The sequence below is a fragment of the Sphaeramia orbicularis genome, chromosome 8, assembly GCF_902148855.1.
Source record: "Sphaeramia orbicularis chromosome 8, fSphaOr1.1, whole genome shotgun sequence".
NCBI classification, from domain to species: Eukaryota; Metazoa; Chordata; class Actinopteri; order Kurtiformes; family Apogonidae; genus Sphaeramia; species Sphaeramia orbicularis.
The window spans coordinates 8501855-8622224 of record NC_043964.1 but is presented as its reverse complement, the minus strand read 5'-3'; the positions used below and the strand labels follow the sequence as shown (position 1 = coordinate 8622224).

The 120370-nt window shown below is 36.2% G+C and overlaps 6 protein-coding genes and 2 long non-coding RNA genes across 10 annotated transcripts; 3 read left to right on the top strand and 5 right to left on the bottom strand.

Annotated features, from left to right (window-relative positions):
* Positions 1-26571: 26571 nt before the first annotated feature.
* Positions 26572-57975, top strand: LOC115424507 (growth arrest-specific protein 7). Its single transcript, XM_030141819.1, has 10 exons — positions 26572-26849; positions 40206-40295; positions 41401-41516; positions 44354-44428; positions 45038-45116; positions 48305-48436; positions 50096-50219; positions 54020-54099; positions 54192-54290; positions 56256-57975. Exons 1-10 carry the CDS (start codon positions 26721-26723, stop codon positions 56367-56369), a joined length of 1038 nt encoding a protein of 345 aa, XP_029997679.1. The 5' UTR covers positions 26572-26720; the 3' UTR covers positions 56370-57975.
* A 4182-nt stretch (positions 57976-62157) lies between these two features.
* On the bottom strand, positions 62158-79316 carry LOC115424512 (uncharacterized). 2 transcript variants are annotated; one of them, XR_003936089.1, is made up of 2 exons: positions 79306-79316; positions 62158-63283 (listed from the first exon to the last, which is right to left on the bottom strand). It is a non-coding gene; the product is annotated as an uncharacterized LOC115424512 (long non-coding RNA). The 2 variants fall into 2 exon arrangements; XR_003936090.1 differs by lacking the exon at positions 79306-79316 and adding an exon at positions 77927-77936.
* Positions 63342-65941, bottom strand: rcvrna (recoverin a). Its single transcript, XM_030141824.1, has 3 exons — positions 65466-65941; positions 64344-64482; positions 63342-64250 (listed from the first exon to the last, which is right to left on the bottom strand). Exons 1-3 carry the CDS (start codon positions 65838-65840, stop codon positions 64132-64134), a joined length of 633 nt encoding a protein of 210 aa, XP_029997684.1. The 5' UTR covers positions 65841-65941; the 3' UTR covers positions 63342-64131.
* LOC115424509 (germ cell-specific gene 1-like protein) lies at positions 70505-85300 on the top strand. Its single transcript, XM_030141822.1, has 5 exons — positions 70505-72566; positions 74080-74127; positions 76737-76889; positions 82246-82357; positions 84034-85300. The coding sequence occupies exons 1-5, from the start codon at positions 72263-72265 to the stop codon at positions 84329-84331; spliced, it is 915 nt and encodes a 304-aa protein (XP_029997682.1). The 5' UTR covers positions 70505-72262; the 3' UTR covers positions 84332-85300.
* Positions 85301-85729: 429 nt separating this feature from the next.
* On the bottom strand, positions 85730-104584 carry LOC115424513 (uncharacterized). The gene is made up of 2 exons (XR_003936091.1): positions 104547-104584; positions 85730-86749 (listed from the first exon to the last, which is right to left on the bottom strand). It is a non-coding gene; the product is annotated as an uncharacterized LOC115424513 (long non-coding RNA).
* LOC115424510 (protein NATD1-like) lies at positions 87180-89415 on the bottom strand. The gene is made up of 3 exons (XM_030141823.1): positions 89216-89415; positions 87790-87908; positions 87180-87685 (listed from the first exon to the last, which is right to left on the bottom strand). The coding sequence occupies exons 1-3, from the start codon at positions 89361-89363 to the stop codon at positions 87569-87571; spliced, it is 384 nt and encodes a 127-aa protein (XP_029997683.1). The 5' UTR covers positions 89364-89415; the 3' UTR covers positions 87180-87568.
* Positions 90248-96654, bottom strand: LOC115424508 (dehydrogenase/reductase SDR family member 7C-B-like). 2 transcript variants are annotated; one of them, XM_030141820.1, is made up of 8 exons: positions 96552-96633; positions 94830-94911; positions 94421-94598; positions 93641-93753; positions 93350-93560; positions 92266-92358; positions 90928-91074; positions 90248-90768 (listed from the first exon to the last, which is right to left on the bottom strand). In XM_030141820.1, the coding sequence occupies exons 2-8, from the start codon at positions 94881-94883 to the stop codon at positions 90560-90562; spliced, it is 1005 nt and encodes a 334-aa protein (XP_029997680.1). In that variant the 5' UTR covers positions 94884-94911; positions 96552-96633; the 3' UTR covers positions 90248-90559. The 2 variants fall into 2 exon arrangements, with proteins under 2 accessions (XP_029997680.1, XP_029997681.1); XM_030141821.1 differs by lacking the exon at positions 94830-94911 and having other exon boundaries at positions 96552-96654.
* On the top strand, positions 100138-116436 carry LOC115424506 (splicing factor U2AF 65 kDa subunit-like). The gene is made up of 11 exons (XM_030141817.1): positions 100138-100354; positions 103851-104022; positions 105371-105474; positions 108272-108423; positions 108504-108620; positions 109719-109857; positions 109935-110014; positions 112263-112385; positions 113245-113331; positions 113839-114081; positions 115855-116436. The coding sequence occupies exons 1-11, from the start codon at positions 100306-100308 to the stop codon at positions 115984-115986; spliced, it is 1398 nt and encodes a 465-aa protein (XP_029997677.1). The 5' UTR covers positions 100138-100305; the 3' UTR covers positions 115987-116436.
* Positions 116437-120370: the final 3934 nt, after the last annotated feature.

Sequence of the window (120370 nt, the reverse complement as noted above, 5' to 3'; positions counted from 1 at the left end):
TTATCAGTAATGAGTAAGCAATAAGTAATGATAATAGTAATAATAATGTGTAATAAGTATGTAATAGGCTATAAGTTATACGTTTTTCACACAGACACTAATCTGATGTCATTCACGACGCATCCCTGCAGACTCAGTTCATCCTCTGCAGGAACAGAAGCCGACCTGCCAGCTTAGCCATACATCACTATATGCTCATTGAGCCTGTGAGAGAATAAAAGCCTTATTGCTTTTTCCATGCCCTCTGGAGGACTGTACATTCTTCTCAGAGGCTTCCTCTTGTTTTGTTATAATTGCTGCTGTTTGAAACTCTCAGCACAGTCAGCAGCTGCCTCAGGGCGCTGGAGCAAACCATGTGAAAACTGTTTTTAGCCTTCATCTGAGCTATCTAAAATTAAAAGCTGAATGTTCCTCCTTGCTTATACAGAGCAGTTAGATTAACCCTCAAACAGCCACTAGCAACCAGAAGCATCTAATGATCTAAAGCAGGGGTGTCAAACTCATTTCAGTTCAGGGGCCACATTCCGCCTAATATGATATAAAATGGGTGGGACCAGTAAAATAATATAAATAATAAGATAAGAACTTATAAATAATGTGAACTCCAAAGTTTTCTCTATGTTTTTGAGTGAAAAAAGTAAAATTCCATTATGAAAATGTTTACATCTATGAACCGTACTTTAACATAACATGAACAAATATGAACAACCTGAAAATTCTTAAGAAAAAAACTGAAATTTTAACAATATTACGCCTCAGTTTGTCATTTATACATGTGCATCACAACTTACAGATTTAGTAACAGGCAGAATATTGTACAAAATTCTACATACTTCTCTTAAGACATTTCAGATTGTTCATATTTGTTCAGGCTATTCATATTTTTTGTAAAAGGATAGTCTGTAAATGTAACTCTTTTTTTCTAATTTTACTTTTTTTACACTAAAACAAAGAGGAAAATTTGCAGTTTTCATTGTTTATAGGTTATTATGATAGTATTTTACTAGTCTGATCCACTATAGATTGAATTGACCTAAAATGATTTCAGCATCCTTGGTTGTTAATATCTTCAGTGTAATTTTTGCATTTCACAAATTCAGCCCAGGGGCCGGATTGGACCCTTTGGCGGGCCGCATGTTTGACACCTGTGATCTAAAGTGTTAAATAACTAATTGATCCACTAATCCTATTAATACATGTAAATAGTTGAGGTAAAATGCAGTTTCTCAGTTTTTCATGGTCATCAGATATGACCCATTTGGACGTTCAGAGGCTCCATAGTGAACCTGGAAACACTGTCATCTTCTACAACATTGATTCACCAGTAAAACCCATATAGTTTGATCAATGACAGTAGTTGGAGTGCTTGTTTTTACTCTCAAATATTTATATCTTTGCTGAAAAAGTCACTTTTTCCTCAGTGTTCTCTGTTTTGATATAACTTTTGAATTTCGAGTTTTCATGAACATCTACATGATTTGGGAGTTAAATATAGGAAAATGCATGATTTACACTGAAAAATGCAAAATACAGAGGGTAATATTATAATAAATGGTGATAAATGACTTAAGAAATGTTAAATAGAAAGAAAAATTTTTCCGGGAGCTGCAACAAAAGTAGCATTGGGTCGTTATGGGTTGAAAGACCAAAATAGATTTTCTGTTACAGTAACGTAGAACTGAAATTTTTAGATTGATGTCCTACTTTTAACTTTTCAGCTGCCGATTGTTAACATTTATTAATGTAAAAGTGAATAAGGTGCAGGAATTGCAGATGAAAGCTCAGAGATGTAAACATAAGCTCCTTTCGGCTGCTGCTGTAAGACGGATGAGGTTCATTAATCTCATTTCCAGAGTGAAAGTGAGCTTAATGCTTTCTTTCTGCGGCTGTCAGTCCTCATGAGCCAACAGGAGCCGGGGAGGCAGGAGGAGAAGCATCCTTCCTCCTGCAGGAGTCGGACGAAGCCTGTCTCGTTAGTTTCCTCCCATTCAGACAAACTGAGCTAACACAAGTGGAGTGGAGAGATCCGGGATTCCCACACAGAACCCCAGAAGACTGTGGGATTTGGCAGGGCTCACTTGAAAATCTGTACTTTTTAAGAGTTTCCAGTATATCTGTTTTGCACTTCTTCTTGCAAACTAGAAGACGTGTGAAATCAGCAGTGGGGCAAAAAAAAAAAAAACAATCTCATGATGAGGTAGATGAGTTAGTTTCATTTGGATGACTATGGAAAAACATTACATGGATCCTTTTTAATGAATTATTTTTTATTTTTATTTTTTCAAGGCAAGTTATTATGATTCCAGCAACTTACTTGTTCATGTAGTTAGGTTGAATTAGATTAGATTAGATTAGATTAGATTAGATAGAACCTTATTGATCCCTTCGGAAGAGCCCTCAGGAATTTGAGGTTCCAGTAATACAGCACGAATGAACACATATAAGAAATATTACAGGAAAATAGTAATAACAATAACTAAAAACAGTAGAGGAAAAAAACAGGCAATTGCTTACCAAAAAGTACTAGTAGAAACAACAAATAAGAAAGTAGCAATAATAATAATAATAATACATTAAAATAAACTAATTATGTCCCAGTATTATAATATGCACAATATGTATATACACTAATGTGTCCCAGTAGGGATCGGGGCACTAGGGGCAGTGACCCCCAAGCTGAGAGGATGGCTCCAGCAGATACCAGGAACAACATCAGAGATCTTTGTCCAAAAGAGCGCAGTCCTATACTACTAGGAACAGCTAAGATCCTGCACAGAACCCTCAGGCTCCCAGGCCTCTGGTAGAGGACCCGAGTCTGAAGGAGACACCACTCAGGTGGGCGAGAAGAAGAAAAAAAAAAAAAAAATATATATATATATATATATATAAATATAAATATAAATATAAATATATATATATATATATATACTACACACACACACACACACAAATAGTTTAATAATCACAGGATTAAAGTTAGAATACAGTGATAACAGTAGTTATTACAACAATATATAAGTAAAATGTAATAAACTGACAGTGACAATAAACAACATTGCACAACTTAAAAACAGAAAAAAAGTCACAGAATGTACAACTATTTCATTGTGGCTCTTTACAACACTATGTTGAAATGGAGTAGGAGGAAGCTTATATTGTTTTACCTCAATTAAATTATGACATCTTTTGCGTTTCAATGATAAGTCGGATGAAATGCGACATGACTGTTCAGACTGAAATCACATTATAAAACATCACATATGTGTCTGATTTAGGATCACATATGAAAGTGGTCTGGGTCTTATTTTTTTAATTGGATTTGTGCTGTTCTGACTCTTAAAAAATATGATATGGGTCATATATGGGCAAAAAGTCAGATTTGGGCCATTTTTACCATCAGTGTGAATGTACAGTAGGTTTAGATATAGTACAGATGCAGAGGCTAAACCTACAAGGATATTACACAGACTGTCAAGTTCACCATAAAACATCTTGCTCCTGCTGTAGATGGAGGTCATTCTCACAGTATATGTCTCATCTAAGAGACTGGTGACTTGTCAGTTGTGGACATTGCTTATCTATTCTGCACAGTAAACATCCCATTTGTGAGCCCTGAACAACGAAAATACTGCAGCAAAGCGTTCAGCTGCTATCTGCTGCTCTTATATCAGCAGCAGCGACAGAAAGATCCAATCAGGCCCTTTAATGTCACACATCAATCCGCTCACTTCCACCCACTCTGCCCCGTTGCCCGCTCGACCGAAGGAACACGATACGACCGCTTTATCATGCTGTTAATGATCTCCCCATTTATATATCTGTCCATCCACCCACCTCCCCTCTGATGTCTCGTTGGAGGTTCGGCAGGCCCTCTGTCACATTCACATTCAGCACAACGAGTCATGCACTGCTGCGTCTGAAAATGAACAGCCAGCCACCGATCCCCGCCGATTAAAAGGGACTTTTCCCTTGTAAAGCACACTGCAGTCATTTCAGTCCCAGTGTGCGGAGAGATCCTATAGAACAGAGATGTCAAACTCATGCTCTTCCAGGTTTCACTTTCAGCCCAATTTGATTTCAAGTGGGCCAGATCAGTAAAATAATAGTATAATAACCTATAAATAATGTCAACTCCAAATTGTTCTCTTTATTTTAGTGCAAAAAGTAACATTGAATTATGAAAATGAAACTTGACAAACATCTCAAGTGTAGTTGTGGTTAACAAGAAGCGCTAACAAGATATGAAATGACTTTTTTGTTCAAATTCTTGATGATCCAAAAAGCTCACCTTTGTGTACTTGTGTAATTTGATCTCAACTCGACTAGTAAAATAATAGACAAAATAGCCTATAAATAATGACAACTCCAAATTTTTCTCTTTGTTTTATTGCAAATAAAATAACATTTAATTATGAAAATATTTCACATTTACAAACTTGACAGACATTTATCAATTTAAATAATGACAACTTCAAATTTTTCTCAGGAATGAACAAAAAAACATTATAGGAGCAAAAATATAACATTAAATTATGAAAATATTTACATTTACAAAACCATCCAAACAAAAAAGATGTGAATAATCTGAAAAAACTGACATTTCTTAAGAAAAATAAGTGCAATTTTAAGAATATTCTGCCATGTGCATTATGGATCAGATATACAAGGGCAACATTTAGTAACAGACAGAATATTGTTAAAATTGCATTTCATTTTCTTTAGACATTTCAAGTTCATATTTGTTCAGGTTATTCACATTTTATTGTTAAAGGATATTTTTGTTAATGTAAATATTTTCATAATTTAATATTTTTTGCACTAAAACAAAGAGAAAATTTTGGAATTGTCATTATTTATAGGCATAATGTAAATTTTTTTCACATTAAACCAAAAAGAAAATTTGGAGTCATTATTTATTAGTAATTATTACTGTTATTTTACTTGAGATCATAATTGGTCTGTATGTGGAACCTGAACTAAAAGCACTTCCACACCGTTGATCTTCAGTGTAATTCTTGCAAATTCACCCCACATGTTTGACACCCCTGCTGTAGAAAATGCTGCGTTGCGGTGGTGTCGGAGGCTCCTGGAGACCGCTGATAAGGTGGAGCGAGCATTTATTATTAGTTATCCATTCAGCGGATCATATTTCACCGTACGAATAACGCTATTATTTAGAGAGTGGCAAATGCTAAAAAGCAAAATGGAAAAACGATGATAACAATACTTATTCCAGAAGCAGTCATGATGCAGACATTTACATTTACTGCCTATGCAAGCTGGTGGAAATGTTATACTACACAACAGAAGAACTTTAATGAAGCAGAAGCAGCAGCAGTGTAATATTATAGGTTTCTTTCTCAGTGTTCACTTGCTGAGAATGAATTAAACTCGGCTATTTCACTCAGAGCAAACATCTATTTTCACAGCCCTCAGGATCCTTGGCAGTTAACGGCCACATTTTGTCCCAAATAAGAACTTATTCTTCATTTAGGGGTACAGCGGCTTATGTCCTGAATTAATCAACTTAATGAAGTTTATACTAATTAAAATAGATTATCCTCATATAACACGTCACCCCGCGGCACCCAGAAGCTCTGTACCACTTTGTAACTCCAGAGGAAATTAGGAGACAAACCTGTTAATTACAAACCCTGTGTAATTTAGCAGCTGGAGTCGTTGAAAGTGGATTTCCTCTTTGAACAGCAGTAAAATAAAATGCAATCTAAGCAAAGGGGCTGCTGTGTCAGACTTTGCAGAGTTATAGTTTGGAAATTTTCATTATTTTTTATTAGAGCAGGGCGGTACAGCCAAAAAAATTTTTATCTAATTTATTTCAGCGTCATGGACGATTGACAATTTTAATTAATATTGTTCTGTTGCATGAAAAGTATTCGAAAAAAGATGTGCAATATCAACAGAAACACTGACAAAGAGCAGCACTCGTGAGGGTGTCGAGGTGTGGTATTGCTTAAAACAGAACATTAATGATTTTTGGAGAAACATACCCAAAATTAATATGTAACAACAAGCAAAAAAATTGCACATTTTAATTTTGTTGAGCTAGAAACGTTCTCAAAGGAAGCACAAATTTCAAATGTATGATTTTTTTTTCACATTTTTCAGAGCAGTTCTATTTTTTATCTTTATTTAATTCAATTTTGGTTTTGTGTTCTGTTAATTTGAGTTAGTTTTCCAACTATTTTAAGAAATGACTGGTTTTATTTTGATTTTTGTGTAGTTTTAGAGTTAGTTTGAGTGTTTTAGGTATCAAAATCATCACATTTTATTGCACTACCGCTGTAACTGTAAATATATTGACTTGTACACTTTAGATTCTATTATAGTTTATTCTTCATACTACTTATTTATTCTATTTTTACATCTTTTTGTTTAATGTATGGTATTTAACAAGGTGAGAGAGAAACAGTATCTCAATCCTCTGTACGTCCCATGCATCTAGTGAATTGACAATAAAAAAGTCTTTGAATCTTTGAATCAGAAAAAAGCCTTGAGTTACAGAAATAACAAATAAGGACTTACAAAGGTGTTACAAAAGCAAAAAAAAAAGCAGTTTAACAACAAACAAAAGCTGAGTTTTTCACTTTAGCTCATTGCTTTTTAGAGAAGTTATTTTCTCACTGTTTGGTTTCATTTTAGTCTTTTATTTTGTTTGCTATAATAAACAGTAGGAAACATGTTTAGTTCTAGTAGAGCTGCACTATTAATCAAATCATCATCATCATCATTATCAATAATCATCATCAGTCTGTACAATTTTATAATTGCAAAAATGCTGCAAGTTGAAAGTGTTTTTGTCAAGTTTTGGATTCTGAAAAGAAAAAGGTTTTGTGTAGGGGAGAAAAAACATGTCAAAATGATGAAGAGTCTGTGCATTTTTCTTCATAATCGAGGCTGAATGTGTTTGTGAAATGATTGTTTGCGACAGGAGCTGACGGCTGCACTCAGGGAGGAGACTGATGGTCGGCCATTACCCCCAGGATGGAGGAGCTACACGTCACCTGAGGGACTGAGGTACTACGTCAACAGCTCCAGTAAAGGTAGGAGACACACCTGCAAACACACCAAAGACTGAGTAATGTTCAACAAATGTTGGTCTGTGTGGAGCAGGTTGGTTGTAATGAACGAATGCTGAGGGTTTTACTTTATGCAGACATACCAATTCACTCACATAATCTGAGTTTTGGGATTTTCCACTGTTGGCTTGTGGGAAATGTTACAGAAAGAACCGTAAACAAGTCATATCCAAGAGATTGCACTGGGTGAACATAACACATACAGGGGTTGGACAAAATAATGGAAACACCTTAAAACATCAACAAAATATAATTTAATATGGTGTAGGTCTGCCTTTTGCGGCAATTACAGCCTCAATTCTCCGAGGTATTGATTCATACAACTTGTGAATTGTTTCCAAAGGAATTTTAAGCCATTCTTCAGTTAGAATACCCTCCAACTCTTTTAGAGACGATGGCGGTGGAAATCGACGTCTTACTTGAATCTCTAAAACTGACCATAAATGCTCAATAATGTTGAGGTCTGGGGACTGTGCCGGCCATACGAGATGCTCAACTTCATTAGAATGTTCCTCATGCCATTCTTTAACAATTCTAGCTGTATGGATTGGGGCATTATCATCTTGAGGTGAAGGTGTTTCCATTATTTTGTCCAACCCCTGTATATAGTGCTGTGCAAAAGTTTTAGACTACCTTTAGCAATGTTTTTGCAGGGTTGAATTAAGCATACATACATATTTACTTCTCATACTCTCTTCAGATACAGCAGGAAATACAGATGAACAGTATAAAAATGCACAAAAACAGAACTAAATGGCTTCTAGAAGTTAAAAATTACTGTAATTTCCAGTCTATAAGCCGCTACTTTTTTCCACACACTGTGAACCCGCAGCTCTAAAATGATGCAGGTAACTTATGTATTCTCGGCTAACGATCGATCCAGCTGACAAAGAAGGAAATAGAGCTGCTGCATGTAAGCTTGGCATCAATGAAGCGACGGTGAGACGTTGGAGACGGGGTGAGTACGGCTTATAGTCAGGTGCGGCTTATAGTCCGGAAAGTACAGTAGTATTATTGTGTCCTGGCTTATAACATTGAAATGGTTTGAGATATTAATATAGTTACGACTGATCACTGATAGGAAGTCATACATGGACTTTTGTTTAATTAGTTGAGTTCTCCTCCAGTGAAAGTACCACCCACTTCTATTGGGGGGTGGATCTCCTGCATCCAGACCACAGGACTCTAACATAGAGACAGAACCTGACAACCTCACAAATTCAACTTGTGACTGATTCTTTGTAGAACATGCCGGTGAGATACAGGGCCATTGGTCCTTTTTTTCTGTTTTATATCAGGTGTCATTCAGTGTTAAAGTTCTCTGTACTTTTTCTGACGGAGGACCAGAGTTAATCTCTACTTAACTAAATTGCCCTTAACAAACTAAACAACCACCTGGATCAACAGCTGAAGAGATAGAGGAGGTTTCAGGTGGTTAATAAGAATGAAAATATGACACAATGAAGCTTGGCCTTATATAGAATGTTAGAGAGCCACAAAATGATGACATCGTTTAGACTCAAACATCCACCATCGACCACAACCATCTACTGATCAAAATTTTTTAATACCTGTTGATCCACTAATCCTATCAATACATGGAAATAATTGATGTAAAATGCAGTTTGTCATCTTTTCATGGTCATCAGATATGACCCATTTGGATGTTCAGAGGCTTCATAGTGAATGTGGAAACACTGTCATCTTCTACAAAATTGATTCACCAGTAAAACCCATAGAGTTTGATAAATGACAGTGGATGGAGTCACTTTTTCTTCAGTTTTGTCTGTTTCTGATATAATAACCCTCACCTTTAATCTGAGTTTTTATGAACGCTTGCATGATCAGTGAATTAAATATAGGGAAACACCAGATTTTCACTGAAAAAGTGCCAAATACAGAGGATAATATTATAATAAATGGTGATAAATTGCTAAAAGAAGGTTAAATACAGAGATTCGGGAACAGCCACAAAAGTTGCACTGGGTCTTTATGGGTTAAATTATTATACACATGGCATTCTATATATTTCTATTATCGTATCTATATGCTTACTGATGAAGTAAACGCCATCCCAGTTACACCAGGCTCACTGCAGTGTGAGATGGATGCATTTGACTCCTCTCAGACTCAATTCCTCTGACATTTTCCTCTTCCACTTTTCACTCTGTCTTTCCGAGCTCATCATCTGTGACAGCTGTCATTTTTGGCAGCTGTCACAGCAACTGTCTGTGTTCATTCCTCCAGTGAACATGTCACTGTGTCTGTGGACAACGGACTTGTTTTCAGTCCTCACAATTTAATGTTTGCTCAGCGGCTGCAAAACAAGTCACGAACTCCAGCAGGTTTAAGACAAGCAACACTTACAGACCATGTCTAAATAACCACACTAATCCAAATCTACCTCCAAACCAGCATTAATCTGAGTCTGAATCAGTTATTAGACAAGTTTTGTGCACACAGACAAGGAATTGAACACTGGCTTAACCGTAGCTCTCACATATTGTAGAGTAAATATACAGTATGTATAAAAAAATGTAGAATAAGAAATAAGGCACACAACCTAACGCTCTTTGTGAAATGCCATAATTCCTCAGGTGCTGGTAAGAAAAAGAGGGAAAACCCAGAATGTGCAAATAATCAGTTCCATGAAGTCATGTGTAGCAACTAATAATAATATGTAGTCATAGCTAATAGTGTAATAATTTTGACCGTTTTAAAAGTAATAAAGACAATAATGTAATAATTTGCAAATAATGGAATAAAATATTTGAGCTAATGCTGTAATAATGTTTTACCAATAATGTATTATGTTTTCTTGATTCTCAAGGTATATTTTTAATGCTAGGCCAATATGGTAATAACCAGTCAATAATGTAAAAGCTAATTATATAATTGGTCAAACATGTTATACCTGTTACACATTATTTCTAATTTGTAACATTTTTGGCTTTACAACATTTACAGTGGCTAAAATTATTACATCATTGTTTTCTGCATCATGTTAAAATGTAGTTTAACTGCACAATCAAACCATGATGACCTTAACCCATAAAGACCCAAACATTCACCGTCGACCAAAAGCGTCTACTGATGTAAAACGTTTAATACTTGTTGATCCACTAATCCTATCAACACATGTAAATAATTCAGGTAAAATGTAGTTTGTCATCTTTTCATGGTCATCAGATATGACCCATTTGGATGTTCAGAGGCTCCGTAGTGAATGTAGAAACACTGTCAACTGCAGCAACATTGATTCACCAGTGAAACCCATGACCCATGATAAATGATAGTGGATGGAAATACCTGTTTCTATGCTGAGTTAATGATACATTTTACTGAAAAAGTCACTTTTTTCAGTTTTATCTATTTTGACGTAATCTTGGAATTTACTCTGAGCTTTAATGAACTTCTACATGATCAGTGAATTAAATACAGGGAAATACCTGATTTTCACTGAAAAATGATAAATTCAGATGATAATGTTATAATAAATCGTGATAAATCACTTGGGAAAGACAAATCATTTGGAAGTCGTGACAAAAATAGTTGTGGGTCTTTAAGAGTTTAATCTTTTTTGTTTTTTCATTCACCATAATTTTCCACGCTGACCTGAACTGAGAACCACCTCCTCTTGTGTTTCTTTAGATTTTCAGTGCTTTAACTCTCTGAACTATGAGAGCTCATTACCATTCCTCCCCATCGTCATCATCGCGTCTCAGTGGTCCATTCATGTGGAGACTGATTCGATCCACTTTAATCTGATTATCTTTAACCGAGTTGCACTTCAGACCTCGCAGCCTCACCACTATCTCAGCATTAGGATCTGTTGATTCCGAGGCGCAGAGAAATGTCTACTGTTTGTCTTCAGCTTTAATATACTGCTAACTAAGAGACGAGTAGGGGTTTGTTAATGCCGAGCCTTGAAGGCAGGTGACCTTTCACAAACATGTGCTTTGGTGTGTGTGCTTTACGCCTCATTTGGGCTGAAATCCAGAGGGATGGGATGGACTCCCACGGGACGGACCGAGGCTGCATCAACAACAACTCTGGCACTGATTTCACTTTGGCTCGCAGCACACACACACTCACTCACACACACACAAACACACACACACATACACACACACACACACTGGAGTACAAAAAAACCACCTGAAAGCCATTTTTACATTCAGCAGCCATATGCCGCAGCTGTCGCTTGTTATTTTGTTAGTTTGCTTTTGTTTAACGCCTGAATACGGCACTTCAAAAAGCTGCTACTAAGAGCAAGAGTCAGAGTAATGCTGTTGTTTTTAGCGTCCATCCTTTAATACAGGCTACACAAATGAGGATCAGTTCCTATTGTAATACTTGATCCCTCTGGAATTGGTAAAAAAAACAAAGGGATCTTGAATGATGAGGAAGAATTACAAAGAGTCTTAAACTGTGGCTGTGAGTTTGGCAACAGCTGTTATCATCACTACAGAAGCAGTAAGTGGCAGCTGATGTGGTACTAACAGGAAGATATTAGAATAGTTTTATAATTAAACTTAATGACACTTACATACTTTACTACAACAGATGTTCTTAAATCTGCAGAGCTCCAATGTCTTCTCCAAATACTCTTCATATTTATTCTTTGTGATATAAACCCTCATTATCGCTACTGTTGCTGAGTATTTTTTACGTTTGTAAATGTTTCCGAATCACCCTGTTCAAACTCGATACTTGATATGTTCTGCAAATAAATGTAAATATAATAATAAACCGGACTGATTTTATCATTAGACTTCACCTGTGTTAAATCCACTGAATGAAACTAGATGAAAATGTAACATCTCCATCCCTATTTCCAGTGTTTGAGTTCATCTGCTGAGGTTTAACTTTTTTACATTCATCAGGTCACTAGTGATTTGTTTGAGCACTGATAAGATAATAATAAAAAACTTTATTGCAGACACAAGTCCATATAACACAAGCCTACAACATACACACAACATACAGGATAAACAGAATAAAAAGGAGATACAGAATTTGCGCACATTATAAGATATACAGACTATTGCACCAATGCCATCAGTTTAGAAGTGAAACGATAGCAGCTTTTCAGGCAGCTTCTGTTATGTGGTTCTCTGATTTATCCAGGCGACACATAAAACTAAACATCAACTGTCTTAATAGTGCCTCACTAGTTGGCACCCCTGTGGTCACAAACAGTTGACTGGCACTATGCCATCTAGGGACATGAAGCAGCAACCTTATTGCATCATTATAAGCTACCTTGAGCCTCTGCATACTCATTACCTCTGCCAAGGAGGTTATGTTTTTGCCGGCGTTGGTTTGTCTGTCTGTCTGTCTGTCTGTCTGTCTGTCCGTGTGTAAGATAACTCAAAAAGTTATGGATGGATTTGGATGAAAATTTCAGGAAATGTTGATACTGGCACAAGGTACAAATGATTAAATGTTGGTGGTGATCGGGGGTGGGGGGGCACTGATCTGCCTTGCCGGAGGTCTGCGCTCTCCGAGTGCTTCTAGTTTTCTTATAGTTTGACCACAATTGAGCAGTATATAATGATGTGATGTAGGTTCTGAACACAGAACACTTCACTGAATCAGAGCACATAGAAAACTTCCTTATCAGCATGTTAGCTTGAGGATAAGATAAGATAAGAAAAGGTAAGATAAGATAAGAAAAGATAGAACTTTATTGTCCGCAAAAACAGAAAATTAGTTCATATATCTGCAACATAAGCCCAAGATATAAAGAAAAACATAACAAAGACAACCAACATTTGACATTCACATGAAAACCTAGCTGGTGGTGCAGTGTTCATGTGATCTTCCTCTGGTTCAGGAGTGGGATGGAGTATGGCACAAAAGAGTTTTTATATTTGTTCCTCCTGCAGCAGGGCACTCTGAAGCATCTCCCAGAAGGCAAGAGTTTATATGTGAGGAGTCTGGAGATTTTATGGGCCAGCCTCTGGGTTTGTTTCTGAGCCATCTCTGTGAACGTGGTCCCAACAGATTGACCCATTATTTTGGAGCAGGTGTTGAGGAGCCTCTGTATCCCATTTTTGAGTTGGATGGAGAGGCCACAGAACCAGACAGGGCTGCCATACAGTAACACCCTTTGTATGGTGGCTGTGTACAACTAGTTCAGGATGGTCCCGCTGGCTCCAAAAGAGCGAAGACAAGCAATAATGGTTGACATAACAATAGTAGATTTATTTATAACGAAATTTCCATCAAAATGCTGTAATAAAACAAATATAATATAAGAGTAAAAGCACAATAAAATAAAAACAGCTAATGAAGTTAAAGAGCAGTTCAGCAAAAACAGTTAAGAGGAAGTTATGATCACAATAAAATTATAATAAAAACTCTAATAAAACTCAACAATACAAATCTGGATTCATGTGAAACAGTGAACAAATGGGTCTTTAGCTTTAAAGACATCAGTAGAACATGCCTGAAGAGAGGAGTCATATGTTGAACTAGAAGCACTCGGAGAGCGCAGACCTCCGCCAAGGCTGATCAGTGGCCCCCCCGTGGGCCCCCCCACGCCAAGGAGGTTATGTTTTTGCCAGGGTTTGTTTGTTTGTCTGTCTGTCTGTCTGTCTGTTTGTCTGTCCGTTAGTGTGCAACATAACTCAAAAAGTTATGGACAGATTTTGATGAAATTTTCAGGATTTGTTGGAAATGGGCCCCCCCGTGGGCCCCCCCACCCCCGATCACCACCAAAATGTAATCATTTCTTCCTTATCCCATTTCCAACAAACCCTGAAAATTTCATCAAAATCTGTCCATAACTTTTTGAGTTATGTTGCACACTAACGGACAGACAAACAGACAGACAGACAGACAGACAGACAGACAAACAAACAAACCCTGGCAAAAACATAACCTCCTTGGCGGAGGTAACTAATGTGGTTGAGGTTGTGTTATGGCTACATTAGCACAGAAACTAGTTCCAAGTGCATTTTATGAGCCAACCATAAACAAAAACTAAATGTTAAAAAATGAATGGTACATTAATATAAAATGAAATGAAGTGCAATTATTTTTTTAATATTTCTGTTATCTGTAAAATTGTGTTTTGACATTATCAGAGCAGATGTGTTTTGTGTTCCTCTGAGCTATTTTGTAAAGAACATAGTGACCGTCCTCCACAAACTTAGGGAAGATACCTACTTAATATTTTATTAGGCTCATAACACTGGTCTGTAAGTAAAATACCTCCAGAATAAAAGTAGTGACACTTTACCAAATTTGAGTCACTAATAAAGAAAAATAAAGTCTAAGTGCTGGTTGGTTGTGGTTTCCAAGATACAATCTAGGGTCAAAATGTGAAATTGTGAGAATTAATGAGAGAATGGGTTTTACTCAAAAGGAACATTTGTCTCAGAGCAAAACACTGTCTGTACATTACAATACATTCACTTTACAGGTTCTTTATACTGGAATATTTATAGATATATTGTATAAATGTACATAAACTAGTATATCTAATAACATTTTATTATTTACTTTGAAAACACTTGGTTTTCAAATTCACCTCATTAAAGTTTGTAGGAGTTAACACTAAATAATTTCTAAATAACTGTAGGCTAGTGTAATATAACAATGTCAGAAAAGAAAAAGACAAATTGATAATTGCAGTTAAAATTTCATTTCAGTTGACGCCTCCATAACGGTCACACAAGCTTGTTTGACTTTGAATCCTTTCAGCAGTATTCACCACTTTGTTCAATGTGAAATCAGAAAAGCACAAAAGTACAAATACTGGATTATGAAACTGTGACTTTATTTCTGTCCTTTGTTTGGTTCCAGAAACAACATGGCGGCATCCCATGTCGTCTGCTGAGGCCCCACAGAGACCGCTGGCATCAAACAACTCCTCACCATATGGTAAAACCGAGCCTCATCTTCTGAATCATCACATTTTTGACATCATTTCTAACAAATAACAGCAGATAGAATAGAAGCACAGACGCTGGTAGACTGAAGAAAAGGAGATTTGTATTAAGAAATAAGCAGTGTGTGTCTAGACAGTAATATATTCATTTTCAGTCGCTCTTTTGATGGTGATTGTTTCCTTTTGGGGATATTATTATATTTTCCCCTCTTTTTGGGATCATTAGTTAGTTGTAATCTGTTCTTTATACCAAACCAGATTTACAGTAATTCCCCTGTATTTCCTATTGAAGCTGTTTTTTTTAAGCTTTTTGTTCCTAGCAAATCGCTCTAATATGTCTCTGCTGTGTCCCATATTACCACGAACCTCTAGTTAACTATGCAATCTTACATTTCCTTAATGAGTGGCTTATTACGTTGCATTGCTGCCAGCGTCTTCACTAACGACATCTCAGCAGATAGCAGATGGTTTTCTTCTTTCTGCTGGCATGTGGCCTAAACACACTTAGAGGAAGAACGAGTGGGGAGGCACTCAGTTGCGGAGAGTTTGTCAGCATTCAACCAGACAAGTGTGATCCTCCTCAGAAACATAGGTTTAATGAAGGCCAGCTTTAGGTCTGACCCGACTCCTCAGCTCCTCCAATCGTCGGACAGGAAGCAACCAAGCGTTTCATCATTAATCTTAAGACATATCATCCAAATCTGGGTTTTTCCAGCCTTGGAATGAAGCACAAGTACAGTAACTTCAACTGGCTCAAGCTTTTTACAAACCTCTCATCCGCTGTTTAATTTTCAGCAGTTATCATATGACATTTTTAGGGGATGGACCTAAATGACTTGTGTTCCACCGGTAATTAGTTAATTAAGCAAACACAGGAGGTCCTAAGCGCTAAAGGGAATGCTAAAGAACAAAGGAATTTCAGAAAAGCCATTTAAAGTGATTTAAAGTTCACAAGTAATATGAAAGATACAGAAGATAGAGAAAAGAAGAAGATTAGTCCCTCATGAGAGCACGACAAAGGAAGTTATATTTACTGGATTAAAGTGAAATAATTGCCAAAGCTTAGTATTAATGTTCCTTTGTTTTATTTTTTTAAATTTTTTTTTCTTTACAACCCAGTTCTCACAGGTTGGTGTTGGTTGAAGTAAACCCTGTTTTTGGCCACAATCTCGCACCTCAGGCCTTTTCTCACAGGGCATTACACAGAATTTTAGGAGTTAGTTCAAGAAAATTAGTCTAAAAAGTATAGTAAACACTTCTTCAAACACAGCGTTGGAAAAAAGTTGTTGTTCACCGCATCTATTTGTGATATATTACATTAAGAATCACTCTTAAGTCACTGAACTGTGCCAAATATTGTTCCATTCTCCACATGCTCCCTCTGCACATGCTCAGTTCAAAGCAGATAATGAAACACATCCAGGACACGACATGTTGTAACTGTCAAGAATTTCATTTTATTATTTTTTCTTGTCAACAACAGAAAAAAATAATTTGCATTTGTTTGTATGAGTGTGATGCAGCCACACCTTTTAAAACACTAAAAAGATTTTTCTCCAAATACTTCACAATAATATTTGAGATTGTGTAAAAATTGAAGGGTGTCTGACAATTTTTTTCCACTATTGTATGCATATTTTATCATATTAAATTGACTGTTCACTATTTTGAAGATTGATAATCAGTTTGTGCCATTTTTTAGGGGAAAAAAAGTTAGAGTTCTCTGATTTGATCTTATCAAATGTGAATATTTTGAGGTTTCTTTCCATATCTTTGAGTTGTGAAACTCAATTGTGAGACTACTGAGGATGCTGTTCACTTTTTTTTTTTTATTTTCTAGACCAAACAATTTATTGATTAATTGAGAATATAATTAACATTGGAGATAATCACTAATCACAGTCCTGCATATACACTACCAGTCAAAAGTTTGGACACAACTGTTTTTTTTTATTTTATTTTCATGACTATTTACATTGTAGATTCTCACTGAAGGCATCAAAACTATGAATGAACACATATGGAATTATGTACTTAAAAATAAGTGTGACCTAGCTCAAAACATGTTTTATATTTTAGATTCTTCAAAATAGCCACCCTTTGCTTTTATTACTGCTTTGCACATTCTTGGCATTCTCTCGATGAGCTTCATGAGGTAGTCGCCTGAAATGTTTTCCAACAGTCTTGAAGGAGTTCCCAGTGATGCTGAGCACTTGTTGGCCATCTGCGGTCCATCTCATGTCATTTAAATGAGAAGGCATGTCCAAACTTTTGACTGGTAGTGCATGTCAGATTTACTGTTAATGTTATCGCTATTATTTAAACATGTTAAAAGTCTGGAAGACAAAAGGAATCAAAGTGGCAAACCATTCTTCTTTTCTCTGTATTTGGTGAAAAATTACAGCTCCATCATATCCTCATAATGCTGCAGATACGGTTAAATTCAAAGAGTGCAGTTTTCATCAGAAAATAGCATTTTCCATTAAGACTTTAATTTTTTCTAGCAGTTTTGTCGAAAGCAATTCTATTTGCAGAAAAATCCCTACAAATTAGGTTTCAGCAGAGGCAAAACAAGCTCAATTTTCCACATCAGAAGTCAAATTACAGTTGCTTTGGTTCTGCTGCTGTTTTATCGGGGTTTCTCTCCTGTTGTAAGAATTTCAAGAAACAGGAAAAGTCTATTGAGATTTGTCTTCAAAGCTGAAGAAAAAAGATACTGTATTAGCGCAAATACAGTGTTTTCAGTTCATCAGAAAAAAGCCATTATATCATCTCAGCTCTCAACAAACCTGTATCTGAACATTAGAATAGAATAGAATAGAATAGAATAGAATAGAATAGAATAGAATAGAATAGAATAGAATATTGTCACTGTTTCAGGAACAATAAAAATCCATTTAGCAGCTGTTTCTGTTTTGCAGCAAACGCTTAAAGTGTAAAAAGGCTGTATAAAAATAGCATACAAAACACTGAAAAATACTGGCATTATACAAACACTACAAAGATAAAATATTAAATATACAAATACAACTAAAATACTAATAAATACTAATAAAATATACAAAAAGCTAATTCTATACTACTGATAAAATAAATATATACAACATATAAGGATATATACAGGTATACAGGTAGTGTGTGTGTGTGTGTGTGTGTGTGTGTGTGTGTGTGTGTGGTGTGTGTGTGTGTGTGTGTGTGTGTGTGTGTATATAAGTGTTGGGAAATATCCTAATAAATTTAACAAGTTACAGAGTTAATCTGTCAAAATAATAAATAAGTAAAACTACTATTTTACTTCCTTAAACATAATGTAACTTATTTCACTTGATTAATTTTTTATTAATCCTAAAAAAAATGATATGTGAGGCCTCTGATTTCATAAAGAAAATAGTAATTTTGTTTGTTTAGTTGATTTATTCCTTTTGTTCATTTTTGTTTAATGCTATGAAAGTCAATGCTAAGTGCAGCCTGGATTCTTGTTAAATTATTAAAAGAGAAACAGCAGCAGAAGCAAAAAATGCCAAGTAGTGTGAAATAGATCTAATGGAATTTTTTTGAGTCTGGGGCAACATCATTCATCATCATTCAGCCTCGGCACAATGCAGTTTGATAAACACAAAACCATTCAGCTACAGTTCAGTATGATGTAAAACAACACAATGCTGCACAGTTCAGTGTTGTATAGATGGTTTGTTTGGATTTCTGTGGTTTGTTGAAATTAACTAAAAACTGGCCATGTTTGCTTCACATATTTATACAACTCAGCATCTCTTTTAACTTTTTGACTTCTGAAGGATAGTTAACAAATCTGCCTTTTCACAAGTCAGCAAAACACACAAAATAAAATGAAACCAGACCTAAACCAGTCCTTCTTCCTCATTCTCAGGCTCAGTTTCAGCTGCAAGATCTGTTTATACTCGCGCAAAGACTTGGCTGAGAGATGTGACGAGAACTGGTCAGTGACAGAGATAACAGTTTAGAGAAGAGGAGTGAATGCACTGGTAAATATGACAGTACGGGTCTCAGATTATTGGTTACATTCCTGAATAATAATCATATATAAATGAACCAGATTTTCCTGATTAATAGATGTTCATTTCATACTGATTTCACTGCACTTACATGTTGAACTTTTATGCTGATGCACTGATCCACCCTCGCAAATTTGATTTAAAGGATCAAATGGTGTGTTGAAACATTTTCTACACATGAAAAGTTGATTTTTATGCTTTTGGTAAAAATGTCATCATTAATGTGTTTCTTGACAGTATATTCGTAGAACTGACTGTGCTGAAACCCAGGTCCAAATGGGTCACAGAGCTGGTTTTAATGGGTCAGCACTGTCAGAGAGATAGGATGTGGATTCATTTTCCAAATTAAGACAGAGGAGACTGTCCCCTGGATGTATGTGTTTGTAATATTGGATACTGAAGAAACATATGAATGAATGAATAAATTAACTTTTATTATTGTGTCCTGCATAAGAATATGCCCAGCTCTTATATGGACTTATAAGACACCAAAAATATAAACCAAAGACCAAATACCAGACAATAGACACAATAATACATAATACACATATAATACACACTCATAATACACTTTTGCCCATAAAACTGGAAAGCTGGAATAAAAAATGATTGTGACAATGTGATTTATTCTTGACAGATAAAGTGTAAGTGGGACTCAGTGTGTGATCCATGCACCCGGTCAAAGGTGGTTATATAGGAATAAAAAGAGGAATGTATCTGAAAACAAAATTATTCCAACTTTATGGGTAACAGTGTTTTTATCTGAAAATGTTTGGGGACTACTGGTCTATACTGAGTGTAAATGAATTGTGTTTTTGTTCATTTAAATGTGACTTGTTATTCTCCGTGTGCATCCTGTGTTACATTTATTTCCCTGGTCACTAGCAGAGGTCGAGCTAATTGACCCTCATTTCTATTTTTGTGTTCTTCTGGTGCTGTGAATGTCTGGCCTGGGGGATCACGCTCTGCCAGCCTCACGTGTTTACCTTCAGCCAGAGACGGGCTACTTTGATATGCAACGAGCAGACAGCTCATGAATCACAAGCCATGAGGAACCACTGGGCTCGGAGCGTGAAACCGGGAACATTAGTACAGAGCTGTGAACCCCCCCAGGCCTCATAGTATACATTAATGACGTTCCTTCAATATGTATTTGAATGTGGGTTTGGAGGAGGAACAAGAAGAACCATCAAATGAGCTGCTTTTTGTCTTATGAATGCCATTACAAATATTGTTTGTTCTCTTTTCTGCTTTTGAGACAGGTTCCACTTGTCACTTTTTGCCAATAATATGTTGTTTTTTCTATTTGCCTTTAGCCAATGGAAGTCCCACCATTACGAAGACCAGCCAACACTCAGATACCACTGTCGCTCTGAGGAAAACCACCAGCAACAAACAGGTATGTCCCAAAACCCAGAGATGATATTCAGCAGGAGTCAGTGGGAAATCCAGCTCAAACTAGCTTCAAACCTGGTCATTAGATGGTCTTAGTTTATTTCCTAGGTTTAACCCAATGAAAAACCTGGTAGAACTGCTTTGTGGAGGTGTTTGGTTGGTTTTTAGGTCACCTGTTTTTTTGCATGTGTACCAATGAAGGTCATAAGATAAGATAAAATAATATAAGATAAGATAAGATTAAAAAAAAAAAAAGTTAAGATAAAATAAGATAAAATAAAGAAAGAAAAGTATATAAAAATGATAAGATAAATAAAGAAAAGTAAAGATAAGGTAAAAAGGAAAAGATAAGATAAAAAAGAAATGTAAAGAAATGAAAAGATAAGATAAAAAAGATAAGATTAAAAAAAAGTAAAGATAAGATTTAAAAAAAAGAAAAAATAAGATAGGATGAATCTTTATTGATCCCACAATATGGAAATACACAGGTTAAGACAGTAACAGAATAAACTGAATGAAAATGTGCATGAATAAGGAAGTGCAAAAAAACAAACAATACAAAACATAATAAGAATAATAAACCTCTATAGGTTATATACATATTTACGTAAGTAGAATTGCAGAATTAGAATTAAGCAGAATGGCAGTATGCAAGTCAATGACCGAATCGAGTTTTCTAGTCTTTTGGTGATTCAGAAAATCCAGTTTGGATGTAGATCAAATCAGAATGTAGGACATTGACTAAATAAAATATGTGGGACAAAGCCCCACAATGCTTCTTTGTCCCTGTAAAATTGTAGTGCTGGTGCAACTGGCCAGAAGACATAAATCATAATCCACTGTGTTTATCCTACATCTGGGGTAATCAACTTTTTTGTCCCAGAGCCAGGCGTTTTCTATGTTAACACCCAAACAAAAAAAGCCCTAATTATTCTATTGTCAAACATGTTCATTGGCAATCATGTTGTGTAGGTACATTAAATGTGTGGTTTTAGTATTTGAGTGTTACAAAGAGCTGTAGTACTACAGTGAAAAGGGAATGAACAGAGTTTAATCTAAACACCTTTTTTATGTAGAAAGGGCTTTCCAAAATCTGGCTATATTTTTGAGTTGCCTCTTTTCAGCCCCACTATCTATGTGACCCACAAAACAAAACATAAATCCTTCTAAACACAGTGCAAGTAGAACAACGGTCCCCAGACTTTGTCGGCTCATGACCCAAAAGAGATATTTGGTGTCTCCAAGGACCCAGGATGTAAAATGATACAAAACTCCCATGTGAATTTCAACAACATCTGCATTTGTAAATTTCCTTATGGGATGAATAAAGTGTCTATCTATCTATCTATCTATCTATCTATCTATCTATCTATCTATCTATCTATCTATCTATCTATCTATCTATTTATCTGTCTATCTATCTTACTGGCGGTTCTTCCATCGTCCAAACAGAGGGCCTCATGGAGAGCATTTTCTTATTTGTATCTGAACTTTTTCTAACTTTCTTACTTATGATCAGAAAACAGTGAAGGTAAGACAACATTCATCATCATCTCTTCATTATATGACCTTTATTTTTGCTCATCTTTGTCTCGTTCAGTGAGTTTTATTGGTAGAAATAATACTTGTACTGTTGGATCTGCTTAGTGTTAGCTTAGCACAGCGGAGTTTGTCTCATTGGTCTGTTGTTTTATTAAGTTATTCATGGCATACGCTGGTCTCAGACTGTTAGTTTGGTTTATATATTTGTAAATTTAAGTGCTGTTTGTTCAAGTTGTGTGCTGCTTTCCAGAAACTGGCTTAGTTGAGCTTTTAGCTGACATTCCTCTGGTTACATGGACATACAGCATGTGTACGTTGCTACAGGAGTCACGTAGTATTACCATGGCAACACAGTTGGAACCACGGGGGCAGCTGGGTATAAGAAGCTATGTGTAATGGACTTACATCACACCACATCAGATTCAGCAAATGCTCGAAACCTCAGAAATGAACCATGTAAACCTGAAGCTGTGCCACCGGCTGTGTCAGCCACAGTTTAGACTGAGGTAAAGCAGTGAATGAATCACTCATGTGGCAAGAACAAATTTAACTGTAGTAGTAGTAATGCATGATGTAGAATAAACAGATGTTACAGCCGGGATGTCAAACTCATTTTCTTTCAGGGGCCATATTCAGCCTAATTTGACCTCAAATGGACCTGGACCAGTAAAATAATAACATAATAGCCTGTAAATAATGACAACTCCAAATTTTTTCTTTTTTTTAGTGCAAACAACATTAAATTATGAAAGTATTTATATTTACAAACTATCCAAACAAAAAAGATGTAAATAACCTGAACAAACTTATATTTCTTTAGAAAATAAAGTGCAATTTTAACCCTTTCATGGATAGTGGTCACTCCAGTGGACAGTTATTCTCCAGCTGTTCTCTTGTATATTCATGGATTTTGTTGTTTTAGTTCCATATCAGCCAACACAGTGGACACTTATGCATCATCCCATACAGTGACATTCATTCCATTAATGTAACTTTGCTGTTCTTGATAAACCTGATCTGCACAACATGTTTGACTGCAAATCAATTGTTATTTGTTAGACAAAAAGGTTTTTTTTTTGTATATTATCTCCATGAAGTGAGTAATTACTAGCATTAGAATATGTTAAAATGTGAGAAGACATCAGATTAGTAGCATTAAAAATGTTTTTATTTCATTATTTTCATATCACTTTCTGATATTGGGTTTTAAACCATTTTCTTTACTTCAAAAATTAAATGCCTGGATATTTTTGTAACTCCATAGGAAAAAAAAACAAACCTCAATCACATTGTATTTTTCATGGCTAAGGAGGAATAAAAACAGTCAAAAAATAAATCTTGACTAAGGTTCTCACAATTCATGTATTAAAGGGTTAACAATATTTTGCCTCAACTTATCATTCATATATGTGTATTACAGATTGGATCTACAAAGACATGTTAAAATTGCACTTAATTTTCTTTAGACATTTCAGGTCATTCCTATTTGTTCCGGTTAGTCACATTTTGCTTTCAAAGGTTAATTTGTTAATGTAAATATTTTCATAGTTTAATAGGTTTTTTTCACTAAAACAAAGAGAAAAATTTGAAGTTGTCATGATTTATAGGCATAATGTGTGACTATTTTTTTCAAATTAAACCAAGAAGAAAATTTGGAGTCATTACTTATAGATTATTCTGATTTTACTTGAGATCACAACTGGTCTGAATGTGACCTCTGAACTAAAATGAATTTGACATCCTTGACAATTAATATTTTCAGTGTAATTTTTGCACTTTGTAAATTCATCTTGCCAAAACCAGCCTGCCATTCCAACCTTTGGCGAGCCGGTTTTGGCCCACGGGCCTCATGTTTTACATCCCTGCCTACAGCCTCCCAGAACCCAAATAATGTCTGCAAACAGGACTAAAACTGACAAATACTATTTCTAGTTATCAAGACACTAGTCACCAACTCAAAAACACATGAAAAGTAAAAATTCAGTTGTTATAAATTCAAGAATACACAACTTTCTCTTCTCAAAATACTCTCTTGAAAGTGTCTTCTTGTGATTTTCTCCCACACTGAGACTGTTTCATCAGGCGACGTTCCAATTTGTTCATTCTTAGGGTTTTATTACTGAACACCTCCCCACATAAAACACATGGACGTTTCTCCTCTGCATCTCAAATGGTTGTTTGTCTGTATATGTCAGGTCTGTGTTGAACTGGCATCACGTCCACGCTGTACAGTACCCCGCCTTTGCCTGTTGAAGGCTGGGATAGACTCCAGCACCCCCGCGACTCCTCACAGGATTAAGCAATTTGGAAAATGAATGGATATCTGAATGAATGAACTGACATATCACTGTATTGTTATTTGTTTTACTCTCCAAATTGAAGACCCATTAAAAACAGGTCTTCAGTTTCAGGACAGGTAGAAGTACAGGTCTAGATATTTTGATTTGTCAACACGTCTACTGTGTTTGCAGCCCTCATTATATTGGTCTTATTTTTTTTTTTAGCTTATCATTAACCCATAAAAACCTATAAAAACAGCCACCACCAACCAAAACCATCCACTGGTCTAAAATGTTTACTACCTGTAGATCCACTAATCCTATTAATACATGTAAATAATTGATGTAAAATGCAGTTTACCAATTAAATACAAAGATTTCCAAAACAAAGTTAGTAACAGAATTTATTGTATTAAGCCCTTTGAGGGTCAGATTTAAGGATTAGTTATCGGTTTTAAGGATAATTCAGGCTTAGATGTCCAAAAGGATCTACTGATCTAAAATATTTAATAACTGTTGATCCACTAATCCTATCAATACATGTAAATAACTAAGGTAAAATGCAGTTTATCATCTCACCATTAGATATGAACCATTTGGACATTCAGAGGCTCCGTCGTGAACACGGAAACACCGTCATCTTCTACAACATTGATTCACCAGTAGAACCAATGGAGTTGGATCAATAACAGTGGATGGACACACTTGGTTTATGTTCAGTTATTGATATATTTGCTGAAAAAGTCACTTTTTCTTTAGTTTTCTCTTGTTTTTGATGTAATAACCCTCAATTTTAATCTGGGGTTTTATGAACATCTACATAATCAGTGAATTAAATATAGGAAAATAGCTGATTTTCACTTAAAAAATGCAAAATACAGATGATCATATTAGAATAAATGGTGATAAATGACATTCAATCTGGAGAAAAAATTATTTGGGACCTGAAACAAAAGTAGCACTGGGTCTTTATGGGTTAAGATACCAACACTTAACACTTTGCCCTGTATAAGCTTTATATGGTTTCAGTGTTTGTAAAAGTGTACTGCAGCATCCAAACTCTGTCGACTAAAACCAGGTCCGCTCGTGTAGCCCTTGTAAACCAGGGCCAGCATCGATTACATGCCAACCCACGTGACTAATTACGAGTCAGATGAGGGCATACAGTGTCACGATCACACAGGAGAGGAGATGGAGAGACAGTTGGGCCATATGGGTGGCTGAGATTTGGACTACCCATGTCAGAATTTTGCCGGCTTCGAAAAGGAGGCCAGCCAAGACAAGTCAAACCTCAAGCTGGGAGTACCGGGGGCTGCATCGCAAAAACCTGCCGGGTCTCAGGCAGCCGTGACTGGGATCGGGCTGGTCGGAGCGCCCGGCGCCATGTTTTGTTCAGCAAAGGTGAGAACACGAGTTGTTAATGTTGGTTGATGTGTGTGTTAAGTGGGTTTGCTGAGGCTGCGATGGTGTTGTCGGACCAGTGCAGGTGGGTGTTGTGGAAGGTGTGAGGGCTGCTGCCCCTGCAGGGATCACGTGTGTTGTGTTTGCTGCTGCGCTGCGCAGGGCTCGTGTTTTTGACGCCTCTCGTGAAGCATGGCCATATGGGAAAAATATCTGCATGAGCATACCTAATGTAAACACAGAGAGACACTTCAGGAACACAAAGAAAAAAAGCAAAGATTTCAATGTTTCCCTGAACTTGCCTCGTCAGCACACCTTTTTAACCCTTTAAACACACAATTCCCCAAACATCACATAAACACACAATATGAGAGGCAGCATCTGATTGGCTGCCAGCTTTCCCTCCTGCTCTCTTTCTCCTCCTCCTCCTCCTCCCTGTAGTAATTAGTCTTTTAAAGATCATCATTGAACCATTTCCATCAAACCAGCCCCCACTGCCTCCACTGCCCCCTCCTCCCTCACTATCTGACTCTCTGGGGAGTGACAGCGTAGGTGTGGCGTGTAAATAAACACCCTCCTCCTCCACCTCCTCCTTTCCTTCTTACTCTTTTTTTTTCTTCCCTCTTGCATGCTCTGTCTCACATCCTCCCCTCTCTGCTTCTCCATCCATGAACTGGCTCGGTGGTCTCTGTTCTCCCTCTCTCTGCGTGGACATCTCTGGGTTGGTGGGGGGAGGTGGGGGGTGCAGAGCCTCTCGCAGGCTGCATCCATCTCTTTGCAACCTTCAACCTTAAAACTCGTGTGACAGCAGCTTAACCGGAGGCTAGACTTCGTCACGCTCCCACAGCCGCCACCGATTCCCCCTACAACCCCTCCTCCTCACCCTAACACTACCTTCTCAGCGCCCCCTACCCCCACCCCCACTGCCACCCTCCTCCCCCTCCCCCTGCAACGCGACTCCACTCTCCACTCCACTCTGTTTGCTTGAGACTGAACTGAAGGCAGCTTCGGTGTGTGGAGGGAGAGAGAGCGAGGCTTTCCCAGAATAGAGAAGCAGCAGGAGGAGGTGAGAGGGATGATGATGGAAGCCAGCTTTGACACTGAGGAGAGTTTTGACGATCCCTCCTGTCTTGCCCCGCAGCCCCCCGGCTCTGTTTCGCCGGCCAAGAGGCAGATCAAGGAGGTCAAGGAGACCAAGACAACTGTGAGTACAAGGAGTGCCAACTTAATCCTTCTCTCGTCTTCTTCTTCTGATGCTTCCATCTGCTTCTGTTTGCCATCTCCATCCTTTGTGTGTGTAGATCTTTGTCTCTTTCTTCTGTCATCTGTTGACATTATTTTTCAGCTCTGAGCGCTCCAAAAATGCATTATGGGTTCTCTTGGAGCAACATAGGGTTCTCTGCATTGACATCAAATCAGAAACTACATTAGCCTCAATGAAGATGCTGCTCAGGAGTCCTACACTCAATTTCTCTCCCTCTGACTGACTCGCTTTGATCTATATTATTGATTCAACACCTGTCAAAGATAAATTTATGCACTTGACAAAGAAATCTGCTGGTGCTTCTCATTTAAATGTTTTTGAAGTGCGAGAAGCTGTTCTAATAGCCTGCAGACCGCTGTCGCTATTTATTTTTAGAGCTGTGCAGTCTTTTGTCTGTCAGATACAGAAGTGATGTGAGTGTTTCTGTCACCGAGTTTTTGCTCTCTATGATACTGTGTGGCCCTCTGACTAATCCACAGGGCAGTGCAGGTCACGCAGCAGTATTGGCGTTTATCATCCAGCAGCATTTAGAAACTACGGAGAAACTCCCTCTGTGCCTGTAGTAGAATTTGGACTATAAATCTGCGAGCAGGCTCCTCACAGAAGCTGCTAGAGTCATAAATAAAACACGAGAGATAATATTATGATTTCATTAAAGTGTAAAGTAGCTTTGTCTTGAGGTGCCCAGACGTAGCTTTAGTTATGTAATCTCTCAGTCTGTAATGATGACTGTGGAAGGGGGCGAGGCGAGCATGTTGTGGTGATGGTGATGATGTGCAGGACTGAGGGAGGACAGACAGACAGACAGAGGTGGTTTTGTGTCTTGCAGTGGGCTGGTTTTGTGCTCGGTGGGCTCGCTGACCTGCTGCAGCCACGGGAGCCGTCAGTCTGGCTATTGTGAAAACCCACAGACCTGCGAGAGATGCAGCAAGTCCAGTTTCCATGGTGACAAAAGCAATAGCACTGATTAATGGCTGTTGAAATGGAAAACACTGCTATAGGAAGCGGGGAAGCCATTCACATATTCACTGACTGCATACTGTTTGGGGGAAAGAAAAAAAAAAGACATGATCTTCTTCTTGCCCCTTTGCGAGGCCTGTTCAGAGGAGCATAGTTCTTTGTTGACACAGTGCTGTCGCTTCACTAGTATCCACCGGATTCTCATGTGGCGCAGACGAGGACTGAACAGGTAACTGAAATATTCTCCAAAGCCAAGAGCTGCAATTTTTTGATCATAGTAAAATGAGAGCTGCATTGTAGTGATACAAAAAAAATGACCTTTTATATATTTTCAGTGAAAATTAAATGCAAAAAATAATGTTCCCATGAAAATTATGTCTGTGAAATCTTTTAAAGTGGCAGCAGATTAAATCATGCGGGGGAAAAAAATGTAGAATTTGATTAAAAAAAAAAAAAAAAGACTGATCAACGTGATAGTGTTTCACGCTGCGAAATTGAAGGTGGTGTTGTGTCACAGAGTAGAGCAGTAGGGTCACGTCTGACTGAATCTGATCAGCGATTGGTAATTACAGCTGTCAATCACATATTTAAGCTCTCCCACCTGTCTGAAAACACCTGTGTGTGTCACAGATACACATGTTCTACAGCCTGAATATAGAGATGATAACTTAGGGAGTTTTTGCCCAGTGACAACAAAAACTATCAAGCCCTGCAGCTTTAATTTTTTGCTGTTGTGTGTAACAAACAAGCCCTTACACCTGGAGAATATATTTTTAGTTCAAGGCATCTCACATGTGGAACATTGAGACACATGCAGCTGGGAGAAACAGACACAAAACACACTTAAACGCACTAAAATAAACCTGTATCTGAATTTGTCAATGTTTTTTTGGTTAATTTATTTACTTAATGGAAAAATAAAATGATTGTAGTTTGAAGATGAAATTGGCAAGTATTTGTGGTTCTTCAAGATTAGAACATGACAAACTAGAGGTTGAACATTCAAAATAACAGAATATGCAGCAGAAAAAAAATATAAGTTAAACAACAAAACAATCAAACATTCAGTGTTTTATTGGATAATTGGAACAGAATAAAAACAAAAAGCCTCATGAAGACATTATAAAACACAATTATATCATGATAAACACTTTTTACCTTCTGCAAATTGCAATAATGTTTAAATTAAATGTTCTGTTGTGTGCTCGTTTTGCATCAGTTGAATGGTAATGCACAGCAGTGTCATTACAGATAGATAGATTCAGGAATTGGTGAATTTCCAGCTGTGTGGTGATAGTGGCCCATGGTTAACATCAGGCCTCTCAACTGGAAATGTTGACTTAATTAAATTGTGATAATGGGGCCATTGTTTCCCAATCGAATACAGATACCACACATTGAATGTCAGACTGACATGAGATGGACACAGTTGAGATGGTGCTGATTGAATCTGTATCTGTGGCTGCATGACGTCAACCCACAAAGGTGTCTTTTTGTTCACACTGGTGCACCTCACATCACACAGCCCTCTACAGCCGTGCAGTTGTCATGGAGACGCACACATCCATGACTGTTGGCAAAATGGACCCTCGCAGGACGCCGAGGCAAGCTTTCACATCAGATATGTGAAGGAGCCACAACCTTGTTTTCACCTTCACAGAGTGCAGCCAAAACGGAGCTGTCAGACCAAAAGTGTGTGTTTTTTCTGCTTATTAAACATTGGTTCACGTGCTGTTTGACTTGTTGCTATGCTGTGCTCGACGGAGGCGCTCAGGGAACAGCCGCTCGTTAAGAGTGTCATCTGGCTCCGCTGGCGGCGTTTTGATTGGTCGTTTCACAGCAGCAAGTCAGGAAAGGATTGAAGGACGCAATGAAGGAATGAAGAATAAAGACATTGTTTTTATAATGGAAAGGTGTGTGTTTAGCGACGTCCTATACAGCTAAAGTAATTTGTCGCTTAGCAACAGTGGCAGCGCTTCATACAGTCTCATTCGCTGTAGCTGAAATATTCTGCTCGGAAATGGATATGAGACATGAAAGAGTGTGTCTCATTTGTTTGTTTCGCTGCCAAAACATCATTTTTTATGTGTCTCACGGGACATTAGTTCTTTGCCTGCATCATGAGTTTTTCTTAATCCTATTCAGCAAAAGCAAAATGAGCAAAGATAAATAAATAAAAATTTAGAGACACGAAAAGCCTGGATGCAAACACCCCATAGGAGTAGGTGTTTATGAACATTGACTGAGGACAAAATGTCCCAGTTCACGCAACAAACAGGCTCTTAAACGCCTCTAAACACCGACGTTCAGTATGAAAACACCCATACGCTGGAGAATTGATATATTATGTTTTACACGAAACATAAATGAGGCAGTTCTTGATTTTGATTCAGTGAGCTGTGTTGAAAGAAAAAGACTATAGTAACTAAAACACTATAAGCACAAATCTGTGACCTGAGCTGCAACAATGTTGAAATGTAATGTCACAGAAATATATTACCTTTATGCCACCAATATGTAAATCTATTTGATTTGATTTGATTTTAGTGATTTATTAGAACATGCAATGAAATTTAACATACATGTGAACAAGTAAAACGAAAATAATAATACAAAACCAACAATCAAGACAATCTTAGACAGAAGAACAGCACAATAGTTTTATTTACGTGCCTGAATACAGTAATAGCTAATTTCTGCACATACACCTTTGAAGAGGGTTCATTTATTGGGATATTTTGAAAGAAAAACACAGCAATACCTGATTTTGTGACTTAGTTGTAATTTTGTTAAATTTCTTTATTTAATGAAAAATAGAATGAAATGAATTATAATTTCCTTTTATTTATAAAAGTTGAACATGGAAGATATGATGTTAAATAAATGTACAAAACCTTGACTGAAATATTGGGATAAAGTAAAAATAAACCTTAGTGGTTTTTCGGTGAAATATATCATTAATTGAACATAAAACAAGTGTCTTAAAAACTTCTAGTTTCAGATTCATCACACATTCAGATACACACTGTTTGCGTATTTAGTGTATTTGCGGTGTACTTTAATGTATTTTTGTGTCTTTTTTGGTGTATTTGAGTATCTTTTATATGTATTTTAGAATGTCTTTTTGTATATTTTAGTGTATTTTTTGTGCATGTTGGTGTATAATGACTCCAACAGTCATTCATGGGTGGAGAAATTCAGGTATGAGCTTTAACAGCTTGAACGTCAGTAGCAGAAACATTAGTCATGGATAAATGGAAATGCAACATTAGCTGGATTGAAACATGGTTCAGACTAGTTCAAGACAATAACTATAAGGTCTGTTATTTATGTGAATGGAAAGTCTGAAATTTGGCCACATATGGCTTAAAAATGTCTTAAATATCTTCTTCAAAATCGCAGGTAGCCTGCAACAGTTTGGAGTCTTCACTTTTATTTCCATGGATGTTTTCGATTCAAAAAACATCAACAGCTGTAAAATAAGCTCACTTACTCCTACCTGAAGGTGTCTGTTAAAATACTACCGTGAATAAAATGTCTGGAAGTTGACGCCAAAGAGATGTACTCTTTAACCCATAAAGACCCAAGCATCCACTGGCGACCAAAACCATCTACTGATGTAAATGTTTAATAACTGTTGATCCACTAATCCTATCAATACATGTAAATAATTGGTGTAAAATACAGTTTGTCATCTTTTCATGGTCATCAGATATGACCCATTTGGATGTTCAGAGGCTCTGAAGTTACTGTGGAAACACCGCCAACTTCTACAACATTGATTCACCGGTAAAACCCATGGAGTTGGATCAATGACAGTGGAAGGACACACTTGTTTTTATGTTCAGTTAGCAATATCTTTGCTGAAAAAGTTGCTTTTTCTTCAGTTTTCTCTTTTTCTGATATAATAACCTTCAATTTTAATCTGAGCTTTTTCTGAAAATCTACATGATCAGTGAATTAAATATAGGAAAACACATGATTTTCACAGAAAAAAATGCAAAATACAGAGAATAATATTATAATAAATTATGAAAAATCACTAAAGAAAAATTAAATATAGAGAATAATTAATTTGGGAACTACCACAAAAATAGCACTGGGTCTTTATGGGTTAAATATTGAAATTCCACAGCTCTTTTCAACTCGATAGCATCTAAACTAATTCATTCTATGTCATATCATGAGATGTATCGCATCAGTGGGTTCTTGTCAAAACACAACCCCTGTATTCATCGATGTGTCCAGACTAAATCCAACGGCCAGACTTCAAACATCCACCAAACGGCTTCAGATCCTTCAGAAGGATTTATTACACACTGAGCTCCCCTGTGTCATAAAGGTAATCTGTATTAATATTTTATTCCTAACCCTGGACTACCTCACTAAACAGCCATAAAGGAGAAGTGCGTTAGCCGGACAGCTTCCCTTTAGATGAATGGTCTCATTTTCTGCTGGGTGTGAGAGGCAGATAAACAACAGTCATGATAGATGTGGAGTCAGTGTAATGGAAAATCTGGTGCCCATGACAATCAGTATGATCTGTGAGGCAGAAAATGAACAAAGTGACTGGTTGGCATAGACTAAATCACCGAGCTACTCCTTTAGATTATAGCGTTAATGCGTTTCTGCTGCCTATTTGTGTTGTTTCCCTACTTGTGTTCAATTAGTTTCCTGGATATCAGTGTTTGGACGCGCACATGGCAAGTAGCCATATTAGTATTTCCTCTGAATTGTGTAGGTTACGTAACAGGCAGGAGTATTACTCATCAGGTTGTTTATTGGGAGCTCTTCAGATCAAGTGGTGCGATGGCAGAGCTCAGAATGAGGAGGTCAGCTTGGAGTGTTCGTTACAGATTCAGCTTTTTAATGCACTGTCTTTTTTTATCATCCAAGTCGCACTGCATCACAGAGGAGCCCTGAGTATGTTACATGGGATGGCATGTTCCATTAATTTAGTTTTAGTTGCACAGATGCAGTCCGTGTTATGTTTTGTATTTTATTTATACATGTGTTGGTGCTGCTTAAAGGTACAATATGTAACGTGTGGATTAACCCATAAAGACCCAAACATCCACTGACGACCAAAATCATTCACTGATGTAAATGTTAAATAACTGTTGAACTACTAAATCCTATCAGTGCATGTAAATAATTGGTGTAAAATACAGTTTGTTATCTTTTCATGGTCATCAGATATGACCCGTTTGGACATCCAGAGGCTCCGTAGTTACCGTGGAAACACCATCATCTTCTACAACATTGATTCACCAGTAAAACCCTTGGAGTTGGATCAATGACAGTGGATGGAGACAGTTGTTTTATGTTCAGTTAATGATGTATTTTAGCAGAAAAAAGTCATTTTTTCTTAAGTTTTCTGTTTTGATATAATAACCTTCAACTTTACTCTGAGCTTTTATGAACATCTATATGATCAGTAAATTAAATATAGGAAAATACCTCAATTTCACTTGCAAATGTGAAATACAGGGGATAATATTAGAATAAATGGTGATAAATCACATACAAAAGGTTAAGTATAGAGAAAAAATTTTCTGGGAACCACCACAAATGTACTTTATGAATGAAAGGAACTTAAAAAAGCAAAACATAACACAAACTCAGCTTTTACAGTCTGTCAGTGATGTTCCAGATTTACTGATTAAATGCTCTGATGTTCTGTTATCCACATTTATATATCCATGAATTGATGATTTACAGTCCATTAAATCCTAAAAGACAAGTTTTAAAAATCTTACTCTCTCAAAGATAGTAACTACTTCCCAATAACTGATTCAGTAACTTATTTATTGATTCTATGCTTGTGTTGTATGTTTTTGCCTGTTTTTTAAGATTGCACTGATCAGATTTTTTTGTCCATAATTATTATAGTTAATCAGCAATTAATTATAATAATGATCAGATTTATAATTAACTTTTTTTTACCCAAAGGTTCTTAATACAAGGGGCAAACTAATCACGTATGAGTAGTTTTTTTCAAGTGTATAATTCATGATGTAATGTGAAACAGGCCTTTTTACTATAGTCTCTATTTTTTCTCACATTTACAGAAAATATGCCATGTGATCTGGATATGAAATGTCCGGTATGAGACAAACCGATTCCCTGCCCAGTACCAGTACATTGTTGAAAACTATGAAAGGAAACTAAATATTGGCTATTGGATTAGATGTACAGGTGCCAGATGGATAGAAACACAACCCCAGTGGAAGGATAATGTGGCTGTGTTTATCAGCTGATGCTAAAGTGTGTAATAATAGGTTTGGTTGTAATGATGAAACTACAGTGGGGTTTGACTTCCAGCTCTGTCATGCTCAGACAGAAAGCGGGTTTTCATCCAATTGGATCGAATATAAATAGAATTTTCAGAGAGGTGCTTTGTTTCCATCCACTGCTGTTGTGAGATTCATCATCCGAATCATCATTATGATTTCACACGTTTCCACTTGGATGTTTTTCACACATTGTACCTGATCTGATAGAGGTGCTGAAGCTGTTTTAGCTTTTTACCCAAATTTAACCTCTAGTTTAACCCTCCAGAGTAGAGAGCTGCTCTAAAAATAAATATTGTTGAAATGGCAATTAATTGTGGCTTTTTTGATTTTATTGATTCAATGACAATGCAACTTTATTATACACTGTTTCCCATTTACACTTTATCTATCAAGAGTAAATCACATTGTCGCAATCATTTCAGGAAAAGAAGTACAAATATTTTATTAGAACTTTATGGACAACAGTCTGTATAAATGAATTAACCCTTTCATGCATACTGGTCACTACAGTGGACAGCTATTCTAGAGCTGTTCTCTTGTATATTCATGGGTTTTGTTGTTCTTTTTGTTTTTTATTTTTATTTTATTTTTTTGTTATTTTTTTACACATATCTTTATTAAAGTTTTAAGACACTACATATCTTTTCTGACATGAATTGGTAACATTATGTAGATCTCTCCTGAGCATAAACCCCCAGAATCACAAGCCCTCCCCATAGTTTTCTCACAGTTTATCAGTAAATTCATGTTTCTGTGCATCAAAAATTAAACGTGTGGTGTCCAGCCGAGTGGACATTTTTGCAGCTTCATGAAAAATAGGTTCATAGGAATTTTTTTTTTTTTCGTTATTATTTTTTTTTAATGTATTTTTAAAATTTTAAAATTATTTTAATTTTATTTATTTATTTATTTTTTATTTTTCAGACGAAAATTTTCAATCGCATTGTTTTTTTCATGCCTAAAGAGGACTAAAAACACTCAGGAAAAAATTTTGATTAAGGTTCTCATAATTTGTGCATGAAAGGGTTAATGTGTAACTAAATAATAATGCAAATTAAACATGATACTATGGACCTGTGCACGAGGAAATGTTCTCAGGACCTCCTGGACTAAAGGAACATAAATAATCCTCCACACGTCTTGACTTTATGATGAATTGGTCTTGAGTCTTCATGAATTCCATAGATTGTCATTAGTTGTTTGTCCATTGGACATCTGCGCAAAACTTTACTGATACTTACTGAATGTCAAAAAAACAGAAGCGCATAAGATCAGTTTTCCATTAAACCACAAACGCTAGTATTTGTTGATTTAGTATCGCGAGATGACATGAGAAGTCATTCCATAAACATGGTGATGAATGTAAACATTGTGTTGATTTACAGATATATTCATTATTATTATATATTACCCCTCTATCCCATAATAAATTAAAAAATGATTTGTTTTCCTGGTGTGTCCAAACATGCCACGCCATGTTTGTTTTAAACTCTTCTTCTTCGCTTGTTGTAACGTCGGTCAACATCTGTTTTGGTTTTTTTGGGGTTTTTTTTGTTTTTTTATTCATGTGACTAGTTGTGGGTCATTCCATTGCAATTTTGTGTGATATACCAAACCACCTCTTGCCAATGCAAAAACTTTAAATCAAAAACAAGAGTTTTGGCAAAATTGTCATTTTTCCAATAGGTACATTTTCATGCGCAAGTCATATTTGCGCAGTTTGAGGGTCAATGGAAAAGCGTCTACTGTTGTCTTCGTCTTTGTCATTTTCATCATCATCTTCATCGTCATCTTTGTTAGCAATTTTTTCCAACAGCTTCTTTTTACTCCTTACATTTTTCAAATAAAAATGTTCTGCAGCAAAAAACTACTCGTCAGATTCATTTCAAATTTTATGTGTAGCCTCCTTGGGACGATGTCTACAAAGTTTATGCATAGTTTTTAGAAATTTAGATTTTTTTATTTTTTATGAATTCTTCAAATATTACACATTTGCCTTTACTTATAATGGCCCATATTTTGATGGCTTATAACATGGAAATGGTTAGAGAGTACAAACCTCAAAGTCATATATGGACTTTCATTTCGGTGCATGACTAGATTTCAACAACCTCCTCTGAAACTACTGGTCAGATTAACTGGTCAGATTAGCTGCATCTTCACTTGTTTTGTTTTTAATGGTTGAGTTGAAAATGCAAAAATAAAAAAAAATAAAAAACAGGAGCTTGATGGATACAGTGATATCATTCAGTATGTGCCTGTTTTCAGCCCAATCAGTAGATGTAGAGCATTAGGTCAGGAATGAAAATAGGCGTCAGATTCAGTAAGTGATTATTTTGTCATATGATGAAGTGGACAACAACCAACGCTGTATCTAAAATGCCTTAATCTGTATATTCAAGAATTCATGTGATCAACAGCAGCAGCCTGTAAACTCCAAGGAGGTAAAAGTCTACACATAGTTTCCTCCAGTAGAAAAACATACTGCATTAAACGTAGAAGTGATTCTTAGTGAAGTAAAACTGTCCAGACGCTTAAATATCATTAAAGTATTAAAGTCTAAAGTCAGAACTGAACCTCATGTCATATTAATCTAGTGTTCAGACTGTTAAACCATTCACTTAACAGACTTTAACTTCTCCACTGCATCTCTGTTTTGCTGAATAAAACCTATTTCTTTTGTTTTTGTCTTTTTTACATTGTCTTTCATTTTATTTCTTCTTTAGCATAAATTCATATTTTCATGTTTCTACAGCTGCATCATCTTCACTTTGTGGCATCTAGTAACAATGTTTTCATCATGTTACATATCCTACATCATCTTTTTGTTGTTAGTTGAGCATGAAACAACACATAAAAATGAAAACCGCACAATTCTATTAATCACTTATAACTTAATACATTTTTCTTGCTTCATACAATCATTATTATATTCAGCTTTAAAAAGACTCAGATGAGCTCAGTAACAAAAAGACTTATAAAAATGTACGTGTATTAACCACTTTTTTAAACCAGTGTGTGAATGAATTAGACTTGTTGCATCTTGTTACTTCTTTGACATAGTTGCATGTTGTTTCCATCTGGCTACAGTGCTGTTTTCATCGTGTTGCATCTTTTACATCATCTTATTGTTAGATCATTTATGTCAAACTTAAGTAACAAGCCTGCTTTGAATATGGAAGGAGATATTTGTTTTAAAATGCCAGGACCAAATACTGAAGTAAAATACAGACACTGGAAAACTCTACATAAGCACAGTAATAAAGTATTTGTACTTATTTACTTCCCAACTCTGCATAAAAATCAATATCAGTGGCAAAAAAAGTAGACAGAACACATGCAAAAAAACTGACAACACAATGAAATAATTCCATGAAGAGGATAAAGAATGATATGAATATAATTAACCCTTTATAGGACAGTCATAGAAATACTCTGAAACTCAACATTTCAACCTTAGTGTGTTATTGGAGGACATAACAAGACTTTATTACTTTTGAGAAATTTTTTCCATTTTTTTTTTCATTGTCAAGTAGAAAAGCAAGGTCAATGAAGTTACCATATTTGGTTCCTTGTCTGGAAGTGGCAACAAAAAACAAACAAACAATCACACCTGTCAACATCCACATTATCCCTTTGAAAATCATTCCTTACATTAGTACCATTACTTCATGGTACTTAAAGCAGGTACACTCACTGTTCATGCAGAGGTGGACCTTACAGACCCTGGAGACCACATTGGACCTGAGATTGTTGCTTCACCGTCCTCACTGTAACTGTTGCTGTCACTGTCTTATAATGTATGCGGAAATGACCAAAAATAGTCACTTGCCTAATAAAGGGTTAATCAGAGCTTTCAGAGAAGAAAAAGTCCACAAATTGTTACCACTGTGGAATAATCTGGAGCAAAACTTAAAAATGTCTTCTTCAATCTGTGCATTTAAAAGGATGTATAAATCCACTATAATAACAAAATATAGAACATTAGAAGTACGCATAAAATAAGATATTATAGTTAGTTGGTTATCATGATAGGAAGATACTATCATATTTATTGATCATTGTATTTGGAGTAAATATTTGGGATGGATATGTATATTATAGTTTATATTGAAAACGGTTGATTATTGCAAATCTGATTATGTATGAGGTGACTAAAAAAAGTGTATATGAATGGTTTTTATGGATGTTTTGTGTTATTATAAAAATATACAGAGGAAAATGTGTGTTAACAAAGCAAAGGAGGCAGATCTAGTTTGATTATTAGTTTGTAAAAAGGGGGTGGGAGTCAATAAGTTATACTTCTTCCCACTCCTTTTCGAGTGCAAAAAAATTGTATTATTTGTTTTGACCATGTTGTATGATTCTTTGTTATCTGATGATTCTATGTGCTCGAAATAAACTACTACTACTACTACTACTGCTTTACAACTGAAGTGAAGAAGTGATTCTAGGTGGTGAAAACATTTAGAAAATGTATTCATGAGTACAATTTATAACTCATATTCATCAAAACCAATGCAGTGAGCATTGTAAACACCACAACTGTCTTGTATTCTGAACCTGAGATCAACTATCAGTTTTGGTTTGTGCAGTTTAATCGCTTCTAAATGAATCCTACTCATAAAAGTGAAGCGCTTCATTTGCCCCAGCTGGTAAATGTCGGTCATTCTTGTGCAGCCTGTGTGACAGCGGTACAGTGGTGAAGTCATGCTGTAAACACGGTGACTCAGTGTGTGTTTTTGTGTTTGGGGCCGGAGTGGGCCACTCCGATGCCCAGTCTGCAGCAGCAGTTGACATGGCACAGAGGGGATCTGGCAGAGCCGGGAGGGAGGGCTCGCAGATGGTGAACATTACATAATTGCAGCCCCAAGAGTAATTGAAGACGCTGCGGACCATGGAGTCTGTATTCAAGCTGAGTGCTGGGTGTGTTTAGCTGTAAAACCACATATTCTCCTGTAGATAAAGTTCATTTGTTCAGTACGATGGATCGAGTTGAAATGTTTTTCTTTAATAATTGATGCGGTCTTTATTTCTCGCTCTTTCCCTCCTCCTCCCTGAGGGCCCACGGGTCACCTTCTGGACAACCAAACAGCCAAATGTTTATTCATGTCTGACCTTTTTCCTCTCATCTGCATCGTCCAAATGAGGCCCACCTTGTTTTCTCTCTGACACCATTTCACATTTCTTAAATCTCCTCTTGTGTCTATAGACTTTCACTTGTGAATGTCTTATAACCTCATCCTGCAGCTCATTCACATCCAGCTGTTTTTATCGTAAAAGCATAACAAAAAGGTTTTTAGACTTCAAAGACATGGAAAAGTTGATGTATTGATAAAACATTCTCACATAAACAGATTTATTGCATAGAGTGTCATGATTTTGTGAAAAGTTCAGGTTGTGATGATGATGATGTGCAAAAGGTTTCCCAGTTCAGTCATACAAACTTAACCCATAAAGACCCAGTGCTACTTTTGCAGCAGTTTCCAAATAATTTTTTCTCTCTGTTTAACCTTTCTTATATGATTTATCACCATTTATTCTAATATCATCTTCTGCATTTTGTGTTTTTTCATTGAAAATTGGGTATTTCCCTATATTTCATTTACTGATCATGTAGCCGTTCATATAAGCTCAGATTAAAGTTGAGGGTTATTATGTCAGAAATGGAGAAAACTAAAGAAAAAGTGACTTTACATACATCATTAACTGAACATAAAACAAGTGTCTCTATTCACTGTCATTTGTAAAACTCCATGGGTTTTACTGGTGAATCATTGGTCAGATGACAGTGTTTCCATGTTCACTACGGAGCCTCCGAACGTCCAAATGGGTCATATCTGATGACCATGAAAAGATGACAAACTGCATTTTATACCAATTATTTACATGTATCGATAGGATTAGTGGGTCAACAAATATTAAACATTTTATATCATGAGATGGTTTTGGTCCCCAGTGCCTGTTTGGGTCTTTGAGGGTTAAATTAGCATCAAAATCCAAAGTGTCCTCATTTTAGTCTCTTCTCTTTTTGCTTCAGATCAATTGTGTGACTTTTCCTCTGCCTGGTGAAGGACCGGAGCAGCAGCTCCTCAAACCCAATGAATGGAGCTACTGCGACTATTTTTGGGTGAGTTCTGGTCAACATGTGCCCTTATACGTTAGAAGGATGTTTGTGTATGTTGCTACTTGTCGAAAATCAGGAATCAGAATTAGCCAATCAGTGCACCTATATCATTAAAGTAGCTATTCATTTTAATGTTGTCAAGTTACAGAAAGGAGAAGAAGTGTTTTTCTCCCATGATTAAAACATGAATAGATAACACAATTGTGCTCAAAAATGTTTGTTTTAACTAAACTGTAAATCAAATTCAGACTAAAGCCATTATTTTAAATGGAAATTGAATTCAGTTAGTGAAGCTGTCAAACAGAATGCATGGTTTTGGTTCATTGATTCCTCCATAAAAAAGCTGTAAACACATTTTGTTGACATTGGAAAACATTTTACTGGCAAACATGTGCTAGTATTACATGTTAAGTGCTTACATTGAATTATTGGTCTAAAAGTAGCTCAGAAAGTGACAGAAAGCACTCACTGTCCTTTTTGCCAGATGAGAATGTATCCAGCTCTGTCTTTCTCATTGGACTAAAGATGCAGTTGGCTTTCATGTTGAAGGAGGCGGATTGCAGGTGGAGAGCTGATCGACCGCCTTTTTCTGCAAACACAGTGATCATTCTGGCTTCAAACGTCTCCCCAGCGTCTCCTGCAATTTCCTGCTCTCCTGCCTAAATTACATTTGTATTGGAAACCCTTAACTCTCCATAATTGACTGAAATCGGATCTGTTTTCTCCTCTTTTATTGTTGTTTGGCTGTTTGTTTGCAGCCTGTCTTGTCATATCCTGTGTGATTTTTACATCCACTGACCTGCTGTGTGAAATAAATTTGGCATCTCTGTTCCACGTGGCAACACTCATCCAAAAACAGAGCGCTGCATGTCGACAAAAGCCTTCGAAAACACTCAAAATTCACATGTCCTGCCCAAAAGTGATTGACGTACACACACCAACGCACACCCTGGTTGACATGTACAAATGAGTCAGTGAGCATCTGACTCATTCCCTCAACCCAATAACGTAAACAACAATGTGGCTTCACTGCACGTTCTCTCTCTGAATATCTGTAACTGATTATCGGTCCTTCATTGCGTATGAATGGTGGTCTTCTCTCACTCAGACCGACAAGAAGGACCCCCAGGGGACCACCTCCCTCCCGGGCTTCGAGGTTCTTCTGCAGAAGCAGCTGAAGGGCAAACAGATGCAGAAAGAGATGGCAGAGTTCATCCATGAGAGGTAACAGCGTCGTGTTAGATGCACTGTCAGGCTATATTCTGCTTTTACTGCAGCAGCAGAGTGTGAAGCTTGTTGACAGCTGTTTTAATGAACAGAGAGTGAAGCATGAGGCGTCTCTGGTGCTTCCATCAGTGCAGATCACACATGACAAAAAGATGACAACAAGAGAGCAAGATGCAACACAATGAAAATGACGTGTAATAAGATAAAAATGACAAAAAATACATGGCAAGATGTAAATCAAAATGTCTTGGAAAGCCCTAGTTTTTACTTATGAACAAAGACTACATTCCACAATGTGTATTCTTTCAGTGTTACTGCAAATATTGTATATACTTCATGTAATATTCTTCAATAGAGTTTTGTACTCTTTCTGTTTCTGATTACTTTTTCATTTTATTCTGTGGTGGACAGAGGACCCTTAGGAGACAAATGGATTATATTAATATAAGTATTTATTCACTTAAAGTAATCATACATACATGAATTGAGTGATACATCCATTTAACAAGGGGTCATGACCACAGAGAAACACAGCAGAGACAGTGAGAAAAGCAGAGAGTGTTCAAATGATGCCACTATAATTCCCTTCATTGTAATACAGTATCTGTGCTTTCTGCACCTTATATTTTGGGTATTTACTTTGTTTTTAAAGCATCTGAGGAGGATTAAATCAGCTATATGTAGTATTTCATTCATTCATTCATTCATTCATTATCTGAACCCGCTTTATCCTCACTAGGGTCGTGGGGGTCACTGGAGCCTATCCCAGCTACTTATGGTCAAAGGCGGGGTACACCCGGACATGTCGTCCAGTTCATCACAGGGCTGACATATAGAGACAAACAACCAATCACTCTCACATTCACACCTATAGGCAATTTAGATGAACGGATTAACCTATCAGTGCATGTCTTTGGATGGTAGGAGGAAGCCAGAGTACCCGGAGAGAACCATGTAGTATTTCTACTTTCAAATGTTTCAAAACTAAATTCAAGTCTAGTCAGAATAAAGAATATTGATCATATGTCAAATACATAAATGTATTGTTTCGAGGGGAGGTATTTGCTGGATTTATCCATTGTGTCACTGTGAATGTTTGTGGCCTCTAGAGGGAGTAGTGAGCCACTCGGCCGGTCTGAGTTAAGGATGAGAACCATAAGAATCAAGTTCTAGCTAGAGGTACTGTTGTTGTCACCACTAAACACAGCTGTAAATGAAAAGAATGGAGTTTGATACAGAAATATCAGCATTTCTTCTTCATGGGTGAGTTTGATTATGAAGGTAATCAAGGTATGAAGTTATTATGGGATGTTATTATCTTTGCTAAGTTGCCGTTTGTTGATCCACGGTTCAGACTAAACTGTGAAAGTTCTGACCTTGTTTAGACGATTCCAAACAGATCTATAGTTCAGCTACTGACAACACAAACCGTACAGAAAATGGAGGTGATTTGTGGTTTTACTGTGGTTGTTTTCTGTCTAAAAATAGAGCTAAATTAACAGAGCTATAATGTAAACTATCAGCTGATGCAGCACAAGAAGATTATGAGACACAAATGCTTATTTTGACAAGACGAAAACTTAATGATACCATAATACAGATGTGTGTAAAGCTTTATACTTTATTAAGTCACTGATACAGTCTGTGGATACTTAGCATTGATTCGTTGGTGATTTTGGTTTTAAATGTGTTCTGGTACCAGACTGACCCCTGCTGGTCAGAGTTTGAAATGTCAGCACCACAGAGAACCACTGTACATATATTTGTTTTCTTTTAATTTTACATCATAGTTTGTCTTTCCAACATCAGGAACTAATATTTCTAAACTAGACTAATATTTATGGGCGGGGGCAGAACCAATGTGGAACAGTCCGTGCTGGCCGGAAGTGACGTACCATCGCTGATTCCAGGCGACTGAGTGTGAGTAAACATCAGCAGTCAGTGAGTAAGATTGAGTGGAAAGCACATGTTCAAGAAGCAAACTATGGCGAGTAATTTTTAGGAATTGGGTGTAAATGGTTACCTATTTGATCCAATAATGTCTCATCTTAGACTGGTGTCTGGTGCACAGGATCAGTGTTTAGTCCATCGCAGACCAGGTAATTGGACAACACAACGACTCTGCTTCACTATTGGTGCTGGAACAGCCCATAAAGGAGACAACATGTCACCGACCATGCCTGAGCAGTGACTTAGTACTTGCATGTACTTGACAATGGGCTATGATGAAAGTTACCTGACACAACTGTTAGTGTTATACGTGATCTTTTGAAATAGCTAGCAATGAACATTCACTACAGGTACCCTTTAATGAACATGTGCATCACAGTTTTGACTCAAGAGTCCGCTGTCTCCCAAATCTTTGGAGCAGATTTCTATTCAGAGCTGACCTTTCTGTGTTGTTTCACTGGGATGCTTAGCGCCAGGAGTATCAGCACATTCAGTATGAGAATGAGCCTTGTGACCTTCTTTAGGTGACAGATTTACTCAGGTGTGGATGGTAAATGTGAGCACAGTGGAGGAGCCGAATGTCACAAAGGGCACAAACATGGCTGCCTTGGTTGAGTGGCCTTTAGGGGAAAATATGAGCACATCCCATTTTCATCTTTCAAATGGAGATGGAAATCAGAGCAGCAACGAGCTGAAATTGAGCTGTTATGGAGACTTTTCCACAAGCACAGTGGGATTATTTATGTACAGCGGTCAGAGCCGCATGAGCTGTTTGGACTCCACTCATTCTGCTGCAGTGTACTCCTGTCGTTACCTGTTTTTAAGCAGTTTCCTACTTCACTAAAGCAGTTTGCACTCACTGTTTCACATCTTTGTGCTTTCAGGATAAAGATTGAGGAGGAATATGCCAAGAACCTCTCCAAGCTGTCTCTGAGCCCTCTGGCAGCGCAGGAGGAAGGGTGAGTGCAGAAAACAAGAGCTGCAAGACAACACAGTGTGAGCTGCTCTGAACATCTCTCTGCTCAGCACTGATCTTCACAAGTGTGGCTAAAGATAGGACACTTTAAATAAACTTTTCCCACTCCGCCTTTCCTGTTTGATGCACCTTTCATAGACTATGTTTGCAGAAACCTTTGAAATAAGTAGACAAGTCTTCACAAGATTTGGCGTCATGAACAACAACAGCGTTCCTCATCTGTTTACTTCACCTGCAGAGTACTGAGGAATAAAAACAGACTCAGATCCAATTATTGGGTATGGGTTAGCAGGATCAAGAATGAAACCTACCTCTCTAATAAGCGCTGTCTTCCTTTTTCCCAGCATTAGTTGACATTCACCTTCTGTGAATCATGGCTTTGCTCAGAAAACCTGAAAAACTGAATTAAACTAGTGAGTTCATTAGTAAAACTAGCTAAACCTAATGTGAAAACAAACAAAACTAGACAAAAGCAAAAACTACAACTGTCTAAGTGGCATATATGAATGCAAATACATCTACTTTTACGAAGAGATAAAGGGTTTTCTTCAAAGGTCAAGGTTTAAGGTTAATTTATTGACTTTTTCCTAAGGACTCTTGGAGAAGCCTGGACTCAGCTGAAGAAAAGTCTGCATGACGAGGCCGAGGTTCACCTTAAGTTCTCCAATAAGGTAACAGAAAGGCTTATAAATTTTTACTAGACCTCTTAAAAGATCTCGTAATTAAGTGATCCGGATTTGAAATTACGAGAAAAGATGTCAAAGGTACGAGCGGAATAATCAATCATTGTAACATACCATGGAAACTATAGGAAAGAAGCTGATATACTGAAAACAATCAGAAGAAGAAGTGGTAAAATCCAATAAAATGAACAAACACTGAACGAAGAAAACATGCCTTTGTTTATAGTATTTTAATTCTTCATAATCACAAGATTGGAGCCTTGTCTGAATGAGATATCATCTAATTTACTGAATGTAATGTGTTTATTTGCATACGGCACCATTTGTTCTCTTCACTCAGATTTTACAGTGTCCTTGTTTCTCAGCATGGAAGCGTTTTGGTCAGCGTTTTGTCAGATTCAGCTCCAGCCTCAGTTGTAGCTGCAGCTGAAGCGACCTGAGGTGACCGGTCTCATTTACCTCAACCTTGTCACTGTTGACTGAAGAAAACGACCCGTCTGCGATCCGATAGCCAGTGATGCAGAAACTGAACTCAGGCCTGAAACAATGCACAGGCAGCCTGGGAGCTTTTCATAGCCCTCTGTTGTCTCATTAATTAGTTACATGTTCTGATGAGGCTCCCCCCCGCCACCACCGCCACCGAAGGCCATGCTGGCTCTTTCAGGCTCCACTAGGTCTGTGACAGTCGTGCCTCACTGTGAGTGGGCAAAGGGAAGGTGAAACGCATTCAAGTGTTATTCTTAGAGTTAAATTAGCTTTATGTGTGGAAAGCTGCTGACAAGCACTTTGGCTTTATTGAAGAAGCATAAAACCATTTTTTAATTACCGGACAAGCTGAGTTTAATCAAATCTGTACATGTGAAGATTGATCTCACTTTGTACAAAAAGAAAAAGGTTCTCATAAGCAGTAAGCTCTTTTATAAAGATTTTACATCAACAGAGTTATTTAATTAGATCATCTTTTGTTACTAATACACCACTGCAAATGATGATGAGCTCAGAGGCCGATGCCCCATCCAGATCCAAAACACATATTTACTTCCTCCATTTTTAACCCATAAATACCCAAAAAGCCACCAAACTCATCTACTGATGTAAAATGTTTAATAATTTATGATCCTCTAAACCTATTCATCCATGTAAATAATTAGTGTGAAACACAGTTTGTCATCTTTTCATGGTCATCAGATATGACCCATGTGGACGTTCAGAAGCTCAGTAGTGAACATGGAAACACCATCATCTTCTACAACATTGATTCACCAGTAAAACCCATGGAGTTGGCTCAAAGACAGTGGATGGGGATACTTGTTGTATGTTCAGTTATTGAAATATTTTGCTGATAAAGTCACTTTTTCGTTAGTTTTCTCTGTTTTAATAACCCTCAACTTTAATCTGAGCTTTTATGAACCTCTACATGATCAGTTAATTAAATATAGAAAAATACCTGATTTTCACTTTTTAAGAAAAAGCAAAATGCAGAGGATAATGTTACATTATATTAAATGGTGATAAAACACTTAAAAAAAAATGTTTGTTAATGCCACAAAATTAGCACTGGGTCTTTATGGGTTAAATGTTTCTTTAAATTCAGTCCACAAGAACAAGTTTTATTAAATATCTCTAACATCTATCTATCTATAATGCAACGATGCACAACCAACTCCAAATGTGTCCAAACTCTCAGACTGACCATTTATGTTTTTGTCCAACCCGTAGACACCGTGGGTAATACTGGACATATCAGACATAGAGGCTTTAATTTGTCGTGACAGTGAAGCAGCAACAACAACATATAGAAAACACAATAATAGATGTTAAAGTGTAGGAGGAGAGTGAGCTGTGAGGCAGACATCAGACTTAACATTTATTTTCTAGTGATAATAGTTGTTCAGGCAGTCGGAGATGAGCAGTAATTAAGATGCTGGAAGTGAAATGCATTGTTCAAACAGCAAATATAGTTAGATGTATGTTGTGATATGAACCGTATGAAAACAGAACATCATTTCTGAGCCAAAGCTTTTTCTTTTTGACATTTTATGAGCCTTGTTGCTGCTCGGGTTTCATCTATACAGGCCTGTTTTCTCCTCACATATTGTTTATTTCTAATTTTGTAATTTATTTAACCTTTCTTTAACGAGTTGAGAACTGATTCTCATTTTCAATAATGACCTGGACATATAGAGATGAACAACCAATCACTCTCACATTCACACCTATGAACCGATTAGCCTGTCAGTGCATGTATTTGGATGGTGGGAGGGAGCCGGAGTACCCAGATAGAACCCACACAGAAAGGTCCCTGGTGTTGGAATCGAACTCAGGACCTTCTTGCTGTGAGGCGACAGTGCTAACCACTGAATCAACTTGTGTAATAACACAGTAATAACTGTCTGTGTTTTTGAAATTCTAGATGTACACATTCAAGGCTGTATTTCAAAGACCGCCTGCAGGGTTTTATTCGCTCAAGACTTTTCATTTTTTGTGTTTTTGGGATGTTGTTCATTTATTTTTTTCTAGCATTAGGTAATACATGATATGTTATAATAATGGTCCAAAGCTATGGGATATTATATTGTACTTTCATTCAATTAGTTGATTTATCCTCCAGTGAAAGTACCACCCACTTCTATTGGGATATTGATCTCCTGCATCAAAACCGCAGGACTTATGGAGACAGAACCTGACAACCTCGCAAATTCAACTTGGTTTTGATTCTTGATAGAACATGAGATATAGGACCATTGGCTCTATTTTTTTTCTAAACCCTTTATAGCTCATTTATTGAAATACTCTGAAAATCAAAATTCCAACCTTAGTGTTATTGGACATCGTCCTCTACCTCCTCGTCGGTTGACGTGACAGCAGTCTCCCTCTTCTTGCCATAAAACATCTGAGCAGCACCTGCTAAAAAGTAAATACATGCAATAAAAAAAATGCTATAAGGTAATAAACTGACAAAAAATACTCATATTCACTATTTACAGCTTCACAATTTCTATAAAATCTCTCTGAATCACTGTATAGTTTTATAAAAACCAACATTCTTCCTGACCTCACTGAGGCACAGGATTGGCCCCATATTTTATGTTTGTGGAAATTACCAAAACTAGTCACTTTCCCAATAAAGGGTTAAAGTGCTCACTTGTACCATCCTGTGACTTCTGTTCTCTCAGCTCCATAGTGAAGTAGAGAAACCACTACTGACATTCAGAGGCGACAACTTCAAGAAGGACCTGAAGAAGTACGACCATCACATCGCAGACCTCAGGAAGCAGCTGGCCAGCCGCTACGCTAGTGTGGAGAAGGTACTGACTCTGATACGGCGCCATCTTTAACATTAGCCCAGGTCTGTTCTGTTTTCTCCTACCGAACCAGGTTTCCATTCAAGCGGAACAAAGTTTTTCACAAATGAATCTCCGGAGCAAAACATGCACCTCTGTGTTTGTTTGTATCAGTGATGTTACATAATGTAACTCCTGCAGCGCATACATCACAGAGCTGAAGTTCTGCTTCCCACACACTACCTCAGTTCATGAATGACTTTGTTTCCCACAGAAGTAGAGAATAATGAGAAATACTTTGTGATGTTGAGGTAACAAACCTCCTTTTCTCATGACGATGGGTTCATTGGTCTAATTATCTCAAGGAAACAAAAGGTCGATTTCTTAAAAATAAGTCACAATTTATCACAAAAAATTTAATTTGTTTTCTTGAGATCATGAGACAATTATGGAATACAAGATTAGCTTTTCAGTGTTTTATAGTATCAGTAACTGAAAGCACGTTGCAGTTTATGAGTACAATTTGACACAGTGATCAGTAATTGGGCAAAATGTTGACAATGATTTCAGTTTAAATCAGTGGCTCCAGTTGTCATGATGCCACATAAACATCCTGATACATCTGATAAACATAAGTAATAAAACAAAACAGCTTTGTTTGTTTTCTTGAGATAATGAAGGAATAATAAATTGATCTGTTACTATGACAAAATAACTTTTGTTACTGAGATAAAGAAGTAATTCCCTGCTCTCAAGGTAAAGCTTAACAAATGCAAGTACATACGGTATTTTGATCTTTATTTTTGTTGCATTTGTTGACAGCAGCATGGTAGAATTATTTGCATATTATTCACTTTAATTGACACTAAATGCATGATTTGAAAACTGAAAATAATGTGTTTAAATGTATAAATTTATATGCATATGTTAGTAAATACATCATAAATCATCACCCATAACAGATCTCAACTCAGATGATATTAGACTTCTAAAATGGAATTACTGACTTTGATACAAAATGATAAAAATCACACCTCGAATCACTTATTTACTTGAATGATTTATTACTTTGACTTTTATGTCAGGTCATCAGTTTGCTACTTTCTTATAAATAGTGTTCAATTTTTCTCATGAGGTGGCGTTATCAGCTGATTAATCATCTGTCAGCTTTTTCCCAGTAGCATCTGTTGTGATTATATCATCCTTTAAAAATCCACTATCAGTTTACCTCTGATACTGCAATCAGTTTTTATCTAGTTTATTATTTACAGCATCTGCAGCCTGCATGTAGACTTTGCAGTGGAAATCTGTTGTTTGTCTTGTTTTCATTCAGTATTTAACATCAAGCATTAAAGTCAAGCATATCCTCTTCACTACAGTATGTGATTAGAGTTTTCTTTTTGCCTGTTTGCTGAAAATTAGATTTTCTTGGTTTTTACTTTGTTTACCTTCCTTCGGTGTTAGACCGTGACCTTGAAAAGGTGCCTCTGTAGAAAAGACAAGAAAAGACTCAATGATATGGATTAAAAGCAGCTTAAAGGATGAGACCGGGATGAGAGGACGGATGTCAGTAGTCGACATGAAAAGGCTGTAATGACTGTTGTAATAGATGTAGGTACAGTAAATCTGAGGATTACCCTCAATGACTCATTGTTTCTGCGTTGTGTTTTGTGTGCAACGCAGGCCCGTAAAGCCCTGGCGGACCGACAGAAGGATCTGGAGGTGAAGACCCAGCAGCTGGAGATCAAACTCAGCAACAAAACAGAGGAGGACATCAAGAAGGCCCGGCGGAAATCCACACAAGCAGGTCAGAGGTCACAGAGCTGTAGCTTAAAGAAGAATCGCTCACAGGAGGCACGTTTGTCAGATTTACTTTAGATAGACGGACAGACAGACAGACAGACTATTATTAATTGGTGTTTGCCAGCCGTTCTACAGCAGTGACTGATGAGCAGGGCTCTATACCTGGACTCATGAAAATGCTCAAAATGTTAAACACACCTTTTTCAGGGATTGGAGTCAAACATCTATGAGACACAACTTGACTAAACAAATGGGCAAAAAAAAAGGGCACTAATATTAAAACTACACATTTATGTCTCTAATTTCCTTCCCCTGTGCTGATGCTGGGTAAAGTTGATATTTCCGATACCAGCATGTTCTTTTTTTTCTTTTTCTGACATTTTCTTGCATTTAATACAAGATATAAGGCACATAACAGATTCATTTTCAACTTTATTGTCGTTACACATGTACGAGTACAAGGTAGGGAAATGCAGTTTGACATCTAAGCAGAAGTGCAATCAGCAGGAAGTTCAAGATATACAGTATGTACATAAATACACAGGATAAGATTATTGGGTTCCTATAAATACAGATTATAATACACATATCAATATAGGGATTAAGATATAATGAATGTGTTATACTAATAGACATAATATATGGATATATATGAATGAATATACAGATTAAGTACATACTATACTGGTGGATAATGGACATAATATACAGATTGAGGTGATATTAACATACTATACAATTTAAATACTATGAACGTATTATACAGTTGGGTGTCTAGTTGAAAGAATGAATGAACGAAACTTCAACTGGTGACACTCAATTTAAAAACGATGACACAATGTAACAATAGGCAATTAAACAGACACAAAAAATACTAAAAATACCTAAATTATCCAAACAAAATAACTGGAAATCCTAATAAATATATGCAGTTTGGAAAATAATAATGTTTCAAACAACATGCTGATCATAATTCTACAAATATGAAAAATTTTCTGTCATTTGAGCGTAAATTTAAGAAACTGTAGGGGAAACCCCAGTGAACTGAATCCTACATGTATTTGACATTTGAGTAATAAATACCACGAGCTGCTGTTGTAATTGTTCTGTCACGTTTCAGTTTCAGTCCAGGAGTCGATGTCGTCCTTGCTCGGTTACTCTCAGTAGATTAGTCACAGTCCGCAGCACTAATCAATAGCGCTCATAAAGTACAGTTAAATGATGTCGGCCTTGTGTCGGTGATCACCGCCGTTACCTCAAGGTTGGTCTAAATGTCGTCACGGCTCGGTGATCTCACTGCCTGACACCGGTGTGTTTCCACCTACGCTGGATGAATCTGAATGAGCTGCTGTGACACTTCTCAGATTCACTCTCTGATGCTAACAGAAGTCTCACACCCAAAACAGAAATATAATCATTCAGCATGTTTTGTAGACATTTACAGGGAGATTAATAAGCTCCGTAGCACAGCATCAGGAGGTGCAGGTTAGATATATATATATGGGTTTTTTTTTTATTTATGAAGCTGAAACTTTCTTTACTGTCTTTTGACTTCAGGTATAAATATTTCATTAAAGTATCTGTACTTGATTGGAGTATTTATTTTCTGACTATTCTCCTTTTACTCCTTACATTTTCCAAACAGTTATAGTTATTGATTGTCATTTTGAAGTGAATAACCCCAACTTTTTATATTTTGTGTCATTGTTCAACTTCACAACATCTGGGCTGATTTTAAGCTAAATGGAAGAAACAGTAACACAGAAATAATATCTTTTTTTTTTTTAACCCATAAGGACCCAGTGTTATTTTTGTGACAGTTCCCAAGTGATTTTTTCTCTATATTTAACCTTCCTTAAGTGATTTATCACCATTTATTATAATATTATCTTCTGTATTTGGTGTTTTTTCAGTGAAAGTCTGGTATTTTACATTTAACTTACTGATCATGTAAATGTTCATAAAAGCTCAGATTACAGTTGCAGGTAAATTTAAATTATATCAAAAACAGAGAAAACTGAAGAAAAAGTGACTTTTTCAGTAAAGATATCCATAACATAAAACAAGTGTCTCCCTTCACTGTGATTGATCAAACTCCATGGGTTTTACTGGTGAATCAATATTGTAGAAGATGACGGTGTTTCCGTATTCACTATGGAGCCTCTGAACGTCCAAATGAGTCATATCTGATGACCATGAAAAGATGACAAACTGCATTTTACACCAATTATTCACATGTATTGATAGGATTAGTGGATCAGATGATATTAAACATTTTATATCAGTAGATGATTTTGGTTGACGGAGGCTGTTTTGCTCTTTATGGGTTAAACATTAATAAATTACCTGATCATAAAAAATGTTTCAGGGTCCAGTTTGACCCCACAACAACAGGAAAATTCAGCTTTAGAAGGAGCAGAAGCTGAAACTGAATCAGTAAACAAAACACTTCACCCATCAGTTCATCACGAACATTCAACAACAACACATTTGGAAATTAGTGTTTTTTTCACTGGACAGGAAGGAGAAGAGAAACTGTTAAATAAGTTAAAGCTGACAGACAAACACAGTAGAATAAAGTGATAACATTCACGCAGAGATGAAGTGGAGCACAAGGATAAAAAGGCAGAATAATGAAAAACTCAAGTACAAGTACCTCACATTAAACTAAGGTCAGCATGTGAGGAAAAGCATTAAAAGTTAAATACCACCACGGCAAATTTGTATCTAAACATAACTCAAATACTGACCTAGAGATTTAACCGTCACATGAAAATAATAGTAACAAGCTGATGTCAGATGTTTCTTCGTCTTGTTTAAATCTAAAATAATCAATAAGAGGCTCAATGTCCCAATGAAACAACACCGATCTACAAGTAAAACACCTCCAGAATAAAAGTAGTGAAACTTTACCAAGTCTGAAGCACTAATAAATACAAATTCAGTCCAAATGCTGGTTGTTTGTAGTTTCACAGATACTGTCTTGGGTCAAAATGTGAAATAGTCATAATAATTAATGATAGAATGGGTTTTGCTCCAAAGGAATGTTTGCCTCAGAGCAAAACACTGTCTGTACATTATAATACATTCACTTCACAGGTTTTTTTCTATACTTTTCACAACACATGCACCTTGTTTTTCCTAATCTTACCTTGTACTTATACTATACTGCCTGTATATTTCCCTATTTGTTGTACAAATTTATTATCTGTAGTATAGAGTTAGCTTTTGTATATTTCAGTAGTTTTAGTAGTACTTTAGTAGCATATGTTTATTAAATATTCTTTTCTAGAGCAGAACAGAGCTGCTAAATTAATTTTCATTGTTCCTGTGACAGTGACAATAAAGATCTAAACTATTATTTATTAATCTATTATATTAATTGACATAAACCAGTATATATGGTGAATAACTTTATCATATAAATTGAAAACATCGGATAACCAGCACTTTTGTCTTTTGTTTTCCAAATCACTTTATTAAAGTATGTACGATTTAGCACATTTAATCTCTGAGGCAGATTGTTAAAAAAAAAAAAAAATTATAGACCAGTGTTTTTCTCGGAGGGGTGGTTTGTGATCGCCCTCTGCTGGTGGCTTAGGGTCCTGCTCTATATTCACAATATTAAACACTAAGTTTCACAGGATATCCTCATCATCACTCATCACTGCTGTAGCGGTTTTTATTTTCCTTGTACAGATCTGTTACTCAGTCGTCTGCTCTCCTTAATGAACCATCGTAGACGCAGTAGAAAAGTTCATAAACTAAAATAACCTTCAGCTGCTCTTGGTCTTTATTCCCCAGGAGACGACCTGATGCGCTGCGTTGATCTCTACAACCAAACCCAGTCCAAGTGGTTTGAAGAAATGGTCACCACCAGCATGGTAATGACCACTATGTTGTGTATTGGACTCGTGTCTTTCTGGACGTGACTGATCTGTTTGACCTTTGACCTCTGTCTTATCTGAACCTTCAGGAGCTGGAGAAACTGGAGGTGGAACGGATTGAGTGGATTCAGCAGCATCTACGTCAATACACGACTCTACGTCACGAAACGGACATGTTCAACCAGAGTGTGAGTCTGTCTGTCTATCTATCTATCTATCTATCTATCTATCTATCTATCTATCTATCTATCTATCTATCTATCTATCTATCTATCTATCTATCTATCTATCTATTGTTTATCTTATCTATCTATCTATCTATCTATCTATCTATCTATCTATCTATCTATCTATCTATCTATCTATCTATCTATCTATCTATCTATCTATCTATCTATCTATCTATCTATTTTATCAATTCTATCTGTTTTATCTCTATCTTATCTATCTATTTGATCTTTTTTTTTCTATTATATCTAATTTATCTATCTATTTTGTATATTTTATCTATTTTACCCATATAAAAACAAAACCTATCTGCAAATTTTTAGATTTTGAGTTTTCACATTAAATGGTGAGAACAAGGATGACTCCACATTTTCAGTCTATCTGCAAGATAATCCCGCCCTTTCTTATGACATGAAGGTCACCTGACAACAGTAACAAAGACCATACTATAATAAAACTAAACCATCAATCAATCAATCAATCAATCAAATTTTATTTATATAGCGCCAAATCATAACAAAAGTTATCTCATGACACTTTACATATAGAGTTGGTCAAAACCAGATTCTAAGCCAGTTTACAGAAATCCAACAGAATCCTCCAGGATCCATGTTTTTTTTTTGTTTCCTGAAAAAAGTGATTTTTTCAGATAGGAGGTTTTGTATTTTGGCCATCGCTATGTGGTATCACACATGAAATAAAAGACAAAACAGGTCAATTTAATGACACTTTGACACCAGGAGAATTTAAACCAAGTTCTGAACAGATACAGCTACTAGACACTTAAAAACTTTTTTTGTATTAGAGCTTGTACTTTTGCACAAGTAATCAAGTTGAATCGGTACCTCTGTTTGTACCAAAATATGTTTTACACTGTATTTCTACTGGAGTAAAGAAAGTGTGGACTTCTGCAACCTTTTTTATCTTTTATCTTAACCCTTTCATGCACAAATTATGAGAACCTTAATCAAGATTTTTTTTCCTGAGTGTTTTTATTCCTCTTTAGGCATGAAAAAAACAATGTGATTGAAAATTTTCTAATGAAAAAAGGATTAATTAAATAAATAAATAAATAAATAAATAAATAAATAATGTTAAAAAAATTCAAAAATAAAGTTTAAAAATAAAAATAAAAAAACATACTACTACTACTACTACTAATAATAATAATAATAAATAAAATGTTCTTATGAACCTTTTTTTCATGAAGTTGCAAAAATGTCCACTTGGACACCATCCTTTTAATTTTTGAAACAAAGAAACATGTATTTACTGATAAATTTTGTCAAAACTATGTGTGTGTGTGTGTGTGTGTGTGTGTGGGGGGGGGGGGGGGGGGGGGGGGGGGGGGGGGGGGGGCTTGTGATTCTGGGAGTTTATACTCAGGGGAGATCTATACAATGTTACCAATTCATGTCAAAAAAGATATGGAATGTGTTAAAACTTTAATAAAGATATGTATTTTTTTTTTTAAATCCATGAATATATAAGAAAAAGGCTGTAGAATAGCTGTCCACTGTAGTGACCAGTATACATGAAAGGGTTAAATTGATTTTTTTTTTTTAGGATAAGGCTGATGATCCAAAGCAAAAGTAAGAAAATGCTGTTGAATCTTTAAAACAATGTGAGCTGAAATTCAAATTTGAGAAGAAAGCTTCTCGTGTAGAAGTTTCTGCATTGTCTACTTTATGGGAAACTATTCTCATCAACAACAACACACAATGCATATCACGCTGAAAATGTCATTAATGTGCACTCTGAGTCAGGTAATGCGCTGAGTCTGTATCTGATTCAGTTAAGAGGCTTTTCTTCCTTTTGGATCAGGTTTCCTAAACGTAGATGATGTGAGGAAGCCATGTTTATCTGATCATCTAAGTTATGAGTCAGTGTTGAGTTGGATTGCAGTAACGCTGGCATTTTTCCAGACGGTGGAGCCAGTCGATCAGCTGCTGCAGAACGTCGATCCAGCCAAAGACAGAGAGCTGTGGGTGAAGGAGAATAAGACCGGAGAGGTGCGACCCGTGGACATGGACATATAGAGCATCCAGACCTGACCCGGGATCAGCCGCTTCAGTCCCTCTTCAGTATTACAACCCGAAACATTTCTTCTAACACTGATCCAGAGATGCGCATGTTCAGACTCCCAAACATCTGCTCATCCTCTCTGACCGGAACAACAGGAGGAACGGTCCACGCAGGAAACAGATCGACCAGCATGCTCCCTCGAAATTTAACCCCGTCATAACCAACATTAGCTTAATGGATGCCATTTAACATACTCTGCTGTTTACCTGTTGTAAAGTCGGAAAATTCTATGTATTTTGAATCATTTAGTTCAGCTTCAATCAACACTTTTCCAGTTTGAGAAAAAAAAGTCTGAATATTGATATTACCTTTATTTTAGATACTGATATTGAAGCATATCGAGATCTTAGAATGAATATGATCTATTTTCATATTTTGCTGGTTCATTTTGGTGGAAATGCATGTTTTGAATATTTTGCTTTCACTGTATATGGAGAAACTGCACAATTTGTGGAAAACTGATGGTCGTTTTGGTATAGTGCAAGAGTTTAATCCGTCGAATTTACACAAGGTAAAGAATAGGAAAAAAAAAAGAATTTACATGTACAGCGTTGATATCCAGTAACCTCAAGAAAAACACACACAAAGCAGTGTTTAGGAATGTGACATTGTTTCCGATCACCACTCACCCCATCATGTGGTGGGTTGGATTTTTAGGCCAGGGTCTGTTTTGGATCAGTCCAGAAGAAAAAGGTGGTCCAAGTTACACTGAAACACCTTTTAGTGCCTAACGGTTATATACCTGGAATGTTCTTGATATAAACTATTCTGCATCCATGTACATTTGTACATACAGGCTAGATGTATTTTGCTGTCAAATGTTTAACAGGCGCCAGATATTTGGGGCCCATGAAGTGTTTGTACTGTACAACGTTGTTTGTTTTATTTTTGGTAAATGTACAGAGATTATCTTTACGATGGTAAAGGGATGACATGCAGCCAAAATAATCAAAAAAAAAAAGATAAGATTTGTGCTCCGATTTAAAAGCAGAGAAAACATTTTATCCGACTGCATGTATGGTGTCCGTGTTTACATGTGTGTCTTTGTCTTTACATTTTGTTGTGGTCTTTCTATTGATTTTTTTTCCCAAAAGGATGAAGCCAATTGAAGACTCAAATCCTAATCCAGCTGCGAGGCACAAGAAAAGAACTGCTATTAAACAAAAGCTCATCTGCCTTATATTAAAACCCTAAAATGCATAACATGGATTTGCTTTGTTTGACATTAATCATGTGTTAAATGAATGATCGTCATGTTTATTTGGGTCCAGGATTTTTCTTTAAACTGGGGTTAAATAGCCTATCTGTTGTAGAGGTTTGTGTCAATGTTGTGCACTAAATGTGACGAGTTATTATGTTCCAACTAAATGTGATGGAAATCAGCAGTTTCATGATGATGTAACCGTTGAGTTAACTGCCCATCTGTGACGAGCATCTTCATAATGTGCATTCAGATCCGCTGTTCTCATGTTTAAGGATGTTTTTTCATGGGTGACCTCTGTCCAGACAGTGTACTGTGGAATGCAGTGTCCAAAATAAATCCCTTGTTTGAAAATTAAACTGTACAGCGTGTCATTATGTAACTGTCCAGGAAGTTTTAGATGGCATTTTGTGATTTGGAAAGTACAAACATACACATACAGTCTGACCAGCTGAAAGTCTTAACCTTTTGTTCAGTGTCCATGTCACTCAAATGCTGCTGGATTCAGTCCAGTGTAGATTGGACAGTGAAATAAGGCAGGTGGATGGACACTGATACTGTTCATATTAAACTGAACAAAAGCGGCTTTATATCTGTGCTGTAATCTGCAACTATACAGCGCTATCTAATTTAACAACAAATGTACAAACTCCAATTTACTTATGTACATTGAGCAGAAGCAGTCTGACATAAATCTTCATCCTCTATGCCCTTGAAATGTCCACATTTCCTTTCTTTTTTTGTTTATTTTATGGCCCACCACCATCCCCCCTCATTGAAGGACAACTTCATTTTAAATTTCAATTATTTAGAAACAGTGATTACTCTGGACTTGACCCCCATCTACCCCATCCCTTATACTGATAGCCCGAATATTGTGAAGTAAGCAGTGAACAGATAATATTGTGAACAAAAATTGATTGGACAAATTGGACTGAAGTGGACCGATTGTACAGACAAACATGGACGAATGGGCAGGTGGACAGACAGACAAGAATATATGTATGTTAAGCAGAAGCAGTCTGACATATATCTTAATCCTCTATGTCAGGGGTGTCAAACTCATTTTAGTTCAGGGGCCACATTCACCCCAATATGATCTCAAGTGGGCCAGACCAGTAAAATAATACCAGTGAAATAAGTAAAATTACATTACATGTTTATATCTACAACATTTAGTTAAAAATCTGAAAAATGTGAACAACTTGAAATGTCTTAAGAAAAACATGTGCGATTTTAATAATATTCTGCCTCAGTTAATCCGTTTATCATTTACACATGTGCGTTACAATTTATATTACAATTACAAATACACAAAACATTTAGTAACAGGCAGAATATTGACAAAATGGCATTTACTTTTCTCAATACATTTCACGTTGTTTATTTGCTCAGGTTATTCACATTTTTTTGTAGAAGGATAGTTTGTTAATATAAACATTTGCATGTAATTTCACTTTTTTACTCAAAAAAAAAAAAAAAAAAGATAAAATCTGCTGTTGTCATAATTTACAGGTTATTATGAAAGTGTTTTTCTGGTCTGACCCAATTGAGATCTAACTGGTTTATATGTGTCTGTATAGAACCTGAAATAAAATGATTTTTACACCACTGATTGTTTATATCTTCAGTGTAATTTTTGCATTTCACAAATTCATCCTGCGGGCCAGATTGGACCCTTTGGCTGGCCAGATTTGGCCCCCGGGCCGCATGTTTGACACCTGTACTCTATGTCCTTGAAATGTCCACATTTCTGATGCAATACCAGTTGTTGCAAATATTAATTTAATACATTAATTTCAAAGAGCACAAAGATCAATTATTCAGTTTTTAGCAGATAATGTACAGAATTATTATTATTAAATTATTACATTATCTACTGGTGGGATTGAGAGGACAATTCCTACACTGTGAATGCTTTTAAACGCATCATAACTCAAATTTATGCCAATCACTGAGCTGCAAATGCCTGTCAGTGACAAGACTATCAGCCAATCAGATGTTGATGTGAAGTGACAGCCCGCCCCTTAGAGCATGAACCTTTGGCGGTTTTTAACTGATGGAAAACATAAAGGTAACTGGGTTTACGTGACCTGTAGAGATTCTGTATCTTCTTCAAATGCTCTTTTTTTCTGGGGTCGACAGAGTACATAATTTCTCTTTAAGTAACATACTTACGAAGATACTCTGTCTCCGAGCGCTGTCACTGGCAGCTCACTCTGCCTAATGTGCTAAGTGCTAATGCTAACTGCTAATGTGAATGCTAGGTGCTGTGTGTATTGGGATGTGTAGCTAAAATGTAGAGACCGAATTTCCCTTTGGAGATAGTAAAGTGAGTTAAGTTTAGTCTTATAATGATAACAAAAGGAAGACTTACAGCTTAGATGGTCTAAAGTAAAGCAAAGTGTTGATGCAGCGCGTCCATATAGTTATAAGAGGCTAACGGCCAGCAGAGAGTGGAGCTAAGTTCGTAATATTTGTATTTTGTAGCTCTAATGAAAGTCATAAAATGGATCTGGTTTTGACTTAAGCAACTTCTGCAACGCAAACATCAAACGGGATTTACTGAGTTGTCTGAGGAGGATTTCATCAGAAAACAAAGACATGGATTTCATTCATAAATAACAGGTGAGTGACACTTTATACTGTGTTTGTGTTTATTGACAGATTGCATGTGATTATTGATACTATTTGCTGGAGAGGTTTGCAGGAGATTTTTGCAAATAGATGTAATTAACTTGTTCCATGTTTCTAACTGACCTTAGTGTACAGATGAAATGGACTCTATGCACAGCCCCACTACTTCCTGAATTTCAGGTGGGTCCTTTATTTCCTGTCTTTCATTATTGGACACACTGATTAATCCAGGTGTGCCTAATTAATCAGTAGTCACAATAAGAAGTAGCAGACACAACACCTGGATTAACCAGTGTGTCCAATAATGAAAGACAGGAAATAGGGCTGCACGATTTTGGCAAAAAAAAAATCCCGATTTTTTTCCTCTAAAAACTCGATTTTCGATTTCTATTTCGATTTTTGGGTATAACTAGAAAAGACAACAGAAGTCAGCATGTCGTTTTCGTGAGCAGTCCACAATGCAAGCCACTGCTCCGACCTCAAAGCTGTGATGGGATCACGTGATGAACCCACAGTTTTGTTTTGTTTTTTCTCTTCATTAAATCTTTAAAATGAAGTAGAGCACACAAACAATGTATACAACAAGAAAATAACATAAGTTTGTCAGGGGGAATACACTATAATAAAATGTCCAAATCAGAACAAATACTTATGTTTTTTATAGCCTTTTTGTTTCCACATTTATCCAACAGCTTTAAATAAAGTTCAACATCTTACAAAATATAAATATTTGGTTTTGTGTTAAAGAACTTACATTTGTGAATGAAAAATTAGGCAAGTAAGAGGAAGTAAGAGGACTAAATTAATTATTAAAAAAAAAAAGAGGTTTTTTTTTTTTTCCCCCTTTTTGGGGTACCTGGGCCCACAGCAGTGATTCCAGTGTCAGTCAGTGACAGGCATCAGTCGTGCGTGCGTGGACCACGTAATATGAGTGATCCACATGTGGTTCTATTTAAACTGAGGGATCTGTGCGTGGAATAGACCGACCCAGGACACACTGGAGGGATTCTATCTGTGGAGCTGGGGGATGTGTGTGGGCACAGGGCTGTGTGGGCTCCTCTGCTGAGGCTGATGACCCCGAGACCCAGACCCGGTTCGGAAGAAGACAGTACGGTACGGATCCGGGACAACGGAAGATGAGTGATCCCCATCTCGCTATATTTCAATTGCGGGATCCCTGCGTGAAGCCACGGCTTATATTGCTATAAGTACTGCGGGTTCATTAACAGATTTAACGTCCGTGGTCATTACACGGACTTCTGTGACAGACCGCTGTCACAGGAAGAGGGAGGCAGAAGAAAGATGAAATCGATTTTACGATTTCCCTTTTTTAAAAATCGTCCTAATTAAAAAATCCGATTTCGATTTAAAATCGATTAATCGTGCAGCCCTAACAGGAAATAAAGGACCCACCTGAAATTCAGGAAGTCGTGGGGCTGTGCATAGAGTCCATTGTGACAGTACTTGCTCTGGTCTGGTTCAGTGATATAAAGTAAGTCCTGATGTGATGCTGCAGTAACTTCTGTATGTCACAGGGGTCTGTGTTTGCTTTGTGGTTGTTGAAGATCAGCCGATCTTGATCATGTTGATGCAGACATGCTTAAGGTTTGTGATGCTTTATATTGCATGAGATTGTAATGGTAGAAATGTGTGTGTGGGTTGTTGACATTCATCTGTGAAGGCTCTGACTGAAACACCAAGAACCATATATATTCTAAACGTCAGCTTTTCAGGACTTCATGAAATGTTTGCATTCAAACAACATGAAGCTACACAAACCATAAAACATGCTATAGCTCACATACAGAATTGGAATTACCATATTATGTCCCAGATGGTTTTGTTGACATCCTCGCCTTGTATGATGAGATTACAGTGAACAACAGGCAGGAGATGAACAGTCCTGTTTCTTTTCTGGTTTATTTAAGTGGACATAAAATGAGTTGAGGCTGAGATAAACAGTACCAAATGGACATATACACTGAGTCAAAGTTAGAGAGTGTGTTTTTACAAAAAGAGTAACATAAGCATAATTAACACTAAGCATTAATCATAACATTATACAGTAATATTGCTGATAATAATAATGTTTATAAACTTATTTCACATTTCACCTGCTCTGGCTAATAAATACAGTAGAGAACACTACAACTTATACAAGTGATAGTAATTTAGCATAGTTAAAGGTACTTGAAGGAGCTTGTGACCAGTATTTCTAGGACTGTCTGCAAAGGACAACCGTAAGATGGTAAAATGCAAACCCTGCATGTAAAAACTATTTATTCATCAAACATGTATTACCATTTGAAACCACACACTGAATATAAAGACTGGCAGCGTTGTAGCCCTCTAAATGTGAATACATGACATGTTGAGCTCCCCCTGGTGGCTGGCTGTGGTAAAGGTTTAAATCCTGCCTCCATGTTATTCGTGGGACCAAACTAAAAACTCATAAAACACATCCAGTGCATTTTCCCCAAAGATAATTACAGTTTTTACAGGTAGATTTGTTCTGAAAACATAATTTTTCTGATCTAATAATTGATGTTCAGTTTTACCCAAAGGAAAGAAACAGCATCACCGTGTCCATCTTTACATACAGACTATTTTCTGAAATGTGAACCTAGACTGTTTACCCACTTAACATGGCAACTTACTCAGCATTAGATAGCCCAGATAAATATGTACTGTTAGGCTGTTAGGTGTTCATATGGACTGGGGGAGCTACAGTATCTGAATTTTTAACTAAATGTGCTTTTCTTACTTTATGTTCATCCAGTGTTCTTTGTTTGATGAATACATTAGAATTTTACACACTTTAACACTTTTGGTAGACTTGCTAATGCATGCACAGGTAAAATAAATTCATATTTCAAAGCTTTATTTTGATGGTTCTTACATCTTAGTAAAGTGTGACGTAATGTAATGTGTTAACCAGTCAAGGTGTCTGTCAGGAAAAAAATAACATTTAATACATTGAATAGAACCTGCAAGATGTCAAAGACAACTATCAATCACAGCCTGATTTGCCTTAAAAATTATCAGTGGAATAATTTACAGATCCAGAATGTCTCCAGAGACTTAAAAAAAATTATGACTTAGTATTTTAGAGAGAAATTCCGTGTCGGTCTATGGGAGCCAGGGCTTTTTGGAGCATTGTCTAGGCTTGTTGCAGTCAGTGGTATTAGACACTAACATACTAAAACATATGAAAAAACTCCATGTGGTACCTTTAAAAATGCATAAAAACAACACAACATAAGCAGAGGTGTTATTTTGCCACTTTTTACTCTTCCATCTGTGCTAGAAAAGGCAAATGCTTGTGTATTGACCTAGTCTTTTGCAGTGATCCAACCCTTGATAATGAATTTGCCTTAAAATACTTAAAACAGAGATGAAGAGGAGTATCAGAGCAGGTCCAGGCAGCATTTTCCTCTCTGTGCCGCATACATTACACTGACTAGTCAATGAGTGGAGCTTGTTTGTTTCTACTTGACCTTCAGCCCATAATAGGATCCAGGTGGATTGTTAACCCGAGCCTAATTCCTTTCATAAGGAGCTCTTGTCTCGACTTTCTATCAACCTAATGAATGGACCCGAGTGTTAAAAACATGCTGGTATGCTGCCAGTCATGACAGGGTGAAGTGGCTGTCAGGAGAAGCTGGCATGGGAGGGGTCATGACTCAAGCACTGTCAAATCAGAGACGTAGAATGAGTGTTTTCACCATTTCATATACAACATCGACAGACTACTCTTGGTGTAAAGACAACAATCTGTACTGCGACCAAATGAAAAACAAACGAGGGTCAAGCAGACAAGCAGTCGGACGATAGTAAAATGTAAACATGAAAATAAACAGTCTTAATATGACGCAATACTACTGCTTCTTCTCTTTCAGCTTGTCTTTGATTTTCTGAGGTTCGTCGTATTGTATCAAGCGCAGGATGTCCTTGTTTTCCATCACACCCTTAATGAACTCGCCCTCAGAGATTTTATCTGCAAATGGAAGACAGAAAAAATACAGTGTGCTGTTTACAATATCAAGTTTTTTCTTTTTCTTCTTTTTTTTGTGACTGAATTCTAAATTACCGTTCTCCTGTTTCCCGAAGAAAGTCCAGATCTTTTCAGCCCTCTTCTCAGGTGTGTTTTCATCCTGAGGGAGGTTTTTCTGGTCATCAACAGGAATCATGTTGAAATTGACTGCAAAAGAGAAACGAGTGAGCTTGATCTTAATTCTGCACCATCATGATCTTGGTTAAAATGTGTATAAAAACAAAATAATGATAATTTATGTTATAATGGCTGTTTATAAGGATATATTGTTTTTTTATGGGAGAGGATGGCCATCTGCAATTCTGTAACTAGTTCTGATATTATAAAGAAAAGAGCAGGCACATATTTAGTTTGTCCTGCTCCCTTTTCAGTCATGGAACATTTTTAAACAGTGTGGTTTACAGTATAGTGTTTGTTTTGTACTAAAATGAAGGAAAATGACTGAATACAAATTCTAGTACAGTTATATATTTAGTTTTAAGTAGCTCTCATAGGTGGAGAAACAAAGACATTTCTGATGAAAAGATTTTTTTTATATCATTCCCTGGTTTCAGTTTCTTAGAGCTGAATCTTCAAATCAATTTTCTCGATATTTTTCTGAAATGATTCAACTAAATGGGAAAATGGAAATAAAAAAGTTAAACTGTTAAAATTTGCCACATTAGCTACTGAGAGTATTTTATTATTCAGTAAAAAAAATAATTTTACAACCCTTAATTCTGAATTCATTATTAATACAATTTTAAAAGTGAGAAATATCATAGGTGTTTAAATGATGTTTTTAGTTTGTGTTTTTTTTTTTTTTTTTATTTTATTTTCCAATATGGATTTTCTCATAAGTTTAAAACATACATTTGTTATATAGTTTATAGCACTTTTAGTCTTTTATCATTATGTGATCATTTAATGCAGTTTGTGCATGCTGTGGTTTTGGTAAGTGTGATTAAAAATAAAGTGTAATACAAATAAATTTGCTTAAATAGTGAAGCATGTAGTGATAAATTATCCAAGTGGATTTACAAAATGCGGAGAAAGCAAACTTTGGAGTACTTTACCATCGTGTTCCCAGTGTTAATGTGTTAAAAAACTTGAAAAAAAGTTACAGTAGATATATTTAGCTGTTATTGTAATGACAGTTGAAGGTATAAGTACCCTGACAATCTCTAGGATTTCATTCTTGCTGATGGTTCCATTCCCATCCACATCGTACAGTGCGAAGGCCCACTCGAGCTTCTGCAGAGTCTTTCCCCCCGATGTGAGGTGAAGAGCCACGATGTATTCCTTAAAGTCCAAAGTGCCATCTGCATTGGTGTCGAAACTCCTGAAAACGTGCCGTGCGTACTCCGTGGGGTCAGCGTCTGGGAAAAAGCTGGCGTAGATTCCCTCAAACTGCTCCTTGCTGATCTTTCCACCAGGACACTCCTTCAGGAAGGACTGGTACCAGGTACAGAGCTCGGCTTCACTGTATTTGGTGTTGGATTTCAAGTCCTCCAGGAGCTCCTTGGACAGTGCACTGCTCTTGGTATTCCCCATCCTGTAAAGTGACTCTGACTGTGGGAAAAGGAGTTTGTGTCCCGGTGCTGTCCTGTGTTTGGGTGTAAAACCTCAAGGCAGGCACTCAGGTTCCTCACGGTCCCTCAATAATGAGATTATGGTCATCGCTGGGTAAATCCAGACAGCTGTCTTGAAGATTAAGAGGATAAACACGTCACTGTGCACTATGACACCTTTTTGAAGACAGGGATAGGTTTAAGGAGAGGATTAAACACAACAACACACAGGTGGCTAATCCTGTAAAGTTCAACATCTGGGAGACCTGATCATCACCGTCTTGTATGGAAGGATCTTAAATGGCTGAAGTACTTCATTCGCAGATGACACCTCATTCTTTTATGTGGAATTTATGAAATCATAAAGTGATGATTTTTCCCTTTCTTTATTATTTGTAAATGAACAGCTTTAAACTTGAGGTTATGAAGTTAAGGTGGACCAATGTTTCTGATTCAGACTGTAGCCCTTAAGGCAGGTGGAGGAGGGTCTTGAACCACCTGTGGATAAACAGGGTGGAGAGTTATCCATGGAAGTAGGACCATGCACAAACCCACGGCTCAGCTGGATCTGAGCACTGGGAAGGCCAAGGGTTAGAACATCTACAGGTGCATCTCCAAAAGATTGACTATGGTAAAAAGATTAAATATTTTTTGTTATTTCAGAAAGGGAAACATTTCAGCATTTTTTCATTTTAATTTTGATCATTTTAGTCTACAGTTAAATAGAAAAACTGTATCTCAGAATATTTTGAGGAACTCACTCTACAGTCGTCTAGAAGACACTAGATGTATTTCACAGGGATACACTGTAAGCTGTAATCATTGAAATTAAATATTTATTTTACTATATCAGTTTATCCATTTTCTGAACCACTTTGTTGTCCTGAGGGTCACAGGGATACCGGAGCCTATCCTAGCTACCAACAGGTGAAGATGGGGTTCACCCTGGATGTGTCACCAATTCATCACAGCGCTGATATACACAGTCAAACAACCATTCATTCAAACATTTACACATACGGATGATTTAGACTGAGCAATTCACCTTTTCGTACATGTTTTTGGACAGAGTGACATCACACAGACACGGGGAGAACATGCAAACTCTACTCAGAAAGGCCTTATTTCACTATATGAGCAGTGAATCTAAAACAGGGGTGTCAGACATATGGCTCATGGGCCAATACCGGCCCACTAAAGGTCCCCATCTAGCCAGTGGGATGAATGTGTGAAGTTCAAAAATTACTCTAAAGATATTAACAGTCAAGGGTGTCGAACTCATTTTAATTCAGGGGCCACATACAGACCAATTACATCTCTAGTAGAATAACAGCTTCTCGTTTTAACATAAAAAGTAAAATGACATTTTGAAAATGTTTACATTTGCAAACTATTCTTTCACAATAAAATGTGAATAACCTGTACAAAGATTAAAAACCTGAAATGTTTTAGGAAAAATAAGTGGAATTTTAATAATATAATACAAGCTACTAAATGTTTTGTGCATTTATAGATCTACTGTGATCTGTAAATTTTGTAATAAGCTGAGACATAATCCAGTCAAAATCCTACTTATTTTTTTCTGGTAAATATCTTTATCGATTGTTTCGTTTAACACAAAAAAGAAAAAGAATAAATACAAATATAAAGGAAGAGGCTGGAGAGACATGAATGGATGGTTATGCCATGTGGAACAAATATAAAATACAGTTTCTGTTCCTTCACATATACAACATGTCATTATGAACAGCTAAGTATACATAGACACAAACCAGCACAGACAAGTACATAAACAAACAGTGTTGTCTTAGACAAAAACAACCATAACAAAAAAAAAAAAAAAAAACAACAGCGGGGGGCCATATCATACATAAACAAAATAATCATATGATACATAGAAATAAGAGTTGGGGGAATCCCCCCCTCAAAACAGCATCTAATTTTTACATTCCACCACAGCAGCATCATTAGCATCAAGTGCATAGTAACTCAGGTAATTCACTATGTGTTCATCTGTACTGTATTTTCTCACTTATGGTGGAAATCACATTTATTTTTACTGAAACAAAGAGACAAATTGGCATTTGCAGTGTATTATATCTATTATTTTACTGGTCCAACCCACTTGGGATCAAATTGGGTTTTACGAGGCCCCTGAACTAAAATGAATTTGACACCCCTGGTCTAAACTATATACAATTATAATGTTTTCATGATATTTTAATTTATTGAGATGCATCTGTGTTTGTCCTAGACTGGTGCCTTATTCTGGGTTCTGCAGCAGTAGGTGGATGTGTCAGGTGGAGTTCTCTGCCCACGTTTTTGGCCGAGGTATACTGAGATACTCCAGTCTTAGTTAACTTCCTGCTTGGAATGTGGCTTGGAAGACCCAGAACACCCAGCAATTAGGGTGGGACCAATGTAATGCTGCACCTTATGGGTTGAAATACTCATTCTTTCTCTTAAGGATCTGAGGAACCCCAGTCATTAGTCAGCACATTTACTAATCACATTTACACATTTACAGATCATTAATTGCCTTCACTCGCTTTGGTTATGCCACCACTGCAGCAGATGGTCTTCTAATCTGGTTTGAGACTATTACAGATAATCTCATCCCATTGCAGAGGAGCAGACCACAGCACACAGGGGTTCATGATGACCCCCAGTGTCAGCACACTCTGCATGCCCTTCGCTTTTATCAACATACCTGTAAATCTATAGTCTGACTGAAGACATCAGCCATAGCAACTAAGAGTGTGTCATGATTCACTACAAGCATGCTTTCAGAAATCTCTTTTTTTTACTTAAATCGTGGAAAGGGAAATTATTAAATAGATATAAAGTTGTAAAATGCGCATTAAACATTTGATTGAGATAATTAAACGTGCCAAACATAACCTTAATATTTAATATAATGTTTAACATTAACAAGTCAATTTCACTATAAAAGTAGATTCAGTCTTGGTAAATATGTAGTTACATTGCTAAGTGTTATGCAGATACATTGACATTTTCTGTTTATTTTGTTATATATATTTTCAATTTGATCATTTCATTAATTTAGTTATCATTGTGTTCATTTTTAAGTTGATATAGACAGTTACATAGAGTAATCTGAATTATTAAAACCACAATACTTGTAATAATTACCCCACAATAGCACTTATTGGTCTTTATATGAATATAAGACACCAATATTAATGTTGTTTCAATAAATATGCACATATGGGTCCTGATGAATAATGGAATATAACCACCAATGGATGACAGTTTATGTTTCAAACTGAAATGGTGAATTTTTTGTAATTAATGATTAATTCTGTTCATGGAAGGAGCTTTGGAGACATGATGTGCATTGATGTGCCATTGTGTATTACACTCAAAGTAGAAGTCAATTAGTTTCACCATTAATTCTGTAACTGTCTGAACTTAGAACCAGCAAATGACAGCATCACATCATTTGTTGGGTTTTATACTTGGTTATATAAGTGCCTGGAATTTTCACAAAATGTTCTCATAACTTTAGTCTTTTAACTTGTAACTTGTTTTATTCTAATACATGTAATCCAATGGTCATCCAGTCAAACAAACTAAAATATCCTGCTTAAGCACAAAAAGAGCTCCAGGATTATTCAGATTAAGACCCTTTGTTCATTTCACTGACAATGTTAAACAGTAGAACCAGAGGACAGGAATCTGATGTGGTAGATAGTATTATTTAGTAAATTAATTGAATATTTAGGTAATTTAGTTGAAAAATTTGGATTTAGTGGACCCATCTCCACTGACACAACATACAAAAGTAAAAATAGTTTGAAGACAGTCCATGTGACAGAGTTGTAAGCCTCCTGTACAGTTGTTTTTGTTTTTGTTATATAATAAATACCTGGACAGGAGGAAGTAAAAGCCAGTAATACCAGAGTCAACAGACACCAGATGTGAGTTTTGAGCATCAGCGTTCTGTGCATTGACATGTGACAAAACATTCTCTACTCTGTTCTAAGAATTTGTTTCCATTCCCACACCTTAACCCTTTATCGGGCAAGTGACTACTTTTGGTGAGTTCTGCAAGCATTTAGTATTGGGCCAATCCCATGCCTCAGTGAGGACAAAAAGCATGTAGGTTTTTATAATATCCTCCACTGATTCAGAGAGATTTTATGAAATTTTGAAGTTGTAAATACTGAATATGACTGATTTTTGTCAGTTTATGACCTAACAGTTGTGTTATTGCATGTGCTTACTTTTTAGCAGGTGCTGCTCAGATGTTTTATGGCAAGAGGAGGGAGACTGTTGTCATGCCAACTGACAAGAAGGTAGATGACGATGTCTAATAGAACATTGAGGTTGAAATTTTGATTTTCAGAGTATTTCAATAATTGCTTTTCCATTGGACATCTGTGCAAAACTTTACCGATATTTACTAAATGTCAAAAAAACAGCAGTGTGTAATGTCGGTTTTTCCATTAAGCCAGAAATGCAATGATTTGTTCATTTATTATCGCGAGATGACACAAGAAGTCATTCCATAAACATGGCAACAAACGTAAATATCGTGTTGATTTACAGATCTATTCATTATTATTATCTATTACCCCTCTATCCCATACTAAATTTAAAAAATTATTCAGTTTCCTGGTGTGTCCACACATACTACGCCATGTTTCTTTTAAAACCTTTCATCTTCGCTTGTTACATCCATCAACATCAGTTTGGTTTTTTTGTTTTTCACGTGACTCTAGTTGCGGAAAAAGGTCTTTTCATTGCAGTTTTGCATGGTATACTATTTGTGCTATGCCCGAAAAACCACCTCTTGCCAGCGCAAAAACTTTTCATTGAAAAACGAGTTTTGGCAAAATTGTCATTTGTCCATTAGGTAAACTTTTATGTGCAAATTATTTTTGCGCAATTTGAGGGTCAGTGGAAAAGCGACTAATGAGTGCCATATAAAGGGTTAACTCCTTATTGAACAATAAAAAACAGCTCATGCAAGCAGAACAACATTTCTGCAAAATTGTGATTTTTTCTAAACTTTTTGTACTTCATAAACTTTCAATGTGAAATTCCAGAACATGACTAAAATACAATTATGTAGATGCACTTATAGAGCCTAAGGCATTTTAACAACACAGAGGAGGGAAATGTAATCACCCACTTCAACCAAAATGGATGCGATGATGTATAGAAAAGATAACCCTTAGTGTATAGTGCAGTGCATATTACTCCTGACAGGAAAAAACAACAGTGGTTATAAAAGACATAACCAGATGGAACAGGCAGTAAATGGAGAGGGGACTGCAGAGAAAAGGCAGCATAATGTTTGGAGTTCTGCTGCTGACAATGAAAACTGATTTGTACATTAGAGTGAAATTAATGTTCATTATTCTCAGTCTGTTTTTTTTTTTTTTTTTCATTTGATTTGTAGTTGAAATGGTTTAATACTCTGTACATTATAACAATATTATGCGAGTTTCAGTTTGATGTAAATGTCTTGTAAAGGCCAACTTTAGACGTTCATACTCTGAGGACATTTCAGAGATAATAAAGAAGCACTTCTATAGTCATCAGCACTTTACTTTCACCACGGGGTGTTTTCACACAATTATCTGAACTTCTGCCGGAGTTAAAAAGAAGGACGTTTTCTAGCTCTGCTCAAACCAAAGATGACATGTTTTATGATGAATTTAATGACTGCAGTTCATTTCTGTACATCTTTCCACACGTTTGCATACTGTTAGTTTGTGTTGTAATGTGCAGTGTATCCACATCAGAAGGCTGTAAGACATGAAGAGATTTGCTGTGGCTGTACACACACTATGGATGGATTTTCCAGTGGGACTGTACACATTATGTCAGGGGTCAGTGACTGTAAAACAGGCATTTGATCTTGTGTCAGTGGCTGCAATTACTTCCAAATGCTTTGACATGAAATGCAGAAAAATCTGGTAAATGTAAACATGAAGAATGCTGTGCTAGATTATGATCTAAGACCACAGTAATCACAGTAATCTCTTTTTATTAATATACTCAAAGGAAGTCTGGAATATAATTTGCCATTTGTAATGGATAATATAGCAGGCGAAGATTTAAAGAAGGGGAGGAGCGATGGGGTTTGGACGAACGGTGGAGAAGAGTTCATGTGAAACAGACAAACACTGATCTGCAATGGGATCCTATTGTTTCTGTGAGAATCCAGAGAAGGAATCCTTGAATGGAAGTGGAACCACATCATTAGTGCCGGCAGGAAAATGTACAGATTTTTCTTTCTCGCCCAGGGAGCCCCAAATGCAACAAGATTATGAAGATTTGATATATCGGCTGGGAGGCGAAACCCAGTGGCTACATATCAAAAGCCAGGATTAGTTGCCTTTTCATTTCATCTCGTCTGGTCTGGCCTCGACCATGAGGCTAGAGCGTGGACGGCGGGCTTCTCTGGCACTTACCCTCAATTTTGTGGCGTTTGCCTTTGCCTTATCAGCAGTGACCACCAGCTACTGGTGCGAAGGTACCAGGAAGGTGGCCAAACCCTTCTGCACAGGACCGCCCGTCAAGGTGAAACAGTGGTTCTGCATCCGCTTCAACAGCTCCAACATTAATGACAGCCGGCTGGTCCAGTACATCTTTGAGACCGGGGAGGAGAAGTTTCTGCTGAGGAAGTTTCATACGGGGATATTCTTCTCCTGTGAGCAGGCAGCGGACATGAACGGTAAGAGAATATTTAGACTATTTTCACCATGTTTACCATTATTCCTGTGTGAAATAGCTTCTTTATGTTTACAGTTATTCCTTTTCTAAATGCATAGCTGCATATTGTATTTTTTACTGTTAATGTATGTTTTCTATGGTTAATGTTGCTGTCGTTCTTTGCTGCGTTAACACAAAATTTCCCTGGTGAAGAATCAACAGATTTAATGTTAAAATGAGGAGACTTTCAGTTTCATTTGACTGGAGTTGATGGTGATGAATGATTCACATATCAGCTTATATATTTTATTTGCACATATAAAAGCAATAGCAAAAAGAAAGAAGCAGGAATGTGAGGTGAGATTATTGAAACCCCTTCAGGCCTTTAGAGGTAATCTATAGTAATAATAAAAATACAAAAGTCACATAATAACATAACATAAAAGCAAACATGAAGTCATGTCCACCTCACTACAGGACAACTGTGCTTCTGCAATGCAATTTTAACCTTTATCATCTTAGTAAATACTGAAGTCACACTCAGCCAAGGGCACTGGCAACTTGGTTATATATTTGGTTATTGGAAAAAATAATGTTGCAGAACTCTTAAATTGTGACACCTCCATTCAGTATCCACATGATGTTTTGACATTTTGAGGTTTTCTGATAAACATGTTGCATTAGACCTCAAAACAAGTAATTTTGAAGTCCGTATAAGTGTGAAAGAAACAAAAGGCAGTATGGAAAAATGCAATTTGAGACTATTGCCTCTGTTCTTTCTTTAAAGATTTAGAATTCAGAATAAGATTCAACTGATGTTTTGAACAGAGTATTTTTCATAGCATTTGGAGATGCTGATGCAGCCAAGTTAAAATCTTGTAATGATTTTGTCACATAATGCAGGGTCTTGAATTTACAAATCTGCATTTAATACTTTAAAAAAGTCTTTAAAAGGTATTAAATTTGATATGGTAAGTCTCAAGTTATGTTGCCATAAACTAGTTAGCTGTACTGTGTTTAAAAGAAAGTAACGTTCCAGCCGTTCCAACCCGACAATTTATATTGAAGGTAGGAACCAATTATTGCTAACGTTGCAGCCCCAGGTGAGAAATGACTCGGAACAATGGGAATCAAGGTGTTGGAGTAAATAAATATATGGACTTTCATTTAATTAATGAGTTCTCCTCCAGTGAAAGTACCCCCCACTTCTAGTAGTAAATTGATCTCCTGCATCAAACCACAGGACTCTAGCATAGAACAGAACCTGACAACCTCACAAATTCAACTTGGTATTGATGCTTGATAAAACATGCCGGTGAGATACAGGGATATTAGTCCTATTTTTACATTATCCAAAAACCGTAAACTTGTGGTCAAAGAAGTGTTTTGTGAATTTGGTTTTGTTTCAATAAACGGAACAACATGCTCTGTTTTTCAATATTTACTTCAGTTCTTACGTTCATATTGTTGTGCTCTATATTTTATTGTTACTTTCTACATTATGTGAAACATGCTTTTTTTTTTTCCGACCACAGGGTTTGACTGTCGAGACTTCTCAGAGATCGCTCCTGAGCATGAAAGAGGTCAGTGAAAAATGCATTTTATAATTAAAACTGAATTTAGATAATTAAAACAGGCTTATTACTGTTTTTAAGGCATTCAGTGAAGAGTGTTTTTTATTTCCGTCAGTGTGCTACAATATAAAGATTGGTTTCAACCTACATGGATGCGAGAATAACATAGAAAAGACAGAACAGTGAATGTAATGCATGACAGACATAGCAATAAAAAAATAAAACAAAACAGATTAAATATAGAGACTATTTAATACGACTTAATATTATTATATTTCTCTTGGAAAATACTGAGTCACTGATGTTTTTTCTAGGACTCATTTTGGTCTCATTTATTTGATTTGTAGCCTTTAATAAGTGTCCTGATTCATCTAAATGATTGCTCCATTAATTAGATTTTATAGTGAGTAGCTTTAATGTCTTCTGTATTGGGATTTGATTGACAGGTGTGTATGTGCTCACTACCTGCGCATTGAGTTGTGTTTTTTCCCTGAATGCATTTGTGGTCACTAATCAGAAGACTTTGTTATACAGATATATGCTTGGTTTGGGAATAGACAAATCTGTGGAAATTATTACAAAATGAGAAGTAGATATTGGTGTTTTTTTTGCCTCATTTAATACACTTCTACAGGGTGTTCCAAAAAAAGTATACACTCAGAAAAATGCCTAAAAAATGAAAGTTCCATAAGTTTCAGAAAATATCTATACGGTTATTGATAGGCCAAGGTCTCATGCTTTCATTACCACAATGGCAGGTATCAGCCATACCACTTGAGTGAGCATGGTCCTTGTACTTAATTGGGATAGAAAATGGCTTGCACACAGATATGAGAGGGTTAAAACAAGATCAGACACCACAATTGGAAAGCTTAGGCAGGTGCTTTAATGCTGTGTAATTGTGATCTTTAGCTTCAGGTCGGCGATGTCCAGTATCTTTGTACGATACACAATATCTTTAACATAACCCCATAGAAAGAAATCTAGGGGAGTGATACCTGAGTGATTGGTCGTCCACTCCTCCCTTCACCCAAGATTGTCCCTGTCTCCATAAATTTCTTGTGCCATTCACAAATTGACAGATGTGACGGTGGATGTCTTCCATACCTAACCCTGTAGGTCCGCTAAGTCTGTGCATCCGATTTTGTTTCAATAATCCACGATAGGGGCTTTTTGTAACAGAACCTATTTCATCAACAGGGTACCTGAAATACACAAATGCAGTGTGATTAAAGACTCTGATAACCACTGAGTACATAGAACAAATCAGATTAACATATCATCAGTTGCTTTTGTAATCCATTTTTTAAATTGTAAAGAGACGTTGTGCACACCCTGTATGCAGTATGTTCAGTCATAGACTTGTATAGTATAATTATATCTGGAACACAGATGGTGTCACCCCTTGGTTTGTGGTCTACTGGTTTAAATCCTTGTCCATCACCATCTTAGTTCGTTGGTACCAGAATTTGAGATGGGGAAAACTCATGATCTAAGCTAATGTTAGTGCTTCTTGCTGATATGGTAAAATGCCGAACTTCACGGAACATCTGTTTAAAAAAAGTTACAGACTTATAGTGAAAGTTCTTAACACAAGTCTGTTACATTTCATGTATTTAATGTAATAAATGTAATTACATAATTCTGACTCAGTAGGTAATGAGATAACTTGTCCTTTAAAGTGTCCATCTAAAATCTCTATCGCCTGCATGGCTGCTCATTTGAATTATGTTGACTTTCAACATTATAATCAAATATTGCTGATTCAGTTCGAAGTGGAGTAACATTCCAGAATATTACTGTAAATTGTTCGTAAATATTGTGATATGATACAATTGAAGAGAGGGAGAGATAATAAAGGGTTATTGCATGTGTTTAACTGTGTTGCGCTTTGCTGTTGTCTTCTGTGAATTAGATCGTGCAGAGGTTTGTTTGTATGAAAATGGTCAAATTTTGCTCTGAAAGTGAGAATTTTCTTAGATTTATATTCATGCTATAGTAATATATTGCATATAATTTATCTATTTAGGAATTTATCATGTATTTGTGTAGCTATTGATTGGGTTTTTAAACTTCTTTTTATAGGGTTTCATGCTCCTTTTTATTAGTTTTTAACTTATTTAAACTTCTTTTAACCTGGGTCTTAGTCCAGAGGTTTATTTTATTTTTTTATCACAGTCATTCCTTTTAGTGACCTTTCTCACTTTTATCTTTCTTTGATGTCATGATTGATTAATTGAACCTGGAGCATTTTTATCATGTCTATAGTCAGCTCATGTGTTGGTTTCATGTTACATTGTCATTTTTTGGAAAATGTTGAAAGAATGGCATCATCTGACTGCTAAAGAAATCTACTTACAGGTATCAATTAAACCTATTTTGAAAATTTGAAGATATTTTTATTAAAATATAGGTTGTAAAAGTAAGATGTGGTCATAAAAATAGGTGAAAGCTCCACTAAAATACTTCCCACCTCTATTTATAAGCGTTATTGTACCAAATAGTCTACATTTCTGCCTGACAAGTGGGATTATTCAGACAGAACAGGGGTATTATTAGGACAACACGACTCAATTCTGTTTCCACACATCTGTCCCCTCCTCCCTCTGTTTTCCCAGGAGTCCTGTGGTTGTGTATCGTGGCAGAGACGCTGTACCTCACACTGCTGTTCATGGGCGGGGCTCTGATGACCCTCGAACAGTGTCCCTGCTTCAGCATCATGAACAAACTGAAGCTCAGTGCCTTTGCTGCTTTGTGCACTGCCCTTTCAGGTAACTTTGCAGATTACACCAAATGACCAATAGACAGTGAGGACGCTGTGAAAGAGTGGTATGGGTGTGTTTACTTGTTATAACTGATAGAACCAATGCCGACCTTCTCCTGACTTTGATAAGCTGGTACACAGATATGTCATGGTGCATCTGATTGACGCCGCAGTTATACAAACAGGGGCAGAAATAATCTCATTGGTTGAGAAAAATCTCAGTGGGAGGAGCCACAGACCTGCAGATTCTTTCTCCAGTTAGCTTGTTACCATCAACTGCATGTCCACATGTCAACCAAGAAGTGTTTTGATGTTGAGGGTAGGTACATAACATTAGATAGAACTTTACTGATCCCTTGGGCAGAACCCTCGGGACGTAAAGATTCCAGTAGCAGCACAACAATGAATGTATACATATAGGAAATATTACAAGACAAAAGGAAAGAAAATAGTAGTGAAAAACAGACAATTACACATTAGAAAGTACTAGTGGATATAAATTATAGAATAGTTATAATAAATAATATTTAAAAAGTTATTATGGTATATTGTAATATGTACAGAATGTATGTGTGTATGTATATATAGTTTAAAAATAGCAGAACTACTAATGATAATTATAATAAAATGATAATAATAAAGTGATAATAGTAATAATGATAATAAGCAGCAGGAAGAAAACAAACCAATAAACAACATAAACAATATTACACCACGGCACTGTAAAGTCCTACTGAGTAGACAGAGCAAATGTATAATATTTCTACCTCAGCCTCATCTCGTCCTCCTCATCTTCCCTCCTGCTGTTACTCCTCCCACATTTTGCAAGATTCCTTAATTTTAAAGTCTTGCTTACTGAATATTGTGACCAAGAGCTGAACATAAAACCAGCAGAACTTAAAAATAGTACGTCCTAACTTTTTGGCTGGTCTTGGCAACGTCCGACTTTGTGACAGGAATCTATATACAATGCACCAAGCTGGAGTTGGTATGGTCTGGTGATGCACATCTACGAAGAAGAAATGAAATAAACCAAATACAGACCAGAATCAAAGAAAATACATTTTAAGGAAATGAAGAAACTAATTGAGCTTTATAATGAGCATAAGGAGATTTTTACACTTGCACTTTATGGACTGCACATTTTGACTTTTAGATTCAGATAAACTTATGTAAACCCTAGATAAAGTTAATACAATATATGTGTTCTATACATCCACGTAATCAGAAGAACATCAGCAAAAAGCTCAGCAAAATCTACTGTCAAGCAACAGAACACAACTCAAAACAACAAGCACTTCAACAGGCAAATATCTAAACCAAACTAACAGTCTGACACCAGCGTATGTCATGAGTAATTTAATGAAACAGCAGACCAATGAGACAAACTTTGCTGTTAAACTATCACTAAACAGATCCAACAATGCAAATATTATAAGTACAGTAGAAGTATTTCTCTGCCTCTACTGTAAAACTCACTGAGCAAGACAAATAGGCTGTTTTCGAATGTTGTCTTACCTTTGCTGTTTTCTGATCATAATTTGGTTTTATATGAATGAGGCTTCTGCTAATCCATCGTTTTCTGTTATATTGAAATGATTCCGATTGGAAACAAATGACTCAGAGTTTCAAAGGTTAAAAAAGTAATAAAAAACAGCAGGTCAGAAACTTCTTTATTACATGAAATACTATGTCTTACCGGCATAGGTTTAGAATTCACTTTGACCCACTCACTGTTATATAAGACTGCTATATATATGAAGAGCCTTAAATCTGGATTAGGTCAGGGGATTTCCTTTTTCAAGTTAGTGTATGGCATATTGTTTTTTTTTCCTGGTATGTGGTTAATGCAAAGAAAATTCATGCATCATACAAGCAACTGTGGTTGATTTACAGAAGTGAAGTCCTATGGAGATGAGTTAGAATGTAGTGTAAGTGATGATGTGCGGTGGTTGGTGTATCTTGCGTGAAGGCGTCTTTGAAGTCGATGAGCAGGAAAAGGAGCAGGGCAGCAGGTCAGGCAGGCTGAAAGCGCAGAGGATGACGGTCCAACTCACAGGACTGTCCACTCAACGCCGCAGGGGATTTGCTGGTTTGTGGACTAATCGGATTGGAGACCGGGCAGTGGTTTTGGGTCGTGCCAAGACCTGCCCAGAGGAGCTCCCTCCTCGTTGCCTCATCTACTGCCCCATCCCCTGACCCCCATCCCCCCCACAGTTATGAGTTAATCCCAAGAAAAGCAGCTGTGGAGAGGCAGAGACCAGGATCCAGGCAGGGACAGAGCAGATAGACACTTCACATGCTGGACTCGGTATCACACATCACAGGTTCTGCTCAGGCATTGAAGGTAAAAGTCACAAACTAAAACCAATACTCTGTGATTAAATCAGTGGCTTTCATCATTAACACAAAGGAATAGAGACCAAAATTAAAATGTCTACATGTACTAACCTTTATTTCATTGATGTAATTTGCAGAACTGAACCTGCAATATGGTAAAGCAAAGAATATTACAAACAGCAGAATATTCATATGGCAGTGTTTTTCAACCTTGGGGTCAGGACCCCACGTGGGATCACCTGGAATTCAAATGGGGTCGCCTGAAATTTCTAGCAATTGATAAAAATAAAAAACTTATTCATAAAAAAATATATGGTGAGTTGAGAGAGACAATCACAATACATAAAAGACATGGCAAACTCTGAAGCTGAAACTGAAGCACTGTGGTACTGTTTATCTGTCAAATGTTCATTGTGGCCGGTTTCAGATGCTGCAGCTCTTTTATAATTCATAGTTTGAGTTATTGTTTGTTCTGTATTAATTTGTAAATACAAGCTGGACTGAGTGTACATATCCTGACCAAGGAAAATAAAACTCTCACTTTGTGCAGTAATCTACACCTGGCTTTTCTGCCTCCATAAATAATAATACACATAATATATAGCCTAAATGTTGTCTAAAATTAATGTTTATTTGTAACATAGTATAGCCAGCTATTACATGATCAAAAATCTAATTAATTTTATAAAAAAAAAAAAAAGTCTGTGTTTTGAATGTCTGGTGTCGCCAGAAATTTGTGATGTTAAAATGGGGTCACGAGCCAAAAAAGGTTGGGAACCACTGTCATATGGTATACTGATATAATTTATATACATCCTATTCTGATGCTCATCAATATGCACACTACCAAGCAGAAGTAAATGTATGACCTCACATAGAACACTATAGTTTGTAGACAGACTTTGTGGACAGGAGATCAGGGCTCATGTTATGTTTTATCCTTTAGTCCTTTTTCCAGCCCCAACCATGTTTGTTTATGCATAAACCATCCAAACCATACCCATGGCATTGTCTAGATACTATTTAGATGACCCTGGTGTGTTGAATTGTGCTGCTCTGGCCAAGTGTTAGTATGTGATGAGCTGGGACTCAGTAGGACTAATAGCTAGGATCAGCTTTGTTGACTCATTAAACAGGTTGACAGAAGTGGGTTTCATTTATCTGTTCTGTTACATTGAAGCAGAGCTGCAGCTGTCGATTATTTTTTTAATCGATTAATCTGTCAGTAATTTTCTTTGATAAAATTAAACAATGATTTGAATAGGCAAAAAAATACTAAAAATGTGAAACAGGCATGTCTGAAAATGACAAACAACTGGTTCGTTATTCCAGAACAAGTTGAAACAACAACCACAAAAAGTATAAAAGTAAAAAGTTATATAAAATTATCTGTATAGAAATAACAACAGTATAAAATTTTATATAAAAATATCCGCAAACGCACACACACCCGGACACAGAGTCAGCAAGCATATCAAAGAACATCTACAAACAAATGTGCACTTCAATCATCAGCAACTTAAGATAGAACTAACATACAACTGAAAAAAATAAAGCCAAATATTTGTAATATTTTTAAGTTTGAAGGAGTAAGTGATCGGTACAATGAAGAAAAGTGAACATATAGACATTTTCTGCCTTTTTGCCCTCATCTCTTCTGTTGTTTGTGGCAATTCTGGTGTCATGTGCATCACAATAAGTGTCCATGTGAAACACAACAGCGGAACAAATGTTTAGCGGCAGCGAAATTAAGGAAATGAAGCTTTGATTCAGGAAAATTTTAATCAAATAATTTTCTAACTGATTCAAGTCGATTAATCATTTCAGCCCAACATTGAAGGATACTTAGTAAATGTGCATAATTGAATTTATGTTCATTCAAAGATAGCAATAAATAGGGAGTAAGTATTCAACCACATATAGTTAAATGAGTAATCTACTAGCCTCTGCAGTAGATCAGCTATATTCCTGTTCTTATCTGTAAGAGTGATTGAAGTAATTAAATAAGTTAGTTGGTGTGTGTAGTTAACTACTCTAACTACAACTGCAGTGGGCCATAAAAGGCATCATCTATCATCTAAATTGTGTCCCCTATGAGCATGCAGTGTGCAGCAATGAATTGGCAACATGTCCAGGTTGTATGCTGCCTTCACCAATGTAAGCTGGGATGGGTTCCACCTCTGAGACCCTCCAGAGGATTAAGCAGTTGCAGAAAATGAATGAATAAATGAAAAACAGGCAGTGAATCTTACAGGTTTGTTGTATTAGATTTGCATGTGCTTATATGGGAGTCTATGTTGAGCTGGTGCATCTGTAAAACAACAGTAGCTGCTGTTTACAGGAGCAGAGGAGATGCAGGTATGAGCGTTAGGTTTTCACAGATAAAACAACCCAAGCTCTCCACAGGTGTTATCATCATGGATGCAGGCAAACGAGAAAAGTATAGTTATCTTAATACAGGGTGTTAAACATGTGAACCATGGGCCAAAACCAGCCCTCCACAGGGTCCATTCTGGCATGTTGGATGAATTTGTGAAGTGCAAAAATTACACTGAAAGGGTGTCAAAATGATTTTAATTCAGGTGCCACATTCAGACCTATTTGATTCAATTATGCCTACTAATAAATGCTTTGTGCTTTTGTAGATCCACTGTGATCTGTCAGTTGTACTGAGCATGTGGGAAGCTTAGGTGTAATATTGTTAAAATTGTACTCACTTTTCTTTAGAAATTTCAGATTGTTCATGTTATTCACATTTTTTAGATGATTGTTTGTAGATATAAACATTTCCATAATATAACTTTTTGCACTCTAAAACAGAGAAACGTTTTGAGGTGACATTATTTATTTGTTATTATTTTGTTATTTTACTGGTCCGGCCCACTTTAGATCATATTGGGCTGTATGTGGCTCCTGAACTTAAAACAAGTGGGTCCTAGAAAGACCATTGTTTTACTTTGTTGTGTAGTTTTGGAAGAGATGTACACTTCACTTGAGATGTTATTGTTTGCTCTTGTTCTCAGGCCTTTGTGGGATGGTGGCCCACATGATGTTCACCACCATTTTCCAGCTGGCAGTTGCCATGGGACCAGAAGACTGGAGGCCCAAGACCTGGGACTACAGCTGGTCTTATATGTAAGAACCCTAAATAACTACACTGTTGGCCATAAAGTTGGAATAAGTGTGTTTTTAGACACATTCCTCTCTTTATTCCTCTTTATACATGTCAGTAATCACCTTATCACTATAACACTTTATCTGTCAAGAATAAATCACATTATCACAATCTTTTCACAAGAAGAGCTAAATATTTTTTATTCCAATTTTAAGGGCAACAGTGTAGATAGAAAAGAAAACTCTTCATCTGTTCCTAGAGATATTTCTATAGAAGCTGAGAACAGTCCCATGATGTTTTTAATGCCATTGTCTCGAAGTTCACTTATACCATTTTCTTTTTTGTCCCTAAAGGGAAATTCAACCTCTGCATTTCACCTTGTATCTTGACAACATAATTATTTTGTCTTCAGGGCTCAGGTGTAACAAAGCAAATTGGCTTGTGAGAAAGGGTTCAGTCTCATTACCTTGAGAAAACAGGCTGATTTCTGCAGATACAAACATAATACAGCACAACCAAACGACCGATACACAGCAGAAAAAACATGATGCAGCTCCCACCTGTGTTCGACTTTCACTGAGGACCAGTCTAATGCATTGGTCACTAATGTGTATTTCATTTTGTCAGCTTCAATCAGTTGCTCCGTTTGTCAATATTCCATCCATGCATGTTGACTTTGCATTATAAGTAATAAGAAGAAATGATCTTGAGATAAATGAAGAATAATTTTGTAAGCTCGATATAACCATGCTCCTCACAAAATAAATCCATTGTCAGGAGAAAACAATCTTTGTTTTCTAAAGATGACTGTATGAACCCTTTATCATGAGGAAGTAAACCTTATTATATCAAGATAACTAAAGAATTAACCTTTAAATCAGATTATTCTCATGATGAAGAAAACAAGGGAAAGAAACAGCCAAAGATGACATGAAACCTTTTTTTATCTGAAGTTAACAAAATAATGTTATCACAAGAAAACAAGTTGTATTACTTGAAGATTTTAAAATAATTTCTCAGCTATTGGTGAATGCCAGAATTATACTAGAATTATACACTTGTTAAGAAAAGATGTTTATGTCAAGACAAGATAATCAGAATACTTTATTAATCCTGGTGGGAAATTTTGGTGTGTTACAGTTGCTCCATTCAAGTATAATAATAATAATAATAATAATAATAATAATAATAATTAAAAAAAAAAAAAAAAAAATATATATATATATATATATATATATATATATATATATATATATATATATATATGTGTGTGTGTGTGTGTGTGTATATATGTGTATATGTATATATATATATATATATATGTGTGTGTGTGTATGTGTGTGTATATATATATATATATATATATATATATATATACACACACAAAATATACATATTAAAACACTTTATTAAAACAATTAGAACAGCAATTTGTACAATATGTACTAGACCATATATTATCAATATGATAATTAAAGAAATATACATAAGTGCGCAAAAATGTTAATAAACAACAATCAATAAGGATATTAAACCCATTACCAAGAGAAAGCAGGTTATACTTCTCAAGATAAGAAATGCATTACAATAATGATAATGTTGCAGTAATGTAAAAATCATTGCCAGTGCACCTGTTCTTGGCTTTTGTTTGTTGCAGTAGAATGACTGAGCCGTTGTGTTGTGATCCTCTCCTCAGCCTGGCATGGGGTTCTTTCGGGACATGTATGGGCTCTGCAGTGACGGCTCTCAACAGATACACCAAGACCATCATAGAGTTTAAATACAAGCGGCGAAATATTGAAAAGAGCCTGATGATCAAGCAGAAGATGCTGGACCTCCCTGAGCCCATGTGGGACATGTACCTGACTGCAGTGCCCGCTGACGCTGAGGCCCCCTTAGAACTGCCAGCGAACGGGCACAAACCCCCCACGGGGACCACGTATGTAGTGGAAATGGACGATGTACCAGAACAACAAGGAGAAGCGTACTGCTGAATGTGGATCGCCGTCCTCCCCACCCCTGTGACCCACTGGAACAGTTTCGGGCGGATTTCCACAGCCCAGATTGACTCATGTTCGTGGATTTAAATGTCTAATACAGTCAAATATTTTGTTTTGTTCCTCGCCACACATGAATGTGGAGATAATGTGACACGGCTTTGACACTACATGCATTTAATCAAATCTTTATGTGCAATGTGATTTGTGGGAGGAAGGGGGCTGTCCTGTTTCATGCCTCTTCCACTGTAAATCTGTTTTAAGGACAGAAGGTGTTTTATTGAACTGACCTTCAAGTTGAATCTGATTCATTTTGTCCTGTTCAGTTTCTGGGACAAGTGTTGGTAAAGTGTCCAGTAAAGACGGACAAATGTCAGGACCAGAAAACATCATTCTGAGGACCTTAAATTTCCAGTCAGGTTATGAATATTGTTTTGACTGTTATTCTGCAACAGAGGGATGTGGTATTTTTACGGTTCTCAGGATGTGTCTCACTTCATCAAACTATTAATTCATCTCAGGACATTAAATCAAATATTTTAGCTTTTCTATTTAGGGACACAACACAATCCTTATTTCAATACACTTTTATACACTGTTTCGTTTCATTTAAAAACCAATTACCATTGGCACCAATAATATCGATCTACAGAACTGTATTTTTGGTATTTCATTTTAACTCACATTCCAAGTGAGGGGGCATAATTTTGACTCCATTTGTGAAAGGACAGCAGCATTAAATAGTTTTTAATCAGTGGTTTATTTATTTTGCAGGTTTAAAGTATAAAATATTCTCGGGACTGGACCTGAGCAGAGTCTAAGTGTGTGTAATGGAGAAAGACTGACATCTGTTGGATGTGTGGCAGGATATTTTCTGAATTTCTTGCACAACACAGAAGTGCATTTTCATTATTTAATCACGGATGCTTTTGTGCAAAATAAAATGTGATGTTGCTTTTCATGGTGCTTCTCAGACTTTGCTGAAAGACAATTATTTTTTTAATTCACGCATGAAAACAATTTCAAATTCAGTCTGCAGGAGTATCTCGTCTGTTGAATCTAAGTCTCCTGTATTCCTTTATTTTCCCAGAAAACCCTGCTGAACCTTCAATCCACCAAAAGCCACATCTCAGTGAAACAGAGGAGGTCTTACTGAGTCCGAGCTGCTGTGGTTTCAAATGTAATCCCATTAGGTGGCGAGCATCCAGCGTATACTGTACTCTCATCACTCACTCATTTCCTCTAGGATCCGAGGCTGAGGGTGATGAAAAGGATGCTATTTTTACACATCTTAGCCTTCTTTCTGTTTAGGTATGATGACATCATGGTCACGACCCTCTCTAATGAGGGAACTATAAATATGCAGTCACTTCATGCAAGAAAAACAACAGAAAAATGGAAATAAAATCATATATTATTACAGGACATGTTCCAATGTGGAATAAATAATGTACACGACCATAGAGCTGGACAAAAATCACAGAAACAAGATTAAAAGTGAAAAATACATTAAATATCCATTACAGTAATGACAAAAACATATAAATATATTTAATAATAATTGAGTCAGATATGTATTTACTAGAGCATATTAGGGTTATTATAGACAGGAAAATGCAGAAATTGTCTTCCAATGTGTGCATCACAGACATAATTCTGAGCTAGAATTTAAAATGCACACACTAATCTTCTAAAATGCAGTTTTTGTTGATTACATCATTTTAAAGACTGACACTGCAGTGATCGTGTTACTCTAGGATTAATTAAAAAAAGAAAAAAGTTCAACAGCCTCAATAAATTACATCTCTGAAAATGGGGGTATTGTTCATTTTAAAGTGGACACAGATGTTTCCTGTTCTGCTTTAAGTTCATTATAGCACTGATTACTTGATGTTTCCACATTGTATTTATAACCCAGATCACGATGGGCTCAATGGAACTAATTCTGCTCATAGGCCCATGCTGAAATGTTCAAGGTCCAGTGTGGAAGATTTAAAGGCCCATTTCGACTGGAGTAGTAGAACCTGGAGACACTGGTGATTTAGAGTTTAACTCACCACCTCTGTTTTGTACTGCACATTTGCACAGGGTAAGTGAAGTCTGTTTTATTCAAATGCACTGATATTAACTGTTACTACTTGTGGAACCTACAGAAAAACATGTCCTTTATTTGATCAGCATTTGAGATTTCACTCTTCTGAACAATTTCACTTTACTCTGTGACTAGGACTCCATGCAGAACCTCCTCAACATGCACCAAAAACTTGCAATTCTTACAAGGAGCCGTTCTGCCATTTTTAACTAAGAAATGGAATAATTACATGGAGGTAATTTGCAGTAGGGTTTCAACCTTACAAATTTCAGACATAGCAGATGAATCACAGGTGAGTACTAGAGGTCATCGGGTTGGTTGACCTTGAAGTGACCTTAACGGGTCAAACTCAAGGTCACCAATGTCTACATTTTAACAATCTTCTATGAAACTACTGGTCAGACTAATTTCAAATTTTATATGTAGTTTCCTTGGGACAACATCTACAAAGTTTTCTTTACAGTTTTGACAAATTGTGATTTTTTTAAAAATTATTTTTGAGGAATTTTTGAATTACAAATTTGCCTTTACTTGTAATAGGCCATATTTCAAAGGCTTATAACATGGAAATGGATAAAGGCATCAATATAGTTACTATTGAGCACTGATAGGAAGTCATATATGGACTTTCATATAATTAGTTGAGTTAACCTCCAGTGAGTACCACCCACTTCTACTGGGGGATTAATCTCCCAATACCCAGGACTCTAGCATTGCAGCAGAAGCTGACAACCTCGCAAATTCAACTTATCAATTCTGGATAGAACATGACCTACAGGGCCATTGGTCCTATTTTTTAAATTCCATTTTGTAGCAGGTTGCATTAAGCATGCCATCACCTACTACATGTGATATTGCATCAGAACTCAAATCCCCTTCAGAGCACACTAAAACACTGGCTCTAATGAGAAGCTGTCATATTTTTTGGTGTCGCTTTCAAATGGATTCAATTTGCAACTTCACCACTAGATGTTACTAAACAGGACACACTGAATATTAAAGAGAGAGGCTTAAAAAACATCATATAATCTACTTCTTGATCACGTTAATCATTTTCAGTTTAGTCATTTGTATTGATCCACAGTGAGGTTACAGTTGGTATGAGGTAGAATCCCAGTGTATTCTTGACTGTATGGCTGCCGTCATGTGATGACCAGGTCTTTATAATTCTGCAGTGGATGTTCTTCAATGTATTTTTTTATGTACCAACAGGAGACATGAGCCTTGAGGTTTTCTTCCACCAAGAAATCCATTGCCGCCTGTGATCAAAACAGAAACATTACATGGAATTCAGTTAATAAACAATGGCTACAGACATCTTTAAAAATAGACAATACATTTATGGAAAGTTGTCATTTCATACCTTAGACAGAATCGCTGCAACACCTTGGCCCCTGTAGGACTCTGGTACGTAGGTCGACATTAGATCCACTTCATTCTCACCGATGAATTTGTAGTACAAAACCGCATGGTCCTGTGGCCCTGTGAACACCGGGACCAAAGTTAATGGAATCCAGTTTACCAGCAGTTGTTGAAGAATTCACACCCTTTACTTAAATAAAGGACTGCGACAATACTCTACTACAAGTATTATCCACAAAAAAGTCAAAGTAAAACAATCCCTGACAGTGGTTCATTCTTATGTTTGGAGTGTCAAACATATGGCCCACGGGCCAAAACCGGCTCTCCAAAGGTTCCAATCCAGCCTGTGGGATGAATTTGCAAAGTCCAAATATTACACTGAAGAAATTAACAATCAAGGCCGTTGAACTTGTTTTAGTTTAGGGGTCACATTCAGAATTTTAATCTTTGTTTTAGTGCAAAAAAAACTGCTTTAATTTATGAATATATTACATACTTTTACATTACATTACTTAAACTATCCTTTAACGATGAAATGTGAATAACCTGAACAAATATGAACAACCTGAAATGTCTAAGGAAAAAAATGTAGACATATATGTGTATATACCAAATATACAAATTAAAACACTAGAACAGAAATTTGTACAATATATGGACATAATCTAATATATTTGTATATATTTGTGTCATTTGTAACAATACTTTATCATATACATTGAAAACATCAGCTTACCAGCACTTTTGTCATTTGTTTTCCAATTCATCGTATTAAAGTATGTGATTTATTGCATTTAATTTCTGAGGCACACCATTTGTTAAAAAAAAACAAAAAAAAAACCCAAGTAGACCCGTGTTACCAGAGATGAGCATCTGGGACAATACTGTGTTTTTGTACAGGTATGTATTTAACATCTTATGGGAATCCTAATAAACTATAATAAACCATGAATAAACCTCAGTCCTACAGGGTTATTTTCAGATTTACCACTTAGATATAAGATGTGTTACATCACAATCCTTATCACCAAACTCCTTTACTTAACTGCCTTTTTAAAAGTGGCTTCTTCTTTTATAGAAATGGTAATATTCTATACAATAAAATTTAAAAAAAAAAAAACACGTCAGAAATAGCACATGGAGGGATTGTTCAGTGGATATAAGTATGCAAAACTGTTAAAAAGCTTAATCTTAACTAAACATTAACAAGGTCATGGAGTGAAAACACACAAAATTAGTAGATTTCTGACTTTAGTTTCACCAGTAAACAGACGCATTACGTCGTGTGAAGCAAAATCCAAACAAACACATTCATCTGAATCACGAATCTGTTGTAAACAAATGAGAAGGCCTTAAACAGACACCGGGCTTTCCTACAGGTTTTAGCCGGGCTACAGAGCGTCCTTCCCGGCCAGATGTGTGCTTACCGTCGGCCCCGCTTCCCGGAGCCACAGTGAAGCGCTGGTTCTGTCGGTCATGGAGAACCGTGAGGCCGCAGATGGAGCTGAAGGATCTGAAAGGATACAACCCCAGCCGAGGAACTAATGTGAGTCTGGAGAAGAGTGTGAAAGCCATGTGTGAATGAGGAGCCCCTCAGGTGAGTGCAGACCAGTGGGTAGTGCATGGAGTGTCCACTAGAGGGAGCAGTGGGTAACAAACTGGACCTGGTTTTCATAACTAGACCTTGACCTGGACCCTCCTCACTGTACAGGACATGGACATGGGAGTCACTGACTGCTCTAAGGTTCACTTTGATGCACCACTTTAACTATTTCTGTGTCAGTTTATGGTGGAAATGTCATTATTAACCTAAAAAATCCACCAGCAACCAAAATCATCCACTGATATAAAATGCTTAATAACTTTGGAGACATTAATCCTTTCAGTTTCAAGTAAAATCCAATTTTTCAGCTTCTAATGGTCAGACATGACCCATTTGGACGTTTAGTGGCCCCGCAGTGAACACTGAAACACTCATGCAATACTGATTCATCAGTAAATCCCATCTAGTTTGATAAATGACGATGGATGTAGACATTTATTTTCACATTCAGTTAATGATATATTTTTGCTGGGGATAAAGCCAATTTCTCTTCAGTTTTCTGAACATCTACATGATCAGTAAATTAAATATAGGAAAATACCTGATTTTTACTGAATATGCAGAGAACAACATTGCAATAAATAGTGATAGCATGTATATAGCATGTATTTGTTTTACACGTAAATAAGGCTTTCTATCTGTGGAACCATTTTTGGACACTAAGTAAAAACATATTTTGTTGCTGATATTACAACCTTTTAAATGTAGACACCACAACCTTTATGCCATTTTTACACATCCAGTAAATATGTATTAAGAGGATCCACTCTTGAAACAAATGTGTAGAAATTGTACAAAAACTATGTTATGTTTGTTTGTAGTGGGGAAAAAAACACTTAAGCAACTATTATGAAGTTTAGTCACTAATTTATTTCCTTATTACAGTAAATATAACAAACAACAGTTCAGGCTACCTGTTCTCTGCACATCATCATCTGCAATCATAATTTATACATACATGATACCTGAGGATCATTTCATACATTTATTCAAAAGATGTAATGGAAAACCAGAGAAAAACTGACAAACAACATAATTAAGAATTAAGTAACATCATTTCCAGACTCTGCAGTCATCGTTCTCTACATTCACCCATTTGCTTCCCTGTCATCAGGTTCCTTTGAGACAAAAATCTTTAAAAGTCATTCAAAATAAATCTGTTTCAGCTTCACTGTGTCTTCTCAGAGGCTGCAGCATTCTTCACTCCAGCTGCCATCACTGCAAAAAAGACATTGGGGAAGAAGGATCGGGCATAAATGGCCACCTTAGGGAGCGACGGAGCAATTACCACCTCCTTCCTCTTGTTGTTTAATGTCTTCACAATCTCAGTGGCTGCTTCATCTGGAGAAACGCCCAGTGGTTTCTTGGTGTACAACACTGCAAACGACCAAAACATGACGGTTGGACAGAAGCAAGTTGAGTATTACAATTTGAGTATTTTTACATGATGTCAGATTATAATCACATCCATATCTTGCTTTGAGTTTGACTCCTTTGACCTCACATCACATCTGATAAATGTCTGATCTGACTCACATGACCAGAGGGATTTGGACGGAGCGGCGTCTGCTGCTGAACCGCTGATGAAAGTGTGATTGATGGTGCTGACAGAGATGCCATACTCTTCTACTTCAGCCCTCAGACAGTCGAAGAAAGCCTGGACCGCATGTTTGGAGGCTGAATCTGGAAACAGACATGGAGTAAATCAGGTAACTTATATCACCCATACTAACAGAACTGTTCTGAAATTCAGCTTTCACCATATTCAGGAAAAAACTACATTTACCAGCTAATTGTTGACATTCTGTTTGTATCAACCTCAGTTTTAGCTTTTTCTAATATTGTATGCAGGGTTCCCATGGGGTCTTAAAAAGTCATAAAAGTTTTGAATTTACAAATCTGCATTTATACCTTAAAAAAATTCTTTAAAAGGTATTAAATTTTATATGGTAGGTCTTAAGTTATGTTGCCATAAATTGTTGTCTAAACTTAGTTTACTTTAGTTTATTAGTTTATTGTATCGTGAACAATCCCAATAATTAACTGTATCAGTAACAGTAAAAAGGGGCAGCTTTAGCCAACATGGCTAGTATCCTGCTGTAGTCCCCAGCCTGATGACAATAGACACCCTAAAAAAAACAATATATTATAGCACATTAATTAAGAAGAGTTAAGACAGCTAAGAGACAAAATAAATCAATAAAGATAAAAAAGATGAAAGAGAACAGTGAAACATCAGTACGATCATACAGAGACAGCACATATAATCCAAACATACAAAAGCAGCACATAAAACATAATCACACATAATACATCAGCACATAATCACAGACAGGGATGTAAACAGACATCAAAAATATGTCTGTTAAATGTCCAAACTGCAAAGAAAGTAACATTATTCTTCTCAGTTTCAGCCATTCCAACCCAATAATTTATATTGAAATTAGGAGCCGATTATTGCTAACTTTGCTGCCCCCGGTGAGAAATGATCACAGAACATTCAGCCCAATATGTACAGCTGTTAGTAGCCCAAGAAAGCTGACTTTGGGAACTTTACGGGGAGGCTTGCAAGCGAAAAGTAAGTGGGGAAGTGCAAATTTAGTAATACCTGTTTGGAGAAAAGGTCATTCTCCACCTGGTTGACATGACTGGAGGGGAACGGCTATGAAATGGGCATTAAATTCTGTTCTAAGTAGTCTTAAAAAGTCTTAGATTTAACTTTTTGAAACCTATAGGAACCCTATTTATGATATGTGTCTAAACATGTCATTTGTTGGCAGTGGTTACACAACAGTATCACAGTAGAGCTGATGAATGTTTTCCATACAGTTTCATCTTGTCTTCTATATTTTCCTTTCTAAAGTCTGAACTTACATGTGGTCCGAAAGGGTACAGCCAGTTTTCCTTGAATGCTGTTGACCAGCAGCAGGTGACCCGTTCTCCTGGAGATCATGGAGGGCAGGACACCTGAAACACAAATGGAAATGACATCCTCTGACCACTGTGTACATGGCAGGAAATTCATGAATTGTTCAGTCTTCATCTGAAAATTAGGGATACAGCAAAAAAAAGACAAAAAAACAAAAACTACAGCAGCACCATCGAGTCCATTCTGACCAACAGCGCCACAGTGTGGTATGATGGCTGCACAGCAGGATGGTGCTCCAAAAATCTGGACACCATTTACTCACACAAACTGAAAAAGAAAGCCTAGAGCAGGTGGTGTCAAACATGCAGGATGAATTGTGAAGTGCAAAAATTACTCTGAAGATATTAACAGTCAAGGATGTTGAACTTGTTTTAGTTTAAGTTCCACATACACACCAATATGATCTCAATTAAAATAATAGCATAATAATCTATAAATAATGACTCTAAATTTTTGTTCTTTGTTTAATGTGGAAAAAAAATCATATTACATTATGCTTATAAATAATGACAACTCCAAATTTTCTCTTTGTTTTAGTACAAAAAAAATTACATAAATTAAATCCTAAAAATATTTACATTATCTATCAACTATCCTTAAACTCTTTCAGATCCAAATGTGAATAACCTGGACAAATATGAACAACCTGAAATGTTAAAGTTAGAAAAGAAAATTAAGAAATAGAAAATTAGTGCAATTTAACAATATTCTGCCTGTTACTAAATCTTTTGTGCCTTTGTAGCCCTGATCTGTAATACACATGTAGAAATCATAAGTTGAGGTTGAGTTAATATTGTTAAAATTCCATTTTTTTTAGGTTATTCACATCTTTTTTGTTTGGACAGTTTGTAAATGTAAATATTTTCATAAGTTAATGTTATTTTTTCCAGCAAAGTATTTTTTATATAGGTCTGTTGAAATGTGAAGAACAAGCTTAGTCTCTGGTTCTGTGCAGACCATCACTGCTTTTGTAGAAAAGACACACTCCTTTCTCTTTCAGACCCAGATCTTTGTGTTTTTAAACTTTACCTTTAGCCAGTGTGACTGGGCCGAAGTAGTTGTTGTCCATTAGCAGCTTGTCCATCTCCAGAGACAGACTCTGTGCTGGACCTTTGACCTTCATGCTGCTGTTAAGGATCAGAATATCCAGATAACCGTAACATTCCAGGATCTCCTCGATGGCCTCAGGTAAACTCTCTATTTCACCAAAATCCAGTAGAACCAGCTTAATAGGAAACGTCTGAGGAAAAGACACAAATCTCTGAAACCTTTAGTCCTTGCTGTTTTTAACCTCAAACATGTCAGTGCTGGTTTTCTTACCACTGTGGGATCTGAAGCATTCGCCAAATCATCTGCAAGTTCTTCAAGCTTCTCACAGTTTTTCCCACAGAGGATCAACCTCGCTCCTCCTTTGTGGAACACACTCGCACATTCTTCATTGATGAATCCATAACAAGTACAAGTAATGTCAGAGGAGATTCCGAATAACCCATGATAAAAGCATTTCCTTATTACACTATTTGGACAAAAGTATTGGGACACATTGAATTCAGGTGTTTCTTTTCTAACAGGGTCATCTACATTCTTCACATCTCACTTAGGAAGAAAAGTATCCCACTAAACTTTGAGGAAATATTGATGTTTACAAACTATATGGACAAAAATACCAGGACACATCATGTCTACAGCTGTAAGATGTCCTGTTCATGCTGATTTGAGATAAAAACATAAATATTTCTTTAAAGTTTAATGAGAGATTTTCTTCCTCTGTGACGTGAAGAAAGAAGATGTTTAGTTGTAGTAGAAAATTACTATTTACTGTCAGAGCATAAAAATATTTTAGAAATTTAGGGGTAGAACATTTAAAATGATAGTCATGGATAGAAAAAAAAACAAAATCAATGCAAAGATAACAATTTAAACCAAACTAACCAATGCAATGCAATGGTAGTTATTAAAATATAAAGCTATATTATGACATTTGTCATTATTATTTTGTATCCCAGACCCCTGTCAGAAAAGAAACAGCTGGATTCAATATGTCCCAATACTTTTGTCCATGTAGTATAGTTTTTAATTGGCTTTTTGTGTTTATTTTACCTTTTCCAAGTCCTGATAAAGCATCAGTCAGAACCACCACCTTATTCCTGACTGATGTTTTGGACAGCAGGCTGACAACCATCCCATAGATGTAGAAAAATCCAGCTGTAAGCACGACAACACAGGGAACCAGCAGAACAGTGGTGGTCCATGCTGACTCCATCTCCTGCAGGATATCCTGGAAAAGATTTCATTTTTTGGTTAAATGTGTAATCGAGCTTAAACATTTTCATTGTATTCTCTCAGTAGATGTTAAAAGTCAACCCTCAGTGTTGATTCTCTCATGGTCATAGTCAGTATGTTTAAAGATGTAAACATACTGGCACAAATGGAAGATGGTTTTTTTGACGATGCAGATGAGATGGAATGTCAAAGAGATTCACACCATAAAAAAGGAGCATTTTCATACCCAAAAGCTCTCCGGCTTCGTTACACTGGAATCCATGTCACTCTCTACAAGCATTTTTTAATCTAATTATATTCATTCAACTCTGAAACAAAGACAGAAATACAGTTTAATCCAGAGAGGAAAGTGGATTACAGGCAGGAGGTGAATCATATATGTAACATCGGGCATGTTTTTAATAGTTTTACGAGAATATGAGTCCTATTCCCTCCACAAATTGTATTATATACTACAGTAAGTAAAGTGTAACTGGTTTCCTTTCTGTCTACATGTAGTTCTTTAGGTTTGAGTTTTATCCATGTCATTGACAGCTGCTCATAACGAACCTAAAGGGCAGTACTGTAAATAATCTGTTTTGTGTATTATTATAGAACTCAGCAGGTTTAATGTGGACGGTGTATGATGTGATTTTATTTTAAGTAGATAATCGTGTGTTCTACTCCTCTTATGGGTTGTTTTCCACTTCTGTAAGAAGAAAAAACTAAGATTATGGCCATGAAATGATGCCTAATTACTTCAGTTGCACCTCTACGTTTACTTAAAATGAAAATCTTTCATGTATTATTACCAAAGCAACATAGTCCTTATTAATGTTTTACTGTTTTATCTGATGTTTTTGATTCGTTTTCCTGTTATACATGTTTAAGGTCAAGCTTATAGGAATGATGTTAAAAATTCTAAATCATTTAATCTGTATGGTGCATCATATTCTATAAGATCATGTGTCTGAGACGTTGAGAACCACATACTGTAAAAAGTCAAGTTAATTTTCCAATAATCCAAAACTCAACACTGAAATGACCAACTGTAAAAACAAAAACTCTCAAATCCTCTGTGTTTTTATTGTAATTTATAATTTCTCTGATGCCATGACCTTTGTAAAATCTCTTTATTGAACTGAGTGACAGCGTTTCCTTTAGACTTAGACTTTATTTGTCATTCCAGATTTTACATCAAAAATGAAATTTCGATGCAGTTGTCTCAGCAGGCAGCAGCAATACAGACAGGCACTATATATACAGGATAATATATACAAGATAGAATAAATATGCATATAAAAACTACAGAATATGGAAGATAGAATAAATATGCATATAAAAACTACATAGTGTGGAAGATAGAATAAATATGCATATAAAAATAAAAATTACAGAATATGGAAGATATAATAAATATGCATTTTAAAACTACAGAATATGGAAGATGGAATAAATATGCATGAAAAAAATGTGTGAGTATAAAAAACTACTGGTTCTCTGATTTAACAAAAAGGAAAAATAAAAGATAGTTTACTCCTTTTCAAATGACACCATTTTTAAATCAGATTATCAAGTCTTACACTCAACAATGTGTCACATGATTTTTAAGGAATCTGCAGATAACCCACTGGTTTAGGTCCACGGTGCCAAGCGCTGGGTGTTTGTCCAAGTGGGTGCTTCTATAAATAAACTGTCCCTAGAAATAGACACTGGACTCTCACAAAGGCTCAATGTCACAGAGAACGAGCCACATTATTCCACAACCAAGTCAACAGATCCGTGAACGACAAAGAAAAGCCACAGGAGGACATCCTCCAGCAGACTCCTGTCAGTCTGCAGTGGATCAAATCAAACTACACAAATAAAATGTCAAAGAGGAAAAGTAAATCTGGCTGCAGAGTTAGTTTGCGTCTGAACCACCTGACGTCAGAGCTACAGGAGTGAATGAACAGGCTGTTGTACTTACTGCTGTGTTTCTCTGCAGGTTTTGGTTAATTTCTCTCCTGAGGAGCTGGAAGTGTTCGCCTCAGCAGCTCATTCACAGTCCTGACAGACGCCGCTCGCTGCACTCACACTTTGGGATTTGAGGTCTTTTAATAGCAGCACAGCTGAGTCAGTCCTTTTCCATATATATGTCAACATGTTATGTTTAGAATGACAGAGCAGAAGGCAGCAGGCGATTCCTTCAGGCCAAGTTTCACACCCACATATAACACAGAAGAGACGTAAGACTGAGAAAATATACATGTAATGAGCAGGAGTTTAAAGAAAAATTTACATCCTCGTGGTTCATTGGAAAATAAACTGATAAATTACTTTCATGCATTATTAACTTTCCACTATGTGGGTGAGTGTACTATGCACACTTTGCACTTCAAGTTATAAAAGGTCATATTATTTTTTACAATTTTTATTAGGTCAGAATTCAATAGTTAATCATTTTTGCATGATTTTTAAAATTCTCACAAATTCTCACATTTTAAACAATGGAAAATTACTACAAGAACACCCTTCTCCGAAGTGAGTTCAAAATTTGCATTGACACTTTTGGCGTTAATCTTTGACATTATGCCAGGCTGCAAAAATAAATAAATAAATACTCAAATTTTTACGTAGCATATTGGAAAAAAATAGTTTTTTTGTGTGTGTGTTTTTTTCTATCAAAAATATGGTTTGTTTATATTACAAACGTAGCATTTAAAAGGTTAGAAATATTGCAGTTATTGAATATTTGGTATTTTTGGTCTAGTTGATGAAATATATTTTTTTCTAGTTCAAAACAAATTGTACTGAAAACATTTTGACATTACTACAGTACTGTGCAGATTACGCACTTTTGGTGTTTATAAAGAGCCTCTCTGGGCAGGATAGCAATAAAAATGTCTGCTTTTAATCCATTTTGAGACTAATTTCTCAATAAAATCCCATCTGTTTTGATGTAATCTCACATCAGAACTATTTTTACCAGTAAATACAAAATATGCAGAATATTTTGACAAACCTAAGCAACTCTGATCTGTTTACTTTGAATTAAATGAACTTAACTAATCACTTGACTCCATGTTACACATAAAAATCATATCATATATGAAAAATGTTATGTCAAACATGAAAAGAATGTGAATGATGGAAAAAAATGTTCAGGAAATAAAAGAACAAATAAATGTTAAGTTGACAAGTTTTATGTTTATGGTCTTTTTTTTTAGTCCTAAGAAAGGTGAATACGTCCTGTAGTGGATTTACAACTTTTATTTTTTGTTCACGTGGACATATTATTACCTCCGCCAAGGAGGTTATGTTTTTGCCAGGGTTTGTTTGTTTGTTTGTCTGTCTGTTTGTTTGTCTGTCCGTTAGTGTGCAACATAACTCAAAAAGTTATGGACAGATTTGGATGAAATTTTCAGGGTTTGTTGGAAATGGGATAAGGAAGAAATGATTAAATTTTGGTGGTGATCGGGGGTGGGGGGGCCCACGGGGGGGGGGGCACTGATCAGCCTTGGCGGAGGTCTGCGCTCTCCGAGTGCTTCTAGTTATTATTATTATTATTATTATTATTATTATTATTATTATGTACTTTTAATTCCTTAAGCATATACATATATGAGCATATTTCTAACATTTTTAATCACATATTCACTGTTTATTAGTCAAAACTAGATCCATCGATTACTGAACATCTCCACTGATGCTAATGAGGCATTTCCATGAGGACCTACTTGACGTGACTCAGTTTTTAGGGTTTTCCATTAGGGTGACCCTGCATGACATTTAAAGACCATGTAAGGATAAGGTTTTGTTTGTTTTGTTTTTTCGTGTCTGTATCATTGCATTGAAACTATACAGGAACTCTGCTTCCTCATCGTCTTCATCTATTATTCTGTGTGTGTGTGCGCGCGCGCGCGCGCGCGTGTGTGTGTGTAAAAGGCTCGAAATTTCTCTCCATAAAGTTGTAAAAAAACAACCTAAACCACCAGGAAGTTATCCTTTCACAATAAGACATGAACCTGCCACTGGAGTCATTTCACAGCCCACATAAACATTTACAGTGTTATAATATCTTACTGCCTGAAATTAACTTACAGTTAAATGAAAAATACTGTTGTTACTGTCAAGCAGATGCTACATTTATTTATTTATTTTTATTTAACCTTTATTTAACCAGGAAGTCCCTGGAGATGAAATCTCTTTTTCGAGGGAGACCTGACCAAGAGGCACATCAGTACAATACAAATGAAGTAACAGAGTATAAAGCCACATACAATTAAGACAACATAAAATGACTAAAAACATAAAAGCTAAAACCAGTTTAAGAATAGCAGTCACACACTTCTGTTAGACAGTTTGACAGGAGAGATTTGAATTCACTCAAGGTAATGAAATGCTGAAGCTGAAGTGAGTTTTGCAAATTGTTCCATGAGCAAGGTCCATCGTAGGAAAAAGCTGTTTTATCAAGTTCAGAGTGAACTCTGGGGACTCTAAGGAGGAGCCGATGTGATGAACGGGAATCGTATCCACTGGTGAATTGAGACAGGAGGCGACAAAGATATGGGGGTAGTTTGCCCAATACAGCCTTGTAGATAAATACAAGCCAATGCCGCTGCCTCCTGAGCCTTAGTGAAGGCTAAGAGACCCGAGTATACAGCTCACAGTGATGGGTCCTGAATGCAGCATTTGTAATGAAACGTAAAGCACTGTGATAGACTATGTCCAGACAGTGGAGAGTTGTTGCAGCTGCATTCCTGTAAACGACGTCCCCATAATCTAACACACTTAGAAATGTGGTCTGTACAAGCTTTTTTTTTTCTTTTTTTTTTAGATTAAATGGAGTTTGTTAATTTGATTATAACATGTGTAACAGCTATGATGAAAACTGGTGACATTAGGCATAATTTGCATAACAGTTATTAAACAAATGTTTTTGGAAACAGTTTTTGGATTTTCAGGCACCTCATCCTTTGTTTACTGAGTTTATTGTCAAGTCTATTAAGTTTCTTTGAATTTATTTTTGCCATTTTTCTTTGCTGTTCTGATTTTCATTTCTGAAACACATTTACAATAGTATGAATAAAAAGATTATTATCTTTTTGTTTCAGTCCTGTTTAGTATAGAAACTGTCTTTGAGGTTTTCTTTATACTCTTCATTCAGTTTTATTCATGTTTTATCTTATTTTTGTTGGTTTTGACTCATGTTTATTTCAATTTTCATTCACTTACATCACTTACTGTGTTACTGCATTTGTTTTATTGTGTCAAGTGTTTTATGTTTTACGATTTACTTTCCATATTAGTTTATTTAATTCTATCTACTAGAGTTGATATTTTTAACTTGTACTTTTTTCCTTTAATTGGTTTAATATTTATTTTTGTAACTAATTTTATTTTATGATGTTTCATTTTTTGTTTTGATAACAATTTCTCAGAAATTTTACTGCCCTTTATTTGATTAAATTATAATCACTTGTTTGATTTTTATTTGTCATAATGAAATAATTTGCTGTATATAAATGTTTTACTGATTATCTATATTGCTGTTATTTTCCTTGCTCTTATTTTGACAGGTTCAACCGGATGTTATGGTGCGTTCACGTCCTCCGTCTTGACTCGGGCCAGATTTTAGAGGTTTTTGCTGCACCGATCCGGCGGACAGGTATCCCCACCGCTCCCCCTCACACGAACCGGACACGGTGTGTTTTTCCTCGGAGACAAGGACCTCCTTCACTATGTCGGACTTCGAGGAATTTGAGAAACAGCTGAGCGAAAATCGCCAAGGTAAGTGTTCCGGTGCGTCGGTGTCCCAGTTCGGTCCGTTAGCTAGTGGGTTAGCAGCGCTCCGCCGTTAGCTCACCGGGTGTTTTATGAATGAATCAACCTGACAGCAACTCCGACCGGCAGGACACCGGGCTCTGAACCGACAGGTCTGCGTTAGTACTGCCCATGTAAGAAACATTTTATGTAACGACGCCGAAAACCCGGTGTTAGTGTTAATGACCGGCTGAGCTAAACCTGAATCTACCGAACCGCCGTGAACTCAACCTGAACATGACAACAACACACAAGTCCTCATGTATGATCCGGATCCACAGCATCAGGACCACAGGGATGGAGGACTCACCCAGGACCAGGTTCCAGCGGTTTATTCAGAATCAAAAAGAAAACACTGAAATAAAACACAACTTAAAAAACAGTAATCAGAGGGAATTATGGTGATAATTGAAGTGTTTATACAGGATATATACACATTTATTAACCCTTTCATGCATGAATTACGAGAACCTTAGAAAAGATGTTTTTATTCCTCCTTACACATGAAAAAAAAAAACCCAACAACAATGCGATCTTTTTTTTTCATGGAGTTACAAAAATGCCCATGGATTTAATTTTTGAAGTAAAGAAACGTGTGTTTAAAACCAAATATCAGAAAGTACGGAAGAGGATTAGGGCCAGTTGAAAACAATACAATAAACTAAGGTCCAATATGTATTTGTTATTATTATTATTATTATTATTATTATTATTATTATTATTATTAATATTATGAGGGAAAAAAAGTCAGAATTTTGAGATTAAAGTCAGAATTCGGAGAAAAAAGTCAGAATTCTCAGTTTAAAGTCAGAATTCTAAGGGGGGAAAAAAAGCAGAATTCTGAGTTTAAAGTCAGAATTCTGAGGGAAAAAAAAGTCAGAATTCTGAGTTTAAAGTCACAGTTCTGAGGGGAAAAAAGGCAGAATTCTGAGTTTAAAGTCACAGTTCTGAGGGGGAAAAAGTCAGAATTCTGAGTTTAAAGTCAGAATTCTGAGGGAAAAAAAGTCAGAATTTTGAGTTTAAAGTCACAGTTCTGAGGGGAAAAAAAGGCAGAATTCTGAGTTTAAAGTCACAGTTCTGAGGGGAAAAAAAGGCAGAATTCTGCAGAACAAAAGTCAGAATTCTGTGTTTAAAGTCAGAATTCTGAGGAAAAAAAAGTCAGAATTCTGAGTTTAAAGTCACAATTCTGAGGAACAAAAGTCAGAATTGAGAGTTAAAAGTCAGAATTCTGAGGAACAAAAGTCAGAATTCTGAGTTTAAAGTCACAATTCTGAGATTAAAGTCCAGTGGCCCTAATCCTGTTCCGTAAGAAAGTAATATGAAAACAATGAAATAAAAACATTTTTAATGCTGCAAATCTGATGTTTTCTTACATTTTAACATATTCTAGTCCTAGTTATTACTCATGTCATGGAAATAACATGCAAAAAAAAAAAAAAACCTTTCTGTCTAACAAATAACAGGTGATTTACACTCAAACATGTTAGTGCAGATCAGGTTTATGAAGAACAGCAAAGTGACAGTAATGTTCTGAATATCAGTGAAAGGGATGGTGCATAAACAGCCACTGTGTTGGCTGATATGGAACTAAACCAACAAAACCCATGAATATACAAAAGAACAGCTGGAGAATAACTGTCCACTGTAGTGACCACTATGCATGAAAGGGTTAATATTATTGTTGTTGTCATTATTAGTTGTCATTATACTTTATTGATCTCAAAGGAAATCCAATTATTCAACTGCTCAATTACACAGCACCTCACTTTCTCACAATGTACAAAAACATAAAAACTGGGCTAAATAAATATAATATGATATATTAAATATAAATCTAAAAATTAATATCTAAAATATGAAAGCAGTGCAAGAATATATAATTGATTAATTCTGCCACTATCTTCCTACTCTCTCCAGTGTTGCATTAAAAAGTGTTAATAACTGATACACGTTTGTCACTTTTACTGCAGTAAAGAGTCAGTACTTGTACTTTTTTTCTTAGTATTTGTTCTTCTACTGGGTTAAACTATGTGCACTTCTATCACCTCTGGTTTGTCTTGTATCTCAAACCTTCTCAAATGTCTGTTTCCGCAAAAGTAAAACCAACAGATTCACATTATTTTCCAAACATGATATGTACGTAAAATACTGTACAACACAGATACGACGAAGAACTGAAAAAGAAAAACAGAAAGGGAAGAGAAACCGGCTTCATCTATGACTTGACATTTAATCAAAGTGTATCTGCCGGGTGAATCCAAGCTTTACCGAAATAAAGAGCGTGTCTTATCGATTTGATAAAAGGTCCTCAGTCATGTCTGACCAGACATTCCCTCTGCCAAGAAACAAAGCCGTATTAAACTGTCTGATTTCCCAGAGAAATATGAGGCGGGGGTTTCCACTGATGGAGGATGGTCAGAGAGGGTTCAGGACTGTAACTCACCCTGTTCAGATTAAAGTGAAACCTTCAGATGATAGAAATGTCAGGTATTTAATACATTATTTCAATCCAGTCATCAATAATAAACCCAAAAATATTTAGTTTATTGTAGGAAAATCAGTTAAATCCGTAGAGAATCTTGTGGTTCAAAATCACTAAAGAAAGACAAACAATGAATCACTTTGAATTACTTGCAGATTATTTTTCCATCTTCCAAAAGAAATGGTGTTCTTTATGAAACGAGCATCATTTCAGACCTGGTAGGAAGAAGAAAATCATCAGTCTTGCAGCTAGTATTAAAATAGTGAATTCGTAATTGAAGGTTATTTGATATGACAGTGTCTCATGGTCACTTCAGGTAAAATAAGAACATTTTTCAAGCAGGAGGAGGTTGATAATATTTAAGAGAAAATAAGCTTAAATCCTAAATTTACAAGAAGTGGGCAGAATATGAAGTTCATTTTCCATGTTCAGTCTTAATCCAGATAAATCCTGCAAATCAAGTTGCTTTTTCTCTTGAATTTATTTTCCAAAGAGCACATTCTATATTCTTGTCATGTATTTGTGAGTTTATCTTTAAAGGTATTACTTTTTTTATCAGAGAATATTCAAGGTTTTTACTGAATTACTAAATTATGACTTTATGTAACGAATCAATACATGGAAAGTCAACTTTACAGAGTTTTTTTTATGAGTTTATATGAGATTATTGCAGGTTGTTTTGTCATAAATCTGACTTTTTTTGAGATATTGGCTTCCTCCTCTGATGCACCATCATAGAATGATATGATGTCAGGTTATTTTTTTGGTTTTGGTGAATAAAACTTCAGCTTTAATCCCATTTCTCTTCACCTTGTTGGAACTTGTTGGTTTTGTTAAATGGAAAGTATGGTCATGAAACTAGTTTAGGGTTAGACGAGACAGTGTACAGTTCCATACTGAAGAAAAAAATAGTAACTGAAGTATTTGTAGGTTTGTTAGGATTGTTTTGTGATGATGTTTGTGTTACTTGTGATTTTCCAGAACGGGAACGAGAGCGACATAAGAAGAGGAGTCGTAGTGGATCCCCGGGCCGAGACAAACATCGCAGCTGGAGTAAAGACCGTGGGAGTCGCAGCCGAGAGAAACGAAGCCGCAGCCGAGACCGAAAGAGCCGAGACCGCCGCAGCTCATCCAGAGACCACAAGAAGCACAGGTCAGGGGTCAGAGGTCAGGGGTTGAACCTCATAACAGCTTTATCTTCAATAAGAAACTTTAGCACCACTGTGACGTGACAATAAAATGCTAATTTTTGTCATCGTGGTATAAAATTATATCAGTGATTTAATATTTCCAGTCTGATATTTGCCTTTGGTCATTATAATAAAATTAATTATCTTAAGTCTTTACATAATTTGCAGCTTGTTGCATTGATTTTGTTTTGTTGTGCATTCATGTTATTTTCATGTTGTTGTGCCCAGTGTTGTTTCTGTGTCATTGCAACTTTTATTTTCATCTTTGCCGACAAAATTTGATCACAGTTTTGAGAAATTTAGATTTTTGAAATTTTTTTACGAAGTTTTGAAATATTACAAATGTCCCTTTACTTATAATGGGCCATATTTTTTGTGATTTATAACATGTAAATGATTAGAGATATCAATATAGTTACTATTGAGCACTGATAGGAAGTCATATATGGACTTTCATTTGAGGCCATGACCTTTGACCTTGAGTGACCTTGAAGGATCAAACTCAAGGTCACTGATGTCTAGATTTCGCTAATCTTCTTCTCTGAGCACAGAGTGTACACCTAGCTGTGTCCAAGTGTCTTTCTGGACTTTATAGTTCACAAACACATACATTCTGCCTGAATATCAGCCCAGTCGACCATAGAACTATGGATGTGATATTGTACATCTGAGATGCATTTAAATAGCTTACCATTTCATCATAGCGTTTGAAGCTTGTTAATGTACATCATGTCATCATCGTTATCCCCATTATTATTATTATTATTGTTATTATTATTATTCACAGTAAGTTTTCAAATAATACAGCCTTTCGTTTTTGAATAGCAGTCAGTATATACAGTATATATTTTACCTGAGTAACAAAAACTTCACAAATTCAACTTGTTACTGATTCTTGATAGAACATGCTGGTCACATACAGGGGCATTGGTCCTATTTTTCATCTCGTTGGAACCTGTGTGTTGTTTTCTTCTTGTTGGGAAGTTAACAGCATTTTCTTTTATGTTGTTTTTGTTCCATCTTTTATGAGTTACCTAAATCTGTCTTTTTTCTTCAAGTTTTACTCCGTATTTTAACGTTTATTTGAAAATTTATGTTGACTCTTATTAGAAATCTGCAGGTATTTCATCAGGTTGTAGTTTCATATTGTGATTTTTGTCGACAGTATTGGAGGTCGACTTGATCCGGTATAAATATGAACCAGTTCTCTGTAGTAAAATTAGATGAAGCAGTATTAGAGACTGACATTATTCTATGTAAATGTCAGATCCTGATTCCCTTCTTTCATTTTCTTTCGTCCTCTATGTGCAGCCACTCTCCGAGGCGAACCAGAAAGAAAAGGACGTGCAAATACTGGGATGTTCCTCCTCCGGGCTTTGAACACATCACACCAATGCAATATAAAGCTATGCAAGGTGCAGCACACGCAAATCTGTATTTATTCATGTGTTTAATCGTGAATCCAGAAGTGAGAAAGGTCGCACTGATCATTGACAGGAGTTAAGACCTGGTTTTATGTGGTCTATTAGATTCTCAGAGCCTCCTTTTATCAATGCTGGTGTTTTTTGGAGATGAAACGGTTCAATATGTCGTTTTATTTCCCTGAAAGTGTGGACTTCAATCCCAGGAGCCACATGTATTTTCCTTTTTCTTCTACACAGAAAATTGATGAGGATTCTTAAAGGAAACTAATCCAGTCTTGGATCAATAACAGAGCTTTCCCTCAGTTTTTTTTTGTTTTTTTTGAAGATGTAGGTGCCTTTCATATTCTAGTATTGTCCTGAGTTTATGGAAGACTTACTGTAAATGCACCACTATGGACTCTGGAAATTGTTTTAGAAGAAGAAAGTTGTGTTTTTCAATAGAGATATTAAACCCATAAACACCCAGCGCTGCTTTTATGTCAGTTCCCAAAAAAAACTTTCTCTATATTTAACCTTTCTTAAGTGATTTATCACAATTTATGTACAATATTATACCCTGTATTTTCTATATTATCAGTGAAGTCCAGGTATTTTCCTATTTTTAATTTACTGATCATGTAGATTTTTATTAAAACTCAGATTAAAGTTTTATATCAAAACACAGAAAACTGAAGAAAAAGTCACTTTTTTTTTTTTTTTTTTTTTTAGCAAAATCTATCATTAATTGCTCATAAACCAAGTGTTTCCATCCACTGTCATTGATCCAACTCCATGGGTTTTACTGGTGGATCAATGTTGTAGAAGATGACGGTGTTTCCACGTTCACTACAGAGCCTCTGAACGTCCAAATGGCTCATATCTGATGACCATGAAAAGACGACAAACTGCATTTTGCACCAATTATTTGCATATATTGAAAGGATTAGTGGATAAACAGGTATTAAACATTTTAGTGTCAGTAGATGGTTTTGGTCATTTATGGATGTTTAGGTTTTTATGTGTTAAATTAGCATCATTTTGGACCATTTAAGTAAAAGTAAAAACATCTAAAATGTCCAAAATTTGTGCAATCACTACATGGGGTAAAAGTCATTTCAATTAGTTTCAAATAATCATAAGAATCACCCGATAAACAGATTTTATTTCTTTTTTACACTTACTTAAAGCTGACATTTCCTACATGTTGGCTGATGTTTTGAGTGACGTATTCTGAGATTAATTTCCAGTTAACACAGAATTAGTTTACAATGATACTCAAATTCATTCTACGCTGGCACATTAACAGACATCCACTCTTGTGTAAAACATCATATCAGAGCTCTTAATCCTGTCCATATTACTCTTTTTAATGGTTGAAGAAAATGCTGATGAGTCAAATCTCTTTTCGCAGCAAGAAATGAGGCAGAAACAGAGCATCATATCTCACTGACGGGCCTCAAAAGGAACTATCATTTGTAAAAGTAAAGTGGGAGGAAATGCTGCTGACTCCACATGACTCATCTGTACATGGCTCTGCAGTTTAATCTGTTAAACCAGAGGTCGATGAGCTTTATAACCTAAAGAGCCGTTTTTGACTCAAAAAAGAAGAAAGAAATCTGTCAGGAGGCAAGAAAAAATATCTCAACCCGTCTACATTTTACCATGCTGCTCTGCTGTAGACTATGTGGGATTAGTTTGTTTAATGTGATATTTGGGGCAATTAGGAAATTATGCAACTACAATAAAGAGAAAAAAACATTCTTCATTGTATTTTTGTCGTAGATTAGATTAGATAGTAAATAGATTTGTACTGTTTTACATTGTGTAAGTGAGAAAAAGCTACACTTTCATATATATAGAAAGAAACTACAAATAAATACAAACTGAGTATATTGTATTGAATTTGGAAAAACAAAGCACTGTGACGCATATTTTGGTTGATTTACTGTCAAAAAATTATTTTATTCTGTGTATAGCCTGCACATTTTTGCAGATGGACAATGATAGAATAGATTTATGCCTAAAACAATGTTAAAAAGAAGTGATTTATTCAGTTCATTCAAAGCTGAAAATGTTCCTTATGTTTTTTGATGTGTGTTATGTTTAGTTCTGCAGCTCTTCATACATAACGGCATTTTCCATTTATTACAGCAGTGCTTTTTGTGTCTATTTTCATTGCACTGATTTGCTTTGACCTTTTTGTTAGGCCCCTTTTTTCACTTGTTCCAAGTGTACGAGGGTTTTTGCAATTATTTCACTGTTTTTACTTGAAGTTTTAGCAAACTGACAATGAAAATACAAACCTAGATAGATAGATAGATAGATAGATAGATAGATAGATAGATAGATAGATAGATAGATAGATAGATAGATAGATAGATAGATAGATAGATAGATAGACATGAAAACATCCCAACACATTCAAAAACACAACACTATAACAGATAAAAACAAGTAAAACACATAAAATAACTAATACACTATGCAGTCTGTTTCGTATTGTTAAGAACAGCTGTTGCAGAGTGGATGAAAGGTTTTTTGTAAATGTTTTTTCTGGCCAGTGTGGTTCTGTATCGTCTGTCTGATGGGGTGGTGGGGGCTTTCCTCATCACTGAGCCTCTATATAGTTCACACAGAGGAGGTTGGGCTGTTTGAGTCATTTTATTTATCTGATGTATTATTCGGGATAGTTTTGTTTTGTGTTTGGTGCTGAGGATGGATTCGATGAGTGACTTGTAAATGAGGTCTCAGAACCATGGGTTAGCCAATCAAAAGCCCTCTGCTCATGTTGGGGTTCTTGTTCCAACAGCGGCCGGGCAGATCCCGACCATCGCTCTGCTGGCGACGTCCACCACCACCGGTGTTGCAGCGGCCCCGACACAGGTTCCCATCGTGGGCAGTCAGATGACGAGACAGGCCCGACGCCTCTACGTGGGAAACATCCCCTTCGGAGTCACTGAGGTGGAATCTCTACTCCTTCAGCTCCACTGATGATGATGATGATGATGTGGTGATGCTCAGTGCTTGTCTTTCTCTTTCAGGAGTCCATGGCAGAGTTTTTTAACGCCCAGATGCGACTGGCAGGACTTTCACAAGCCCCGAGTAACCCCGTCCTCGCCGTGCAGATCAACCAGGACAAGAACTTTGCATTTCTCGAGGTAAAGTAGGTTTGACTGTTGTGACGTCATATATCTGTAATGTAAAGTTTATAGAATAGAATGGAATTAAAAAATGAAAATTACAGAAACTAGAAATAAGATGGGAAAATAGAATATAAAATTTTACAGAAGTCAAATAAGAATAGAGCTGAAAGTAGAATAAAAATAAAAAAAACCCAGACACAATATTTACAATATTAACAGTATGTATATCTATGAACTCAGGTCTATATAAAAATAGTTTATGATTGAATGAAGCAGTGTGTGAACTTATTCTAGTGTCAGTGATGAATAAAGACCAGCAAAAATATATTCTGTTTATGATTATCTCTAAAATAATAATGAATGTCTTTATTGTCATTCTACATGTAGAATGAAATGGATTATGCTATCCCTTTTAAGGTGCATGAAGAGAAAGAAAAAACTAATAAATTAAAATAATCTCAAATGATGTAGAATGTGTAGGTATGTAAATGTTCATTAACCCATAAATACCCAGTGCTACTTTTGTGGTAATTCCAAATGAATTTTTCTCTCTATTTAACCTTTCTTAAGGGATTTTTCACCATTTATTATATATATTATATATATATTAGCCTCTTTATTTTGTATTTTTCAATGAAAATTATGTATTTTCCTGTATTTAATTTACTGATCCTGTAGATATTCATACAAGCTCAGAGTAAAGTTAAGGGTTGTTGTATCAGAAACAGAAAACAAAAAAAAATGTGCGTTTTTTAGCAAATATATCATTAACTGAACATAAACCAAGTGTGTCCATCCACTGTTATTGACCCAACTCTATGGGTTTTACTGGTGAATCAATGTCGTAGACGATGACGGTGTTACCACGGTAACTACAAAGCCTCTGAACGTCCAAATGGGTCATATCTGATGACCATGAAAGATGAGAAACTGCATTTTACACCAATTATTTACATGTATTGATAGGATTAGTGGATCAGCAGGTATTAAACATGTACATCAGTAGATGGTTTTGGTTTCCAGTGGCTGTTTGGGTCTTTGAAGGTTAAAACACTGATTACAACATGAAACAAACACAAGTTACACATATCTTAGATGTTTTCTTCCTTTTAGTTCCGGTCTGTAGATGAGACGACACAGGCCATGGCGTTCGACGGAATCATTTTCCAGGGTCAGTCCCTGAAGATCCGCCGGCCTCACGACTACCGGCCGCTGCCTGGTATCTCAGAGCAGCCCGCCTTCCACGTCCCAGGTCAGTGAGCGTCTGAGGATACACGGTGCACGTTTACACAGAGCGTGGAAGTGACGGGTTTGTTTCTGATGTTACAGGCGTCGTCTCCACTGTGGTTCCTGATTCTCCTCATAAACTGTTTATCGGAGGCCTGCCAAACTATCTGAACGATGACCAGGTATTTAGACGAAATCTGAGCCAACAGGTGCATTCGATATTTATTCTATTTACTCAGAAAGAAATATGTGTTTAATTTACCCATGACATGAAAAACAAAAGAAAATGAATAGTAGGGAAGTGAAAACAGAAGTAGAGTAAATAAATAAAGCCTAGTGAAAGGACAGTGTTTGTACATTCACACATACAAATGAATAAAATGATTAAATGTGTTTCAAACACCAGCAGATCATTAGGTAATCATAGAGTGAACATAGTGTATAGTTAATGTCAGTGATTGTATATTCATTATATAAGACACACGTCAAACTTCTTACACGCTGATTTAAGAAAGGTAAGAAAAGTCCAAAACACCCATAAACTAACATGTAGTTTCTGTTTGAATTATAGTCAGTATTGTCCAAGGAAAAGTCCACCATATGGATCCATCTGCTCTGAGTAAATGTAGTAAAACAAAAGTACAGATTTATCACAGAGAAGCGGTGTTTCAGCTGTTTCTGAACTACAGAACTAACAACACTGCATCCAGCATTTAATATTTAGAACCTATGTGTCTCTAAATATATTTTTATTTTTAAGAATAGAATAGATCTTTACTGTCACTGTTACAGGAACAATGAAAATCAGTTAAGCTGCGCTGTTGTTGTTCAGCAGCAAACGTTTAAAATGCAAAAAAAGACTGTATAAAAATGTACAACATATTGGCTCCAATAGTTTGAAAGAACAGGTTGAAATACAGATAAATATGTGTAAATAAAACACTGGTTTTGACGTTTGATGGTAAAACCAGCCAAAACAGCAGACTGTACAACTCCAGAAATTAAATTAAAAGTCAATTTTTTCATTTTTAAGTCACCACATGTAAACTTTTTTTTTTTTGTTACTGATGCCATTAACAAGACATAGTGGACAGAAAAAGAACAACAAATCAACAAAAGAAAAATCAAGCAAATAAACAAGCAAACAACAAAAACAACAAAATAATGACAAACAACAACAATGAAAACATCATATTACAATGAAAAAGACAATAAACGTAAAGAGCAACTACACTATATAGATTGATTAGGGGCGATAAGGAAAAGGGGAAGGGGGGAGAGTGAGTGAAAGTGAGAAAGGGAGGGGAGAGTGAGAGGGAAAATAATTATTGTAATAATGATAATAACAACAACACAACAATATATAATAATAATTCTAATAGTCTAATTTGCAAGTATTGTTGTGGTGGCGGTAGCGGTGGAGCCAGCCAAAATAACAGCAAAAATGGGTTAAATAATTACATATTTATGATAATTTATATGTCCATTTTAAAGTCCATTAGGATCTGTGGTGGACTTTTCCTTCGAGAGTATGAATTTTTAAAAAAAATAACAAAATGATCGTAGGTGTTGGATGTAATGAACCGTTTCCGTTTTTTTTCTCGCAGGTAGGCAGGAGTTTTACATCTGCACTGAATTTAATTCTAACTGTCCATTGTGTCTCATGTCCTCTAAACAGTTTACAGAGCACGTGATTGTATATTACTCACTGACTTCTTTTTCTTAATACTTGCAGTCGCTGCTACTGCGTTGATACTCACAGCTCTTTCATTTTTGTTCCCCCACTTTGTCCCCAGCTAGGGGCCTGTAAGATCGTTAAGTCTGCGCTCATAATTTGTTCAGTAGTACTGATCTACTGCTGCCATGCCAACATGTAACACAAGGCAAGTAAGACATTCTGGTCCTCACACGGATACACTCCTAGCCAGCAGGCTCCCTTACCGGCTACTTTCTTTCTCCCATCATGCTTTTGGAGCGCGTTTAGGACCCTGGGCTTTGGGGTTAAGATAAGGGATGGTTTATTATTGGTTTGTTAATATTTTAAGGAGAAAGGTAAGAATGTAAAACTGTTCTCTGGTCCGGGTGCAAACACTTGGAGTTCCTTTAAGTCTTTGTTATCTTTGCACCATTTACTGCTCGAATAAGTCTGAATATGATAATCCTAACACGGCACAGAAGATAATTTCACCCATTTTCGTCTCTATTCTAAACCACATGAGCACTTTAATGCACTGCTGTCTCTCTTTTTCTTCTCATAGCAATAAAAAAATCTGTTAATGGTTAAAGTCAGCTCTTCTTTCTAATCTTATTTTATGAGTTGATTTACTGTGATCTGAGTCTGAATATCAAATGGACATTTAGAATTCACTCATTAGATCTGAGAGTGGGAACCTTCAGCCTCATCTCTCCTCCTCTTCCTCTCACCTGCAGGTGAAGGAGCTCTTGACTTCCTTCGGGCCGCTCAAAGCTTTCAATCTAGTGAAGGACAGTGCAACATCACTGTCAAAAGGTTACGCCTTTTGTGAATACGTGGACATCAGCGCCACTGATCAGGTAACACAGATGCGTGGGTTGGGTTTAGTCTGGGTTCTGGCAGGATTTAGTCTGGGTTTTGTTGTGGTTTAGTCTGGGTTTCATCTGTTTTTGTTTAGGTTTTGCCTGAATTTTGTCTGTGTTTTTTCAGTATTTTCTCTGGGTTTGTCTTTGTTTTGTCAGGATTTTGTCAGGGTTTTGTTGGAATTTTGTTTCTGTTTTGTGTGGGTTTTGTTGTGGTTTAGTCTGAGTTTTGTCTGTTTCGTTTGTGTTTTATCGTAGTTTTGTCTGAGTTTTATAAGCATTTTGTCCGGGTTTTGTCTCGGTTTAATCTGGGTTTTGTTGTGGTTTTGTGTTTTGTCATTGTTTTATTTTGGTTGTGTCATGGTTTAGTCTGGGTTTTGGCTGCATTTAATCTGGGTTTTATCTGTGTTTTACTGTAGTTTTTCAGAGTTTTGTCTGTATTTAGTCTGTATTTTGTTTGTGTTTTTCAGTATTCTGTCTGGGTTTTGTTGTGGTTTAGTCTGAGTTTTGTCTGCATTTAATCTGGGCTTTGTCTGTGTTTTCCTGTGGTTTAGTCTGAGTTTTGTCTGAGTTTTTTCAGTATTCTGTCTGTGTTTTGTCTGGATTTTATTTGTGTTTTTTCAGTATTCTGTCTTTGTTTTGTTGTGGTTTAGTCTGAGTTTTGTCATTCTTTAATCTGGGTTGTATCATGGTTTAGACTGTGTTTTGTCTGCATTTAATCTGGGTTTTGTCTGTGCGTTGCTGTGGTTTAGTCTGAGTTTTTTCAGTATTCTGTCCGGGTTTTGTTGGGGTTTCACCTTTGTGTTGTCTGTGGTTTTGTCTGTCATGTTGTTCTACTTTGTTTCCTCGTCATCAGGCGGTCGCTGGGCTCAACGGGATGCAGCTGGGCGACAAGAAGCTGATAGTCCAAAGGGCTAGTGTGGGAGCGAAAAACGCCAATCCTGTGAGTCCTTTTAACATATAAAAGCACATTTATACCATGAATAAATATGTATAACTATGAGGTCAATCCATCAGGACTTGAGCTGGATCACCTGTGGTTTTAGAAATAAAACAGTCAAATGTTCTGTTTTCAGAATATTAATGGATTCTAGATTGTTCAACATCTTTTTTTCTGTGATTCCGTTTACCCACAAACTAAACCCAACTGTGTCCCAGAGGTCTGGTACTGGTCTAGCACTGGTCTAACGTAGACCGATGAGAACTGAGTGAATTCATTGTGTATTTGTGGAGACAGAGCTGCTCCATCACTAAGACAGATGGTGGGAGTTAAAGGTCAACAGAAAAAAATCCATCCAACATGTTCATTCTCTCCGGAGACGCCACCGATCCAGATCCTGGTTCAGATCCAGGTCCAGGCCCAGGCAGAAGGAGGGGACAGGAAGTAGCGGGATTAGACTATTATTAGACACTGTCCCTGTTCTGAACCTTGACCCCCGTTCCCCCGTAGACCTCCATCATCGAGACCCCGGTGACGCTGCAGGTCCCGGGGCTGCAGAGGCTGCAGAACTCGGGCATGCCCACTGAGGTGCTCTGCCTTCTCAACATGGTGATGCCCGAGGAGCTGGTGGATGACGAGGACTACGAGGAGATCCTGGAGGACATCCGCGAGGAGTGCTGCAAGTACGGCAGCGTCCGCTCCATCGAGATCCCACGGCCCGTCGACGGCGTGGAAGTCCCCGGGTGTGGAAAGGTGAGACCCATCTACACTGGTGACCAAGAAGGTGGAATAAAACGTTTTTACCTCTTCATGTGAAATGATTGTTACAATTTGATTTATTCTTGAAAAATAAAGTGTAACTGGGACTCAAAGGTCAATACTGATGTGTAGAAATAGGCATAAAAAGAGGAATGTGTCTGAAAACAAAATTATTCCAACTTTATGGGAAACAGTGACCTTACTTTTCATTATTTTTCTCTGGTTTCATCTTTTAAAAACATGTTGAACCCCAAACAGCCATCTTAGTTTGACGTTTATTGTGATAACGTATAAATTGGTCAAATGTTGTTATTCTATTCAGTTCCACTCGTTCCCACCCGACAATTTATATTGAAATTAGGAACCAATTATCTCTAACTTTGCAGCCCCCGGTGACAAATGACTTAGAATGGTAGGAATCAAGGCATTTGAGTAAATAAATACATTTTCCTAAATTCTAAGAGTCACACATTTTTGCCATTTTGGCCATGAAATAGGCTGTGAAATGGGCATTAAATTCTGTCCAAAGCTGCCTTAAAAGGTCTTAAATTTAACTTGTGGCCTGTAGGAACCCTGCATCAAGACAAAATAAAGTTTAAAACGCAACAAGAAACAGGATTTGTGGTTTCAAACACTTCATAACTTCACAAAACAAGAGGAAAAAATGTTATTTATTCCAAGTTCATATTTTTGTAGCTTCCTTAGGACAATGTCTACAAAGTTTGTCCACAGTTTTGAGAAATTCAGATTTTTAAATTTTTGACAAATTTTTGAATCATTAAATAGATTTAATTTGTTGAGCTCTCCTCCAGTGAAAGTACCACCCACTTCTGTTGAGAGGCTGGTTTCTTCAAATACATTCAAAGTCATTCTAAATGAATTAGAAAAGGATAAATCTGGATGTAGATGTTTTTCTTCTTCATTAAATCAGATTCTGCTTTGAGAAGCTTTTAAGGAACATTGTTCTACTTTTAGTTCCTTTTAAGTTAATGATGGTGTTTTATATATATATGTTCTTAATTTAGTGAGCCATGTATGCTTATAGAAATGACTTTTATAGTGTTTTATGTATATTTTTAGTGTCGATGTATGGCTTTTAATCTCAACAAACTTTTTTCCTGGTTAAATAAAAAAATAAGAATAAAAAAAAAAAAAGATCTCCTGCATCAATATTTGCCTTTACTTATAATGGCCCATATTTTAATGGCTTATACCAAGTAAATGGTTAAAGATATCAATATAGTTACTATTGATCACTGATAGAAGTCATATATGGATCGTAGATAGATTTATGTATAGCAGAAGATTCGGGGGATTTCAGGGATGTACCCTTGCTGTCTGCCCGCGACAGCATAAGCCTTGTTTTGACCTCTCTTACTGTGTGACGTACATTCTATCTTTTTTTTTTTTTAAATCTTCTGTTTATTGTTTTTTTTCACATATAAAAACAAAGAACATAGTTCTGTTGTTTGATCTAAAAGTCAAACAAACAACGTGCGGCATAACCCCCCCCCCCCCCCCCCACGGCACATGTCCCCTCCAGATTACAGGAAAGACAAAAATAAATAAAACGTAAATAAATACAAAATAGAAGTACAAAATCCCCACTTTAAATGTTACCAAAAAACAAAAAAACAAACAAAAAATAAATAAATACAAATAGTAATAGTAATGATAAATCAAAACTGCTAAGGCACTCTAAAGTGACGTTCCGTCTAAACCAGTACAAGTGTTTCTTTGTCGTCTCTTCTCATTCTTAAATCACAGATCTTCGTGGAATACGTCTCTGCCGCTGACTGTCAGAAAGCCATGCAGGCTCTCACCGGCCGCAAGTTTGCCAACCGAGTGGTGGTCACCAAGTACTACGACCCCGACATGTACCACAGACACGAGTTCTGAGGCGCCTCCTTCCATTTGTGGGTTTGTTTACTTCTCTGAATGTTGTGAATGTGTCCTCACAAGCCACCGTAGACCTGGAACAGACTGGTTTTGACCCATAATCCCCATCCTGGACTGCGGCGTGAGCGTCTTCAGTAATGAGTATCTTAACTCCGAGCTTGGCCTAACACTCCCACAGCGACCTGTAAACCTAGAGTAGAACATGTCCAACCATCCGCAGTAGAATGAATATGACTCGTATCCTCCCTCAACTAATACTGCCCGACATCGCCAGAGTAACGTCGACCTAGAGGAGAAAAAAAAAACACTTTTAGATCCAAACCCTGAACATAAACATTTACTTCTGTTCAGAAACAAAGACTTATCATTAGGGACGGGAAATGAGACGTCACTATTCTGTGTAATGTACCTTCATTCAGTGATTCTTCATCAGTTTTCTGTGATAAAAGTTCTTAAAAAAAAGTACACAACCTCCCTGGAGATGAAACCGTTTTACATACAGGGTTCGTACGGGTGCTTGAAATCCTTGGTTTCAAGGTCTGAAAAGGGCTTGAATTTCAGTCTAAGTGCTTGTAATTCTAACTCTGTGATGTGATTTGTTTATTCATTGTTAGATGCCAGGTTAGATGGAAAGCTAAAGCTTCTTACAGAGAAGAAAGGTAATACATTTTAAAAAATTAAATTTTATGTCAATAAATAAAATTACCAGGCGTTCAGGTCGACTCCAGGTACATTTTTATCTCAATCTTTGTGTGAGTGTACCTGAAGAACGCCAAGTGGCTTCCCTTTTTTTAGATAAAACTTTGTGTTCTCCTTTAATTTCTAAACTTTTCGCTTTTATGAAACATAATTTTAGATGTTTATAGCATAATACAATGTACATCATTGTGATAAACAGTGAAAATAATATGTATATGTATTCCTGTAGATACATACAGTCGCGGAAAAAATTATTAGACCACCCCTTGTTTTCTTCAATTTCTTGTTCATTTTAATACCTGGTACAATTAAAGGTACATTTGTTTGGGCAAATATAATGATAACAACAAAAATCACTCATGGTAGTTAAATTTCAGAGCTGATATCTATCCATTTTCCATGGTTTTCTTGATAATAACCAAAATCACTTCAGTTCTTACATCAATATCTATGGCATTGTACTGACAAAACAGTGCTTTTAGGTATTCCATATTTTCTTTTCTGTCTGTTTTAGTCACATGATACACACAGGAGTTAGTTCTGGATTGCATAACCATTGTTTTTGATGAGTTTTGATGGTCTAATGATTTTTTTCTGCGACTGTGTGTTTAACTGCAGCAATAAGGTGCTGCACTACAAAAATCCAAATCTTACCAAGTGTATTTTTCTCACTTCTTGTCAAAATATCTCATCACACTTAAAATAAGACATAATCACCTAAAGAGTAACTTTTCAGTGAGATATAAGAACTTATTTTTAGACAATAGATCTGGAAAATCTTATTTCAAGAAATCTTACCAAGATAATTTTTACCTGTTCCAATGGCAGATTTTTTTGCTTGAATTAAGCAAAAAAAACCCTTGAATTAAGCAAAAAAAAAAAAAAAATGAATTAAGCAAAAAATTAAAAAAAAATCTTGAATTGAGCAAAAGAAAATGTTGAATTAAGCAAAAAAAAAAACCATCTTGAATTAAGCAAAAAAATCGAATTAAGCAAAAAACAATCTTGAATTAGCAAAAAAATCTTGAATTAAGCAAAAAAAATTCTTGAATTAAGTTAAAAAAAAAAATCTTGAATTAAGCAAAAAAAAATTCTTGAATTAAGCAAAAAAAAATCTTGAATTAAACAAAAAAAAATTCTGATTTTTGCAGTGTGTGCTGGAAAAGTTTGAAAATGGCCCTTAAAAGTGCTTGAATTCGTCCTTGAAAAATGTGTATGAACCCTGTACACAAAACGGTGTTTCACCATTGATGAAGAACAGAATAAATGAACGGTTTTATGTGATTAGGACAAAAAATACATAATTAATGACTGATACATGAAGAGAACAATGAATAAAATATTAGAGACACATTAAAAGTACACGCTTCAAGCTGGAATAAATAAATAAAGAGACTGTATTTACATGTGAATAATTAACATCCAATTAAAGGAACAGATGAACTAACAATTAATAAACCAAAGAAAAACACGTCAGACTAAACATTTGCCCCCAAATGGAATTAACACAGAAAGGAGAAAGCAGACAAAACAGTCGACTAATAAATTAAAGTCATTAAAGTGTATCAGGGAAAGGAAACATTTCGGATATAACAGTATTTTTAAGTTTAATTAAAGTTTAATTCTGGTGAAACACATCATTGCTGCTGATAAACTAGTGTGTTTAAACCATCCTGAGTTTTCCCACTTTGATGCTGATGTAGAATCAGCTGTTTGGGTTCAATTTGTAATAATAATTTACAAATGTCATGACATTAACGTCCTCTAATCCGACATCTTCAGTCCATTAATTAAACCCAGAACTGGATCTGTTCATGTGAAAAACAGAGAACATCGTCCGGTTTGTTTCAGTTCATTTCGAATCTAATGAACTTTAACCCTTTCAGTGTCTGGGTCTGATTCTGTCCCGATGTCCCTGAACTAGTCGTGTCTCCTGGACTTTGACCCCCACCACAGACTCTGTTGAACTCTGTAAAATCATGCAATGGTTTGGACTCAGAACGGAGGTAATGTTAATCTTCAAATAACAGATTTAGGATTTTTTGTGTTTATCTGAATATTTATCATTCATGTAAATCAAAGAGAACAAGTAAAAGCCACGTCTTTATAAAACTGAAACAGATTTTTAACATTACACAGTCTGGCTGTTTCAATTAGATTTTACAGCCGCTACAGTTACATCATCATTATTCAAAAAATGGTAGATGTTTAACCTGGAAATGCACTAAACATGTCTGAAATTAACTTAAGTTTATTAGAAATCAAAGTAATAAACATCTGAAGACTCAATTTGAACTTTAAAACTCAACTGAACATCAACTAGTTCGACTAAATCTGCTGGGAGTGATTTTTATCTGTAGATTATTATTTTATTCTCCTTAAAGTCAGTATATTCTGGTTTAAATGACTAATATAATCCTTTGTTTTCTGCTTCTGTTAGTGTTTGATAAAAGGATTCGATTGATCGGATCAGAAGCTGTGAACACTGCTCTCAGTTCCCGTCCCTAATCCGAACATTTATCATGTGGCTATGAGGAAAAAAAAAAAGAGTTTTTATTCATGCATTTATTTATGTATTTATTTTCCCAAAGCGTCGTTTTTCCTCCATCAGTCACTAATGTATGAATATTATTCGATGCTTCTACACAGACCTGTGCTGCTTCCATTAAATGAACATTTTTGTCAGTGAAACTGAATATTTTGTCAAAAAAGCCTCAAAAAAGTTTGTAAATAAAAAGATGAGACTTAAACTGGACGCTGCTTGAACTAAAAACAAGTAAAACATGAATTATGGAGAAAGAAACGTATCAAACACTGGGATGAAAACACAGAAGTCAGTATTTAAAGACTAAAGATGTTAAAGATATGCACACGTGAGTGAAAAAAGGCACCTTTCCGTTTTGTAGATAACGGCAAAATGAAGAGTTTTTTAAAGCTTTATTATTTATGTGCTGTTTTAAACCTGTATTAATAAAAACATTCATTTCTTTTGCATAAAACATTGTTGCTTAAAAAGTGCAGGCATAGATTCAGAAACCACAGTCCAGACCTGATGAAATGTATCATAGTTTAATAAACCAACATCTGCTGTATTTTCTACATTTTTGGACGCCCAAAAGTTTGGAACATGTTCTGTTTGGTTTGTACGATCCCTGCCACTGCCATCGCCTTGAATAAAAGCTTGCATCCACTGTCGTCTGCTGTGACTTATTTGACTTTTAGCACATATTTATACAAAATAACAGTAAATATAGATAGATAGATAGATAGATAGATAGATAGATAGATAGATAGATAGATAGATAGATAGATAGATAGATAGATAGATAGATAGATAGATAGATAGATAGATAGATAGATAGATAGATAGATAGATAGATAGATAGATAGATAGATTTTTTTGTTTGTTTGTTTTTACACATGTTAATTAGTTTATCTATCATTCTTTTTGTCTTAACAGTAAAATTACAAAAAATACTGTTTTATAAGTCAAAGTCTTGACTGAAAAAATTTACATAAAGAAGTATTAGTCAATTTTTTTTCCAATAAAAATCCTGGTTTGGTCCATGTGACTGACAGATTATTATTATTATTATTATTATTATTATTATTATTATTATTGTTAATATTATTGGTGACACATTATTGTTGATGTGTAACTGCTGCATATAGACATCTGTAATGT

What these genes read in the sequence shown, in the direction of transcription:
- LOC115424507 (XM_030141819.1), top strand. Translation starts at nt 26,721, where the DNA reads ATGATGATGGAAGCCAGCTTTGACACTGAGGAGAGTTTTGACGATCCC. An exon ending in ACCTTAAGTTCTCCAATAAG is followed by an intron (nt 45,117 to 48,304) that starts GTAACAGAAAGG and finishes CTGTTCTCTCAG; the next exon opens with CTCCATAGTGAAGTAGAGAA. An exon ending in CGGACATGTTCAACCAGAGT is followed by an intron (nt 54,291 to 56,255) that starts GTGAGTCTGTCT and finishes GCATTTTTCCAG; the next exon opens with ACGGTGGAGCCAGTCGATCA.
- rcvrna (XM_030141824.1), bottom strand. Translation starts at nt 65,840, where the DNA reads ATGGGGAATACCAAGAGCAGTGCACTGTCCAAGGAGCTCCTGGAGGAC. An exon ending in AGAATGAAATCCTAGAGATT is followed by an intron (nt 64,483 to 65,465) that starts GTCAGGGTACTT and finishes TGCAGAATTAAG; the next exon opens with ATCAAGCTCACTCGTTTCTC. An exon ending in CTTCGGGAAACAGGAGAACG is followed by an intron (nt 64,251 to 64,343) that starts GTAATTTAGAAT and finishes TTCCATTTGCAG; the next exon opens with ATAAAATCTCTGAGGGCGAG.
- LOC115424509 (XM_030141822.1), top strand. Translation starts at nt 72,263, where the DNA reads ATGAGGCTAGAGCGTGGACGGCGGGCTTCTCTGGCACTTACCCTCAAT. An exon ending in GCAGGCAGCGGACATGAACG is followed by an intron (nt 72,567 to 74,079) that starts GTAAGAGAATAT and finishes TTCCGACCACAG; the next exon opens with GGTTTGACTGTCGAGACTTC. An exon ending in CGCTCCTGAGCATGAAAGAG is followed by an intron (nt 74,128 to 76,736) that starts GTCAGTGAAAAA and finishes CTGTTTTCCCAG; the next exon opens with GAGTCCTGTGGTTGTGTATC.
- LOC115424510 (XM_030141823.1), bottom strand. Translation starts at nt 89,363, where the DNA reads ATGGCTTTCACACTCTTCTCCAGACTCACATTAGTTCCTCGGCTGGGG. An exon ending in TCCGGGAAGCGGGGCCGACG is followed by an intron (nt 87,909 to 89,215) that starts GTAAGCACACAT and finishes CGGTGTTCACAG; the next exon opens with GGCCACAGGACCATGCGGTT. An exon ending in TTGCAGCGATTCTGTCTAAG is followed by an intron (nt 87,686 to 87,789) that starts GTATGAAATGAC and finishes TTTTGATCACAG; the next exon opens with GCGGCAATGGATTTCTTGGT.
- LOC115424508 (XM_030141820.1), bottom strand. Translation starts at nt 94,883, where the DNA reads ATGCTTGTAGAGAGTGACATGGATTCCAGTGTAACGAAGCCGGAGAGC. An exon ending in ATGCTTCAGATCCCACAGTG is followed by an intron (nt 93,561 to 93,640) that starts GTAAGAAAACCA and finishes TCTTTTCCTCAG; the next exon opens with ACGTTTCCTATTAAGCTGGT. An exon ending in TGTACCCTTTCGGACCACAT is followed by an intron (nt 91,075 to 92,265) that starts GTAAGTTCAGAC and finishes GTCTGTTTCCAG; the next exon opens with ATTCAGCCTCCAAACATGCG.
- LOC115424506 (XM_030141817.1), top strand. Translation starts at nt 100,306, where the DNA reads ATGTCGGACTTCGAGGAATTTGAGAAACAGCTGAGCGAAAATCGCCAA. An exon ending in AGAACTTTGCATTTCTCGAG is followed by an intron (nt 108,621 to 109,718) that starts GTAAAGTAGGTT and finishes TCTTCCTTTTAG; the next exon opens with TTCCGGTCTGTAGATGAGAC. An exon ending in GAGCGAAAAACGCCAATCCT is followed by an intron (nt 113,332 to 113,838) that starts GTGAGTCCTTTT and finishes GTTCCCCCGTAG; the next exon opens with ACCTCCATCATCGAGACCCC.